Source organism: Emys orbicularis, chromosome 10, assembly GCF_028017835.1.
Source record: "Emys orbicularis isolate rEmyOrb1 chromosome 10, rEmyOrb1.hap1, whole genome shotgun sequence".
NCBI lineage: Eukaryota > Metazoa > Chordata > Testudines > Emydidae > Emys > Emys orbicularis.
In genome coordinates, this window is record NC_088692.1 from 55,636,034 (window position 1) to 55,738,247 (window position 102,214).

General features: G+C 43.6%; 1 protein-coding gene across 2 annotated transcripts; it reads right to left on the reverse strand.

Moving 5' to 3' along the window:
• Window positions 1-1,840: 1,840 nt before the first annotated feature.
• USP3 (ubiquitin specific peptidase 3) lies at window positions 1,841-65,002 on the reverse strand. 2 transcript variants are annotated; one of them, XM_065411941.1, is made up of 15 exons: window positions 64,816-65,002; window positions 45,519-45,579; window positions 42,888-43,019; window positions 27,765-27,848; window positions 25,199-25,280; window positions 18,058-18,140; window positions 16,170-16,283; window positions 15,215-15,328; window positions 9,977-10,123; window positions 7,501-7,607; window positions 7,258-7,338; window positions 6,603-6,721; window positions 6,370-6,483; window positions 6,187-6,254; window positions 1,841-4,392 (listed from the first exon to the last, which is right to left on the reverse strand). In XM_065411941.1, exons 1-15 carry the CDS (start codon window positions 64,904-64,906, stop codon window positions 4,227-4,229), a joined length of 1,563 nt encoding a protein of 520 aa, XP_065268013.1. In that variant the 5' UTR covers window positions 64,907-65,002; the 3' UTR covers window positions 1,841-4,226. The 2 variants fall into 2 exon arrangements, with proteins under 2 accessions (XP_065268013.1, XP_065268014.1); XM_065411942.1 differs by lacking the exons at window positions 42,888-43,019; window positions 45,519-45,579; window positions 64,816-65,002 and adding an exon at window positions 38,640-38,710.
• Window positions 65,003-102,214: the final 37,212 nt, after the last annotated feature.

Here is a 102,214-nt window from a genome sequence, read left to right on the forward strand (position 1 = left end):
GATGTGGAATTTTCACGTGTGTGCTGTGGGAGGGTGACAACTTTTAGCATAGGCCAGGCCTCATGCACTGGGCTTGTTGTTGTTGTGGGTGTGTGTGTGTATTAAAGACAATAGCTTGAGGAAGGGGCAACTTGGGGGTGACAGTGGCCTTTTCACAAGGAATTGTTAATTTCTATATAGGCCTTTGTATATAATTCCTGTTTCATAGCATGAGCCAGTTGCTCGGGGTGGATGAGAAGGGGTCTTTCGCCCAGCAACTAATACGAGGCATTTTAAAACAGGAGGATGTGACATCTTTGCCACCTATTCTGTGGTTTTACAGTAACAGTAGTTAAGGAAAGGGAGGAGGAATGTTGCCCCACACACTGCTTTTACTTGTGAACCAACAGCACCAGCTGATAAAGGGTTTTTGCTTTTGTGATCACTCTGTGCAGAACTGTATACGGTCAGGGCCATGCACATGGTGTATTCCTCTTGGTATAAATGTATATGCCTGGTGGAAGTTAAGTGCACTGTAAACATGCCAGATCTCAAGTAAGTCAGAGGCTAAATAGCAAATAGACATATCTAAAAAAGTTTTGAAAAAATGCTTTTGTCATCAGCTATTTTTCAGGAGGTAAAGAAGCTGATTCTATTGCCCCTGCACAAGATTCTAAAGAGCAGTTTTACTCACACCACGTAATAATATGCTGAGAACCTAGGACAGGATAGGAAGTTTTTCACATTCTAAAGAGAGCCTTTAATGGCATATTTTCCATAAAAACATTTTATGATTGAGTTGTTACTTGCATTCACCCCATTAATGCACAGTCAATGGTCCTCACAGAAACTTACACATTAATGGTAAACAATTACATCTATGGCACTACAGTACTTGAGGATATTCTAAAGCACAATGGAACAAGAGTTTTCAAGGTGCTGATTACCTCATTAGTAAGATACAGACACATCAGTAATGAAATAGCATTAGGCAAACTTTTGAACAAGTCTCATGCTTTCCATCCATTCAGCAAGTCTTACAAATGGCTTTCTGCTTTTGATACAGGTCCGCACTGCCCTGCACCATCAAGAAAAAGATTTAAACTCACTCCACCTGACATCAATGATCACTAGGAAAAGCACCTTCTGAATGTACTCCTTGTAGGAGCTCAACACCATACTGTATGGGATCAATCACCATGCAATCTGCTGATGCAGGACTGAACAACTGGGAATTCCCCCATTTTGTTTTACATAAACTGCATCTCCAGTTGTAGATGCGACTTTAAACAATGAACAACACACCCGGCCAACCTTTTTCTTTTGGTGTAGAATACTGGCCAAGTTCTTGAACTGCAAAAACCATGTGCTTGCAAAAAGCAAGTCAGACCAGCAGTGAATAACAGAAAAGAAACAGACTGGGCTTAAAATGTCCTTTTCCCCCACCCTGCTCAAAACAAGTAGATAAATATAGGATATATAGGTAAGGTTAAAAATTTAATACTAAGCCAGGTGCAGTATAGGGTACTGGTTTAGTGCTCAGTTGCCTTTTTTTGGGGGGGGGGGGAAGTGGGGGAGACACTGACTAGAATACAGTGGATAAGGAAAGTTCTCCACCAGGAAGAGAAATACTTGTGTTGCCACAAAAAACTGTTTATACTGTCCATCTGTGTTTGCAGTGGGATTAAGCTACATTAGGAAAGGATTTACAGTGTACTTGTCCCGTAGACGCACATGGCTGAGTTGTATCAGAAACTGCTTCAAGAACAAACTATGACAACTGCATGGTGTTCTGCTGGCCATGTCCTAAACAGAATATGATGTATGCCATTGGCTAAGACAATTCACTTATGATACATGGAAAATGGTATTGAGAGGACAAGTGTAAGACAATAATTGGGCAAAAAAGTTGATGACTCAAGAGAGAAACAGTCGCCTTTAAAATAAAGGGAATAATGATGAAGTTTACAAACAAGTTCCTAAAAATACAGAAAGGCACATTTACATCACTGGGTGGCTGAACAATATGCACTAAATTCACTGCGAGTTAAATAAATTGACCAGATCGTGTCATGATTGTATTTCTCAACACATCTATTAAGTTCTAGGGCAATTTAAGTAGCATATAGCGCTGGCTCAACTGCCAGTGGCCTAAGGTTTAATCCCCAAAATTACATCCTGAATTGCCATCAGTTAGTGGTGAAAAAATAATAATGAATTCTGCCAATTACCTTTTTATTGTGTTTAAATGTGATAACAGCTGCTGGTTCTGATCAGAACATAGGCTCTAGCTGCAAAGGTCCGAAAACAGTAGTTAAGCTGAGGGCTACAGTTTGAAGCAATGAATAATCTATTTATTGTTCAACAACAAAATAAAGACATCCTGGTATATCTGCCACTTAACATATCAAGTGATAGTCACTATTAAGTGTATAGTTTACATATTTTCATACACAATTTAGCAATATTGAATATTTCTGCAGTTTTATACAAAGCCAATTACTTTTTAAACGATATCTGAGACGGATCAAACAGGTAATTAAAACTTTTTTTTTGCAATTATCAGGTTCCCCCCCAGTCAGGAGTGCTGGTGCTTAGTCAACTAATACTGAAATGCATCCTACATCTACCTGCTGACTAACATGGCCCTTCAAGGAGATGTAACCAGGGGAAGGCAGATGTTTTTACTCAGTTAAATATAAACACACCTGTTTGGGAATATATTACAAGTAAGAGGAGTCTGGTGGGCTAGCTGACTTGGCAGGCAGAGAGCTACAGCCTTCCCACAAACTTTTGAGCTTATGGGAGTGTGGTGAAAGGCAGTAGGCAAACAGAGGAGGAGGGAAAGCTGAGTTCAGCGTCATTCAATCTATACTGGGCTCTTCTCTCTCAGCAGTACCAGAACAGCTGAAATTCTAGCTGCTAACACTGAATTCTTCTTCCATTAAGCTGATAAGAGGTTTAATATAAACAGATGTCTTACATTTCAACTTCAGAAATAATATCTGGCCTCTTTTGGTCAAGAGACCATGAGAAATGTTGAACTACTAATTAAATACTTCAGTTAGTGAGGGTAAATGCTCACCTAAAGGGGCAGTGTTAGCTCCACAATTTGCATGAACTGTAATATCCCTGCATATAGATTTGAATACATCTTCCCTACCAGTTTGAGCCTGTGTCTGGATTAGGTACAACAACATGCCATGCAAAGTCTATCTCCAAACCCATGACAAACCTGCCTTTCAGTCCTAAACGGAGACTGGTGGTTTTTAATCAAGCTGAAAGGGGATGTGGGCAAATGGGAGTTATATTGAGACAAAAACCTCTCCTGTGTGAAGCCCCCACATTGAACTCTCATTTTAGGATATAAAAGGGACAGTGGCCCAATTCCATGGAGCCTGCTAGCTTCAAAAGCAAGTGCTTGCTATCAAACTTTGGGATAAATGCTAAAAATTGAGACATCACCCTAGCAATTCCATTTCAGTTTAAAAAAAGTAAATTAAAATCCCAAGACACGTATATGATTAGGGTAATAATTTAAATGTCTCTTTTGTAGGGGAAAAAGTACAAATGAGAAACACTTGAATTTGCAGTACAAATACAACTGAATCAACTATTTATTTACAAGGAGTCCTGAAAGACAGCAGCCTTGATACACACTGATAGCAGCAATTACCCAGTCTACTTAATGATGCCACATCTCATCTCTTCTGCAGGCAAAGAGTGATTGTTCAGAGGTCACTGTTAAGTTTCTTGCACTGGGGCAAACAGTATGTGCAAGCAATTCCTTGATTTAAAAGTGATTCAATCTTATCTACATAACAGCTGTGAGAGCAGCCTGAAATTCTATTGCTCTTCATAATCAGGAACACATTTCTCTTGCTTATAAAGAGGATACAAAGCTTCTCTGATGTAAATGTGCCTTTAGAAAGTGAGAACTGAAAACATTAATATAAAAATCAAATAACTAAGTAGTTCATGAAACGATATATATAAAAATTGAGTTATCACAACTAAAGCAGCAAATCAAAATATCTGCTGAGGTTTTCTGGTAGAACTAAAAAAAAAAAAGTTAGTTTGTGTCCAAGTTCAATAAGTCAACTGCTACCATTGACACAACAAAACTAAAACCCACACGAGGAAGTTGAAAAGTGCACAATGAAATTAATAGTCTTGGATCAAGTATTTATGGAGAATTGGAAATGTTTTGTCCGAAGGACTTGATAAGTGAGGATTAAAAGGAGGTATTAAAGTTTCTCAGATCCAGATTTGGCCTGCCGGTCCACATAGAAGAGGATGTAGGCCTTTGCCTTTACCACGGTCTCCTCGTCGGTCAGAGTTACAGTACTGTCATTGAAATGGAACCAGCGACCTTCATGAGTTGCATAGGCTGTGTAATGTCCAGAGCCAACGCTGAAAGCAATGAGACACACAAAGTGGGATCAACACAAGGAAATTTAGCACCGCATTCTCCGCTGTACAGGACAAAAACAGGGCAAGCGCTAATAGACTATATTCTATCACAAGGCTTCACCCAGGTTTGGGGGGGGGGGGGGGACGACACTGAACAGCCTCCATAATTGTTAGCTTAAACCCAAAGGTGTTTTAAAGGGTAAGAAAGATATTCCATGCAAAAGCATCTTTAATAGTGTCAAGATTTGATACCAACCACATGCAGACAATGGCTTCCTTTTTGGGACTTCATAAAAGGTATCTATCAAAGTTTTAGCATAATCCAAGTCCCCAAGTCCTTTTGCAAGCAAAACTCCCAGTGAACTTCAATGCAAGTTTTGCCTCTGTAAGATCAGGTTCAGTAGCATTTAAGATAAAGTAATCATCAGCTTACAAACAGAAATAAAATTTGAGTTTTACCATGTTCTGTCATTTAATTTTATATTCAGAATTCCTTCCAACTAGTTCTAGCTGAATCCTGTTTGAGTTACCATGATTTCAAACCAAGCACACAGGGAAAGTGTCATCACAATGAACATAGGATGGAAACTAACTGCAGTTTTTATACAGATCCCATGTCTTGGATCCTTGTACATATAATTAAGAACCAGAAAACAGCCAAGTTTCATTACCCATGCTGCCTCAAGACAAGGCCATCTCCCACTTGCATGGCTAACAGCTGTATCTTATATATCATCATAGTTCACACCCATCTAATTCATTCCAATCATGTCCAGGTTACACAGATGTCCATTACAACTACGTTTTGTTTTCTCTGAGTTTTGAAGCCTCTGCCATGGGCCTTCTGTGGTGGTGCTAATGAAGACTCCATTTGAAAGTCACAGCATTTGATTTAGTGCTACTACAGATTCAGACCACTCCTCTTTGGCAGAAAGCAATGCGGGCAGCCTGCTAGAGTGAAGGTTTTCAAATATATGTTTTCTGAAAACACCCTCAATTCAACTGAGATAGAACAGTGAGTTCTAGTGACAACAGCAACAACTCCCACTATTAGAAAACAGCGTAGTTTCTTCTAAAGAATTGTCCCACCATCCCTCAATCTTGGGACTTGATTACACAATAATATCCTGGAAGAAGAAAGTCATCATGTCACTACTCCTGACTCTCAAAGGATCCATCAAAGGCTGCAAAGTATCTTTAATTCAAAATACAATTACTGTCCAACTCCAGAGGATCCCAGTTGGCTCTCAGTTTGAAGCTTCACTCCTGTGGGAGAGGACCACTGCTGTCAGTCTGCCAGTCTAAAGTCTACATTGTTCTAAGTGAGCACTTTCCCTTCGCATAAACCTGCATGTGCTTTCAAGTTGAACAAACAAACAAACACAAGAAACATTGAAATTTAGTTGTTAGTGGCTAAGTGAAATGTCAGTTTTTATGGCCACAGGACCTCTCATTCAGTTTAAATACTTTCCAGAATAACTTTACTTTCCAATTTGAAAGAAGCAAAGGGACTAGCCTCATTTTCAATAAGTTTCAGATTTCCATCTATTACTCAGGGGACAAGAGTGAAGATTCACAGCAGGAGACCTCTGATATTTTGAACAATTAACATTTTTGGTAAAAGTCCCCATTGGAATATAAAGCTGCTTTTTATTTCCATGTTAGCACAGCTGCTAACAGAACCGACATGCACATTAGGGGTGAAGTCCTGACCCCAAGGAAGTCAACAGGAGTTTGGCCGCTGCCTTCAATAAGGCCAGTACTTCACCCCAGGTACTCACTGAGCATACTTACCCTGAACCATGATGTACAACAACAGCTGCAAGATCATATAGACAGCTTTCTGGGCCACTGTTCTCCGGCTGCAGTTCAAAGAGAAAACAGCTTTTAAGAAGTCAACTGACACCTTCTATGTTCCATAACATACAATAAAACAGAATAAATTTCCAGCGTATACATCAGTAAGAGTCTCTGTACCTCTAACAAGTAGCATTTCATGTCTAGGTCCCGGAGGGGAAATTCTACATATGTATCAACCTTGTTTCTCAGATATTCTGTCCAGTGAAATCGTTTCAAGTGTAAGCATAGCACCTATAGTATTAAACATGAGAGAGTTCATTAGGTTAAGTCTTTGATTATGGTTACATATGTTATTGGTCAAGTTATTAATTTCCTTTAAAGTTTCACCACACACTGATATTTGCACTAACCTTTGGTAGTTTCTGAATCCAGAATTTTTTGGTGGATTTCTGTTTCTTTTTACATTTGTGGCACATATAGAGCTCTGTCTCATCGAGTTCTTCCAAGTCTGTAAAACTGCGAAGACAATCTAAAAGGAAGAGAATTCAGAAGCATCAATAAGAGACCAAGAGATGAGTTCTGGCTGGTTTTTAGTGGGCAGTTACTCTTTGTAGGCAATCTCTTCATAAAGGCTAAGAATTGAACAGACACGGACCCACTAACCCTTACAGATCATTTCTGAAGCACACTGATGAGGTGGTGGGTGACGCTTGCACTGCTGGTGCTAGACAAAGGAATTCAGGAGCCAGGGCTTGTAATCCAGCCATTTTATAGTCCACTAATATTTTGATTTCTTCTCTCTCAACCTTATATCTCTGCTTCAGTGAAAGTCAATCTTAAATTGGATCCATGTAATTCTGAAAATAGTTAATTTTGGGCTCTAACTCAAGAAATAAAATCTCCCTCTCCCCAAAGGCACTATCAGTTCCAGATAAAGAACTGAGTGGGATATGGTTGCAGTAATCACATTTACAAACATTCTGGGTGAAATCCTGGCTCACTGAAGTCAGTTGAAAACCTATTGATTTCAGTGAGGCCAAGATTTCACTCACCACGAACTCTTACCCCGTAGTGTGCACATTGGTCCATTTTCTTGATTCTTAGTACGTTTATTTCTGAACTGACTTGGAATATCTAGTGAAAGGTCTAGGAAAGAAAAAATACAATTGAATTTCTTAGATCAAAATAAAAACTTAGTTCTTACTGAAGTTTTACATTGTAAAATCTCAGCCCCATCACGTGTCAGATACATGAAGATTCAGAGCTTTAATGTGGTAGCCAATACTTTGAAAGAGAAAGATACCTTACCTAGGAATGGATCAAACTTTCTAGATTCAGTCCCACATATTAAGCAGTTTACTTCATTTTGAAGAATGCCTCCAAATATAGCTGTGACAACAGTGGAGGCTCCATTTCTAAACAAACCACCATGAAGGAAAGAAACGCATCAGAATTTCTGTTTTAGGCTGCATTTTAGCATGTGAAATATTTTATTGCTTATAACATGTCAAAAACAATCAGGCAGTTTGGTCTGGGTGTAACAAACAAGGATTGGGTTCATTTACATGGCCCTTTCACTCATCACTAGATTCCAGGGAGCAAATGTTAATACAGCAAAGATATTGGAAGCCTAGAAGGAACAGGAATCTATACTCTATGCAGGTACTCATAAACAGATCTTCAATGGAAAAACAAGATAAGCATCCCAAATCTTTTTAAGGGCTATGTTTATATACAGTTCATTCTCTTCAGAGCGCATACGATTTTAACATTACACGGATGTTATTTTTAAGAGCAGTTTTCTATGTGACTGCTGTCTCTCAAGCTAGGTGAACTAGGGTGTATTTTCTCTTTGAACCTGCTCCCTACTTTTTACTGCACATCTTTAGGGCTTTTTAAAGCAGGTTTCCTCCCATTTAGTCACCTCCAGAAAGACATTTACATTGCAAGAACATGCTAAATATGTCATCGTTTCTTTGTTCATTCATAAGGCACTTACAGTAATCTTTTTGTTTTAAAAGCTCCAAAATAGGAGGAGATTCTTAGCTAGACTGCTAAGTCAGTCAGGCCAAAGCAGCTCTACTGTATGCACCATGAGATGCGTTTCCATAATGTAGTACTATATGAAGAAAGAAACAACCGTTTTTCTGCTGAGGCAAGAGAAAAACCCACCCAATCAACTTGTGCTTGTCTGATACAAAACATCAGGCTAACTGCCAGGAGCACTGCTTTCTCCTGAGCTTACCCCTGGAAGCCATTACAATGGTGGAGGTGGTGAGAAAGATGAAGGACAATAGAAATAAGTAACAACTGGGGACACTGACCTTTTAAAACATTCTAGTGTAAATTCCTAACACTGCCACATTTTGCCATGTTCTTAATGAAAACAAATGTTTCAAAGTAATTAACATTACAGGAAACCAGAATAATTTGCTAGTTTATATTGTCAGGTTTCCAACCACGTGCCGGGCTGCAGAAAACCTGCACCGCAAGATTACAAGCCACCTCCTTCAGACCTGATTAATAAACTGTCAATATTTCATATAAGGCAAGTTTACAGCACTATCTGTACACTGGTCTCATTGGGGCAAATCTTTTTTTCAGGCAAAGCTGCCGTTCAAGCCTCAGAATTTTTCCAGGCTCAGATCAGCTGAGGATTGCAAGGTTTTTGGCCAGATACTCTAAAACCAACCCTGCAACATTCTGTATTCAAGTCTAACAGGGTTTTTAGATACAGTTGATTGTGGTGCATGTGTTTTGCATGAACCAAGAAATGTAATGACTAAAGTCATTTTATACTAAACAGCACACACCTAGCCCTGTAAGACCAGTGACTTCAGGCACAACTGCTATATTTACAGAGTTAACTAAAAGTGGGTCGTAGAACACTAGTAACATACTGCAATCAAGCCTATGCAGTACTCACCTGCCCTGCTCAGGCCTGTTTAACTTGTAATCCCTTTTCCTGCATAGATCAGGACAGATAGAACTCTCAGATAATCCTAACATAGGGAGTCTGCCCAGTGACCAAAATCCAGGCTGAACTGACTGTTAACATTCCTGCCTAAAGCAAAATAAATGTTTTGGTCTCAGTGCTGTTTTCAATCTAGCAGAGCACTTAGAAAAAATAATCAGGAAGTGTCAGCATTTCCAGACCAAAAGATTTGAAAGGCATCCAAAAGTGCTTCACTTTCAAAACAGGGAATGATAGGAAAACTGAAGGGAAACCCTACAACATTATCAAAGGCAAATTAAAGCAGCAGCTGCTTCAAGGGTATCTCTTAGGTGAGATACAAATACAGAATGTTGTATTGCTAGAAAAAAATCCAGTTATGGCAAATCTTGAATGTACTGCCACTTCCTGTTCCACTCATGTAAAAAACCTGTTGCCCATTTATAATTAACATGCCACTGATCAGTGTGTAATTTTGTTTAGCCTGAACTCAACACAGTTGTATACAAAAAAAATGGGATTGTTTTTATTTTGAGAGACACTGAATCAAAGCGTCACATTCACAGCCACCAGATAAACTATTTTATTTATTTTGACCAATTCCCATAACTACTATGGAAAAAAAAATTGATCCAAGACACACTAAGACTTGGGTGCTTTGACTAAGTGGCTCCACAGTGTGATGCTACTTTAGCTTATTTCTTTAGATATTTGTTTAAATATACAAAATAATGATGCCATAGGGTAGTTCACTCCCCTGGGATACTTTGATTCATGCATGGAGCCCCACCATGATGGTAAGTTGTTGAAGTAATTAAAACAATATCTTACATGCAACATTTGTTGCTTGCAGAGAGACCTGAATTTTCTTGCAAAATTACCGAGCGAGAAACACCATTAAAGCCTCCTTGGAGTTCCAAATGTAGATGGTCCAACAGGTAACGCATGAATTCATGGGCATCTTGTTGCTGGTATCCCCTTAACACAAAAATATTCAGACAATTTAAAGAGACTGCATCTTTATTTCTGACATATTGGCTCAAAGTAGTTCCAACATTCAAATCAAAGGAATAGCCTGTTACTTAATATCTTACAGGATACACTTGTTTGTGCAATTTCTAATACTTTGGCTGTACTAGCCACACATCTCTGGAAGCCTGGAGCGAACTGGTCTAGACAAGCTAAGCAATTAGTTTAGATCAGAGTGCAATATGATCTCAAAGACACAGCTTGTGTTATGCACATGTGTACAACTGGCAGAATTCTAAACTTCCCACTCCTCTTGTCCAATTTTTTTTTTTTTTTAAAGACTTTAGATTTAAAAGCAAAATTCCTTGTTTTTTTTTTAAACAATGCAAAGGAGTGCTGGACACCAAGCAATAATTGTACATGTACTTGATTCTTGCCTCTTGAGCAGTTCTGACAAGGGACGGGCAGTAACTCTCACTACTGTGCAGCAAGCAGGGTTGGACCTTCATGGCTAGCCCATATTGCAGGGTGGGGCAGAGTCACACTTGTGCCAAGCCACTGCAACTGCTGACCAATTGTGAACCTATGTGGTTATGGAGGCTGCTACTGGTTAAGGCCAAGCACTTCTTTCAAGCACTTGAATTGGCTGGCTAACTTGGAGCAACCTAAAAGGGAACAGTAGCAGATGGAGGGGCTCTCTCTTGATCCTTCCTTCAAGGTTGCACAATCACTCCCGCCCTTCCCCTTTGGGGTTATTGGTTATCAATCTGTCACTCCATTTGTACAGGTTTGTTTGTTGCATGGTAGATTAAGAAGGGATGTGACATTCATACCCATGGGGGAGACACAGGCATATTTGGACTTGGAAGTAACCGTGGTTTGCATTGAGTAGGTTTGCAGTTTGAACAGTTGCGTCAGTTTGAACTGATCATCATAAATGATGCACAACATACTATAATCTTGGACTGGGAAAACATGGTTTTACAACACACTTTTTTGGCATCTAAGAGATTCAGTAGTTTTTGGACAAAAGTTCTGGGCAGATTTTCTTCAGACACCAGACCCATCAATTCTCTTAACACTGTCAACTGGATCTCTTCTCTCAAGTAAAGGGTTTCATTCCCAGGCTGAGTGTTCTCCATAAGCCTCCTGCAGTAATGGCACAAGCTCTTTAAAATAACAGGGATGTATCCCCCATCCCTAGGCTGGGCTATGGAACGGTGTTTAGAATTGTATGGAGCGGTTTCAACCTCCACTCTGGGTAATCTTGCAACATTTGAGTGAAGAAATGTATTTGAGGCATAATTCTTCTCATTACATTTGGACTCAGACACCCTACTGACCATGGAAGCTCTTTAGAGTCTCAGAAGTACAATGGAAGCAGTAGCAGAAAGATGTTGCTCACACAAGAAGCAATCAGTACTTCACTGCTAGCTAGGCTGTAGGAAGCCAACAGCAGTCAGGTAAGCAGGTTTTTATAAGTTACCAGTAAGCTAAAGGATGTAATAATTCAAGGAAAGTCAGGAGGAATCTGTATGAATACATCATAAGACTCAAAGCACCCAGCCCCAAATGAAGTGGGGGGACACATCCTGCCACACAATAAGTGTGACACATCATCACAGTAACAGATAGCTACACAACCCTTCATAGGATTAGTTCAGAAGTTCCCAAACCATGGTCTGCAGAGAGCTGCATTCTCTGAAGTTCTGGTCCTTTAAGTTTCACTAATAAGTTAAAAATCCATTACATATTATTCTCCTGTAAGCAACTGATGCAGTTACCACCAGCATATTATGTGACTGAGTGGGATGGGTGGTGGTTTCTAAAGTCATGAACAGAAGGGGCAGTGTCTATGCAAAACTCTCAACAGTACGGAACACATCATAGAGTTGGAGAATCTGTGGTTTAGTTGAGTGAGCACAGAATGCGTAAGCTGGCTGACATGCCTAATGCAGAATGCAGTCACTGCACACCAAGCTTCCTACAAAATCTCAGCCAAGGTTCAAGTGAACAAACACTAAAACCTTAAATAAGCGTCTCTCCCTTATCCCCGAACAAGCATAACAAGAGCCATTTCCTCCTAACCAGTCACAACAAGCATTACTCAGAGAAACTGCCTAGCTTTACCACAACAGCTGTGAAATCAAACACAGGAAAATGAAGGCAGTTGTGACTCAGAACATTTAGAGCAGACTACTGCTGTGCTGCATCCAAGCTGAAACCAGTCTATGAACTCTTAAGAAGATCAGCTTGGTTCCCCCTCCAATTCCTTTTACATCATCGGTGGTACAATTAAGTGCTTAATCTAAATGTTTAGAATAATTTTTGTTACAGTACAATAATTATTGTGCAACAACTATGCACCCAAGATGTAAGCAGAGGCAAGGAACCTTCAATCCATTACTATGTTACAATAGTGGTTCCAAATTGTTACCCTATAAAGAGTTAGATTTATTAAAACCAACATCAAGTAAATATTTTGGAAGTAAAATTATTAATACTCCAAAATCTAAAATTTCTAATGTGTAGTTTTCCTGATTGGTATTTATCTTCATCGGGTCATTAGAGATGGAATTCAGAATTAAAAAGATTATCTGGTAAAGGATGCAATATCTGCAAGTTAACTTTGCATAGATACTAAACAGAAGATGTTTAATGTTTATATAAACTGTACTATCACTCCAGAACAAATGAACGAGGCAGAATTCTTTCCGAGCTGCGTGATCAATGTAAGACAGACTGGGGTTTAAATGCAGTCATTAGAAGTTACTGAGTTAACGAAGGAATTGCTTAGTTTAATAGATATATCCACATTTTATATAGCTTAGCAGAGTTACAACAGAAGAAAGAAAATGTATGGGAACAGCATTATCAGCAAGAATGTGTTACAGACAGCATTACTTAAGCCAAAGGACAGATATTTTAAATGAAATGGGACATATATTTGATCTGAAATGTGATGTAATTTGATTTGTAAATGTTTTATTGTTATTTACATTTATAATATAGCACTTTGTAAGGTTTGTATTCCGTTCACCCAAGTACAAATATCTTTGTAATATTAACTGAACAATCTAAAATAAAATGACCAAAGTTCCTGTGGTGGGGAATACAGCTTCTCACACAGACCTCAGATCCCAGCAGCACCTAAACAATTCAATCCAGCCCATCCACATATCAGCAAAAAATGATACAAAAGGAACAGTCATCACGGGAAAAACCCCTCAGAATTCACGAAGAATAATAAACATACTTCAACCCACCAAGAGGCTACGGAGCTCTCTCTCAGCGTGCAGCAGACCTGCCATATTAGACTGCTCAAAGACCAAGCTTTCATAGCGGAGATGCAGCCTGCAGAGGCACACTACAGTTTGCCATCATTCCACAACTGTACTGACAGTATAATATGCAATTCCTAGCCATGCACTATATTCCCTACTCCGTATATTCCCACATGGATTTGGAGAGATCTACACTGCAATATCAGCAATTTCCAGTTGCTTTCCACTATGCTACACTTTTCTATTAGGGAGACGGGGCCTATGGTGGCGAGGGTGGGCAGAAGATGCCACAGTTAGCTAAAACCTCTTAAAGGTTGAGATTCATGGGAAAACTAACCAACCAAATCTCATCTCTTAAGGCCTCTTCATCACTCCACCCTGCGCAAACACAAGCAGCATAACTGGCTCATTGCTGTCATGTCACCAGCTCCAACCCTGTCCATCTATCCTAAGCCCACCCTGCATGTAGCCCCTCTGAGCTGGCTAACATTGCAGAGGGAGACGGGGGATTCTAAATGGAGCACCAGTAATTTACACAGCATGATGCAATTCAACACAGAACATCTATTTTCCCCCTCCAGCCAAGGCTGCTGCCCCCTCCCCACCTCCAAATGCAGGGGAAAATATAGCGAGTGGCTGACTTTTCTTTCCATGTGGCTTACCGCATTATTTTGCTTCACTCAATAGAGGGGCAGATATGGCCGAAGGAAGGCAGAGTGCACAACTAGTACCTTTCACTAATGAAGTGTTCCTAGACAGCTGGTGTTACCCGTGGGCCACAAATTCTCCCTCTCCCGAGAGTGCCACGTTCCCAGAAGAGGGCAGCACTTTATGTTAAAAGCCATGATAGAACCCACAGTGCTGAAAATTTGCTAGAGAACAGATTTCCCTGCTCAGTCATACAAGATCTGTAGGGTAGGTTTATTACTGATAACGGGGTAACTCATCAAGCATATTAGAGATAATGTTCTTATGCCTAGAACGTTTTGGCCATTGCTGGAAGCCACTGGTATTAAACTTCCTTGATTCTCATAAGCCAGTAAAACACATATTAGGCAGTGTGAAGAATACTAAAGATGGCCTTTTATGATCTGGGTTATTCAGCTAAGCATATGTGTTCACAGCATCTTTTCAGCACTGCTGGAGATGTAACAGATAACAGAACATCTTACTACCTGAGAACATGGAGCAACTTACCTTCACAAATCCTAACAGGTTTCAGTGCTCCTTTGAAAGAGGTTCAGGGGCCAGGACAGGGAGACCTTGGAGAGGAATGATACTTTGATTTACTTGGGTAACTTTTTTTTGACAGTGTGCGTAACACCCATAGACTCTTATAGCCCTTACTTAGAGTTACATTGGCAGTAGCTAGAATGTTTTGAGAATCAAGGAAGTTTTGCCCAGTATGTTTTACTTAGAGCTATGGCAACTGTATTTATTTATTTTTTTTAATATCATTCCTATCATAGCCAAAAGTTTAGGTTCTGTAAATTCCTTATTCTTGGTGATGAACCGTAGGACTTTATCTTGGCTCTCCTGCCCCTAGAAGCAAGCCATTACTCATCAAAATTATGTACTCTAGTCCCTGTATACAAGGGATTTGTCTTCTCTGACTCTACTATATGCAGTGTGCGTACTGGCAACAAGCAATTGTCTCGATGAAAGAAAGTCTCTAGATAAAAGTGAAGTCACATTTGAAAGCTACATTTGTGGGCACAGGGGGAGGCTGCATGGAGTATTTTCCAGGAGCCAGATTAGGGTACAGGTGGCATAAGGTTACATTCAAGAACACTGCTCTTTGTCTTACGGAACTTACCTAAAATTTGGCATGATTTTCCAAACGACATAAAATAAAGACTCTGGGCTAAATGCAGTTTGGCTCCCTTGCCATAAAGCACAAAGTGTCTTTCTAAACTCTTCAACCAATGAACTGGGGAGAGAAAGTAAAAATGAATTAGTGTGGATTCATACTCTAATCTACATTTTCAGGACTTCAGTGGTACAAATGTCAAAGAATTACCTTTGATAAAAATGGTTCACTTGGTAAATCATTTCAGCTTCTTATACAAGGACATATTCCAAGTCCCTAAAAATTTTACAATCTAAATCTAATCCACAAAATTGAGGGGGTAGAGAAGACAGACTAGCAACATTGTGAAATCACAGATGTTAAGGATGGAAGTGGGACAGATTTTCTATCTAAGTTTTCATCAATGTAGTATCTAAGCACCTCTAAAATTGTACCTGTAAATCTTGTGCGCACAATTATTTGCATGTTGGTGAAGATTCAGTCCACTTGTTCACCTTAAAATTCTCTCAGGGTTGTTGCCTATACTATAATTTAGTGCTAAAATGTTTAAATAAACCAAGCCCAAAACTACCCCCCTCTGCTACTCTAGCAGACATTTTTTCTCCTCTCCCACAACTCAATACAGTATTTATTATTCTTGTTTAAGGTCCTTCAGCCAATTTTTTAAAATCCAAGTTTCTGTGCTAATTTTCGAGCACATTGGAAAGAGTTTTTCGAGTAAGATTAAGAAGCACTAGGTGACACCTAGTCCACTTCAGTTAATAATTCCAGCTCTAAATATATTTAACTTCACTCCAGCACTGTTTGATGGATGCTAGTCTTCTCTCCTGTGACAGCTACAAGAACACAGTGGAAATTATGTAAACATCTCCACTTGTACAATACACCCAAATAGCACCTGGCACTACCTCTTTCAGTTTCTACTGCTACTTCTTGAAGTTCAGTGCTAGCAAGAACTTACACGTTGTTATCCCCTTGGCTCCTGGTATGGTAAGTTCGCCTGCCAGCTGTTTTCCCATTCCGCAACTCCACGGCTGGCAACTCTTTGAAGTAACAGCAAAACTGCTGAATGTTACTGTAGGAAAAAGAAATGAGAGTGAGAAACGTATAGAATAGATAATAGGAAGGATACGTGTGTGCTTTGCACAGTATTCTTTGGAGATGCTCACTTGGCTTCTTGAACTAGTTCTTATAACACTGAATAGGTCAAGTTTCCCATCAAGAGAACTAGTCAAGTTGCATCTAGTGTTACAATATAATTATCTACTCAGCACATGTACAGTGGGCACCACTAAATGGCATTCACCGGCCCAGTTACCTGCAACAATTATATCTTTTCTCTCTTCTGATTAGGAGATACCAAGGTTCCATAATTACTGAGGGTTGAGTTCTTACATCATGCTCACTGTAAACAAATCTATGTCTATAAGTGGCATTAATGTTAATGTATCAGTAGACTTTAATATAGTTCATACCACCTAGAAAGAACTTAAAGCATTAGAAATTGATTTACAGACTACATATAAAAATCTTTCCCCCCCGTCACAGTTATGCCACCATACCTCAGTGAAACATAAAAATTGTAATTACACAGTACAGTCATAATACTCAACAGTTAAGGGCAGGAATTGCATACAGTAATATAGTATCTAGCTGGAACTACAGAGGGATAGGGAAGGTAGATGGATGGCAAGTACCTAGATCATTAGAAGGGTGAAACTGTAGGTCTGACAAGATTAAAAAGACCAGGGCCTGATCCTCAGCTGGTTTAAGTCTGAGTATTTCCAATGTAATCAACAGAGCTATGCCAGTTTAAACTAGCTGAGAATTTGGCCTTGGTTTTCAGAAAGAGGCCAGCAATCTACTGGCTGAAGAGTACGCATGACTCCTGCCAGTGCACATGTAATTGCATGCTCAGATGTAGGTACACAATGGTCTCTCTACTCAGTGAGAATTTGGCCCTGAGGATGCACCATTGATGCATTTTTACTGTGAATACGTGCAAAATACTTGTACAAAGTTAAATTTTGAAGTTACTTTTTGTGAGCAATACAATGATGATTCAATTACACGTGTTAACTTTGGGATGAGGAGGGCAGGGGCTGCTGCTGTTACACAGAAGAGCCTGCACTTATGGGGTGAAGGAAGGGTCCCTAAGGTCACAAAAATTTCAGTGCAGCTCTCAGCCAGGCTGCATGACATTTGCTAACTTGCATTTTAAACAGATTCACTAGTACATTAAAGGGGAAGGGAGCAAGAGGATGACATAATGGAGACCAAGTACAACTCCACAAGAGGCCCAGTCTCCAAAGGCCTGGAAAATGAGGGTCAAGAATCGGGTTTGCCTGTCTGGTCAGAGTTCCAGTGGCACCATGCCACTAGAGCACCTACAAATCTGTTAGTGAGAAACCAGGCCCAGTAACCAGACACTCAAATTATGTTACCATTTCCCAGTGATAATGGTCTGCCCCTCTCTCTGGAGACACTGCATCCCTCTGAACACAGACAATCCCTTCCCCTGCAGATGCCCTAACTGATCCCTCACCCACAAGGGGCGTCATGTCAGACCCCCTACCCTTCAAGCTGAACATCTAGGGGCTTCCTCTGAACATCATTGCTACTCCTGAATCAATCATAGGGATCACTTTGGAGAGCTCCTCCCTCCTCCTGGAAGACAGAGGATGTTGCCAAGGCAGCACCCCCCATTCTGACAGGTCTACAGGGCAAGAGTGAGGAAGAGAAGTCGCTGGCCTTTCTTGCCTAGCACTGCAGAACAGATACCACCAAATCAACCTCAAGCCCAGGGTGGGAATTTGATTTGATGATTGCATATAAAACATGATGGATACCTGAGAGACTGAAGGATCGCATTCATGAAACACGTGTTCCCCAGATTGCGAAGGCCTGTAGCACAAAGGGCATTGGTGCTCCCCTGGGAACCAGAAGAAAGAGGTAAGTCAAGAGAGACAGACAGCTACCCCCGAAGCACACAACAGTCACCTGTGCAGCAGTGTACATTCAAATAGAACTAACGACAGACTGTTTGAGCCAGCTGGGAGCCAAGCCTACAACATGACTAGCTCAAAGGATCTAAAAGGTATTTAACTATCTACACAGCTATTAAAGGGGTACCTTGATTGGATTGAAAAATTCCCTTTTTTACCATGTAAATAAACCTTCAGAGGACATTTGGGGATCTTCGTTGTTTTGAGAGAATGTTTTACTTACTCTTTATAACAATCCACTCTAGGCTGTTGGGTGGATTTTCAAGAGCATCTGAGGGTATGTCTACACTACGAAATTAGGTCGATTTTATAGAAGTCAATTTTTAGAAATCGATTTTATACAGTCGATTGCATATGTCCACACTAAGCACATTAGGTCGGCGGAGTGCGTCCTCACTACCGTGACTAGCATCGACTTACGAAGCGGTGCACTGTGGGTAGCTATCCCACGGTTCCCGCAGTCTCCGCCGCCCATTGGAATTCTGGGTTAAGCTCCCAATGCCTGATGGGGCAAAAACATTGTCGTGGGTGGTTTCGGGTACATGTCGTCAGTCGCCCCTCCCTCTCCGAAAGCAACGGCAGACAATCGTTTCGCGCCAGACACCAGGGTGATTAAAAGAGCACAGCAGGGCGCTCTGCGCATCAGAGAGGCTTTGAAAACCAGTTTCATGACTGCCAAGCTTCGGCATGACAGTTGTGTGTGTTTCTCCTTGATGCAAACCCGCACCCTTTGTTAATTTTAATTCCCTGTAAGCCAACCACCCTCCCCCCTTTGAAATAAAGTAACTATTATTTTGAAACCATGCATTCTTTCTTTATTAATTAAAAAAAAAAAAAAAGAGAGAGAGACATAACGGACAAGGTAGCCCAGGTGGGGTGGGGGAGGAGGGAAGGACAAGGCCACATTGCTTATTGTAGCCATACTAAAAATCAAATTGTTTGAATGACAGCCTTCTGTTGCTTGGGCCATCCTCTGGAGTGGAGTGGCTGGGTGCCCGGAGCCTCTCCACCCCCTCACCCCCCATGTGTTCTTGGGCATCTGGGTGAGGAGGCTATGGAACATGGGGAGAAGGGTAGGCGGTTATACAGTGGATGCAGCGGGGGTCTGTGCTCTTGTTGGTTTTCCTGCAACTCCAAAGACGCTTCATCATGTCAGTTTGCTCCCCCATTAGCCTCAGCATTGCGTCCTGCCTCCGCTCTTCGCGCTCACTTAATTCTTTCCTGGCCTCTGCCACTGAATGCCTCCATGCATTAAGCTGTGCTCTATCAGTGCGGGAGGACTGCATGAGCTCGAAAAACATGTCACCACGAATGCGTTTTTTTCGCCTTCTAATCTGCTATAACCAGTGGTGAGCTGGAGCCGGTTCCCACCGGTTCGCGGGAACCGGTTGTTAAATTTAGAAGCCCTTTTAGAACCGGTTGTCCCGGTTCTAAAAGGGCTTTTAAATTTAACAAAAGCTCCAGCAGCTCCCTGCCCTGCCCCCGGCCCCAGCTCACCTGGCTCCGGCTCCGCCTCTGCCTCCTCCCCTGAAAGCTCCCCCTCCCGGCTTCCCGCAAATCAGCTGTTAGCGTTGGAAGCCTGGGAGGGCTGAGAAGGAAGCAGCAGCGTCCTGCAGGTGAGCTGGGGCGGGGGGCGCGAGGAGGGATCCAGGTGCCACGTGGCTCCGGGCGGCCCCGGCCCTGACTCCGACTCGCCTCGGGCCCGGCCCCCGACTCCAGGCCAGCCCCCGGTCCCAACTCCGGGCCGGCCAGCGGCTCTGGGCTGGCCCACGGCTCCAGCCCCCGGCCCCCGACTTCGCCCCGGCCCGGCCAGCGGCTCCGGCCCGGCCCCAACTCTGGGCTAGCTCCGGCCTGGACCGTGGCTCTGGGCCGGGCCCCGACTCCGGGACAGCCAGCGGTGCCCACCCGGCCACCAACTCCGGCCCGGCGCCCACGGCTCCCGGCACCGACTCCGGGCGGCGCGGCCCCCATCTCCAGGCAGCGCGGTAAGGGGGGCAGGAAGCAGGTGTTGGATAGGGGGTGGATTAGGGTCGGGACTCGGGGCGGTCAGAGGGCAGGGAACAGGGGAATTGAATGGGGGCAAGGGTCCTGGGGGGGCAGTCAGGAAGGAGCAGGGGTGTTGGATGGGGCGGTGGGGGGCAGTCAGGGGCAGGGGTTCCGGCGGTGGTCAGGGGACAGGGAGAAGGGGTGGTTGGATGGGGCAAGGGTTCCGGGGGGGCATCAGGAATGAGAGGAGGGGTTGGATGGGGCAGCAGGGGGCAGTTAGGGGACAGGGAAGGGGGGTGGATGGGGCAGGGGTCCCGGGGGTAGAGTGTCAAGGAACATGGGGGGTTGAATGGGGCAGGAGTCCCGGGGGGCGGGGGAGGGCACAACCCCCTCGTGGGGTGGAGGAGGAGGGAACCGGTTATTAATATTTTGGCAGCTCCTCACTGGCTATAACCTCAGGGACGGAGATGATAGGGGGAGCGTAGAAACATTCTAAGCTCTACGATTCTGGGGGGACTGCATGGTCACCTGTGCTGCTAAGTTTGCCAGGCTGACCAAACAGGAAATTAAATTCAAAAGTTCCTGGGGCTTTTCCTGCGTACCTGGCTAGTGCATCAGAGTTCAAAGTTTTGTCCAGAGCGGCAGGGCCGGCTCTGGCTTTTTGGCCGCCCCAAGCAAAAAAAAAAAAAAAAAAAAACGGGGCGGCCAGAACGGCAAAGCAAAAAAAAAAAAACCTGCGGCGCGGCCGGAGCGCGGGACCGGCTTGGGGGGGGGGGGGGGGGGGGAGGGAGCGGGCGGGAGAGAGAAGGGGGTTGCCAGGGCTACAGCAGGGGCGCTGCCACGCGGCCCCTCCCGCTGCGCTGCCGCCTGCTGCGAGGGCTCCGCTCCGGTCGGCGGGGAGGGAAGGAAGAGGACTGCCCTGCAGGGCGCTCTGGTTCTCCGCGCCGCCGTCCCCTACAGGGCGGCCGGAGCGGAACAAACAAGCAAAAAAAAAAGCGGCTATGCCGCCCTAGGATTGGGCAGAATGCCACCTCGAACAATCTGCCGCCCCAAGCACCAGCTTGCTCAGCTGGTGACTGGAGCCGGCCCTGCAGAGCGGTCACAGTGGAGCACTCTGAGATAGCTCCCAGAGGCCAATACCGCTGATTTGCGTCCGCACTACCCCAAATTCGACCCAGCAAAGTCGATTTTAGCGCTACTCCCCTCACTGGGGAGGAGTACAGAAGTCAATTTTAAGAGCCCTTTAGGGTCGACGGAACGGGGTTGGTTGTGTGGACGCATTCGTTTTTAAATCGACCTGATGCGGCTAAATTTGACCTAATCCCTTAGTGTAGACCAGGCCTGAGTTAGGTACCCAATTCCTAACACTTTTCAATGGGAGCTGCATGCCAATCTCCCTAACGCACTATTGAAAATCATCTCACCCTGAAAATGAGATCTAATTCCTTGCCAATTACCCATTGACTCCCCCACCATCATGTGGTATGGGTTGCTCTTTTAGGGCTCCTTATTAGACCCCAGCACTGGGCTGCTGGCTTTTTTGTTTTGAAGAAAAGCAAACAACATTTTGGGGAAAACCACTGAAATTAAACAGACTGTACAAGCTGAAGGGGTTGGGGGCAGGAGTGCTGGAGAGAGCAGGCATGTGACATTGTTGGCCTACCAACTGTTGACAGTTTAGAGGAATGCAGCACACAGGCTAATTTGGTTTTGTAGCTACTTTTATTTCTAAATCTTTTGCACTTGTGTTTTAGTTGCCAGTCAAAATTTATACATTACATAAGAACAGCATGATGAACTTTTAACTTTACGGTCTCCAGAATGGTATGTTAACCAATCTTCTAACAACAGGAGTTCAAAATCAACTCTAGTCCTGACAACAAGAGCAGTGTGCTTTCAAGTAGGGACAATGGCAGAAAGCTTCTGTAATTCAGATACTGTCCCCTGGCTTGTGTCTTGATATCATTAGAGAAATTAACACTACCACAAACAACATACAAAACTTAAGTCTCAAGTAAAGCCTAAAGAGCGAACAGCATAAGAATATTTTATAATATTTAGATAGAAAAGTCAGCATTAGATAGAAAACTCAGCATTTTAGCAGTTGAGTAATTGCAAGAGCCTATTTTTAAAGACGGTGTTGTTTCCAACATACAAAAACCCCACCCCCACAATGCCTTTTAGTACCCTTCTCACCCCATCTCTGGTTAGACAGCATGGCATTATTGCAAACACCCTGTGCCCTGCTTTTTCTAGACACTGATCCAATGTGCCAGCACAGAAAAGACCATCAGTTGCCTTGGGCAACATTCAAGTATTAATAAAACAGAGAAAACAAAGATAGCTCAGACTCTAAAATGGATATAATCTCCATTCAGTTATTATGTTCTAATTCAGTCTTCTCCATTGCTATACATCAGCTGTAGTTTTACTTCTGATTTTCCAGACACTGAGAATTCATGTGATTCTGTAGCCAAAAAAAAAGCCTGTACAGTATTGCAAATGCTTCCTCAGTCATCCTGAGAAATTTTCTTATCAATTGAAGAAGGACACTAACTAGGCCTGCCAGTTTTGAAAGTAACTAAAACCACAGACGTTCCAAGACAGCAACTCACTGCCAGCTGCTTGGAACTCTGGGCATGCAGAGGGAGCCAATTAGGAGTATCAGAGGGGTAGCCGTGTTAGTCTGAATCTGTAAAAAGCAACAGAGGGTCCTGTGGCACCTTTAAGACTAACAGAAGTATTGGGAGCATAAGCTTTCGTGGGTAAGAACCTCACTTCTTCTTCTTGCATCTGAAGAAGTGAGGTTCTTACCCACGAAAGCTTATGCTCCCAATACTTCAATTAGGAGTATGTCCACACTGCAGTTAGATACCCATGGTTGGCCTGTGCCATCTGGCTCAAGCTAAGGGGCGATTTACTTACGGTGTCGATATTTGGGCTTGGACTGCAGCCTGAGCTCTGGGATCCTCCCCACCTTGCAGGGTCCTGGAGTCTGGGCTCCAGCCCAAGCCCAAATGTCTACACTGCAATTCAACAGCCCCTGAGCCCAAGTCAGCTAGTACTGGCCAATCATAGGTTTTTAATTGCAGTGTAGACATAGGAGAGCAGCTGTACAGCTGTCCTACCAACCACACCCATCCCTACTTCCATGCACCCTCTGGAGAATTCCTGCCTCTCCGAGTAAGCGATCTGTGTGGAGAGGCAAGTTTATGCATCAACAATGTAGCACCAGCAGCTGAGAGCTACTACTGCAGCTCCCACGGGTCAGGTTCCATTCCTGCACTGCATTCTTGCCCTTCTTTTAATTTTTTAGACATGTAGCCCCACCAAGCTGAGAGAGGGCAGAGTGAAACTGAATGTGAAAGCGGTATGCCCTCTGTCCAACATCAGGAGACAGGTACCTGTAAAGTGGGAGCAGCAGGCAAGATGAGAATAGAGACAAAGGGTAACATTTTCAAAAGCACCTAAAGACACTTCTGAAAAATGGGACTTAAACCCTTTTGAAAATTTTACTCAAACGTTTATTAAGAACCTGAGAATGGCCATACTGAGTCAGAACAAAGGTCCATCTGGCCCAGTATCTTGTTTTCCGACAGGGGCCGGTGACAGATGCTTCAAAGGGAACGAATGGAACAGGGCAATTCATTGAGTGATTCATCCCATTATCCAGTTTCAGCTTCCAGCAGACAGAGGTTTAGGAACACTCAGAGCATGGGGTTGCACCCCAGATCATCTTGGCTAGTAGCCATTCTTGGACCTATCCTCTGTGAGCTTATCGAATACTTTTTTTGAACCCAGTTTTATTTTTGGCCTTCACGTCATCCCCTGGAAATTAGTTCCGCGGGTTGACTGAGCAGTGCGTGAAGAAGTACTTCCTTATGTTTTAAACCTGCTGTCTATTCATTTAATTGGGTGATCCCTGGTTCTTATGTCATGAGAAGGGGTAAATAACGCTTCCTTATTTACTTTCTTCACACACATGATTTTTATAGCTATCTATCATACCCACCTCTCAAGTCATCTCTTTTCTAAACTGACTAGTCCTAATCTTTTTTAATTTCTCCTTGTATGGAAGCTGTACCATGCCTCTAATCATTTTTGTTGCCTTCTCTGTAACATTTCCAGTTCTAATATATCTTTTTGAGATGGGACAACCAGAACTGCGTGCAGTATTCAAGTTGTGAACGTACTATGAATTTATAGAATAGCATTATGATATTTTCTGTCTTATTATCTGTTTGTCCCTTTCCTATTGGTTCCTAACATACTTTTAAGGATTTTTGACTGCTGCTGCACATTTAACAGATGTTTTCATAGAACTATTCACGATGACTCCAAGATCTCTTTCTTAAGTGGCTACAGCTAATTTATAACCAATCATTTTGTATATATAGCTGTGACTTCCCTCCCCCCATGAGCATTACTTTGCACTTATTATCAACACTGAATTTCATCTGCCATTTTGTTGACAAGTCACTTGGTTTAGTGAGATCCCTTTGGAACTCTTCACAGTCAGTTCTGGACTTCCCTATCTTGACTAACTTTGTGTCATCTACTAACTTTGCCACCTCTCTGATTACCCCCTTTTCTTAATTTGCAATTACCTCCTTAACTAATAGGGAGGAATGGTTTGTGCCCTTTTCTTCTGCAATTGACAATTTGACTGCAATACTCATCTACCAGACAAGAGGCTGCCTCTTACCTACCTCTGCTTTTCAGCCCAATTGGCACTAGCTGTTTCCTAGTTAGCGGATGCTGCTAAGCAACAGGGAAGCTCAAGCACTAGGTTAGTGTGATTACAAGAGGACACCAGCAATTTTTAAACAAGAAATAAGTCACCTCTCCATTAGAGGAAGGCAGAGAGATACAACAAATACATGACATTTAGAATTTGAAGCCAGATTATAACCACTTTAAAACTAGGTCAACATTAGGCCCATTTTGAGCCTTGGTAAGTTGACGAAGCCCCTTCAAGCACTGAAAGTGTTGTACTTACATTTACTTTTAATAACTTGCTGTTCAGAGATGAATTTTCCAATAGTTTTCTTTTCCTATGTCTGTCTGCTGTAAAAGCTGAACTATAGTAAAGGAATAAATTAGTTAAAACATGTTATTTATTATAAAAAACAATATAAAATGGACAAAGTGAGTGTGCATTCATCTTAATGTCTAACAGTTACAGATCAGATCATTAACATTCAAGAACGGAAAGGCCTTCCCCGGTTTCAACGTATGCTTTTATAGAGGTACAATAAACATTTAATATTTGTCTTAAAATAGAAAAGATACAAACTCTTCTTTTAATAGTGTCTAATACAGGGGTTCTCAAACTGGGGGTTGGGACCCCCCAGGGGGTCGCGAGGTTATTACATGGGGGGGGTCACGAGCTGTCAGCCTCCACCCCAAACCCCGCTTTGCTTCCAGCATTTATAATGGTGTTAAATTAAAACCACTTTTTTATATATTTATAAGGGGGGGTTCACACGCAGCAGCTTGCTATGTGAAAGGGGTCACCAGTACAAAAGTTTGAGATCCACTGGTCTAGTATCTGAATTAATGTAATTATGTTATGCTATAGTGAGTCCTAATTATCCTGAAGCATGTCCTAATTATCATGCAACTTCTGATCTGAAAACATACTTAATATTTTTTTAATCAAAGGGACACTTCATATTGAATTTCTCCAGTGGCACTTCTTGTCTTCCGAAGTGTCTCTCCAGAGCTTTAGAAAGACACTTTCAAATAAGTGCAGAGCCAAACAATTTAAGGCAGAAAACAACTTGAGCCACAAGCTTTGCAGTTTCTCTCAGACAAACACTAACAACATTATATCAAAAAAGTCCATTCTTAGAAAATTATTGGGTGTAATGCACTAAGGGCTTCATATGTTGCTAATCAATGACAGTCACTTACACTAAACATACTTTTATAGCCTTTAAGATAAGCTTTTAGAAGACAAAGTGCCCAAGTAAGAAGTGATCTGTCTTACAGTTATTCAAAACAGCTGGCAACCTGTAAGAAGCACAAAATAAACTGTTGAGATGCTACTGGTTCATGAGAAATTATGCAGTGCACCACTGCAGTGTGATCTAATGTATCTAGATCCTCCACTGCTGTGTGCAAAATATATCAGTGTTTGTCAGGCCAGGGTGAGGGGAGACTCCCAAACAACAAGTTCCTTCATAGAAATGTGCATCATAGGATAACAGTGTTCCTCCAAGAGTGCTCTGGCACCAGCCAAGAGGCAAAATCTAAAATATAAAAAACCTAAAGACAAGTAGCGTGCTATAGCAACGTTCTTCAATATTTCCTTTGCCGTTTCAAGTCTATAGTTTAAATACTTTTGACCATAAAGTCACTGCAATGGGCTTTCACCTTGGGACATGGCTACTAGCCATGAGTTGGTCTTGACAGTGACAACCTTCACCTCTGAAAAACTAAGTTGCAGATTTTCTCCAAGGCTTCCCTAAATATTAAATACATCCCTCATCCACATGTTGTACACTTGTTATCAACCCAGCAAATAACGGAATGAAAAATAATGAGTGTTAGTATTTCCTAGCCGCATTCAAATGAGACAGCAGATGGAAGTGGAGAGGGTCTCAGATTAGGACAATGCCAAACGGGAGATTCTGATGCCAAAGTGACACATTTAGCGTACCAGTATCAGAAGATTTTCCAACATCACAGCCACTTGTTAGTGGTGTTGGTGTCTGAACTCTGGGGCAGACAAACAATATTTGGAAGAACCTGTGTGTGCCTAGACTTCCACAAGATATTTTGCAAAGTTTCCAAGCAAACTATGAAAGCCCTAATATTTTGCTCTCCTGAACTGGCTACAGCATCTGCATGATAAAGATTATAATATTTCTCAGTAGAAGAGAGCTAGACAATAAAGCACTGCTCTTCTGTAACTCAGTATACAATTATTATAAGTTCATGAGCTTTCCTCATCTTCAGATGTTCAGAAACCAGGCCACGCAGTTAACATTTATCAGGATATTTCCCTCTTCCATTTCCACTTTAAGTGCTCTGCTCCAGCAACCAAATCTTAATTTTGGGAACCCATGCCTGCTTCTTGGCAAGACGTTTCCCAAGATATTCTTGACAAGGACAAGTCTGAATGCCTCAGTCAGCACATAGACCAGGGGTTCTCAAACTGGGGGTCAGGATCCCTCAGGGGGTCGTGTGGTTATTACATGGGGGGTCGTGAGCTGTCAGCCTCCACCCCAAACCCCGCTTTGCATCCAGCATTTATAATGGGCTTAAATATATAAAAAAGTGTTTTTTAATTTATAAGGGGGGGGTCGCACTCAGAGGCTTGCTATGTGAAAGGGGTCAACAGTAAAAAAGTTTGAGAACTACTGACAGACAAAGCTGCTTGTTAATTGCATTTCCATGAGTTTCAATGTAGAAGTCATCCCAACCCCGTAATCCTGGTATCTCTTTTAGATGATGAAAAGGCTTGTACAAGGACAATGTACCAAAAGAAAATCCATTCAAATTAAACAATATCCAAGTCCACCCAGAGCGGGGAGGGGAGTGGTAAGCAGGTTACTTACTTTTCCAAGTTCTGTAGGTGCTCCCTGACTTTCTGTACCAGGCCCAGCTTGGTATCATTGACTACAAAATCATCACAGCGATAACTGCAAGAAAAACAATCAGCAAGTGTAAAGGGTTTCAGTGACGTATAGCACTTCAAAGCCTGGATATAGCAGACGAGCTCACGTGACTATGGGAGCAAGTACTGGAGGCAATAGGTATTTAGGGTAAGAGTTTTGAGAAGTGGATTAAATTCAAACACACTGAATTTAACCCAGTTCTCAAAACTGTTTTTCTATTTACAAGAGGTGCAGGCAGCTTCTTACTCCTGTGCTCTCTCTTCTCTACTGCAGCTCTATCCCCAGACCACATCAAACAACAGTTTGTAAAATTAAATCCAGGACTCCAGCTAGCATCTTCCCACCAAAAAGTAAAACTAAAAGCATCAAGTGTCATTAGTCCTACTTCAGAACTCCAAGGCACCAAAATGCAAACATGCCCTGTGGAACTGATATTGGCATTAGAGGCTCTGGTTCAAAGAAAAGCCATACCACTCGGACAGAAACTATAGTGTATGCAGAACAGGCAAATGAAATCTGTGATTGTATGTTACCTCAATACAAATAATTAAACTGATTGTGAAATATTGTTATTACAGTCGTGCCATGAGCCCCATTGTCCTGGGTGCTGTACGCACTCAAGAAGAGAGAAAGCTCCTGCCCTGAACAGCTTGCACTCCAAACAGAAGAGACACAAAAGGGTGGGGAACCGAGGCACAGACAGATTATGTGATTTGACGTAAGTCGCACAGGAAGTCTGTGGAAGAGCTGGGAGATCTTGGTTAAGGGCTTGGCTACACTTGCGAGTTACAATGCATTAAAGGAGCTGCGGGCACACTAGCTCACTATCCGTCCACACTGGCAAGGCACGTAGAGCGCTCCGACTCCATGGCTAGAGCACTCCTGGTACTCCACCTCGGCAAGTAGAATAAAGTTTGATGCGCCCCCGCTGGAGCGCCCCAGCCTCAGTGTGAACGAGGTGTTGGGTTACTGCGCTCTGATCAGCCTCCGGAAACGTCCCATTATCCCCTTAAGTCAAGTGGCCACTCTTGTCATTGTTTTCGATATGCCCTTTGAAAGCTCCTTTGACATCCAGCATGCTTATCTGCTCCGAGACAAAGCAACCATTACTGTGGAATGCTGTGGGGGGAGGAGAGGTCTGCTGCTGTCTGAACTTACAAGACAGCATGCTGACATGCTCTCAGCCCCCCAAAAAACCCACTTCCCCCCCCACATACATACAACACACTCCCTGTCACACCACCCCACCCCCCCATTTGAAAAGCATGTGGCAGCCACTTGCATGCTGGGATAGCTAATGCACAATGCACTGCTCTCTGTGGCCGTTGCAAGAGCTGCTAATGTGGCCACGCCAGCATAGGCGGCGAGTTATATGGGCCCGTGGTGCGCATGCTCCACCAATATTCCTGAAGATGGGCCCAGCTCCACCAATGTTTGGGCCCCAGGCCCCGTGCTTTGGGGTGCTCTCACCTCGGGGGCAGCTCCCCCCTTCCCCGGAGCCCCTGCATGCTGCGGAGAGCCCCCCCCCCGCGCTGACCCGGCTCACAGCCCATTGGCCGGGAACCCCAGCCAATGGGAGCTGCAGGGGGCGGTGCCAGAGCTGCCTGGCTGCGCCTCCACAGCAGGGAGGGGGAGGGAGCCACAGGCAGCGGCTCTCAGCCCTGGGCAGAGAGCCAGCAGCAGGAGTCTGTCCCTGTCAGACAGACACAGACACAGCCGGTGAGCCGGGAGGTTGTGGGGGCAGACAGACACAAGGACACAGCCGGGGGTTGTGGGGGGACACAGATGGAGCCGTGGGTGGGGAAAAGGAGCAGCGATGGGCACCCCAGGGCTGGCATAAAATACACAGGACAGAGGGGGCTTCCTGAGAGGGCTATAGCAAACCTCCTCCTCCCCCTCCCCCCCCCCCCCCCCCAGCACAGACCCAGGCTGCAGCTGGCTCGGTCCATCACCCCCCGCCCCACACAAGCCTCTGCCGCCCCCCCGAGAGACCCCCAATGGCCCCCTCTTCAGAGAGCCCCCCTTTGTGCCAGACAACTCCCCTCCCCCACTGTCTCCCCTGCTCCAGAGCTCCCTACAATCTCCCCCTTTGCCTTCCCCCTCCCCCCCAGCCCATTGGCCGGGGGGGGGGCTCCCAACCTATTGGCCAGCACAGCCAATGGGAGCTGCACCTGAGGCAGGGCGCCTGCTTGCAGATGCAGACCTGCCTGGCTGTGCCTCCACAGCACGGGGAGGGGGAGCCACAGGTGAGCAAGCCCCGGTCATCATGATCACAGGCACAGCAATTCTCTGGATATTTAATTTCACTGAGGCAAGTAATTCAATCTACTCTTCCTTTCTAGACAGTTTGTGGCTTTTCCTGTAAGAACACTTACAATTTCTTTGCAAAGAAATCCATTTGTAGTTTTTTCACTTGAGAAGTATATTTTCTGGTTGTTCATAAGCTCATTTATTTTGTTAACTCGGTTTTATAGGTAATTTTAAAAGTCACTTGAATTATACCTATTTTTTTCCATTGGTCCAAAAACACATGGAAGATGTGCAGATTTTTATTTCTGTGGGCCAAACCACCCTGTGTAGAAATATAAATGTCAGAGACAGAAAAGCTCTTTAAGGGTAAGGGTCCCTTCAGGAAATTGTCCTCAAGTCATTCATTCTTCTGGGCATTCCATTCTATTGTTCCTTCCTATAGTGATACAGGTCTGTCGCATCTTACGCGCATTTAACATGTGTGATTTCAGCTTTACGCGTCGGCAAAAACAAAAAACAAAAACAAAAAAAGAGAAAAATAACAATTTTAATACTGTACCTGTGGTGCAGGCGATTCCGCCCGCCACTAAACTCAATGTAATTTTGACTATATGCGGTTTTCGCTTTACGCACTGACCGCGGAACGTAACCCCAGCGTAAGATGAGACAGACCTGTAGTGATCAGTGTTTCCACCCACAGGGGAGAGGCAGAAGACTGGGTCAACCCTGCAGTGACTCTGCCTCTACTCTTGTTCTCTGTCTGCTCCCTCTACCAGCCCCTTTGGTCTCCCTAAGATTGCCCCTACCATTACTCCCTCTGGGTCTTCTTTCTCTGGAGCTTCTCATGAAGTAAAGTCTGTCATTACAGGCTCTTATCTCTGTAATGTATTTATTTTTGATGTATTTATTAAGTGTTAATTAATGCACTGTGGGAGTCCCCTTCAGCACTCTGTATAAATTGATCCTCTTTTTTCCATATGTTTTGCCCATAGGGTTTTCTGCAGCCCTAGGGCAACCAGCAATAACCCCTGTGCCTTTGCAATGGGGTGAGGGAAGGGGACCATGGGTTCCCTATTTATGTGATTTGCAAGAAGTGTTATCATTCCTCAAGGTACCAAATGTGTTTAAATGATATAAGTGCCTTGTAAAATCCCAAAGCAAGCTCATTTTCATTTCTCATGTAATAACCTCATATACAGTATACACACATTTTTCATTAATTATATGAGTTGAATTTATTATTAATTATTACTATTATTATTAGCTAGGTTACTGTTTTTTTTTTTTTTCAATGTGGCAAAAAGTGTGCTATTTTATGGATTGAATGACATAATACCCTCCCCCCTCCAATGTCCGCCACTAAGTCCGGTAATTTTGTTAAGCGTTCGTCGCACAACATGGTGGTGCCTACCCCTGCCTTGTGCTTCAGGGGGTCACGGGATCCAGGGCGGCCTGAGGACTTAGAGGGGGGCCTGGCGCTGGCAGCAGCGAGTGACCTGGCTCCAGCCCACTCCGCTCCACCTCGCTGGCTCCCAGCATTGCTCGGGGCGGGGGGCTTTGGGGAAGAGGTGGAGTGGGGCCGGGGCTGAGCAGGGTTGCTCGCTGCTGTCGGCGCCAGGCACCCCGCTAACCCCCCAGGCCACCCTGGAGCCCACGTCCCCCTGAAGCGCAGGGCCCCCCAAAGTGCAGGGCCCGGGCCGGTTGCCCCGGTCCGTCCTATGGATGGGACAGATCCACTTGGGCACCACCAAAAATTATACAAACCTGCCACCCATGCACGCCAGTGCGCTGGCAGCTGGCAGTGTGGACAGACTGCAGCGCTTTCCCTACTGCGCTCTACGAAGGCTGGTTTAACTCAAAGCGCTCTACATCAGCAAGTGTAGCCATGCCCTAAATTTCCAAGTCCTGGTCCAGTGCCTTAACCACAAGCTCATCCAATAGGTTTTTGTAAGATGTATTTCCACTACAAGTTATTTGTCTAAGAAGGTTTTATGTATGTGCTGTACAATGGGAGCGAACGGCATGGAAATGTCTAGAAATCAAATAAGCATTTGGAAGCTGTCAGGAGAAGCAGCAGCAGGGAGACTGCTATTAACAGAAACCATTAACTGTATTGTGTAAAGAAAGAGCCTGATTCCCCAACTGCCTTCATACCTCATGCAAAGTGAGCATAAAATTCTATCAAATCAAAATGGCAGCATTTTCACCCCCTCTGCAGAAGCGACATTACACAAGTTGCATGGTAGTGAGAATCAGGCCCCACGGCATTTGTAACACAGCTAATGAACAAATGCTAACAGAGAATCCTTACAACATAGAACAACTTCAACGCATGTTTCACAGCAGTCTACATCTTCATCCCAGGGGAAGAATCTCTTAATGAGAGCAGATAGCTCATGCTGCTTTCCTGATTAAGCAGAGTCCACTATCAAAATCCACACTTCTGGAGAAGCTATATTCCACTCCCACGGAACAGCTCACTATACTTTAAACCTGTAATTTGACATGCAGTTAAGACTACCAGCTTCCCAATACTGTGCATCAAAACAACTGCAAGATCCACTCTCAGGCAGCTCAAGCTTTCCAAAGGTCTCCCCCGAAAGAACTCTTCATTGCAAGAGCCTGCTCTAAGAAAATACACCAGCTGTAACTAGTGAGAACAATTCTACAGCATGCAATATTGGTGTGTTCACAGTTACTAGGTCTACAATAGTGAAGCTGACAATGGTAGGAAATGGAGCTGCCTTAGAAGAGGTCTAGAAAGGATGAACCAGAACCAGAGAGGAATCCTGCACACATGAGGAGGGGAGGAGAAACGTCGTCGTTGTTTAACATTTCTATTGCAGTATTGCTGAGGCCTCACCCAGATTACGGTCCACTGTTTAGGCACCGTATAAACATGTAGTGACAGTCCTATCAAGAATTTTGCAGCAAATTCTTTAAAGATACATGCACAGCTAGCAGCCTCTTTCTAAAGGGAGACTAGGCCTTCAGGGAATGCTTGCAAAAACGGTCTGAAAAATACATGCTCCACTCTGTCTTTTGTCTTGAGGTACAAGTAAATGGGCACGCACATTTGGGGAGGAGGAGAGGAGGATGGGAAAAAAGATTTATGTCCCACGGAGAAGACTGCTTCAAGAGGATATCCCCGACTGCTCTCAGCCAAGCCTCTCATATTCCCCGCCCATATATGCACACAGAACAAAGGAGACAAACCTTCCCCTCCATGGATTTGATGCAGAGCCACTCAGCTGCATCCCCTTTGCTGCTTGTTGGGCCAGAGACGATGCAAGTAGGCAAGGGGTGTCGCTTCAAAAAGATGCGGCAGCCAGGGATCTGAGAGAAACCCAGACTCCAGCCCTGAACAACCCCCAGCCACGTGGAGGCTGAGCCAGGCTGTATTTCAGCCCCCAACACCTCTGAGCAATGGAGGCAGAGTCAGTGCAGCTGCAATGCTACTTTGAGCCACCAGAATGCAAGGACTGCACCCTGATGCTTCCCATAGGAGAACCAGTACAGTACAGGGGCTGGAGGGAAGAAAGGGGCAAGGTGCATTCTAACTGCCCTATGTAGATCCTATTGACACATGCCAGAAGGTTCCTAGTGCACATTAGTATAGTACTGAATCAGACGAGACTACATGGACGCATGCTAGCTTTTAGAGTGTGTCAGCAGGGTCTACACGGGGCATTTAGAGCACTCTACAGTTTACAACCCTCTGGTATGCACTGCCACCCCTGTACACTAGCCCTTAGTTACTGAATGAAAATGCACCCCTCATTTTATCTCCTATGCAGAGCTTAAGGAAGAGCACTTTCTATATTTTAAGTTTATTTCCTTGAAAATATTTACTTTCTGAACTGTAGCCATTTCTCTCCTTTTCCCTCTAGTATAAGACTTGCTTTGTTTTTTTAAAAAGTGTGAATACATAATAATCAGCTCAAGTTACTCCCCTGCTTGTCTGAATCAGTGCTTTGTCAGTTAATCAAAGTGTCTACACGAGACACTTCAACGATTCACAATATTTTCACTGCATTAATCTTTGAGATATTGCTGACTTTTTGAACTATTACTAGCCTTAATTCAAATATAAATAACTTGCCCTGTTGTAGTTTAAGTACGTTTGGAGTTGAAAAATGAAGGGAGCAGAGCACCTTTTTGCAGAAAGTGATATCCACAAGATCAGCTTGCACAGGATTTCTGCCAATGCTGTATGCAAGAGAAGAAATTCACTCAAATTTCTTAAAACAACTAAGATTTCCATACACTGAAAATGACCCAATTATCACTTCCAAGTATGAAATATACAGCCACAGAATTTCCAATATAAGGAAACCGATAAAGAAACAGGTTTTCTCCATTGACGTTACCAGTGACACCCTATTATGAAAAAGGAAGGGCCCTGTTAAGTTTGCTTTACCTTTCATTCATTTATGCTTTTTTAAGTAAAAGTACTTTGCTTACATTGGTCAGTTTCACTTCCCTGCTCACACTAACAGGGTGCTGCTGTGTTTGTTTCTTCCAACAGAGCCCACCACTTTAGGGCAAGCAACACACATCACAACTCTGAATCACTGGAAAGGATGGAGTGGATGGATGCTAAGGTGGCTTGTGTTGTTCCTAGCACCAACATGCCCATACTCCTGCCTGAATGGGGACATTAGTTACCTTGACTCCGTAACAGCCTACATCTGTAAACAGGTAATGAAAGCCAACCTTAATGAAACAGCAACAGAACATTTCATCTCAGATGAAGGAACTACAACACCACTAATATATGGATATAACAGGCTGCCTGCCACTAAATATACAATCAAATGTTTCTTTAGTTCTCAGGTTCGTGTAAGTCCAAACCCTGATTTTGAGACTCAGACACAAAATGGGTTTTTTTTGTTTGTTTGTTTTTAAAGAGACTTAGAAAGCCTGTTTTCAATACAAATGTTTTCATGGTACTTCAGAATTAAATGGACAGTTCTTTTAAGCCATTGGGAACTCAAGCACTACTTTACTCCAGAAAGAGTGGAAAATAAAACTGACTAGAAACAAAAGTGAAACTGATAAGTTTAGAGTTAAACCAGTAAAAAAAAGGAGCAACAGCAGCATTGGAACAATAGCACAATGGAAACATCAAAATAGAAATCATGTTTAAAATCCAATCTACAATTTTTTAGTTTAAGAAATAATGAGATTTCTACCTAAATGCCAGGTGAATATTGACATGTTCTTTTAATTTGTGATCATTAGGATTACCACAGATTGAACTGTGTGCCACTTGGCATATTGCAGATGTGCAGTATGCTTTTAACAAAGGTTGTATGGGATAAAGTGTGTAGTTCAGGGTGGGGGCTATAAAGAATACTTCCTTATATGGTTTAGCATGGCATTTTCCCCTCTTATATACTTTCTATTTTTAGCATCTCAGCTTTAAGTCCCAAGCCTAGTCCCTCCTGGCCCCCCATAGCTGCTAAAAATGGCCTTAAGCCATAAATGTACTGCTCCGGGGAACTGTTAAATTTAATGCTGGACAATACCACTAGGTCACAGATCCTCAAGGTGCTTTATAAATCTTGAATGAAGTTTAGAGACATACGGTTAAGGTTAAGAATAATTAAAATAATCAAATGTCCTTGATCATATTAACACCTTAAATTCCTAAATTGAATTAAAAAAAAAAAAAACACCTTAACTTACTTTTCATAACTAATGCCACCGGCTTTTTAAATTCCACTCACAGTTTATACTTCAGTTTCACTTACTGGTTTTCATGCACTAGCATGAGCAAGTGTTTAGACAGCAGCCATCACAAAGTAATGTGTAATTTTTCTCTTTTTTTTTCTTCTTCATTCATTCATTCATTCATTCAATCTTCAAATGTAAAAAAAGCTTCATTTTTACAAAACCTATGTTTTGAACCTTAATCAACAGAACCATATCCCTTTAAGACAGGGGATCTCAAACTGGGACCCCTCAGGGGGTCACGAGGTTATTACGTGGGGGGTCGCGAGCTGTCAGCTTCCACCCCAAACCCCGCTTCACCTCCAGCATTTATAATAGTGTTAAATATAAAAAAAATAAGTGTTAATTGATGAGGGGGGTCGTACTCAGAGGCTTGCTGTGTGAAAGGGGTTACCAGTACAACAGTTTGAGAACCACTGCTTTAAGAGAGAACAACAAGACTGAGAAGTCAGAAATTTGACCTACCAGTTGCATCTGGGATAACACGCACACGAGAAGCATATTACGCAAATATATGAACAGGACTCTTTCTCCTGCTGTGCTAGTCATCTGTGTGCATGTTAGAACAGAGCAAACAGATTTACAAGAATCCTTCAGGAAATCTTATACTTCAGGAAGCAAGCTTCTTATAAATATCATTTTACTGCTAGTGCACAGGAAAAGAGCAGAAGAGCATAGCAGGGGAAAACATTTTGTGCTAGCCTGAGAAGCAAAACCTCTACTCCTTGTAAGCACATAGTGGCTGGTTAGAGTAAACTGAAAAGCCATTTACCTGTTAAGAACTGAAATTCAGGAGTCTACACATCTCCTGAAACTCATGCTCTCATCCCCAATACAGGGAGCTGCACTCTATCTACTGCTTCAGGAGTTAGCAGAGGGTCAAAATACAGAACCCTAAACATACAAGGAAAGGAAGATTTGATTTTCAAATATCTTCGTAAATGTATTCAAGAGTGTATTTCTTACACACAGCCCCCTCTCTATACATACGGTGAGAGAAGGAAGGCACATCTACTGGCTTGGGAAATTCCCCTTTAACAAGCTACTCTTACCAGAAAGAGGACTGAACATTACAGCAGAAAGTCACTGCTTTCTAGTGTCCTAAACTGCAGCTAGAACACATACTAGAAATAAGAGGAGATTTACATCCCATTTTATTTTTCAATGTGTGGAGACTGATGTCTTGGGGGGAAAAACAGAATCTGCTGGAAAACAAAATCCTTTACACCCAAATATTTACATATAATGTTCCTTCTAAGTATTTTTCTATGTTCTCCGAAATGTGGGATATTTATGAAGTGTCTAATCTCTCAGGCTGCAAAGGTAGCTTCAGTAATGGCACTGCTATTTTTTCAGCTATCACAGTCCTACCAGTGTGTAAACAGCCAAGAGTCTGAGACTAATTGCAGGAAACTATTTGATCTAGTTTTAAACAAGGACAAGTGCAGAGTCCTGCACTTAAGACGGAAGAATCCCATGCACTGCTACAGACTAGGGACCGAATGGCTAGGCAGCAGTTCTGCAGAAAAGGACCTAGGGGTTACAGTGGACAAGAAGCTGGATATGAGTCGACAGTGTGCCCTTGTTGCCAAGAAGGCTAACGGCATTTTGGGCTGTATAAGTAGGGGCACTGCCAGCAGATCAAGGGATGTGTTCATTCCCCTCTATTCGGCATTGGTGAGGCCTCATTTGGAGTACTGTGTCCAGTTTTGGGCCCTACACTAAAAAAAGGATGTGGAAAAACTGGAAAGAGTCCAGCAGAGGGTAACAAAAATGATTAGGGGGCTGGAGCACATGACTTATGAGGAGAGGCTGAGGGAACTGGGATTATTTAGTCTGCAGAAGAGAAGAATGAGGGGGGATTTTGATAGCTGCTTTCAACTACCTGAAAGGGGGTTCCAAAGAGGATGGATCTAGACTGTTCTCAGTGGTAGCAGATGACAGAAAAAGGAGTAATGGTCTCAAGTTGCAGTGCGGGAGGCTTAGGTTGGATATTAGGAAAAACTTTTTCACTAGGAGGGTGGTGAAGCACTGGAATGGGTTACTTAGAGAGGTGGTGGAATCTCCCTTCCTTAGAGGTTTCTAAGGCCCGGCTTGACAAAGCCCTGGCTGGGATGATTTAGTTCGGGATTGGTCCTGCTTTGAGAAGGCAGTTGGACTAGATGACCTCCTGAGGTCCCTTCCAACCCTGGTATTCTATGATTCTACATCGAGGTTATGTGCAAACTACAAATAAAATTTAGAATACCTTAGCTATGCATGTCAATACTAGGGTATGACATTCCAGTGCACAGTCCAGACCAGCGACGTTCTGTGTTACCCTTGCCTGCAACCTGGGGAATCTCACAATGTTTTGCTGCTGTAGCTCCCAACCTGGGCCCCTCACAAACAGCATGCAGGTCACCCCCCGAGTGTCTGTGTATAGCTGCAGCCTGCCAGCCACCCTCCAGTCACACACTGGTTTCCACCAGCTTTGGTTACCACTTGCAGGGTGACCCCAACACACTCCCAGTCCAAAATTTCCCCCCAGAATGGGTATTCTGCACTGTCCAGCCCTCTCCTGGACAGCTCAGATATTTCTGGTTCATTGCCCCTCTAAGGGGATCAACAGCCAATAGTTTGCTACTTTAAATGGAGTTACCCACACAATTCAATTTAAAACACAACACTGGGTTAGTTTTGATTAAAGACGAAAACAAGTTTATTTAACTGCAAAGGTTTTAAGTGAGTACAAGTATAAGCCATTAAAGTCAGAAATGGTTACAAGAAAAATATGTTTCCTTAGTACTAAAACTTAAACTAGACTTGGTTCAAGGTGAAATCCCTTACCCCATGTTTCCAGTAACACTGCTGAACAAAGTCTCAGGCCAGGATCTGCTCCTAAGTCCAAAGGCTGTTTTCTTTTGTCTTTAGGTGAAAGAGAGAAAGATGGATAGGGAGGATCACCTTGGGGTGTTTTTGCCCCTCACTTTTATAGTCTCCCTTTTCCTGAGGGTTACCCCTAGTTAAAGTTTGTCTCTGTCCTCACAACATGAATAAAGAGTCTCAGGGGGAAACAGGTTTCAAGCTGTTTGCTAAGATACAGATCTGTTTGTTCCTGCCCCCTCCCTTGCCAAAGAATGGCCACTTGTTAGGCGATTGCCCATCAACGTTCCTGACACCTGGCTAGAGGCATCAGCTAGTCCTTTGTCTTTGAGAAACAGGTTTACCCAGACTTGTCTGGTAAACACATTTCAGACCTAATTTCAGCTTATGTTTATAACTTTACTACATACATTTCAGGATATTATTCACCAGTGAGGAGTTTGTTTTCTGATATGTCACAAGGCATATTTTATACAAAGATTATTACAATAGTGTGTAGAGCAGGGGTCGTCAACCTCTGGCACGCGGCTCGCCAGGGTAAGCACCCTGGCAGGCCAGGCCAGTTTGTTTACCTGCTGCGTCCTCAGGTTCGGCTGATCGCGGCTCCCACTGGCCGTGGTTTGCCGCTTCAGGCCAATGGCAGCGGCGGGAAGCGGCGGCCAGCACATCCCTCGGCCCGCGCCCCTTCCCGCAGCCCCCATTGGCCTGGAGCAGCGAACCGTGGCCAGTGGGAGCTGCAATAGGCCGAACCTGCAGACGCGGTAGGTAAACAAACTGGCCCGGGTGCTTACCCTGGCGAGCCGCGTGCCAGAAGTTGCCAACCCCTGGTGTAGAGTGAAACCCTAGGTATGCACGCCAGTCTGAGGGACAGAAATGTTCAGGAGCTTTAGGAGTTCCAGAACTGCTGATCCAACTCTTAATTTTTGTATAATTACAATCTCCCTGTCCCTATTGTGTGTACGTCTATAGCACTTCCTAAAAGCTGACGAGATGATGTGCCCTCTGGTCAGCAGAGGGCCTTCCTGCAGGCTAAATGGGGGCTTGTGACATAGTAGTGAAATGAAAGCTCTCTTTGCTACTACACCCAGGGAAACGAAATAGCAAAGTCCTCTTTCAAAAAGCCAGGCAGCCTTCCCCACACACAACCTTTCAGCTTCAAAGCTCAATGCACAAACTGCAAGAGGGAAACAAACCCTGTGTGCCCACGGATTTAAGAGTCAGAAGTAAAATATCAAGATTTTATTTTGTTATTCTGACTTCTGAATACTAGTGGCTAGCCACACTGTTTGCATGACACACCAACATTAATCCTAAACGCATGCTCACATGAAAGGCACAGTGTCAAGTAAATGTGATTTCCATTATACTGTCTACATTTATAAAGCCACTGAGTAGCATTTTAAAAAGCGTTATATTGCAGTAGTTAATCACAACTGGAATCCACCTAACAATTTACATAAACCGGTAAGCTTTAGTTGAGCAACAGTCATTGTTCTACAGACTGAAGTAAATAGTTACAGGAGCATAGAGAAATCTGAATAGCGTCAGCCTGAGTCTAGTCCAATTTTTCTCTTCCATGAGCACCTCAACAACAAAATATAAATTGGAATTGATCACAAGTATTTTGAAGTAAAGACTGTATAGAACTAGAACTGATGCACTGTGAATTTCGGTACTGGATGCTGGTTCTCGCCCACATGTTCCAGGAGATTTACAAAATAAAATGCTGACCACGCTGAATGGCCTATGGAATCAGTTTTGATAATGTCCCTAGAAGACACCTGCATTAGACCAGATGCTGCTATCCTTTTCCGAATGCTAGAGTGAAAGCAACAAGGCCTTTTGGTGAAAGCAGAAGAATTCTGCTTCTGTAACATGTCCAGCTTTGCATAACTTTGCACAAAACGCCACCTTCATTTCCTAGTGAATTATAGTGCAATAGTAATTCCCCAGGGCAAAACATTTAGTTTAATTCCAATTCATCCATAATATGACTCAAATCTTTTACTCACTTTACTGCGGAAGAAGCTTTGCATGCTGCTCTGTTTCTCTTTTACTAATGATGCAAGTATCCTATCACACTTCACTGAGCCTCAGTAAGCGTGAGCTCATAAGTAGCTTGTAAATGTATTTCATTTTAGAAACGGACTCCGTAAAACACTACCTCAGGTACCTTTCTCACAAGGAGGGCTGCACCACTTCCATAGTTCTGTGTTTGGAGATCACATTATAATCTCACAATTTCCTTTGTCAGCTCTGAGCTTAAGGCTTTTTGTTTAGGAAAATGAAATATTCAGACAGCTTCACTCTGAGATTTCATTGAAACTTCACAGTGAGATCAGATATGCAATTCATAAAGTCTCAGCATATTTTGACAGATTATATAGACAATAAAACAGTCCTGCTTTCAAACCTGTTGCGCAATTAAAAGATATAGCAAACATTCCAAATATTATCCAGATCAAATTCCTATCCACATGCTTACTTTGATGATGAGCAGAGTACAGAATATGTAATGCCAAGAACTTCATTGCAACATTAAGACTGACATGTTAACAGTGTAAATCAGGAAATGTAGACTTAATTTTCACACAGCAACCCCAACTCTGCTGCTTTGTAAATATACAATAGGGTTTTTCAATACATTATCACTCTGGGCCATATGCCTCTTCATTTGGCAGAGAAATAAAATATAAATGGAAGTAAACTCCACCTAAGACTGTTAAAACTGCATTCTCCTCTGCCTATCAATTCATATAAAGCATTTGGTATTGCTGCATGTATTACATAAGCCTGAACTCTTAATTTTCTGACTTGCACTAAACCAGGGGTAGGCAACCTATGGCAAGCGTGCCGAAGGCGGCACGTGAGCTGATTTTCAGTTGCACTCACACAGCCCGGGTCCTGGCCACTGGTCCGGGGGGCTCTGCATTTTAATTTAATTTTAAATGAAGCTTCTTAAACATTTTAAAAATCTTATTTACTTTTCATACAACAATAGTTTAGTTATATATTATAGACTTATAGAAAGACACCTTCTAAAAACGTTAAAATGTATTACTGGCATGCGAAACCTTAAATTAGAGTGAATAAATGAAGACTCGGCACACCACTTCTGAAAGGTTGCTGACCCCTGCACTAAACAATTTCTCTTGGCTGAGACCACTTAATCCAGGGTTCACTGAGGACATTTAATATGGAACCATTCCTTCTTACACCAGGACACCTGAGGCATCAGAGCATGGATATTAAGTCACCTGCCCAAAATTTCATCTTATTCAGAGGAGGAGATCTGTCCTGTAGAGTTATGAGAACATCACATTCAGAACTACACAGCTATTTAAATCCCATTCTGCCCTTTCCCCTTGAGCAATCACATATGTAGCAACAATGCTGAATCCGAGAGGAAAAAAACAACAGATGCAGTCAACAATTCTGCGTGGGGTGGAGGAGGGAGAAAGATGGTGAGCATCACTTCCACAACACCACTCCCTGCCTTTGCTGTCTGTTTGCTCAGTTTACAGGGCTATTGCTAGCAGAGCAAACTCAGCCAGGGCTGCGTTCTGCCTCTTATATCCCCATTTATAAAGATTCTGCTATTTGAATTTGGTTGACAGTTTGATTTCGCACCCAAGTAGGTTCTAGCTCCCTCTCTCATAGCTGTATCGCTCTGCAAAACTTCCATCAGGAAAAACTAGTCTTTCCACCAGAAAGTCAGCAGAGAAGATGACACAAAGGCACACACAGAGGAAGCAGATCCGTTGGGCAAGAATTTGCCATTTTTACTTAATCACTCACTCCTCTGACCATAATCACACTTGAACCATTTGTAAATGTTTATTCTGTGCAAGACTGGCTAGCTCTATGAAATGAGGAATTGGAATGGACTGGTACTCTTATTTGCATTCCAAAGATACACTCTATACAAAAATTGCCACAACTAAACAAATCCACATTATACACATTGAAAAACCTCCTGTATGTCACTTGTAACATAGGAATCTAGCTTTAATCACAGATCTAAAATACATCTCAAAGCAGAGAGAGCTTTCACATACTGTTTCTATTTCAAAACAGCCAAGGCTGAGGATATGTATACTATGACTTTAAAAAATATATAATGTTTCTCTAAGTTCCAAATGGGTTACTAATACCTGCACATCAGAATATATAACAATGTCATGAACTGACATGCTGCAAATATTTACTTACCAATATGTACTGTAACTACTGCAATCCATGCACACAGTATGCTGAACTTTCTCTTGCTTTTCTGTTTTCTTATGATTGGTTAAAGGAATCTGTGCATCTTCATAATGTTTCTTTGCATGGCCATTCACATATCTTAAAGAAAGAAGAGACCACAAAAACACTCTTCATATTTTAAACAGTTATTTAACCAAAGCTTAAGGGAAAAGATATAGTAGTCTTAAAAAAAAAAAAGGTACTCCCAAATGCAGCTGTTAGTGTGTTAAATATGTACGTCATCTCTATGAAAAAAATATGAAAGACTTTGCAATTATAAATGCTGGCTAAGCTCCTTTTAAAATCTCTCCTCCTCTCCCCCCAACTCTCAAGCATGCGCACACACACACACACTCTACACTGGTCTCTAAGCCAACCCCTGCAGATGAGTCTCTTATGACCTGCCACATATTTGTATCAGGAAAAGAATGTTAGCTCTCCTTGTCCACATTAAGACATCAGCATTTAGTTTATCCCTCTCCTCCCCAGTACGCTTTTCCTACAGCCTGGCTCTCTTTCCTTCCAGTGCTCACCATGTCTGCAATTGCTTTAACTGAACACTAACTTCTACATACAAGCTTCAGTGCTCTGCGGACAGTGATTTAAAACTGAAGCTCTTGTATTTTATTGTGAAGTCCATGAATTTGGGAGGCACTGGGCCTGAGGTCATGTAATGAAGAGCAATTTAAAAGTCTGTAGAACCCTTCATATATAAAAAGCATACCAGGTGAAAAGGTGAACATTTTCACTCCCAAAATTTGAGGTGCTCCCATAAATCTAAGGCTCTCCGACAATAGGGAAAAAAAAGTTCTTAATTTGGAAATGCAAGAGATACTTTTGTTGCATTGTAATTCTTCTCTCCTCCCCAAATCTAGGTGAGAGAACAATGTGGCACTTCAAGTGAAGATATGGGTGACTCTATTTTCTCTTTTTGTATTTTAAATGTTACCTGAACAAAAGATCCTGCTGGTTCCCTACATCATAGAGATTTCCAGACCACAATGATGGTGCTTTCTCATTCAAACATGTTTAATTCCTGGGTTGACAGCAGTTTTAAGATCTAACATAACTGAGTAAAAATTTAATTCAAATCCTATTAACTACATATAACAAAGGTTTGATAACAGTAAAAACCACACAGAATGAGTAAAATATTCCAAGTTATGGATTTCAGCCTTTGATCATTCACATAATATGGTGCTGTTTCCCATCTCCCTCCCTCCAAGCTATTAACTTTTGAAATACAGGAAAATCAAAGGGTTTTTTTTGTGCTGAAGCTTTTGATATGAAAGAAATTATTCAAGTAGTTACCATATTCTTACCTCTACAGCAGTGTTTCCCAAACTTGGGACGCCGCTTGTGTAGGGAAAGCCCCTGGCGGACCGGGCCAGTTTGTTTACCTGCTGTGTCCAGGTTTGCTGCTCCAGGCCAATGGGAGCTGCTGGAAGCAGCGCGGGCCGAGGGACATACTGACTGCCACTTCCAGCAGCTCCCATTGGCCTGGAGCAGCGAACCGCAGCCAGTGGGAGCTGCGATCGGCCGGACCTGCGGACACAGCAGGTAAACAAACCGGCCCAGCCCGCCAGGGGCTTTCCCTACACAAGCGCATCCCAAGTTTGGGAAACTCTGCTCTACAGGAACAGGCAGTTAAAGTAAAGTGAAAATAGAATGTACTGGGATCTATCTAAGAGAGAAACTCGCTAAGCTTAATGGTGGTTTTCCAGGATAAAAACCTGGCAGTGCATGTGGTAGACCTCAGTTTAAGTGTTTTTATTTCCCATAGTCTTTGTCGGAATGTGACAACCAGCTAGACTAACCTTAGACATGCACATCTCAAAACACATTTACCAGCCAATTTCTACTAGGTCTTTTGAAGTGTGAATTATCATCTCAACCACTACATTGTTGTATGTACATATTTCTGTGTATTTCAATGTACACCAAAATCAGATAAACACACACCTGCACCAGCTGCTGTCAATATAGCTAAGGGAAACTCTTTTATTCTAAGGTACCCTGAAAACACATTTAAGATCTTTTCAGGTTAAACTGGATACTTGCCATCTCACAAAACCAGCTGGGCAAGATTTTGATTTAGAGAATACCAAGAAATACCTATTTGTTTTTAATCTGCTACAGCAGAAGCAGCTTTATTTTGAATCAATCTACTAATCAGTCAATGCAGTAAATTCCTTTTGTAAATATAAAAGTGTTTCAAATATTATGAAGGTCTTTACAAGAAAAAAATGCAGTTCCACTGCCACTGTGTCTTCTGCTTTAAACAGTTCCACTGACACACCATGTTAACTGCTACTGCAACATTAATAAACTATTTTTGCTTTTAAATAAAAAGAAAAATACCTCATCACGCACGTATGGAAAGTAGAGAGGAGTGTTCAGCATACGTGTATAAATCGCTGAACTGCAATAGCTCCTTTGACACTATATTCCGGTGTGGAGGAAGAATGGAACAGGGACATTCAGACATCCTTTGACGGGAGATTGTTTTAAACAGAACAAGAAGCAGAGGGAAGGTGATGAAAAGAGTATTAAAAAGGGGGGTTAAGTAATTTCCAAACCAATATGTGCTGTACCTACCTTCCACAATGGACACTTGAACAAGTCAGACAAACCCAGGGACTTTTATTGGATCGGCACACTATTAAACAAAAAGAAAGTCAAGTGAATTGGCTGTGATATTACAGTTATAGAATCCATCTTGTGAGATGGAACTAGCTCTCCTCTGGCTCCACTTTGACTGTATGGTTATATAAAATATCAAAATAGTCATGTTAATCTAGAGTAGGGACTGCAGGAGAGGTGGCTGATACCAAGGCATGTTAGTCTTCCTTCATTTTTAATTTCAGGCACAGGCATTTACCTACTGTTCATATTGCAAAGGATCACATTTTTGCTTCTGCACATTCAGCTCTTGTACTATATTAGTGTCAAATCTCAGACTCAGAACAGTTAGTAAATTTACTCTTCATTATATCTGCAAATATGTCGAATATTGAAATGCAGTTTTCCTTGTAGGGGAGAAAAGTTTTAGCCCTAAAATTTTACCAACCTTTAAAGGGGGCACTGGGCCAAAACAGACATAGTTTACAATAAAACTCCTAACTCCATCCTAGATTTAGAACTCCAAGAATTTAAATAACTGACTTTTCACCACTAATAGTGCGTTTCCTTTTTTAACTTCAGTCAGGTAGGAAAATAAAAGTAGACAGGGAAGTTTCACTTCTTAAGAGAATGTTTCATTTTCTGATTCATAAGCATAATGCTGTTGTGTGGTAAATTCACAACCCCTCACAGGAATATTTAAATGTAAAATCTCCAATATATTCACTATGGAAAAAAACACTCCTATTCATATGTTGTAAAACTTATTTTAAAGAATCTACAGTATTTGATAGTGACTATTTCAAATTGTTCTCTCATAGACTCAGACCAGTGGTCCCCAAACTGTGGGGCGCGCCACCTTAGGGGAGCACAGTGGAACATCCAGGGGGCCATGGCAGGCCTGGAACAGCCCCCCGGGGGGCAGAGAGAGAAAGCCACCCATCTCCACTCCTGGCCCCAGTTCTGCTCCGGTCCCAGCCCCAGTTCCAGCCGCCCAGACACTAAAAGCGTGGCTCCCTCTCCCCGTCCTGCCCCACTCACCCTATACCCCGCCCCGGCTCCTGGGGGTGTGCGAACTGGGTAAGAGGTGGGCGGAATTGAAAAAGTTTGGGGACCACTGACTCAGACTTAAGGTCAGAAGGGACCATCCGGATCATCTAGCTGACCTCCTGCACATTGCAGGCCACAGAACCTCACCCACCTGCTCGTGTAATAGACCCCTAACATTTGGCTGAGATACTGAAGTCCTCAAACCATGGTTTAAAGACTTAAAATTACAAAGACTCCACCATTTACACTAGTTTAAACCTGCAATTGACCCATGCCCCATGCTGCAGAGGAAGGCAAAAGTCATTTGAGTGGGATGGTGGAGGAAAGCCCTCAAGATTCATTTTTAAATATACTATTGTTACTAAGGCCTGGTCTACACTTAAAACTTAGATGGACCTAGCTATGTCTCTCCAGGCTATGAACATTTCTCACTCTGAGTGCTGTGGTTGCATCAACCTAACCTCCTACCCACCTCCCAGTGTAGATGCAGATGTTGTGCCGCTGTAGAGCTTGTAGTGTAGATGCAACCTACATTTTCACTTTTTTTGGTTTTGTTTTAAAAAACAACTGTTTACATGGGACCCTCCAATATTTTTGTGGCTCTACAGTGGAAGATTTCACATCCCATTTCTAAAGTTGTACTGATCCCATAGATGATACTGGTACACAACAGATAGGACAGAATGAGGCAGGACTGTGTTGGTTTGTATTTCAAATTAAAAAATAAATGGCAATGAAAAAGTGTTTGTCAAGTGCAAAAGAACAAGACCGGTCCTTATAAAAGCACAGGCTCATGACAAATCCCTCCTCAGTCCATGTAAATTATAAAACCTCAACAATTGCCCCTCAAATAGAAGGACCCATTTAGGATGGTAGAGGATAGTTGTACCAGAGGGGGGCTGCTTTGTGCAGTTGACAAAACATAGCACAGAGGATGAGGAAACAGATTCTCTACTGCTTGGCAATTCCTGCAACACATTTGTTGGAAGGGTTAGGCCAGGCCTGCATAACATGCGGCCCGGGGGCCGCATGCGGCCCGCGTGGGCTCACTGTGTGGCCCGCGGGGGGGGGGGGGGGTGAGTAGGCAAGCGGCGGGTGAGGGAGGGGGCTGAGTAGGCGAGCAGGCGGGCAGTGGCGGGGAGTGAGTAGGCAAGCTGGGGGAGTGGGGGCTGAGGAGGCGAGCGGGCGGGCAGTGGCAGGGGGGTAAGTGAGCCGGTGGGGGGGGGGGCTGAGGAGGCGAGTGGGCAGGCAGTGGCAGGGGGGTAAGTAGGCGAGCCGGGGGGGGGCTGAGGAGGGGAGCGGGGGGGGGCAGGTGAGCTGGCAAGCCGGAGGGGTGGGGGGCTGAGGAGGCAAGCGAGCGGGCAGTGGCGGGGGGTGAGTAGGCAAGCTGGGGGAGGGGGGCTGAGGAGGTGAGCCGGGGGAGGGGGGCTGAGGAGGCGAGCCGTGATTCGGTGGCTGACCTGTTCTACTGATCTGGTCTGGCTCCCATCCCCTATCCCAGGGCCAGCTCCAGGCACCAGCAAAACAAGCAGGTGCTTGGGGCGGCACATTTCTAGGGGTGGCATTCTGGCGCCGGCCATCATAGGTGCCGACTCCAGGGCATGGGGAAAAAGTGCCCTTGCTGCCCCAGCTTGCCTCCGCTCCGCCCTCCGCCTGCTCCCGAGTGCGCCACCCGCCACTCCGCTTCTCCTCCCTCCCTCCCTCCCAGGCTTGCCGTGCGTGAAACCGCTATTTCGCGCAGCAAGGCTGGGAGGGAGGAGAAGCCGAGTGGCGGGGTGCTCGGGGGAAGTGGCGGAGGTGAGCTGGAGCGGGGAGTGGTCCCGTTACTTCCTGCGCCGCCCCCCCCCCCAGCTAACCTCCGCTCCGCCTGCTCCCCTGAATGCGCCGCCGCTCCGCTTCTCCCCACTCCCTCCCAGGCTTGCTGCGCGCAAAACCGCTATTTCGCGCAGCAAGGCTGGGAGGGAGGAGAAGCTGAGTGGCGGGCGCTCGGGGGAGGCGGCGGTGGTGGAGCGGAGGTGAACTGGAGCGGGGAGCGCTTCCTCTATCCCCCCATTACTTCCTGCGCCCCCCACCCTAGCTAAGCTCCACTCCGCCTGCTCCCCTAAACACGCCTCTGCTCTGCTTCTCTGCCCTCCCTCACCTGAGAGGGAGGGGGGAAAAGCGGAGCGGCAGCACGCCCAGGGGAGCAGGTGGAGCAGAGGTGAGCTAGGGCGGGAGGTCACGGGGGGCCTGCAGGAAGCAATAAGGGGGGGCAAAATGCGGCACGCCAGGGGAGGAGGCGGGGCTGGGGATTTGGGGAAGGGGTTCGGAAGGGGTGGAGTTGGGGCCGGGGGCAGAGGGGCACGGAAAAAAAAGCGGGGACGGCCAAAAAATTTTTTGCTTGGGGCGGCAAAAATCCTAGAGCTGGCCCTGCCCTCTCCAAGGGTTGCAGCTGTCTGGAGGTGCCTGCCTTCCACACCTTCCTCATTCACACCTCATTCATTCAACAGGGCAATTGATTACAAAGTGGGGGGAAGAGCTTATTCTACTTCTAGCAAAAAGACATTTTTCTTTTACCTTAATTATACTACCTTAGGGGCCCGCTATAACAAATTACCGAGGTTCAATACTGCTGTTTCGGTGGGGCGGCGCTGGGGAAGGAGGGTTTGTTTCCGCGGGGCAGGTGGCGCTGGGGGTGTGTGTTTCGGCGGCACTGGGGGGGTTGTTTCCATGGGGTGGGTGGCGCTGGGGGGGGTGTTGTGTTTCGGGGGGGCTGGGTGGCACTGGGGGAGGGGGTTGGCGGTGCTCGGGGGGTTTCGGCCCTCAGCTGTTTTCTATGGAGTAATATGGCCCTCGCTGCTTTACGAGTTGTGCAGGCCTGGGTTAGGCTATCATCCAACTTTCAAAGCAAAGAGCTACAGATCTAGATGGATGTCAAAGTAGACTTGACTCACTGGGATTCTTAAGTCATAGAAAGTACCATATATTCAAGAGAAGGGGGGAGAAGAGAAACAATTATTTGGGCTATTTTGCTCATGCCTGTATTCACTGTTGCCATTGGCTTTTTTGAATGCTACTTTAAAAATATAGGGAACAAAAGCATTTTGCAAAAATGCATCTAGAAGAGAGCTATGTCCTACAAACAGCTTAAGACATTTTAATTGAGCAAAAAGCTTAATAGTAGTATTCACCTCCCTCAGTCATTAGACAAGCTCAGGAACCTTGGCTGCTCTTGAACTTAAGTGCCCACTACAGCAGTTACCAACTGAGCCGTTTTGCTGTATTTTTAGAATGGCCTTAAGTGTTTAGAAAAAGATGTTAATATCTGAAAGAGGGGAAAATAAATCTGTGCTGCTACAATGCTGCCTCAAATAGTGAGTCATTTGCCATTGTACAATTACCATCAGCTTGCTTGGACGTGTTGAAACTATACATTTGATCACATAACAGAGGGAAAATTCTGTCTTCTACAGTGTAATCACTGCAAGTGAAACCTGAATACTAGTTAATTATTTATATAGCACCCAAAGCAATCAAAGGACTCTGCAAACAAAAAAGGAGCAATGGACCCTTCCCCAAGAAGCAAACAATCTAACACCAAATGTACAGACTCATTCCAGTGAGTTTCACACTGAAATCCTGTGTAGTTAAGACCATTCAGAAGAAGAGTTCAAATAGTGTAGGTTTCTTCCAGTTTCTGTGTCCCATCCTGATGAGTAACACTTATCAAACCTTAGTCATTCTGTTCTATGCAGGCTGATGGGTGCATGCTCATCAAGGGTCCCTCCCTGCCTCACCCTCGTGTTCTTTCTTGTGTGAGCACTTATGGATCTTGTAAGATATGTTATTTCACACAGCTCTCCAGAGTATTCCAATGAAACAAGAACAGCAGAGACAAAAGACCCTACTTCCTTATAGCATAGAGTTGTGGGCTTTGACTATAGAAAATTTCAGTGTATGTGCTGCATACAAACAAAGTCCCAAATTAATAGTTTTGTGGGGGGCATGGATCAGCGTTCATGTTGAGCTCTCCATCAATATCCATCCCAGCCCAGGCAAGCTAATGATTCAACTAGTGGACCAAATCCGGTGATGAATCCTGGCCACGTGCCACCTGAGGCACGTTGCACATACACTAAGAATAGTTTTGTTTAAAGAATCCACTGCATTAACTCAGACAGACAGACAGACAGACAGATCAGGAAGAGCAGGAGACAAACAGGAAACAGCCCTTATGAAGTGCCACGTTAAGAACCCCTGTGTGATGCAGTACCCCTGGAAGCATTTGGCATATGGTGTTAAGGGTATGTAATGAACTCTAATCGGCTGCCTTGCAAATCACAGAGTAGAAATAACCTAAGCCATGTCTACCACAGACTTTACTTCACAACCTGGATGTAAGGAAACAGCTCCTTAACAATGGAATAAAGGTAAAGAAAAAGCCATAAAACATTGGCATAACAAGAGCAACACTCTGGGATGAGTATGAAGTTCAGCCAGTAATTAATGAAGTCTAGAAGCTGGTTGAATAGGGACCAAGATTAAGATCGTTGAGCAGTTTCCAATAACTGCTCTTTCATTCTTTATAAAATAGCTTATTAAATCTACACAGGTAAATTTACCAGCATTACTACACAGGTATAATTATACAGCAGTAGTTACACTAATGTGACTCCCCATATGGACACATTTTGTACAGTTAGTGTAAAAATACTTTTTATTTGGAAAAACAGTGGCTTGTTTTCAGTCTTGCTTATGTCAGTACAAGCTAAATCCAAAAAAAAAAAAAAAAAGAAGCCACCGCCGCCCCTGGTAAAAGAGCATCCATATGGGGAGAAAGATCAGTGTAACTTTAACAGTATAATTATACCGATATACCTGGTGTAGACAAGACCTTGGGGGAGGGGGGGGGGGACAACACGACTACAGTACAGAGCTTCCAGGGAAAGTTGCATGTAGAGAATAATGTTAAAAATATTTGGAAGAACAATTAGAATTGCTTTCACTTCCCCTATTTTTTACCCCATTCTGTCTAATAGCGACCCACTGCTCTGTTTTGTTAAGAAAAATGTCCCTACTTCATCTTTCTCAGAAGCTTGTCTGTCTGGCACATGAGACTGGCAACACAGCAAGACGAGTTGGGCAGAGTCCAGCAGCAGCCCTTGAGGGGAAAAGGAGTAGCGGCTCACAGGGAAAAATGTGAAATAGCAGCTGTATTGCGTGATGCATGATGTCACAGGATAGACTAATCAAGCCTATGAAACCAGGCCAAGATTCTCCTCTACTATCAGTTCTACAAAGACTTGCGGAGGTAAAGAGGGAGAAGAGAGAGCTGCAAACCAAAAGGCTGGAAAATAATTAATAGTGGTGGGAAAACAAAACTCTTCATTAAAAACGTAAAATTTATACATGAAGTCTTTAATCAGTTTCATTTTGATGGAAATTTTCCATCAAACAGAACTCTGCACTTACGCAGGGCCTTCCATCTGAGGAGCTCAGAGCATGGTATAAAGTACTAGCCACATTTCTCAGAAACAGAGGTCAAGTGACTTGGCCAAGGTCACACTACAAGTAGCTGGCAGAGCTCTGATTAGAGTCCAGGTCTGCTAGCCTCTTACCTTCTTTACTTTGCCTGTCTGTACAGTGACAGATAGATCATTTGAATTACTGGTTATTAAAGTCCTTAATGGAGTTGGCTCTGGCAACCCTGAAGTCCTGCTTCTTGAACCTTGTACTAACAGACACTTCTGCTCACACATGCTGTTGAAAAGATCCCATTTCTGCTACTGAAGTCAGCGTTGATTGCGCTTTTGCTATGGTGGGCTCAGGGCCGGCTCTAGGCACCAGCGTCTCAAGCATGTGCTTGGGGCGGCACTTTTAAAGGGGCGGCATTCTGGCCCTTTGGGGTGGCACTCCGGCCCTTTTTTTTTTGCTTTGGTAGCAGCACTCCGGCTTTTTCTTGGGGGGGGGGGGGGCTTGGGGCGGCAAAAAACCTGGAGCCGGCCCTGGGTGGGCTAAACAGTGCGGCATTCACTACCCTCTGAAACCCATCTCATTTCCTTCCTTCCTACTTCAGTGCCTTACAGCTCTCCCCTCCCCAAATGGATTTTAGAACAGCTGTTGACTCCATATTGGATTATCTTTTCTTCCAATCTCTTTCCTTTTAACCTTCATTTGTTTGTTTCTATACTTAATTGGGTTCATGATTATTTTCCAATCTATTTCCAGCACCCTGAGGGATTTATATATAAATATTACTACTTGTTCTGGATTTTATTGATGCCAATTTGTATTTTAATAATTCATATGTTGCCATAGTTTCCCTTGACTGGCACTCTTGAAAGGAGTGTGCACCTACAAAAAGGGAGACTACCTCAGGCAACTGGAGTAGCTATAGCCATACATGGAAGCAATGAGTACTAATATTTACACTCATGATAAAGTCAGAGGGACAGAAGTGTCCCAAAAACACCTCCAAGCAGAATGCTACAATTTTACAGAATTAATCCTCTAAATTTAGTGAAGGCTTCCAGGATTTAAAAGCCAAGATACCCACCCAAATGACTTATTTTTGACTATATACACATCTTAAAATGAGTATCTGTTTTGAATTTAACAAATTGGATGCTATCAACTCTGGTTGAGCAATTGTAATGAAAGCTGTTTTGCATGAGGAAGAGAAAGGGGAAAAGTGTTGAGGAAATTTTCAAAGTGCTGGGTAGGAATTTAGCCACAAACCCCACCCTAAACAACTTGACTAGGAGTTGGCAAGTTAACCATTATGTGCTGCTTTAAAAATGTAGGGGTAAAAGTCATTTTCTAGGTCTCATGCAATAGCCTGATGTCGCAATATTTGAGTTATAAATACTATGGGGATGTTCATGGGTGTCTGCCTGCCCAGACCCAGCTGCACAAAGCAGGCCTAAAGCAGAAGAAGTATGACTGCATGTTGTTTGTGGAGAGTTTCTAATCTGCAAAAGTAATTCAGCATCAATATTTATGTAAAACTCAAAGAGGAAGTGTACTGGGAAAATTTGCAATTTAAAAATGGTTACTTGGTCATCCCTGGTATAAACTAAATCAGTGGTTCTCAATTTTTTTTTTTCCCACGGACCACTTGAAAATTGCTGAGGGTCTTGGCGGATCACTTAATGATCTTTCCAAATGTTGTTTGTACCATTAGCTAACTATTGTAAAGCGCTTTGGATAAAAGCGCTATATTAAAAAACAAACAAACAATGTTTTTTGTTCTACAAATAAAAGCACACAACTCATATTTTAATATCAGTAGTCTTACCTTTCTAATGAGATGGATGTGCCCTCTCTCCCCCCCGCCGCGGCAGCCCCCAAGCTGGGGCTGGGAAGGAGGGGGGTCTCTCCCCCGCCACAGCAGCCACAGAGCTGAGGCTGGGAACGAGGGCCATCTCTCCCCGACAGCTGCAGCCCTGGAGCTGGGGAAAGTTGCCTCTTTCTCTGGCCGCCACAGCCCTGCATATCTCAAATTCCCCCCACCCCCACTTTTCACCCTACTGCCCCCTCCCACCTATCCCCTATTCCCCCCAAGGCCACCACCTCACCTTACATGTGCATCTTCTCCAGGGTCCAGGCACCTAATTAGTGGAGCTGTGCAGGCATGACTCCACTAATTAGGTGGGTGGCCCTTCATTCTTTTGTGTGCGGCTGCCAAGGCATGCACCTTAGAGGGAACTATCCGCTGACCACCTGAATGGAGCTTGCAGACCACTGGTGGTCCACAAACCACAGTTTGAGAACCTCTGAACTAAATCATCTGCGAAAGAAAAAGAAAATAAAAGAAAAGGGGGGGGGGGAATTGCTCATTTCTGATGCATCAAGAAAGCCAGAAGAGGTTGGGGTTTTGGTCCGGTATTTTCCTTTTAATTTCCCTGCTTATTACGCCGATCAGAAATTCAAGCCTCATCTACATATTGTTCCTGTAAGACCCTTTGGACAACCAATGAACTAGTAAGAGGATATCACAGATACTATTTACGGTGTCAGTCCTGCAAAAAGCATCACTGCAGATGGATCCCTGCACCTTTGCAGAACCTTCCATGTGAACCTAAACTATGATGTCGTCTTACCAGTGCCCCAACGGGGATCTGCATGGGCACGGACCGAGCCTCCCCTAAGCTCCCTGCAGGATCTGGGGCCAAGGGGAAATCTGACTGATAGGAAGTGATTTTTAATTAGACTGTTTAAAATGTTTTGTTAACACCCATTTACCGGGGAAAGGAGAAGAGAAGGAAAGAAGGCAAATTAATGTCTCAACTGTCAAAGGAATATTTTTCCAAGGAATCTAGTTTCTCAGAGTTTATCACTCTGTACAAAAATGAGTTAACTGTTCTTTTAATGGCACATGCTCTCACGTGACAAAGAGATGCATAAGAATAAATTGTTTATATCAAGTCTCCGGCTGGTTGAGACTTCACTTAAAATTATAGATTGTGAATGAGGTTTTCAGAATTACAGTAACACCCCCACCCTCACCATAAACCTGCAAAAAAGTCAGTCTCATTTTTTCTGCCATCTGCCTTAAGCATCAAAAGCAAAGCAAAGCAATGATGAAGTCAGAAAAAGAGCTGGGGCTACATTTTGTTTTCCTGCTTTCACTATACTCATGCAGACACTAATACACGACTGTACATTTGCAGTATGTCCTGATATTTGCTACTTGTCACTGTAAGTAAAAGCAATGCTTAGTGTAATGCAAGAACTTTCCTGACTGGCCTAAGTCAACTGATTTTGAAAACATCAAACTGAGCATAGACCTGCCAAATAACTGCTGAATAAGAATTCAAAAGTAACATGATGGGAAGTAAACACTCATTCCCCAAGAATAAATAAAATAAGGTAATTAAAGTACTAGAAACATGCTAGCATTGAAACATGCTCATCAGAGAACAACAGATTAATTTCTCCTGTTTACAATCCACTTCCTAAATTGCACTCAACTGTGCTGGCTGCAGCCCTGATATTTTGTGATTACGTAAGCAATTGAAAAACCTGGTAATAGAAAGATACAGCAAGGTCCATATTTGTTTTTATTCTTTAAACAGATACTGGATGAGCAGACATTCAGGTAGGGAAAAAAAACCTGTAATTACGCTATAACTTCTAACACGGGCTAAACAGAGATACTAGTTCCTGAGGAAGTGGTTAAACAAAGAATAGAGAACCAGGCCAAACAAAAATTAGACACTGCTAAAACTATGGCAGTCAGTCAATTCTGGCTTTTTTGTCAGGGGCTCTGGAGAAAAAAAGGTCACAAACATCACTAACATTACACAAGGATGCTTCTTTAATAATAGCGACAAGATTAGTTTTCAGTTTACAGAAATGCCATATTTTTAGGCAATTCATTAGATTTCTAAACAGTATAATAAGACTTGGCAGGATATTTTAAATCAGAAAATTTCCGTACTAGGTTACTCTTTGCACCCCACAAAACATTTCTATCCTTAGCTTAAATTTATAGTGCTATACATTCCACCAGAAAATAACTAGTGCATTTTCCCCACCATTACTTTAATCTAGCAAACTATATCATATATGATTTTACTTCTAAATCTGTTATTTAATCTCAGTTTCTACCACATTTTGAATAATCAGTATCTGAAGGTTTTGTTGCTGTTTAATTATTACTAGTGCAAACATTTACTTAAATGTAAATGTAACAATTCTTGAAAATAAAGAGTACATACATTTACCAAAAAATCAAGCCTTGTCAGGGAGACAAATATTATACAATACAGAATACAGTAGCACACACCTAAAAGAGACTTTACACCAATATAAAAACAATAAAAACAAGACACACAAATCAAACAGCCAATTTCAGAGAGAAGCCAAGGAAAACCAGAATAGATTGCATTGCAATTCTCAAGATCAGACCCATCTCTTAAGGAGAGGAATCCTCTGAATCCCCTAGCAGTCTGAGGTCACAATGTATTGGGGGGGAGATTCTAACAGCCTATTTATTTCAGACCATCCCCCTCTATTCTGCCTGTCAGACACAAAGGAAGCCATCAAAACATTCTGAGTGAACAAGATACAGGAAGAGAGTTTCAAGAGTCCACCAGACTAAAATGTTACTTACCAGCTGAAAGCAGAAAAGTAAGGCTATGTCTACACTACGAACCTTACAGCGGCACAGCTATACCACTGTTGCTACACCACTGAAAGGTCTCCTGTGCAGCCGCTCTATGCCCACCCCCAACAAGCAGCAGTAACTATGTCAGCAGCTGTCCACACCGGCACTTTTGTCCGTGCAACTTATGTCCATCAGGGGGGTGCTTTTTCACACCCCTGACTGCCAAAATTTTAATGACAAAAGTGCTAGTGTAGACAAAGCCTAAGTATCCAGAGTTATCATTAGCCATCTAAGACCCAGTTCCTGCAATCTGACCTGCCCGAGCAAACACTTGCACCTACACCAAATTCCAACGGTGTAAATGTGGCTCAGTCCAGGCACAAGGGTCTGTCTGTGCAGATCTAATGTAGGTGCAGGGCCTCAGAGAGTACTGAGATATTTTACAGGAAAGGTAAATCAGTATCTATTTGCAATATTCTAGAAAGATTAGCCACCTTTTGTGAAACTGCCTTATTTAGATAGGTTACCTGTCAGTATTTTGACTAGAGCCAAATGGGTAACAAAAAATTTTAAGAGAAATTTCACAGCCATATTTGTAGAAATCCAGATTTAATAGATGGGCTCAAAAGAGAAAAGTTTTAGAAAAGAGAATTGGTTTTACAAACTATTTAAGGCTGCTGAGTGATAAGCGTACTCACCTATCATATCATTTATAAAACAAAATAAAATCCCCACTTACAAGCAAGGAAATTACAAAAGGACACCAAGGCTTACGCTGCCCCCATAGTAAGCAAATTATCAATATCAAGTATAAAGTAATGCATATTCCATCACAACACAAAAGCCTCTACTCTGATCTAAATGAAAATAGTTTCCCCTAGTAATCTCAGAACATAAACAAAACACAAAACTCTTAGCTGGTTTCCAGAACTGAGGGAGTTGGTTTTGGAAACCACTCAGCATTTGCTTTAGGGGGGAGGGGGAAGTCATTTATTTGTTTTGTTTTTCTAAAAATTTTTTGCACAGATGAATGAAGATAAATAAATGGGAAGTGAAATGGCATCAGATTACTAAAATTAAATGATTTGTATCAGCCAAGTTAACCATGGCTCCCAAGGCCTAACCTACCTTCATTCCAAATACTGGTAAAGAAGGTTAAAACTGCTTGAACCAAGTGTAAGACCCAAGCCTTAGACTCACACTGTACAGTTCCGCAGCTCCTGCCTAAACCACTAGACCACAACGCCTTTCAACTGAGTTACTGAACCTAGCTAAAGCTTAACTACCCCATCTAAAAAACAGACTAATAATACTTTGCAATTACCTAGTGCTTTTCCACCATCTTGAAGGGTGCAGGGAAGGTGGGCGAGCTTTATTAGCCTAATTATAATTAGACAACTGTAATTAAATTGATTCCAGTCTGCATGATTCACTGTGCTGTAGTGGTGAGCTCTGTATCTGCCACCTCAGGTGAGGATGGCATCAGCCACAAGCTTTGCAAGTCATCTATATTTCTATATCAATGGTTCTCAACCAGGGGTACACATACCCTTGGGGGTATGCAGAACTTTTCCAGGGGGTACATCAACTCATCTAGATATTTGTCTAGTTTTACAAAAAGCTATATAACAAGCACTAGTGAAGTCAGTAAAAACTAAAATTTCATACAATGACTTGTTTATACTGCCTCAATTTATATGCCTCTGCTAAACCTCCCTGTCCACATTTCTTCCTACCCCAAGGGGGCATTTGGAAACATCCAGCAAAAAGATTTTTAACTAGATCCTGGAATTTTTTTTTACTTTTCAGAAGTTGCCTGGGTGAATTCAGATATATACAAGTATTCTTCACTGCCATGTTCTCTTTCCAGAAAACTTCCCTGACATAGAAACACATCTAGTGTCCAAATAAAAGCAGCACCTTTAACATCTATTCCCTGAAGACGGTCTCATGCAATGGCCCACGTTAAAAATCTGTTTCATATTTTGTGTGCAATATGATTTTTTTGGGCAGACTGAGGTAGTACAAACAAACTTCATAGAGAAGTCATTTCAAAATATATTAATTTCAAATAGTATTTACTCAATGTAATCCAACAAGACATAGTTCTAAATATTTGCAAACATTAAGTTCTCTTTTTGAAATTGGAAAAGGAATCAAAATCAACATTATATTGGGAGTGTGGGGTTGCCACATTAAATATAAAAGAATTATCCCCCCTCCATAAAGAACATGCCTGCTGTGCTGAGACTGGAACTCTGATCCTTCAGCTCTAAAAACACAAGTCTCTACTACTAGCGCAGAAAGAAGATCTCTGCTAACCAATACCTCTAAAAATTCCTTACTTTCTTTCTAGGCTGAACTAGCCAATAGAGGGCAACCTGCTGACAGATATGTAGGGACTGTCCATCCATTAATCTAAAAATTTCCATTTGGTTTAATGGAAGCAAGATTGGGTCCAAAACTAAAGAGCACAAAACATTAATGAGCTTTGCTTAATTAGAACCTATTTTCTTCAGATACAGCTGGCACATGAGCTTTTAAGGAGATTTATCAATATACAAAGTTTGAAAGGTTATTATCAAGCTATTCTTGAGCTGAAGGAAACACTAGATTAAAAAAAAAAATCTACTGTGCTTTGAAATTTGATTTAAGTGACCTTTAACTCAAACAAGTCTAAAAATGTTTTTGCAAAGAAGTTCTCTCCTTTAATTTCAGAGTAAGGCTAGTAATTTTTAGGCCAAACCAATTTTCTAAGGCAAAGTTATAGAAGAAAAAAAACAGAAAAATGGGACTTGATTGCAACCCTAATCCCACAAACAAATCTCCATGCACACAGACTCATTCTCACAATGTCACTGAATTCAATGAGACTCTATGGGGGCATAAAGGCCTGGGGCCATCTCAACCTGACTGAAGAATCAGGGTCTTAATATGGAATAGGTTCTTTATATATGATTCAGTGGTTTTTTTCCTATTATAGGAAGAATTAAAGGAAATTAGGAACTTTGCTCTCTCCTTATGAACTATGGCAGAGACTAGTACTGATGAGGATGGAGAAGAAAGGAGGAGGAGCTGAGCTGAGAAGCTTCAAGTCTGTGTACATGTACTTTTAGAGCATATTTGTCTTGGCACTGCTTACTACAGTCCAAGATTGCAATGCCAAAAAACACAGTGTGGCAGGATGCTGCTACCTATCCAAATGAATAGAGAACAGTGTAACTGGTTTATGTAAGGAAAACATAACCAGCAGTCAGTCAGACCCAATAAACTCCTAGCCCTGAAAATTCTCCCACTTGCATTGATAGCATTTGGGCTCTCATATATAAATGAAATAATTAATGACAGTTTGGAAGACAGCAGATTAGCAATGCCATTTTGTAAAGTTATTTTAATTGGGTAGAAAAAGAGTCTCATATTTCAGCATTTGGATTTCCACACTAATCATATTTCAGTAGGCCAAAATTATTTATCCAAGCTCTCTCTCTCTCTTCTACTTTTTAAAATCCAACAGACATCTGGGGACAGCACAATATGAGGCTCTGAGCAAATGCTAGTTACAGCTTTTACTGCATCACAAGCTACCATGCAAAGATAACACAAGTTCCAAGCAAATATATTGAACTTCTGCAGGATATACAGTTCTACAGCAAAAGGAATCCTTCAATATTTCATAAAAACAACCATGTGTGTTATTTTAAAAACCAGGTATTCAGCTGATAGTGATCTGAAGTATTGGAGGTTTTAAGCATACTTGAAGTGCAACAATTTCCTCTTACAAGTACTGAATATTTAAGCAGAGACAATCCTAGCTGTCATGAGTTTTTCTAGAGGAACATTTTGCAATTTCACACTGCACAAAGCATCAATTCGTCTTCTCCATGCCAAAAAAGTTGGCAAGACCCTTCAAGCTTGCACAGGTCTGCTTGGAAGTGTGCTGTGATAGGTGAGATATGGTTGGCTGCGGTTGCACGAATGAGTATGTGAAAAGGTGATAGGAAAATACATAGCTGAGCTGTTGAGAATCCTTTTTTTAATTACATGGTTTGCACAAGAGTCCTGAGAGTGTGGCATGTCATAAATTTAACTGGTTTTGCCTGGGATTATTGCCAACATCCTAAACCATCAGAAATTACAGAAAATAAAATGCATGGAAACATTTAGCTCTAATTGGAAGTAGCAGAAATCTGCAAACAATATTTCATGTGACAGTACTGATTAGAAGGGATTTTCAGCATGTTTCTGCACAATTTCCGCCTTTCCTAGTGATTTATCTCATCTCTTCCTTTCATGTTCTTACACAAGACCCATTGACCCATTGCTCTAAGCAATTAAAAAAAAAATCTTTAAGATAGACACCCACAGGGAAGTTCTCACAATGCATTGTGTGTTGTCAATTTATTTAGATTGCAAACTCCACAAAGCAAGGAACGTGCTGCCTTTTGTATTTTATCCTGCACAGAACACACTACCAGGTTTCAAATAATAATCTGGGGGAATGGGGCTTGCTATGTTTTAAAGTGTGGAATTTGCACTCTCCAGTTTCTGAACTATACTGCCATGTTATTTGTGCTGATTAAAGTTCTAGGTGTTGTCTAGAAATGGGCACGGGCCCTTATTCTTTGATTTGGAGCAGAAGACTTCAGATTTGGCTGAGTGTGCTCACAAATACTGCCTTTTATTATTCTCACAGTTCGCCATCATCAATCAAGAGACCACCAAAGGAATCTTGACTGTTAGCTTGAAAGGGAGCTGTTAGCAAAGGGACTGTTAACTTCAAAGGCCAATACACCTCTTCAGTCTGGTGCACGCCTTCCCCCAACCACCCTATCTCTGATAATGTTATTTTTCAAACGTCAGCTGTGTAGTGCAAATAGCATTGTTATATTATTGCACTTCTCATGAAAATGTTTTGAGATGCCTCCGCATTATACAATGAAGTGCCATTGCTATCAAGACTCTTTTGGGGGATAAAAAAAAGTATTCAATCCGTGTGCATCGATCAATCTAACATTTGGAGGGCCTTTGAATCCAGGGTACCTGAAACAGTCCAAACTCTAAGTCACTTCTTATATTAAGGACCCACTCTCCAAGGTATTCCAGAATGTTTTGTTGTCACTGGTGGGTCATATGGCAACCAAAGTATTCCCTATATATCAGTATCTTCATTCTCCTTTTCAGAGGAAGGTCAGCTAACTCAGAATGGGACAGATCACACATTCTTTGGAGATACTTTTGGGCCATGTTAGAGGTCGGAGAAACTGTGGAATTTCAGGATAAAAGGAGGGAAGACAATTACCTGGCTAAATATTTTTCTCCAATTTAGGACAACAAAAGACAAATAAAGAAATCCCCCATTTATCCAGCCTTATCCAGTCCCAGTAAGTCTTGACAACTTATACAGAAATTATACAGAAGCCATTTTCTTTTTGAATGGTATATTACCATTTAGCAGAACAAGCAAAGAATAAGATTCCTGCTAATGGGGTTCACTTCTTAGGCAACAAAGAACAAAAACAGAGGTGACAATGAGGAGTAATTGAAGTTTTATTCTCTCATTTTTGAAGGAACAAAAACATCTATCACAGTCCTACCTAAAACAGCTGAGAACAATGGTACATGGCACAGAAATTCTGCCATGGGCAAATCTCTATATAAAAGAGTCATCAGAGTTCTTAGGGAAAATTGGGATCCATTACCACTCACCACAAGTTGACTTCTGTGGGCATCATTCAAAGTGCTACTGTCACTGAAATGATGGCAGATAAGAAAGAGTATCCTGTGCACCACTGCAGAGATCACGTAACACTAACAAATAATAGCCTATCAAGATAGGCAACCCGCATGGGAAATGTCACTCAGACTACTAAATATGGACTAGAGTAGTTTCATCTAGCAATCCTGTGAAGGGACTGAAGAATTCAATTAAGGAGAGTTATGAGCAATTTGTCTCTCCTGTAATTGATAACTGGCTTATGTTTTTACTGAATGTTTTAAATTTAGTGTACTAACTATAAATGTTTCTTTATCCACTTGTTAGGAATTAATACTGTACTTCTGATTTACCTGTCCAAATAATTTATATGGGATTTGGTTATTGTTTCTAGGTTTTATTAAAAAACATGAAACTAGTGGGAGTGCGCTCCTGGATATAGCACCATTATAAATCTAGTCAGTTTCTCAAAGAGTTTAACTCCCTCCCACCTCCTCCCAACTGTAATAAATCAGTTCAGCATCCAGCACAGTCTCTTCCCATAAGTGCTAGCTTGGTGAACATGCACTTGCCTGACAAAGGAAAATTCGTTCTAATCGCTGAACTTCTTTCCTCAGAAAACAGCATGTCTATCAATCAAACTTCATCTTTCTGTATGAAATGAGGCTTTCCACAACATTAACGTTTTCATGTTTTCTAGAAGACTGGCTCTTTTTTTAGTTAAACAGTTGCATTAACAGCTTAGTATATTTTCAGCTTTGGTAATGTTATCTTTCTGGTGTTCTTTGAAGGGTAAACCTTAGTGCCATATGTCAGCACCATGAGGTGACAGATACAACCATAAGGGCTGGATTTCCAGGTAAAGAAATATACAGAAATGAACAAGTTTTCCTTTATGCACTCTCCCTCTCTAACCATTACTCTGCATCATTCCACTGAAAAACAAACTCGCGTGTAAAAGCAAAAGCTCTAAAGAGTAAAATAACTGGTTTTACCAAAGAAAGCAGCAGAACTACCCCACCTTGGCTCCAGGAAATGCCAATCATAGAAGAACTCAAGCAAGCTGCAGAATTGGCCCACACTAAAGCATCCATACAATAGGACAAAAAATAAACAGCATTCCCACATTAAAGGAAACAACTGAAAACTTAATTAACATTTCATTGTTCCATGGACTAATATCTCAAATGACGCTTCCCCCCACCATTGCCCATAGACACAGTAAGGTGGGGGGGGGGCATCTTATTGTTACAAACGCGCCTATTGCTACATATACTAAATGTGCTAGGGTTTCTTTTTTACAATGAATACAGAGAAGAATGTAAGCTAAAATGACAGCTACCATCAGAGGTCTTCTATTTGAAAAACTAGCAGTAATTATGGTGTCATTAACTAGTTGAATTTAGAGCAGCTTGGGCAGAGCAACCCTTCAAGGGGAAAGCTTTGAACAAACAATATCCGGACACAGATGGTACTGAAGAAATAATACAAATGTCATGGATACATATTTGTGTTATTAAGTCAATGTGCAGAGCCTGGTGTTGACTCCTACACATTCCTCCTGCACCATCCGTCTAGAATGTGTAAATGTTCATTTATATTGTGTAGATTTATACACAGGATCACACTCCACTTTATTGCGCACCACTCAATCTACTGGCTCCTTCAATCTATATAACACAGTGATGTCTTTTTCCCAGCCCCCCAGTACTCCCATCCAAACCCCATCGTGCAAAACCCTGGACAAATAAAAATGTTTTAAAAATAAAGACAAAGCTTCTCAGGCTAAGCAGTTACTTTTACACTGATCCTGCGAGATTCACAGGCCCCTTTCTCCACATACCCTGGGCTCGGCTTCCCCGGGATAGAGACGAGCGTGCTGCTCCTCGCGCAAACAAAGGGGGTTAAGAACAGAAAACCTGGAATTCCTTGGCAGGAGAAGCAGCCATAAGCCGGGGGGGGGGGGCGGGGAGAGAGACAGTCTCCCCGCCCGGCACATGAGCTCAGCCTGCTAGACCCTGCCCGTCCCAGAGCCAGCACAAAGCTCTGCAGGGAGGGACCTGTGCAGCCGGGACCCCCCGAGCAAGGCCTGAGGGGTGCGTGTAGCGGGGGCAAGCGATGGCGGGGGAGCAGCTTAATGCCCCGCGAGGAGCTGCCCCGCTGGGGGAGGGGAGCTTGAGCCGGGCACCGGCTCTCCAGGGGTCCGCGCTCCCGCCCCAGCCCCTCACCCACGGAGCCCGCCCCGGCCCAGGCGGTAGCGAGGAACAATGGGGCCCCCGGCGCCCCCTCCCCGGAGCCAGCCCGGTCCGCGTTGGGGAGGCGGCTCCCGGGCTCCCTCCCGAGGCCGGACTGGGTCGGCGGGCGCCGCGTAGGCCGCGGGGCCCGGGGCCTGCCGTGCGAGCCGCGCCGGGGACACTCACCGCTGCAGCACCAGGAGGAGGGCGAGCCCTGCGGGAACCGGGCCGAGGCGGGCGCGATGCAGACGCTGGAGCCAAGGTGCGGGCACTCCATGGCACAGGCGGGCAGCTCCTCACAGCAACTGCGCCCCGCTCACAACAGCCATCTTAGAGCCAGCGCCGCGATCCGCCCGCCGGGCCTTCCGCGCCGCCCTCCCGTCCACGCGCCGCGATCCGCCCGCCGGGCCTTCCGCGCCGCCCTGCCGCGATCCGCCCTCTGCACCTCCCACCCGTCCACTCCGTTGCGATCCACCCGCCGGGTCTTCCGCGCTGCCCTCCTGTCCGCGGTCCGCCCGCTGGCCCTTTCGCGCTGTCCTCCCGTCCGCCCCGCCGCGATCCGCCCGCCGGGCCTTCTGCGCCGCCCTTCCGTCCGCCCTGCTGCGATCCGCCCTCCGCGCCTCCCTCCGGTCCACTCCGTTGCGATCCACCCGCCGGCCCTTGCGCGCTTCACTCCCGTTCGGGCAGCCTTTGGGGAGGAGTTTCTTCCAAGCTCCGCCCATACAATAAGCTCCGCCCAGATTCTTTGAAAGGTTGGGGACTGCTGCCAACACTTGGCTATTGGGGTGGGGTGGGGTAGGGTTGCCCGGTGACCGTTTTCCACTACAGCGTCCGGTCACATCTAATGACCAGACACTAAAAGTCTGGTTACTGTGGGCTGGGGGGGAAGTGGCAGCCTGTTGCCTGGCCCTGAAGCGGCGGCTCCTGCAGCAGCACGCATGCAGCGGCTCGGGCCACAGGTTGCCCCTTTGAGGAGCATGGTTCACAAGCCTGCAGCAGAGGACAGTGCAGGAGCCCATGGCAAGCAGAGTAAGGGGCTCCCAGCGGGCATGAAATGTGCCCCAGGAGGGAAGGCTGCCCTGCCAGCCAGCGCTTCCCCTGGCCACGCTCTCAGGCACACCTAGCTCACTGCCATGGGAGTCGTGGGCCAAGTGATGGTTTCAGGGATGCTGGTCCAGGCTGTGGTGTGTACCAGCTGTTCTCCAGCCTGGCTCATCAGAGAGTCATCATCATAGTCTAGGACCAGAAGGGCCCATCAGATCATCTAGTCTGACATGTATATCACATGCCACTAAGCCTGCCGAGCAGCTGCACATTAAACCCAACAACCAAAATTAGACCAAAATATTACAGCCCACTATTATGTGCCACAAGCAGAGAATAGGTGGGACCGAGGTACCCCCATGCCCAAGGACCGTACAATGGCAGGAAAACGATTAATAGAGAGAGACCCAGATATTCCCAGCAAGTGTACTGCATGCCCACGCTGCAGAGCAGGGCCGGCTCCAGGGTTTGGGCCGCCCCAAGCAGCCAAAAAAAAAAAAAAAAAAGCCGCGATCGTGATCTGCGGCAATTCGGCAGGAGGTCCTTCGCTCCGAGCGGGAGTGAGGGACTGTCCGCCGAATTGCCGCCGAATACCTGGACGTGCCGCCCCTCTCCGGAACGGCCGCCCCAAGCACCTGCTTGCCAAGCTAGTGCCTGGAGCTGGCCCTGCTGCAGAGGAAGGTGAAAAATCCCCAAGGTCTCTGCCAATCAGCTGAGGGGAAATTCCTTCCCAACCCAATATAGAATCGTAGAACTAGAAGGGACCTTGAGAGGTCATCTAGTCCAGTCCCCTGTCCAGTCATCTAGTCCAGCACTCATAGCAGGACTAAGTATTATCTTGACCAGTGGTGAGCAACCTGTGGCCCATCAGGATAATCTGATTGCGGGCCGTGAGACATTTTGCTGACGTTGACCGTCTGCAGGCATGGCCCCCCGCAGCTCCCAGTGGCCGCGCTTCGCCGTTCCCAGCCAATGGGCGCTGTGGGAAGCGGTGACCAGCACGTCCTTGCAGCCCGCCGCTCCCATTGGCCGGGAACGGCGAACCGCGGCCACAGGGAGCTGCGGGGAGCTGGGCCTGCGGATGGTCAACGTCAGCGAAACATCTCGCGGCCCGCAATCAGATTACCCTGATGGGCCATGAGATGCATTGATCTAGACCATTCCTGACAGGTGTTTGTCTAACCTGCTCTTAAAAATCTCCAATGATGGTGATGCCACAACCTCCCTAAGCAATTTATTCCAGTGCTTAACCACCCTGACAGGAAGTTTTTCCTAATACAGACGCCCCCGGGTTACGCAAACCCGATTTACGCAAATCCACACCTATGGAAAAAGTTCCATACGCTAGAAATAGGGGGGTTTTGAGGTGGTTTTTTTTGCCTAATGGTCGGGTATACATTTCCAACTTACACAAAATTCAAGTTACGCAAGGCGTTTTGGAACAGAATGCTTGCGTAAGTTGGGTAGCGTCTGTATCCAACCTAAACCTCCCTTGCTGCAATTTAAGCCCATTGCTTCTTGTCCTATCCTCAGAGGTTAAGAAAAACAATTTTTCTCCCTCCTCCTTGTAACAACATATGGCAATCAGTTAGATCCTGATCATGTGAGCAAGAACCAGCCAGCCATGCACCTGAGAACATGAGCCCTGGCCCACTCAACCCATCTCTGGCCCACCTCTGCAGTGGCCATCTGAAATGCTATAGCATGAGCTTTAGAAACATGAGACATAAACCAGAAGAGAGTCCAAGGGCTGTTGAGCTTTGTCCCCTACCATCACAAGCAACCTGTCATACAACTGCACTCATAAATTTGTCTAGCTCTCTTTTTCTTCCAACATAGGTAAATTGTAGTATTGACAGGTCCTGAATATGGAACACGGCTCTTGTTTTGTAGGTGTAATTAGTTCTATATATTAACAACATGGGTCACTTTTTTACATCAATGAGAGAAAGGAAATAGATGCCTTGGCTTTAAGACCTTCACTTGGTTATATGGTAGGAAGCTGTCACCGTCTCCTTGGATGCAGAAGGACGTAGCTGTCAAATGACTGATATACAGGAGCCCAGGAGATTCAGCCTGTATCAAGCGGAAGAGATCTCATGGTGAAATAGGTTATTATATGGTATCCAGTGCTAACAGATTTCAGCTGGATGCAATACAGTGGTGGAGGGTCTGATTGCTGAGGGGGCCAAGGAAGCTTTAAGAGAAGGGATGAGGCACATCAGAGAATGGAAAGAAAGCAGAAGTAAATAAGAATACGATTTTTTTAATCAAAATTCAGGTTTCAGAGTAGCAGCCGTGTTAGTCTGTATCCGCAAAAATAACAGGAGTACTTGTGGCACCTTAGAGACTAACAAATGTGGGTTGTAGCCCACGAAAGCTTATGCTCTAATAAATTTGTTAGTCTCTAAGGTGCCACAAGTACTCCTGTTATTTAATCAAAATTATATTTTTTCCTTAATCTCATTCTCTGAAATGGCTGAACTCTTTTTGTTGAAGCTTTCCAAAAAATTCAGCCTGAAAATGTTCAGCCCAAATGGTTATAGTTTGGCAAAGTTATAAGCCACTAAAAACAGGGTCTTATAAGGGACAGTATTGGGTAACCTTAACTACCAACTTTACCTGAAGTAGCAGTCCCCTATCCAATATTAGGTGGTATCATCTTGGCCTCTAACGTCCACATGCACTCAGCCCCCATGCATTTACTATAGCTCTGAACATTTAAAAGTAAGCATGAAGCAGACTAAATGAAATTTGCATGTGGTGAGACAGAAGTTATTCAAGCCATCTCTTATTTATGATGGTACAGCCCATGGTGCTTGCTTACTCTGAGATCTATTCACAGGAATATGTCTTGTGAATATTTTTCTATTTTTGAAAAAGTGCAGTGTGTTAATTTACATTAGAGATAAGAAGGTGATGCTTCTTCTGTACCTTCTGGGGACTGTTCTCTTGCTGCAAATATATTTGCCTTAAACTTTAAAGAAAAACAGTTATTTGACTTAGAATTTGGCTTCTTTAACATAAAGGAAGCAAACTTCCTGTTTCTGTAACATAAAGGTCACAATTAAGTGATAAGAAATAGTGCAGGCAGGCAGGCAAACAACATAGAAGGCCATAATTTAATGGTTCAGCAATCTGACAGCTTATATTATATCAATACAAGTGTACTACAGAAAAAAAAACACAGTAGACTTTCTACAGTAACATGCAACACTGAGCATTGTAATAATGGGGGCAGTAAAGATCAGAGGATTGCCTGTTGCATTCCAGTATTAGAGGGGTAGCCGTGTTAGTCTGGATCCGTAAAAAGCGACAAAGAGTCCTGTGGCACCTTATAGACTAACAGACCTATTGGAGCATAAGCTTTCGTGGGTGAATACCCACATCTGACAAAGTGGGTATTCACCCACAAAAGCTTATGCTCCAATAGGTCTGTTAGTCTATAAGGTGCCACAGGACGCTTTGTCGCTTGTTGCATTCCAGTACTTCTGAGCCTTGCATTCCTTTGCTCTCTCTCATTTTTGGCTGCGTTCTGCATTGCACATGGACAATTGGCACAGGTACAGCAGGTGACTTAAGTGTTACAGCACCATTTAATAATGCAGATGATTTTGGAACTACCATCTCAGTAAAGATTCTCTGATGAGGAGTTTGGAAAGCATCTCATACAGCGCACTACTGAGCCACAAAAAGTCTTGGGAGAACATTGTCTTGCTAATTAGCATTAATGGAAATTCTGCATGTGCCTGAAGCGGGGAGAACAGACTCACTAAAAGCACATATGGTCCAGTTACCCACAACATCATAAACAATTTAGACTAAGCTCTGTGGAGTTATTCTTCATTTCCAGCTGTGTAGCTAAAAGCAGGATTTAGTTCAGAGATACAGTATTTTGAGTTAAGTTAGTACTAGTGCACCCTGACACTAAGCTATGGGATTTCTTACATATGTCCCTCAAATGGGATGAGAGCTCTCCCATACACTGGTCCGGATGAATAGGATGTATAAATCCCAGTACGCATTTTATAGGTTCTTTAGAAAGTATAAACAATATTTCATATAACAAAACCATATGATACAAATCAAGGAATTCACTGCATTAATCCAAGGAAATAAGAAGGTTTTTCTTTCTGGTTAGTACATTTCCATATTAGCCAGGGGCTTATTTTGCTTCTTTTCTCTGGTTGAATATTTCTTCACTCTGGACAATTAAGAGAGAGAGAGAGATTAAATTAGCGCAACCGTTCCATTGTAGGTTCATTCTCTTTTCCAAACAATGCATATGTTTAACACTGTCCCCTATTTGTCACATTGTTTTACACAAGCCAACAGAAACCTATCCGGCTCCCCTTGAAATCAAGAGGGGTTGTCATTAACTTTGATAGCACCATGATTTGGCCTGCTCTACCTCTTATAACAAATATGCGAGGCTGAGAGTGTTATGCCAACAGCACACTCAGGGGTCAGGAGTCAGTTAATGGAGATGTTTACAGGTAAAATAAATACACTGGGGATGAATGTGGGCTAAAGATATAACGCTGCTGCAAAACTCTTGTTTTTCCAGCTTCTTCTATATTTTATTTTGAAGAACCAAAACAAAGTAAATTAAGTCTGATTTGTTTTTTTAAAAAAAGCAAGCTTGAATGTGGATCTTGGTATGAATCAAATGCTTGAACTCTAGCAATTTATTAGTTCACATTTTCCTTGTTTCAACAGGTTTGCTTCACAAGTAGAAAAATATAGGAGCAAGAAATACCACCTCAGGACTACCCATTCCCATAGACTGTGTAGCCTAATGAATTAAGGCCAGATCCTCAACGGTATTTAGCCTGCTAACTTCCATTGAAATCAATGGAAGTTAGCAGCCTAAATACCTTTGAGGTTCTGAGCCTAAGTGTCCCCTCTTAATGATCCAGTATTTAAACCCGGTTAATGTTGTACTCACATTAAAAAATCCCCTACATTATTTACATATGAAAATTATTTCATATGTAAATAACAAGGCAAGTGGGAAATAGAACAGTTCAGCCATACAAAGACATTGGGGTAGATCTGCAGATGCTGTAAATCGTCATAGCTCTACTGAAGTAAATTTATTATTTACTGAAGTCAATGGTACTATGACAATTCACACCATGGAGGATCTATAAGAACAGCCACACTGGAAGAGTATCAAACATTGGAACAAGATAAAATGAGACTCAGCTCCCTCTTGTACCAGTTTGGGTTTATGAACCCCAGGAAGATGCCAAACTATCCACAGTTGCATTTTAACTTGCCATGTGAAAGCTCACTCTAATAACATAGCTTTCCTTATAGCTATCACTACCTTATTTGATTTCCTCCCATGCTTTTTTAAACTACGAAAAGTTTTTAGATTATATTCATTTTATAATACATGTGCTAGTCTCGATGAGTGTGGAAACAGAGATTGAGATTGAGCCACCACCCACCTCCAAAGTGAAGGTGAGTTTTTATCCCCTTGGAGAAAAGTCACTGGATTTACAATATCACATACAATATCCACAGTCCCAAACACCTGTATTGAATGGAATGCATAAGTCTTACATTTTCTGAAGGAAAATGGCGAGTGCAGATACCAAGATAACTGCTGCAGTACATCCCACAGTGATTCCAAGCACCAAGCCTGCAGGAAAATCAGTGCATGGTTAACTGGAGAGAATAGATGTCTTGTGTCTTTACATTTCATTTCACCAATGACAGAGACAGAACAGAAGACTGAATGTCTGAGAAAGCAGCCAGATTGTTTTGGTTTCCACTGCTGCCTGTGCACCAGTAGCTTCAGGGCAGAGCTGGTGACAGTGCCACCGCTCCACGAATGACTTCGTCTTGTGTTACTTCTGCTGATGACAGAAGCAGCCCTTCTATATCCGATTCCTCCAGTACATTGGATACACTTTCTTTGGTACCTTATTGCACATCAGGTGCCCTGTCCACAGTAGGTGGACAGTACAAGAACTGTCACCTGTCAATTTACCCCATGGAAAGGCAGGTCAGTGCTGAGCCATAAGCCCAAAAATTTTGACTTGTGCTAGAGTGGGCAGCCATGGTATTAACTGGCAGCAGCAACAAGGAAGTTATTCATGTTCTGGAACCTAAGGATGCGATTGGTCCCCTCCATTGCCCTGGTAAAGGGGAAGAACACCACCACAGCATGCTTCCCTCCCTCTGAACATGGAGCTGGGTCTCAGTGGGAGGGAGCCTAGCCAGGGAGCAGCCATGGCCTGCAGCATGTTCTCCTCAGGACCTGGTGTATTTCTGATCGAGTAATGGATTGAATAGGGTGGCAGATGTGAACGGGAGTTACTACTGCTGGAGATGGGTCTAGCATTCAGCTTGTAGAGGGGAAAAGGGAGAGAATGGCCCATGGCAGCAAAGATCTTACGGAAGCCTTGTGGCCCTGGTGTAGACCGGTCCTCAGAGAGTAGGCCAGAAGGAAAGAACATCCTCTGGAATATATAAGGGGCATGTAGGAGGGATGCTCCACTTTTCCCACAGATCCTCAGATTCCATGAGATTTGCAGACTTGTCTCTCCCCACTCCATGAGGCTGCGTATCCCTCCACTCAGAGGGAGAATGTGGTTCTGCCTTTCCCCCACCCAGGTTTGACTTTAAGATGGGAACATCAGAGCATCTAGTATTATCCAACAAGAGGCAAATCCTCCCCCTGACTCCACAGCTGTGAAGATGCCCATAGCACTGGAAGCAGTGGGGTGGGAATACCAGAGGTATGCGTGGGGAGTACGATCACCCTGCATAGCACAGCAGTTCTGCAGAGGGGCCCTGCCTGGTAGTGGACCAGTCAGCAAGGGTGATGATCAGCCAGGAGCAGGTCGTCTGTGGGGGACACAGCAGCCTGGGCAAGAGGATTCCTCCCTTCTGGGGGTTGAGCAGAGGGTTTATCCCCAAGCATATCAGATTAAATAACCTGCATCCCTGAAACAGTGCTTCTCTTTGGGTTTCTCTGTAACCCCTCAACTCCCTTGAGAATGGTGCCCCTATCTCAGCTTCCCAAGACCTCAGCTCTGGATCCCAGCATGATTCTGTTGGTTGTGCATATTCCCATGAGCGCGTACAGCAGTTCAGCATCAAACAATATGAAAAGCAGAAAGTTGGAAGGATCAAAACAGACTAAACAAAAGATCTTCATTAGAATATCCCAAAGCCCAGTGGTCAGGACACTCACCTGAAGATGGCAGATCCTCATTCAAATCCAGTTTCCCACTCAGGCAGAGGGGGACCTAAACTGACCGTCTCCTACATCCTGGGTGAGTACCCTAACTAGGCTAAAGATTATAAGGGAGCTCCTCTTTCCCTACCCCCTGCCCACAGGCCATTTTGTTTTGGGCTCTGCAAGCCACTTAAGAGGCTGACTGCCTAACTTCCCCCAGTTTGTGGACCGCCACCAGAGCTAGCCTGCAGTCTGGTCTTGGCACCTATCTCTGAGAAGAACAGGGCTTAGCTAGCACACACCCTTCTGGTCAGCATCTCCCATTGGGTACCTTAAGCGGCTCCCACTCTAGCATCACACTCTCAGGTGCCTAGCTCTTCCCATTCATTGTATAGAGCACCGAGGCGCCTAACTCAGGCTATGTGGATTGCAGTGTTGTTTCTCTGATTTTCTAGGTGCCATGACACTCAGCGTTCCAATGCCTATGTCCCTTCCTGGATCTGAGCCAAACCAACCAGGCAAATGGATCAATTGTTTTTAAATGGCCTTTGTTAATTTAGTGGGATGATATTTATGATTAATATTTATGAATTTTAACCTGCATCTGTCCCTTCAATGTAATGTAATTTCAATTAAGTTGTTCCACTGACATAGTGGGAAAGTAATAGGAGACCATTAGAGCTTACTGGAATGATTGGCTACCATTGCAATTCATTACTTTTAGAATAAAATAATCCAAGTAATAACTGCTTCAGATAGCACTGACTGGTGAATTACCATTAAATAAAAAGGTATCAGCTTACCTACATCAGGCCCTTCATCTTCCTTTCCTGTTTGTTCACACGCAGGAGCTAAAAGCACATATATTACCACACATTGGTCTTTGGCATTATGATAATGAATTCAGTGTTATTTTTAGCTTCCTTTTTCATTGCAACCCCAATTCAGTAAAGCACTTTAAGCACATGCTTTACTCACTTGCTTATGTGCTTTCCTGAACTGTGGTGTTTATGAATAAAACTGAAAAGCTAAAGAAGTTTCTTCATTAGCTCGAATGTAGCCAGACTGATAGCTTGTAGAGCAGCCTTTAGTGGTCAAGGTAAGTTACAAATGCTTGAGCAAGTTTGATTACATCCAGCAGAGAGCAGTGGTGCACACAAGTTATCAAATACATGAAATTGTAAAAGGCCAATTTTAATGTCACACAATGGGTATGCTTGTAATGCAGTCTCTTTGTCTATTGAAAAATATCCACTTTGAGTGTTTGGAAGAAGGAAGTGTTACAAGTGACTTGCCAATGGAGGAATAAAATGTGGATTGCTGGGGAGAATCTGACTAGGAAGATTAGCTGTACATGATCTCTGGAATGCTGATAACAAGGAATTCAGATTAAAATCATCCTTTATGTTTTATACAAAGAATAAATATGAAACTTCTGTAATACATACCATCTGATTGAGAGCTGGATCCGACCATCCTTATTCAGATTGTAAGGTAACAGTTTGAAAGTAACAGTCTAATTAAAATGATGGTTAAAAAAATCCTATGGGGGCTATGCACAGGGTGCATGTCTCTTTAGAATGTGGCCCTAAGAATCAGTGCTACAGCATAAAAACATCTGCTAAGCATAGCAGAACACAATTCGTACCCTACTTAAAGACCTATGCATAATGTTCTGCTATAGAATATGTGCAGACAGCTACCATGGACTTCAACAGGAGCCATCCATGAATATCTAAAGCCAGAATTCGGCCCTAAGTTGGTAGCACTCTGCATATTCAGAGTATTTATACTAAAAGAAGTAAAATACACAAAGGTCAGCTTCATGATTGTTAATGTCAGTTGTGTTTTTCAGCAATGAGAGAGAGAGAGAGAGACACGGAGTCTATGAGAAGCACAGGTAACTTTGGCAATAAAAGGATATGAGGGATAAGCAGCAGCCACACTGACAAGTCATGTTTTGTCACTAGTGTTATTTATTGCGTAGGCAGTTCCAATAATGGCCACCTGAGGTCAGTCAAGGTGTCGGCTCTCTAATACTTACATACAAAACAAATATTAGAGGACCTTAAGGTTGTAAAATCAGGCACTCAAAAAAAGTTAATTTAGGCCCCCGTGCATATGCATTATAATACTGTTTTAATTACATGATCTCATGCCATATTCCACAGGAGTCCTGCCTCATTCAGTGCACAGGATGAATGTTACTCAATTAATCAAGATTGTGTAGGGAATTGTGCTGTTGTCTGTAAGACTATTGGCCTTGTTGCTGTAGAAAGTTTGAAGGCGGGGGACTGCAGGAAGAAAAAGGAGGGTCTCCTGGTTAAGGCAGTTGAATGCTGCCCTGGAGAAGTGGATTCTACCCCTGCCTCTGGCACAGATTTCTATGTGATACTGGGCAAGTCATGTAAACCAAGTTTTCATAGAAGGCCACTAAGTGTTCTTTATTTATAGATGCCCAACTTGAGACACCTGGGGTCTGATTTGCAGAAGTGGCAAGCACCCACAACTGCAGCTGAAGTCAATAGTAGCTGTGCTCTGAACATATAAAGTGATAAATATTCTGAAAAAATCAGGCTCTAGGCATCTCAAACTGAGCATCCAAAATTAGAAGATACTTGACAATTTTGGCCTTCACCTCTCTGTGCCTCAGTTTCCCATCTGTATAATGGGGAGAATACCTTACTACCTCACAGGTGTGTGTGTGTGTGTGTGTGTGTGTGTGTGTTAAGGTAAGTTTATTAATATTTGTGAAGCACTCATATATGACAGAGATGAGTATAATAAAAAAAATGATGAAATTAATTCTTTGCCTCAGGTCACCGTCCCATGCTGCACTGAATAAACACCTGGCTTGGACAATTTCAATGTAAACAGTTAAAGTTTGTCCAAGTTATCCGCACCTGAAAATGGGGTTTTATAATGGAACATATTTGGCAACCGTAGCTATTTGCAGTGCTACCAGCTCTGCCTAAAGCAAGTCATACCTAATCAGCACAGTGGGTAATGGACCTTTAGATGCCCACATCTCTATGTGAAAGTACCATAGAGTGCACTGTACATACCCTGAGCACACTTCCGGCAACATGTTGTCTCATTAACAAATCTATTTCCATTTCCTGCACAACCTCCATAAATGAAGGGCCTACACTTCTTCAGCGCATGATCAAAATACCACAACAAGTAGGTCCCTTTACAATGTCCAAGATCCTTCTCCAAGAGGCAAACACGGTCTGTATGAAGAACAAAAGGTTAAAATCAGAACATTGGAGATGAAGCAATTCTGAATTAGCCTAATCTGTTTTCTTTCGTTCTGATCTGCTTAGCACCATACAGTAATTTAAAATACAGGATTTCACACACAAAACCACTGAATTCAAAGTGATATGATCAGTTTCTACTGACCAACATATACAGTAATAAAGTCCCTTAACTACAATGCATTCCTCAGCCAATCTCATCCTCAAATGTCTGCATAGAGGGGCTCTTCAGTGTTTCTCCGGAAGATTATCAAGTCTGGGCTCTAGCAGACTAGTTTGTTATCAATAAGAAAGCCAGGGTTACCTATCATAGACATACTAAGAGGATAAGATATACAACATATTTGATTAGCTTAATGGCAGGTGTATAATGGGCCAAAGTCTACTCAGTTACACCCATTAGTTCAATGAGGTTGCACAGGTAACCAAGGGCATAACTTAGTCCTGTGTGTTAGTAGGAACCAATTCCTCTATGACATGTGGTGTAGGACTTGAAAGTCTCATTTACTGGCCCAGACTTCTTGCACATACACAGCAGTGTGGAGTAGTAGATAGGACAGTGACCTAGGACCCAAGAGCTCTGGGTTCTGTTCTTGACTCTGCCACTGATCTGGTGTGACCTTGGGAAAATCACTTCATGGGGGAGTATTCTAGTTTTAAGATTTTAAATTCTTTGGGGTATGAACTGTCTCATGCGTTTATATAGCGGGTCCCTGATCTCAGCTGAGACTTCTTGGTGAAATTATAATATATAACAGTGTATGGGGGGGGAGAGGGGGAGCTATTTTCCTTCAGTTTAAGGCAGCGGTGTTATATATTTTAGGAAAGAAAGGCTGAGAATGTTGAGTGAGTGACACATCGAGTTCAGAATGTCTATCCCTGGTTAAGAATCTAAGCCTAATGCACTTAAAGAGTATTACACATGATTTCTTGGTGGTATCGCCAACAAATGCTTTATAACAGCTTTTTTTAATTATAATGTTATAAGTCACAGCCCCTTTTCAAGAAGAGGAAAAGCTTTCAATAAAAAACTGCTTGTGTGATCATGTTCTTATTTTTGTAAATTTAAATGCTAATTTTAAAGCTACCGATCCAAGGCTTTTGGCCGTCTAATACATCACTAATACAATGAAATCCCAGCAGCTTTACAGTAATCATTCAGCAGCTCAGCCAGCCAGCCACCCACAGGAGCTCCCTCTCTACCCTCCCCCTGTATTGTTGTAGGAAGTACATACTCAGAGCCCTCTCCAGAAACCCCATCAAACAAATGCAGAGCACCCAGAGGGTCACCAAGTTCAGGCCATTTTGGACCAATGAGGGAGCAAGTTTCAGAATCCTGGAACCCTCACAGAGCATGCCCTGCCAGCTACCCCCTCTTTTATAAAAAGGGGGGTCCAGCTGACTGCAGTTGTTGCAGTATTCAGATTTAAGAACACACAAAGTAAAGAGACAATTGATGCTCTCTTGGATAGATTATTTCCACCCCAGTTCCCTATGTGTATTTCCAGGGGGCACCCTGACACAAAGTAAGGTAATTTCAAAGCCCAGAATTGATCCTCTTCATTCCCCCTCTTTATACTGTAGCTCTGAATGAAACCATCTGAATTTCCACTCCATGGGTTTAATGGTTTTCCTATAACACTCTGAGGTGGGTCCCTTCCATTCCAAGTGACTTATTCTCAGTGGTGATGACATTTTTTGCAGCGTTACAATTGTAATAGCCTAATAAGGATTCTCACAGTTGTAGAATACGTACATAGTCCCATAGTGAAAAAAGCTGTATTTATTCTAAACTCAAATTCAAGTATGTATCGGAGATCTACAGAGCAATTGTGTTCCTATAAATGTGACACAAGAAACAGATTGGAATTAAGGTAACCTGATCAAAATTGCTTATTATGGACAGGATCCATACGGGTTGGATAACACAAAAGATTCTCTAGAAAGAGTGGGACTCAGCGTTCTGCTGACATGGTCTACGGCAGAGTTGGAATTATAGACCAGATCCTCAGCTGGTATAAACTGATGTAGTTCTACTTACTTCAATAGAGCTATACATTGATTTACACCAGCTGAAGATCTTGTTCTATTTGTTTTAAACCACATTGAAAGATTGTTTTCCTCTCCTTCATACTGGTAACTCAGGGTGACTAAAGGCACAATGTGATGATGTGCCACTCTTAGAAGAAACTTGACCTTTCCCATGATTTGTGTTTTGCCCAGAGTGACAGCTCTTTCCTGCCCTTGACAACACCTCAAAACTTTGAGACAACTGTCGAAACATACCCGATTCTGTCATTTCTGAGCATATCTGCAAAATACAATCCCTAGAATGGACATTTTTAAAGGCTACTTTGAGATCTTGGGTAACTGGTGATGTGAGCTCAGAGAATTGGATGCCTCCTTCAGAGGCAAACACATTCATTCTCACACTTCCACAGCACAACCTGGATAAGGAAATAATCTTTACCAGGGCTTTGGAGCTGTGCTCCAGCTCCGCTCCAGCTCCAGGCAAAAACCTGCAGCTCCACTGCTCCGCGCTCCAGCTCCTGGCTCCGCTCCAAAGCCCTGGATTCTTTACTCTAGTACCTTCATATAAGAAACTCTTCAGAGCAACCATGTAATTGGCAGGACAGTGTCAAGAATTATAATTGTGAAGATGAGCAGTACAAATTTGCTCCAAACTTGAGCCCTGAAGGAAGGCAGATGAATTCAAAGGCACTGATCCCATAGAGCACATTCTGGTAGCAGCAGTACTTACAGCTGCAGGAGAAATTAGCAATAGTGGAGCACTGTGTACAGCAGACAAGACAAGGAACTACAATCTCTTTTCCAGCTGCAGAAAAGGAGCTTTGGGGGAAGAAATTAAATCCTAGACAGACATTCACAAGATCTCCCAAAGGCCTTGCCTATCTGGGCCTGTATTACAGATTTTACATTAAAATGATCTCAAGGATTCCAGTAGAAGGCTTTTTGAACAACTAAAGTATTTCCCTTGTAGTATTTGCAACCCAAACCTTGCTTCATCTTCTGTCATGCATTAGCACAATGCTGCAGAGTATAAATAAAGGAGAAAGTGACTATATATTTCACTCAGTTTGCGTAAAGAAAACAGAAAAGAGTAAATGGAATAAGCAATCTCCATTTTTAAAAAAAGTCTCCAGTTTTAATTACCTAAGATGTTATTCATAACTGGTAAGGAATTCTTTTAAACTGAAAGTTCTCCTATGTTTTGCAGTTTTACATACCAGTCTAATCAATTGTTAAACTGCCCATCTTCCTCTATGCAACAGTGTGAGTGACATCAGGGTGAAAGCCAACAGGGTTATTTCCTTTAACTAGCTTTAGGGCTTGCTAACACTTACAGTAACTGCTTATGTAAATTTCATGTGACAGTCTCTTCAAACGCAATCTTGCAAGAAAATCATGGTTGTGTACTCATGCTTCTAACACTATTAAGTGCTCAGGAGTATTCATTACATCCTTTCATTGGTCAAAATAGATCATTGTCTATCTAGCACAGGGGTTCTCAAACTGGGAGTCGGGACCCCTCAGGGGGTCAGGAGGTTATTATATGGGGGGGTCACGAGCTGTAAGCCTGCACCCCAAACCCTGCTTTGCATCCAACATTTATAATAGTGTTAAATATATTTTAAAAAGTGTTTTTAATTTATAAGGGGGGGTTGCACTCGGAGGCTTGCTATGTGAAAGGATTCACCAGTACAAAAGTTTGAGAACCACTGATCTAGCGCAACTGATTTCATTCCACTATGACTACAGCATTATGAACATGTTTGGTCTAAAGATTTTGGAGAGGGCTAGTTAAGTAAGCTTGGGTGTATTAAACAAACAAAAAAAGCCTGACTCATTTTACATAAAGTGTGCTGGGGATACAGAGAAGAACTCTTAGGTTCTCACAAACCTCCTGCTGAAGTGGAACCCAACACCGTCCATTAGACTGAAACATTTGGCACTCATGCTGTGTTGGAGTTAACCAAATCAGTCAATCAGAGAACAAAACCACAAGGAAAATGTAAAGGAACTCTTAAGTAATTTAGGAGCCCAAGTCCCAGTTAGCTAACTAAGTCACATGGGGAAAAACACAAAGCACAAACTTTTGCATTGAAAATATTGAATATTCAAACTGTTTTCAAGTTTTAGATTTTCCTCCCTCCATGAATAGCTTATGAACAACTTTAAGTGAAATAGAGATGAGCACTTCATAATCTATCTGCAAAATTCAACTAATAAATGATGTGTTACAAATTATTTGCTTGTTGCTAGTATATACCAAAGCATTTAGAGGGGTAGAACTAGAAAGAATGGAATGAAAACAACAGAAGGGAAATTTAGGCTGAGTCTCAGGGGGGAAAAATACAAGTCTCCTAATAGCAAGATCTAGTAGGCTATGGAAGAGACTTCCAGAGGAAGTGGTGGATGAAACCTTGTCCAATCTATTTATATATGTCCCAAGCCAAGCACTACAAAACATCCTGCCAGGAACCATCCTGCACTGGTAGTGAGATAGACAGGGTGAACTAATGGGTCTTTTTCGGCCCTAATTTCTGTTTGTACAGTACACAGCAGTAGAAGCATGGCAGCTGTTTCTGTAAATTGTAACTGTACACAGACTGTATCATTTCCCCCCTACATTAAACAAGTATGTTTGTAGCCAAAATATTCTGCATGGTATTTCTCCTGCACTGTTTGTTGTAAGCCCCAAGGCATCTGCCTCTGTGCTGCACATACTCAATTCTAGCTTTGTTTAAATAACTCTCCACTGTTCCCTGCATATATCTGATCCTAGTGCCACTTTGCTCTAGTGGACGTATATGAACAAACAGGTTTGATGGCTCAGAACACTTTGGTCCTGGTCAGTTTCTATTCTAAAGTTGTGAGCAAGCATCTCTGGGCAAAATGCCTCACTGTTCGCAGGGCTAGCACAAGGCCCTTAACTTAGGATGGGCTGAAATGAGACTTGCCTAGTAATTGGGGGGCATTTCACCCTGGGATAGTTGAGAGGGAATCCTAATTCATACACTCATAGACTTGTCCATGGGACAGACAAATGGGAGATTTCCTGGGACTTATCCTTGCAACATTCCTAGTTCCTTCTCCTTTACTGGATGCAAAGTAATATTTCAAGCTCAGTTGTTCCCAGTGTTCAGCTGCAATCTGAATACAAAAGGCAGAACTGGCTCAAACTCCCTTTCCCCCAGGCCTCTGCCTGTTTCTAGCACTGAAGTAGGCCTTTTGAAGGTTTGTTTCCAGGTTCCAGATGGAACTGGAAGAAGAAATGGTAAAAGACAGCAGGAGGAAGGGGCGGTTATTAGGATTTTGCACCTGCTCTGAAGTGGGAAACCATGGGAGTCTCCTGAGAAACTACGGTATGTTCTTCATTAGTTTCCCAAAGCAGTTCAGATAAGCACCCACACTTTTGGTTGCCTATATACACAGCAAACCCAAACTCTGAACTGACTGACAATATCCAAATGAGAATAAATCAGCCACCAATTTACAGGGCCTTAAATAGAGACCTTCTGTGGAGTGCTGGAGAATGAGCCAACACCTCATATCCACAGCCCTTAACTTTTAGACGCAGAGAAGGACCCAAGTCATAGTTTGGATCTGGACTTGCTTTAGACACTAAAAATAATGTCCAAGACACCCAGATGTAATTCTAGTAGTTAAGGTGGTGAAATCTTGCCAGGGGGAGAGGATCAGGAAGTTATAGTATTTAGTATGAGCTGAATTTTTAATGTTATGAAATACTTTAAAGGCTGGAATTTACTACTAGCACCTTGAGGAATGTAGTGTTACCTCATAGGATGGAACTAAACTAAACTGAAAGACTAGTAAAAAAAACAACCCAGAGTTATCTCCATCAAACATTTGACAGTTTATGTAATAAGGCTGAAGAGCCAGAGAAGTGTTTCCTATTTCAGGGTTGGCAATATTCAGTTTGGCACCAGTTACATATCTAAGAGCCAACATCTCATAATCTTGCAGAGCTAAAAAGAGGAGTTTTTCTATGACTGTAAAGGGGAGATCCCCAAACTGTCCAGTAGAACATACAGCACTTGCTTCTAGCCAGCTCTGAGATACCAGACTTCAAATCATGTCCAGGAAAACCATCTTTAGGAAATTTTAACAGATTTTTAAATATGTACTGACTATAATTTCTCTCCTTCTGAGTCCTATACAGTTAGACTCAGGGTCAATATTGCGGGAATTTCAGTGGCCATCAGGGATCTCCTCCTCCAGCTGGCAGTAGTATACAAAGCACACGTCATCTTGTTTCAGGAAATACATACTACCACTACTACTCAACAATCAATCCCTGTCTTTGCTGTTGTGTCTCACCTCCATTACAGGGATATTGCCTGTACCTAGGATGGCATCCTACATCAAGGAAGGCATTCCAGCAACTCCAGTCTCATCATCAGGTCCAAATGATATAATCGAATGTCAGGCTATAAAAGTGAAGGACCTGACCCTTATCAATGTCTACAAACCTCCATCTGCCAACTGGCCAATTCCTCTCCTCCCCACTTTCTCAGGACCTTCAGTCTACTGTGGCAATTTTAACTTATACCGTTCCCACTGGGGATACACTGATGATGATGTGGATGGAGTAAAGCTAGAGGAGTGAGTGTTGATGGTCGACCTGCAGCTTCTTTATGATCCTAAGCAGCCATCACTTTCCATAGCAACAGATGGGCTTTGGGTTTTTCTCCTGACTTTGCCTCTTCTACAATTAGAAGAAGCTATGCTGAGAATGGAAAAGTCAAAATAAAGGCCAATCTGACTTACCATCATCCGGATAGATTTGTTCAGCTAACGTAGAGCATCTCTTCATACACTGCCTGTCAGTGAAGAAGCGATTCCCATTCCCACCAGCACCTCTGTATGCAAATGGTTTACAGCGATCCGTGGTTTTATCATAGTAGAGTCGGATCCCAATCTTGTCTCCATGTATCCCTTCATCCATTGGCTCATTACATACTGCTCCAGGAAACACCAAAATGGAAAGCATGTTACTCACAGACAAAGTCTACCTAGTAATATTTACAATGGCAAGAGGTGCTAGTTTATTCTGGTATAATTTCCCCATTTGGCCTGATAATGTTCTTATTGCTACACTGAAGTGCCATTTTAAGGCTGCTTGCCCAGTGTTCTTGCTGAGAGCGACCTCGTGGTAGAACTCTTACCAAGGTGTAGCCATTGCCCCAAGGGGTGTAGGGGGTGGCATGAGAAAGAATCTCCTGTGGAGAGGCTGCAACACCATTCCAAAGGCTGCTTCAACCCAACAGCTGCACCGCCAACACATTCCCTTTCCTGAAGGAGTGAGGGCCAGAATATTTAGACTGTCTAAATCACTTTGCTTTGAAATTTCTAATGATAAAAAATAAGCAGAATAACTTTTGTAAATGCATTTTGTAAAAAAGTTTTTAAAAAAACAGACATCTTTCAGGCCTTCAGACAGGAAAAAGGCACTAACTCAATTTCTCCTCTCCCCCCTTTTGCTGGTCACCTTTAGAGACTAAAAGCTATGACAGTAGCTTCTTTCATGTTAGTTTTTAGAGCCAACCCTGTTAACAAACAGCCAAAAAACAAACAAGCTTTTTATATCTCACTCCAAAGCTAACAAAATACCAATTCACTGTGCTGGCTGGACCACAGCTTGCTTTGAATTTCTGCACCAGTGGAAACTGTTCTACAAGTCTGACATTGGGGTAACCTATTTTAACCATCCAGTAGTGACTTAAAGCACAGGTTCCTATGTTATCAGTCTCAACCCAAAAGACTAAGCGGTTAGTAAACATGGAGTTGGATAAGGGTTAATAGCTATCTGTCTGGTTCCATTTTAAAATATACCATTAGCTCAGATGATGGGCAGCTGACACCAGTGAGTCACATCAGACAACTTAAGGATATTTTGAAAGAAGCTGTAGAGTAGTTTGTTTGCAATCACAAGCAGACTGTTTAGTTCTTTGCTTTTGTTTTGCATTAGAGGAAGAGATGCATAGAAATTAACGAGCAATATTTCCCTGTTCTTTTGGCTTTTTTATTTGATTATGGGAAAACATATGATTATGAGCATATGATTATGGGAAAACATAAAGCAGTCAGAGCATAAGACTTTGCACAGCAATGTAGACCCTCCAGGAGGAGCCAAGGTTATTTGGGGCCAGATTGTACCCATCCATTGCCTGGTAATGCTAGAGGGGAGAACACAAGATGACGATATCTGCTCCCTCTAGGGCTATGTTTACACTACCGTGGTAAGTCACCCTACTGTAAGTCGACGTACTTTAGGTCGAGTTACCACGGGGTCTACACCACGGGGGGTCGACGGGAAAAAATCTCCCATCGACTTACCTTACTCTTCTCATCGGGGGTAGAGTACAGAGGTCAATTGCAGAGTGACCTGCAGTCGATTTGGCGGGTCTTTACTCGACCTGCTAAATCGATCACCGGTGGATTGATCTCAGAGTGTCAATCCCAGCTGTAGTGTAGACCTGAAAGGGTCAGGCATAGTCAGTCTCTGTGCTCTGATTCTATCAGCACAAGCTGACCAGAGGAAGGATGGAATGGGGCAGTAAAGTCATTTTCATTGTCCCACCCCATTCCTTTTGCACTGGCTAATGGTGCTGGCCAGCTGCAGAGAGGGAAGTACACTGCACCAGTGGACATTACCTCTAATGTACAGACAGGGAATTGAGGCAGACGTCAAGAGTCAGCGGCAACGTCAGGAACTGAAATCTAGAATCCTGCAAGATGAAGATTGTGAGAGTGGAGCCCTGAGACATCATTCTTCGTTGTGCAGGCCAGGGTCAAACTGTAATTGCCTTAAAGACTCCGCTCCTCTTGGATAAAGCTCAGTCTGAACATAGCTCTTGGCTACCCATGAGCCAGTAACATGAAGCAAGCTGATGGGAACAGGCCCTGCCAGTTGACAAGGACCCTGTGCTCAGCGTAGGTCATGAGGCACTGATTAGTGATATTGGTTTGTTGTTACCCTCACACACATTTCTGAGTCAACGGCCGGCCCTCATTGCTGCTCCTTCTCTCACTTCAATTGCCCACAATGGCTACTCAGGCATGGGTAAGAGCTGCACTTACCACTGCAGCCCCCTGGATAATAATCCTACCAATGACCACTATGCACATAATCTGCCATTACTTGTATGGCCTTGCTACTCTCTGTGCACCCCGTCATGCACCCCTCTTGCTCCAGCCCTCAGAACAGGCAGGCAGAGTGGCCTGCACACTTCACAGAGTTCATTGCTCTGAGAAGTTGCTGAATACTTGTGCTTTGGCTCGCTGCCTACCTCAATCAAGAGCGGTCTGAACCGACCTTGTGTGCTGAAACACCCACTTCTTCATAATACAAGACCTAAGTCTGCCTGCGCACACAGTCTCCTACTCAGCTCTCAGAGCCAACACTACAAGCACATCCTGTGAATGAAGCAGATGGAGCAGAGACACTGCCGGGAGGCCAGTGACAAAAATGATCCTGTTATTATAGGAGTTATTTATGGAGGGATCCAGAATCAATACAAAGTACAGTGAGAAAAATGCTGTGTTCCATTTTTAGCAGGAAGCCTTACTAAACAGTACCTCTCGCTTCTTGGCTTGCTTACTGTCTGGCTCCCTTTTTATCCAGGCTAAATGGCTTTCCGGTGTATACAGCCAGGACAACTATAGTGATTTACCATTGCACACCTATTATTTGGTTTCTATCTAAAGCTGACGTGAGAGCTCCATGCATTTACACTCAAGGGACTGCTGGAAAGGTCCCTTCACTTTCTCAGAAAATTTGCTGTCGCCACCTTGGAAGAATAATTCCCCCACCCACATCTCACCCACTTCTCCACATGTACAAAGAACCCTGTTAGTCACAGCACTGACCACAGAACGGCTCTCTCCTTCAAGATTAGTTTGTTATTTCACCATTTCTCTACTATGAAACTGCCAATAATCTAGGCTCTCATTTATGCCTTCTTCACTTGGTGGAAGACACCACTGTTTGATAGCTAGCCAGAAGGCTTGACAGAGAAGACTATTTTTGGTACCCAAACCCTGCTGTGCACCCTTCATACTACCAGCACGCAGCATCCCATGGGGACTCAGATGCTCAACTCCACTCTGAGTACAGTGAAGGATCCTCATTAAGATAAACCATAAAACTAATTTTGGTTCCAGATAAGAGGGTGACCCTAAATCAAGCTGACATGGGACATTCACAAGCTGCCATGAAAGACCAGGTGTGGGGCCAATCAGGGCCGGTGCAACCTATTAGGCGACCTAGGCGGTCGCCTAGGGCGCTAGCATTTGGGGGGTGGCATTTTCTTCGGCGGCAACCGCAGTGGCCAGATCTTCGGCCGCCCTGGTCGTCATCAGCATTTAGGTGGAGGGAGCTGGGGCAGGGGGACGCGGGGAGGGCCGCCTGCAGCAAGTAAGGGGGGGCGGCACACAGGGGAACTCCCCGCCCCAGCTCACCTCTGTTCCACCTCCTCCCCTGAGCACGCCGCCCCGCTCTGCTTCTCTCCCTTCCAGGCTTGCGGCACCAAACAGCTGATTGGCACTGCAAGCCTGGAAGGTGGGAGAAGTGGAGCAGCGACGAGGAGGCGGAGCAGAGGTGAGCTGGGGGGGGGAGCTGCCGCACAGCTCCCCGGGCGGGGGGGGGGGAGGGCACCTCAGGGCGGAGGGGGGGTGGGGAGCTGCCACAGGGGGGGCGCCTCAGAGCTGAGGGGGGGTGGGGAGCTGCTGCAGGGGGCGGCGCCTCAGGGTGGGGGGGATGGGGAGCTGCCGCAGGGCTCGGGGAGGGGGGAGGGCGCAAGGTGGAAGTTTCGCCTAGGGCACGAAACATCCTTGCAACGGCCCTGGGGCCAATGTTTGGATGAGGACTACAGACAAAGAGGACGTTAATAGGGTTAATATTACTATTTTTCATCAAGCTGCTTTACAAACAGCAACTCATTAATCCCCACACATCCCTTGTGGGGGGAGGAAATCAGTCCATTTTACAGAAGTGGAATGGACACCAATTTCCTCTTTGGCCTTAGACCTGTCACTTTAACCTCTCTGCTGACAGGACATTTGTAAAGATTAGTGAATGTTTATGAAGTACTCTGAAGACAATGGGGGAGGAGACAGGTAGACAAAAAGCATATCATCATACTGTGCTCTTAACAAATCCCCTTGCATCAGTTAAACTGGGATACAGTGAAATGCAGCAGGACTTGATTTTTATAGCTTGCAGAAACTGAAAACACTGGGGAAATGTTTCTCATAGCACCAAAAAACAAGATTTGAGAGAAGTAAAGCTTTGTAGAGAAGAAACTTTCAGGGGAGCAGTACCTCTTGCATTCTTATTCTGCTCTGCTACTGACTTCCTTGGAGGAAGCCACTTAACCTCTCTGCCCTATTGTCCCCGTGTTACAATAGGAAACACTTACCTCTCACACGTGTAAAGGTTAATCAGTTCATGTCTGAGAAGAGCTTTGAAGATGGAAAGTGAGATAAAGGCAGAGTATTGCATTCTAAACTCATTAGCCATAATTTCTTATCACATCGCCTACCACTCATAACTTATAGCAGGTCCTAGGCTGAATGCCAGATGGGATTTGCTTTGAGATACCCATGCGCTTGCAGATGTTCTTACACCTCATCTTAACCTGTTTGGTGCTGGTTTCCCCACACATGATGTCATTTGAAACAGACATTTCATCGAGACTAAAGTACAGTTCAACTTATATCAGGTAAACTCTGACATTTAAATAATTTAAACCAGCAGAGATTTTAATTAATGAATAGACTTCTGTCATAATTACAAGGTTCAGCTGTGGCACAATCACATTTTTAATTTCCTAGCTAGATATTTGCTCTTATCTTTATTTTGTCAGTTCTTTGCAATCTAAATGGAGTCCAGAATGTCAATGAGTTCACTTCAGCAAGGTTGAAAGAGGAGCAAGGAGAAATGGATTGAGTAAGAGGCTTAAGAAGGCAAGACTCTGAACAGAGAGGAACCTTAGAATGCTTTGTGTGAAATACCCAGAAATGTCTGTAGGAATGTGGTGACAACACCTTTCTGCCAGCTATAAACTAAAAGTAAATGGAACTTCTGATAAACATAATCAGATGTTCACACAAACGATCCATTCAGACTTCCATAGCAATTGAAAGTCTACGCCACATATTCAGAGCTGGATTGTTTGTCTAACCCATCCTTTATCATCTCTATGGGTCAAAGATCTGTTTATGGTGAACAATAATGTACAGACAGTGACTATGTTATGCTGTATTGAACACACACACAACATCATTAAAATCACCTAGTGCAGAGGGTAATAAACCCAGCATACAGAAGGAAAGTAAATCAAGTCTCCAACCAAAGCCTTGTCCGTTTAAGTATGGCTGCACATAAGGTGAAGCTAATCCACTGTGCTGAACATCTTGTGTTAACTCCCACCAGCCTCCAGACAGATCAGGGGTTTGATCGTGCAGCATTTCTCAGGCAACTCATCCTTGCACACAGGAGCCATTCTATTGAAGTCAAAGGATAAATGTCCTTAATACAAAAATAGCATTATTACTCGCAAATGCTTAACATGTCAGTGACACAAATAACTCAACCAATGGAGAACAACATAAGGAAGGCCCTTCCACCAGCCACATCTCTTAAAACTTGAGATGATACACCTGACTGCTGGCAGGCAACTAGTAAGTGTAGATTCATTGTCGGTGCATGTCTCCAACCATTTTGGAGTATCTGTCTTTCAAGAAATTGTAGGCTGCTTGAAATAAAGGTCTTGAGCATGTCCTCTTCCTGTTGTGAGACTAAGGGCTAGACCAACCAAGGGATTTACATGCCTAACTGCCACCTTAGGCACCTAACTCCAAAATTTAGATCCTCAAAACCCCACATAGCCCTACAGGCACCAAAATTTCTGCCCATAGGCATGTGCAAAGCCACCTAACTCCTGACACTTCCAAGCAGCTCCGCGCCTAACTCTTGCCTGAGCCCCAGTGGCCTTCTCAAATGAGGTATTACCCCACATTTAGATGGCAGTGGTAGTCTCTCTCTCCCTGTCTCTCCTCTTGAAGCTGTTCCACTTTGTATGAAAAGCTTAAATATTCAGTGCGCCACTGAGAGAATGATAACGACTATGTAAGCCTAGCTGTTAGGGCATTCACCTGGGATATCCATGTTCAAGTCCCTGCTCCAGCGAATATCTAAATAATTTATAATTTAAGCTCTCTTGTTGAAGCTTATCTAAGAGAGACACACCCCAGCCTATCGCATAGCTCAGTGGTTAGGGCCACAGGCGCCAACTTTTGTTGGCACCGGCGGGTGCTCACGCCCCCCTGCCCCCAGCCCAGCCCCGACTCCGCCTCCTCCCTGCCTCTATTGGACCCCTCCCCAAATCCCTGCCCCGGCCCCGCCTCTTCCCCGAGCGCGCCATGTTCCTCCTCCTCCCTCCTCCTCCCAGCACTTGCCGTGCGAAACAGCTGGCATGAAACACGTGGGAGAAGCCAGACAATCACGATGCTCTCAAATAAACTCACACAGGAAAATGATAAAAGACAAAAACATCACATCACCTGTGGGTGAACACTTTTCACAAAGCAATCACTCTATATCTGACCTATCAGTCCTCATTCTCAAAGGAAACCTGCACAACACTTTCAAGAGACAAGCATGGGAGTTTAAATTCATAACTTTGCTAGAAACTAAATATCATGGACTGAATACAGACACTGGATTTATGGCTTATTACAACAATCCATAACCCACTAACCACCCCTCCGCCCCAAACTACTCCCTCCCTATGACTGGAGAGGTGTTAACGGGCCACTTCACCTTGAAATATGTCCTAACTATTTATGCTCAACAATCTATTCCATCTTGTGTTTAGCTGTGACATTCTGAGTAAGGGCTTGTCTACACTTAAAATGCTGCGCCAATGCATCTCTGTGCCACTACAGCACTTCAAGAAAGACACTACCTGTGCCAACAGGAGGGCTTTTCCTGTCGGCATAGGTAATCTACCTCCCCAAGAGGCAGTAACTCTCCCATCAACATAGTGCTGTCTACACCAGGATTTAGGTCAGCATAACTGCGTCGCTCAGCAGTGTGGAAAATCCATACTGTCTGGAAATCAAGACTAATAGCAGACAGGTACAAAAACAAGCACTGTACTCTCTATCTTTATATAGAGTCACATGGGATGGGAAAAAGTGTAGACAAGTGGTTAATTATACATATTGCAGCTGAGGAGCAATGAGCATATTTAAAACAATCAAGTCAAACACCACATGCAGAACAATCCTACAGCAAAGTAAAAGGTGGCCTCAGATTAAATCTAGAGGACTATTTTTTTTAAAAATTGGGCATGCATTAGCATAAAATTCTACATGAAAGTATTGCAATTCTGCATACAATTCAGTGTGTGATTTCCATCATTTGCTGGTTTGGATGAATATTTTATATACCTAACACTTACATCTTCAAAACTGTAAATGAAACTTCACCAAGCTATTGTCAAAAAGAAACCTAGTGAAAATCTTAATTTGGGTGTATTTCTTGCAAGATAAATGTTAGACATGTTAAATATGAACAACAACGCACCAAGCTATTGTCAAAAAGAAACCTAGTGAAAATCTTAATTTGGGTGTATTTCTTGCAAGATAAATGTTAGACATGTTAAATATGAACAACAACGCACCTGGATTATGCGCTTTTAGTCAAAACTTGAGCAGGCTCCAAGTATTTGATGCAGATCTATTATTTTGTAGTCACGCAAGTGGCAATGTATTGTATCCATGACAATACAATACTGGACTGGATAAGTAACATTACGTATATTTCTCAAGCCATCTTTTCCTAAAACTGATCACAACTCATGTGAAAAGAAACAAATCCAAAAACACTTGGCACCCATCCCTAATCTCATTTGAAATATTCTGTTAGACAGCTATGAAATTGTGTTTACTGGAGAGAATAATAATTCCTTGTATTTATGTAACACTAGTTAAAGAGGTGATCACAGCATGCTTATACTTGTGACGGGGAAGATGGAAAGTATATTATGCTATGGACACTGCATAAAAAATGTCAGAAGGCAGGTGAAAAGTAACTTCTGAAAAGGGAATTTGAGGGAGGCAGCATGTAATTTACAGGTAGGGATTTGGCCAGGGCATTGGATTTTTCAATTCCTTCCGAAAAGCTCCATAACCATGTAGTCTATAATGACCAATGGTCAGCACCTTGGTGTTGTACATCATACAAAATAAAAAGGTATGTTAAAGAAAGTAGCTCTCTTACCTTCCAGTCTTGCTGATGTAAAGAAAACAAGGCAAGTACAAAATAAAACCACAGTGAGCGCAATTCTACAGCTGTTCATTGTGCTTCTGGACCCACACTCATCCCCCCCTTGCCTTGGAAAACACACTATCTACTGTCCACACTGCTTATCTGAAAGTGCAAAGTTCACTTCAAAGATCAATCTTTTTGCCAATCATAATGCAACATGCACTAATCATTAATAGCTAGCTAGCTATTGTAAAGAACTCTTAAGTTTCTTGATGCATTCCTTCTGATAAATAAAATTGACACCCCCTCTCCTCCCAGCTTGTTTGCTTTACAGTAGACTCTTCTGCCCAGACACATAGAGGCTCATTGATAAAGAGTTTTCTTGGGAGAACCTTCATCCTGATCTAGTCATTCATTCTGCTAAGGTGGCAAGAGTCATAGTGACCAAATATACCTTGCACCCAGGAGGACTGGACCATCACTTTTCCAGAGACTGAAGTTATAGCCACCCCTCATGCACTGGCTGATAGGCATAATAGAAGTTACTGCTGAAAACTCACCCAGTTCCAGTTGAGAATTGGGTTTTGAAAGAGAGCAATACTGTAGGTCTATTGGCTCCTCAAGCTACTGGTCCTCCACTAGAAACCAAATGCAAGATTCAAATTGAATCTACTGGAATTCCTATTAAAAGTCAGTTCCATCTGTAATTGCTCTTCATCCCCTCTGGAATTATGTTTCTGGGCTTCTCTTGTGTGGCTGCGAGATGCGAAGCAACAGGATAAGAGTGGCAGCAGCTGAAACTGAGACAGAGAGGGTTTGAAGACAAAAGACTGTGGAATGCTTTGACCAAAGTAAGTTACACATTTCCAAAGGGAACCTACTGTCTCACAAAAGCATATGCCTCCCAGCTTCTCCCTTCCCTAGCTGGTTGTGCCCATTGAACTCAATGGTGTATGCCCAGGTGTAACTGAGGGCAAAATTCAGCCCCTGAAGTTTGGAGATATTTGGATTCAGGGCTTTGGTTTAGTCCTACCTCTATTTACTAGAGCTATAGCCCCATATATTTGGGCTACTCTCTCGAGCAAGCTCATCTCCCCTCCAGAATACTGCGAGATTTAACTAGGCCCCAAGCCTACGTTTGGCACATAACAAAAGGAACTGATGCTTTCTGATACCTGGCTTAAAAGTGCAGTAGGAGTCCTAGGTATTATTGTAGCTATGACCTCTGTTGCTCTCACCCCCCGTATGACAATTTGTTGCTTCCCGCAACAACGCTGCAGGCTGAAAAGCAGCAGTAGCAATTCAGCAGGAGAGCTATTCCTCCTACATCAGTGATTAAAGGAAGAGACTTGTATGTTTACATGAAACAGATATCAGATCTTGTTCCTGCCAGCTCCTGGGTCACTTGTGAGAAGCGCCCGTAACCAGCACTGCAGCCAGACCCAACAAGAGCTTGGTTGTTATGATGACCGGCAAACAGGTTTTCACCTGCCAGGTTTTCACGTTGTTCCAAGAAGAGGGCATTTCTAGCACTAAAGACAAAGGGTGCATGCTGAAGGCTGCAGCTACGAGGGTTAGTTTCTGAGGGATACATCTGCTTCACTTGTCAGGCAACAAAACAATTTTTTATCATCCTTCAGTAGGGTGGATATGATTCTTCCAAGGATGTTAGACAACAACTTCCTTTATTGCCTATTAATTCATAAATGCAATTCTGAACAGGATGAGAGACATTAAGGAAATCAGTGTCAAGACAACAAGGAACTCACTCAACACAAAAATACCCCACATAAAATCCTGTCAACTGGAACAGTCTAGTTTAACAATGGACTGCCCCCTCTAGGAGTCCATCCAGAGATGAAGAGAACAAAAATGGATGATTTGCACAAACTATTTAATCTTTAAAACTAAACATGCTGCAGAGGTGGGGGCAATGGGCATTGGCACTAGCCTGACACCAGAGTTTATGTTCCGATATAGATCAAGTGTAGACTCAGCCTAATCCCTCTGTTTATGCACCCAACAGAACTACCAGCCAACTGGGACAGCAGAGTGACATCTAGTGTCTTCTCTAGAGAGACTCTAGAGCCACATAAAAAAGTAGGTCAAAACTGACAAAGCTGGGACCAAGACTGGCACAGCACCCACCTGCACTATGCCTCATTACTATATTAGTTTCATTTTAATGTGCACTAGTCTCAAAATTTTACAAAGCAAACATCCCATAGGATACCACTAGGTGTCACTATGAACCAGAGTGGTTTTGATATTTCAGAAGCTGAATTAATTCCTTCTTTTGATTCTAGCTGATCTTTTTGTTTCTGTTCTGTTTCCAGTATGCACTGTACCTAATAGAAAATCTGTTCAGCTGTTTGCTTTTGCTACTTAGCCAAATGATCAATACAATTCTTTTATGCGTACATATCCATGGAACTTTGATATTGTTCACGTCAAAGGATTTTTCCCTCGATTTCAATCCCATTTAATTTTTAAAGTTAAAGACACATTTTTCAGTCAAGCCATTTCAAAGTTTGCAATATGCAAACTCTTACTGTCTTAGACAAGTCGCCCAACACTTGTCCTTAAAATCAGAATGACTCCTCCCCCAACTCCATCGTGATGCATCTTCTCGTGCTTTTCATGGGCGAGGTGAGCCATACATTCACCGTGGGCACCATGCTAGCAGGATGATTAAAGGACAAAATGAAGGTCCAAGCCACCCAGCTCCCATTAAGATAAATGAAAAAGACTCCCAGTTACTGCTGGGAGCTGTATAAGGCACTTAAGATTCACTCCTAGAAATCCAGTTTGTCTAGGAGGTCAATAAGAAACCACATTAGTAAAAGCAGGTTCTCAATAAACAGCCTTATTTCTTCAGGCTTTCGAGTGGGTTGGCTACCATGGGACTGCAGACCCGGGCCAAAAAGAGAGCTCCAAAGTGGGTCAGAGTTGGTAAGACAACTCCCACCTGTTCATGCTCTCTGTATGTGTGTGTATATATATCTCCTCAATATATGGTTCACTCTATATGCATCCGAAGAAGTGGGTTGTAGCCCACGAAAGCTTATGCTCTAATAAATTTGTTAGTCTCTAAGGTGCCACAAGTACTCCTGTTATTAAAGTGGGTCAGTTGCTGTCAAGGGGTCATATGAACAACACTATCCAAAGCCTAATGTTCTTACAAACTAATGAAATTACCTCATTGACCAATGATCAGGCATTTTGGAGACCATTTTGATCCCCAATTTAATTCCTTGCTAGAATGCATTCCTCACACATAGAGAGAACCTTTCATCTGATTATTACTTACTTGGGACCATGTGACAACTTTCCGTGAAGAAAAGCATTTAAGGAGCTAAATATGAAGAAAATCCACAAGATACAGTAAGTCATTCATAGTAAATGGCAGCATAACATCTGTTCCATGAGAAAACCAAGATGTGGCAAACTACAGGGGTTGTGGCTATGGGAGCGACATAATCCACAGATGACTTGTTTGGGGACACTCTGTAACACCATGCTCCATAACAGGGGCCTACAGGGTCAAAATGGGCATAAAGATGCAGAGAACATTTCTGAGCCCTGCAATCTGAAATTGCTGTGAGTGTGCGGGCCTCACATCAAACACTCTTTTCCCACTTATTTCCCACCCAAGTCCATTAAGAGCTTGATATCATACATCAAGGTGTGTAAGGCTGATAAGGTAATGGCAAGTTCAGGGCTGGTCTTACCATGAGGCGAACTGAGGCCTTACCATGAGGCGAACTCTACCCAGAGTGTAGAAAATTGTGTCTGCTGCTGGTGCATATGTATTCTCTCGGCTCTAGATGCACAGAGATGGTGGAGTGCTGTGCTGGAGGAAGGAGGGCACAAGAGACATAACAGGCAGGCAGGAGAAAAGGAGAGAGGGAATAACAGAAAGCAGCAGGAGCTGCAGGGAGAGAGAGGAGGAGGAGCCTCTTATGTACCTCTCTAGCACCCCCAGGAGCCTGGACTGATTAACACCAGCTTCTCAGGGAGCTTCCTGTTTCCTGCTGCTTCCCTGAACCCACTGGAGGAGAACAGGCAGTCAACTGAAGTAGTAGGAGCCAGTTAGGCCCTTAAGATGCTGATATCCCTCACTCAGGCCCTGCTACCAGCCTGCTTATTTGTCCCCTTCAATTGAATGTTGAAAGCCACTATAGCTGGCACAGAACAGCAGTCATGAGTGAAAGAAGAAAACGCCTCTCTGGGGCAGCATTCAGAAAAAGAAAGAAAGCAAAGGAAGCTTTTCTGTCTAAGCAGGAAGGAGCTCCCCTGAGATACAAAGACACAAATGTTCACGGTGAGCCTTCCGGCCCCAGTGAGGATGTGAGTGGTGAGGAGATGCCTGATCTTCCAGTTAGTCAGAGTACAGGTGACCTGGCAGCTACTGCAGCATCCATATCTCCATCTCAAATGGATGTAACCATGCACATTCCTGAAGAAAAGTGTAGATCAGAGAAGAGAGTGTGGTGGAGACACAAGAAACAGCTGCTGCTGAGTTTAGTTCCTTAAGTCTAGATGATCCAGGACTGTGGACCCACTTGAGCAGTAGCCTGAGGGACTTCCTTGTACTGCATGGGCTACAGCAAGTGAAAAACTTCATGTTCCCCAAAGACAATGAAAATAGAAGTTTCCATCGAACACATTCCTGGCGTGAAATGTCCAATGGTGACAAAGTGGAGAGGCCATGGCTTATGTACTCAAAACCCCAGAATGCTGCATACTGTTTTTGTTGCAAACTGTTTGAAATAAATGTTGAAAGCAAGAGACTCCAAGGTGTTGACCTTGATATATCTGGAGCAGTGGAACAACTGGACAAAGCAAAGTCATACCTACAGTCTTACCAGTCAGATGAGGGATTTCAAAACGTTCTGAAGTGTGCACAGAAGTTGGCAGAGGAACTTCACACTGAAGCTATTTTTCCACCCATTCAAGAATACAAGAGTCACCGAAGAAGAAGACATTTTGATTACGAGGCACGGGATAATCCCATAAGAGACCCCAAACAACAATTCAAAGTTGAATTCTTTAACCAGGTGCTAGATTGTGCAATACAGTGAGTTGAAGAACGTTTCATGCAGCTCAAGGAACACAGCAGTATATTTGGGATGTTGTATGATATTCCAAAACTCCTCACTATACCTGAAGAAGACCTACACCAGCAATGCAGGGCACTAGAGACAGTGTTGACACATGATGACATCCGGGATATTGATGCAAGTGATTTAGGTGATGAACTGAAAGCCCTTTCAAGATACATTTCAGCAGGATCAACTCCAAAGTCTGTTCTGGAATATATGTGCACAAATAAGATAACCACCCTCTTTCCAAATGCTTTTGTTGCTCTGTGCATACTTCTAACACTTCCTGTAACAGTTGCCAGTGGAGAGCACAGCTTCTCCAAGCTGAAGTTAATAAAAACACATCAAAACAATGACACAGGAGAGGCTGGTCGGCCTTGCAACCATCTCAATAGAGCATGAGCTGGTCCAGACTGTGGACCTTCAGCAGGAAGCAGTTCAAATCTTTGCAACCAAGAAGGCACGGAAAGCACCACTTTGATTATTCAAACAGATAAAAATGCTAGTGTTTACTATGCCGACAAGAAAAGTTACATTTGCTGTTCAGGTGTTTGAAAGTTAATTGTTACTTAAAATTTTTGAGCAAGGCATTTTAAGTTGTTAGTTCTCCTTTATTGGGGTAGGTAGCAGAGCAGCACCATGAGAGGAGTAGAACAGGAAGAAGGCAGAATTGAGATCTTTCAAAGTTTTGGCCCAAGCGAGGGGTCATGGGGGTGTCATTTGAGCTCCCCACCTGAGGTGCCAAAATGTTGTGGGCCGGCCCTGGGCAAGTTACTGAAGTGATGTGCAGTCTTTTCTGCAGAAAAAGAATGTTGTTTCCAGGCTCTCCCACAACTCCTCCTGCATTTCCACAAACCACACCTCCCCAGTGCCATTTTTCAGTTGTAATTGTTTGGTGTCAACCCAAGGAGGAATTTTGGGAAGCACTTGGGCTTTCGGGGCTGCATGTGATAGAAAGCTGCTCTGCTCTTCCCGCTGCACATACAACCACAGAAAAACACTGCCCCCACAGTTACTTTTCTGTATGATACACAAATCCTAGCAGGTCTTACCATTTTTATTCTCTCTAGAATGCACTTTGCCATTGGGCAACTGTCAATTTTCAGCTTAACTTCTACCCAAGACAGAGCCAAAGTAGAACTTCCCCAAATTTCAGCTGGGAGTTGGCAGGGAAGGGCCATGGATGAATTTGGATCTGAACTTCCAACATCTGATCTGAATTTTGTGGCCATATCATTATAATGGGACCAGATCCTGCCACTGAGTTGTACTTAAGTCTCCCCTTGTCTTCAGTGGACCAACAGCAATTTATGGTCTAATGTGAGAGTCTGGAAAGTTTAAGCTACGCCATTGGATGTTAGCATTCAAATTTATATAGCACTCTAGTACACCCTGCTATATATTAATAAGACTTAAACAAATGGGGTTCTTGCTTTGAAGACTTAACAATATCAAAACACATGTACAATGCAGTACAAGACACAATACTGAATACCACCTTTAGAAGTGGACACCTTCATGCAAAAGATGGCTTTTTTTTTTTTTTAAGTAGAGGAAAAGGTCTTTCAGCATATTAAATTGGAAGCCTGGATAAACAATATGGGGTCATATGAAAAGTAGCACAAAGCTGGTGTGAGTAAAGGACAAAAAAAGCCATAGCCATAAAAGATGCTTAGGTGGAGGGGTAGGCAGCATGGAGATCTTCTGGGCAGAATGATATTTTTGTATTTTTCCACATAATGTATGTTAACATGTGCAAGGGTATCAGGTGCTTCTCTGCAAGTTACAAACCTAGGGCCAGATTCTTAGTTCTTAATTAGCCCCTTTGAAGCTACTCAACAGGAGTAAGGGCCTCAGAATGTGGCTCAGTAATGCTACGATATCTTCAGATGAAAAGAGCTGCAGATATGAAGTTATGTTATATTATGCCTCAACACCTTACCCTCTACAAGCAAATATTATCCCCACTTTATAGCTGTGGAAAGAGAGGTAAAAAGATGTAAGATGTCTTGCCTAAATTCACAGTGACAGAGATAAGACGAAGTGGGCTGTAGCCCACGAAAGCTTATGCTCAAATAAATTTGTTAGTCTCTAAGGTGCCACAAGTACTCCTGTTCTTTTTGCGGATACAGTCTAACACAGCTGCTACTCTGAAAAGAGATAAGAACAGATCCTACAACTCCTTACCCCGAGTCCCTTGCTCCAACTGCTAGACAACACTCCCTTCCCTAATGAAGCAGGATCATGAAATGAAATAACCTATTGCAAGGCAAGGCATGTGTGCAAAAGGACGGAGTTAAGAATTTCTGTGGGAACCTCAACTTTAAATATCCTTATTATGGGATTATAATCTCGGTTTTACCATTGCACTAAAGTAATTCTGTTTAGCAGGTAGAAAACTCAAGCTCTGCTGTGTCATATCTATTACCATTTCTTCATACCTTGTTTCTCCCCATAGCAGTTCAGAGACAACATTCTATCCCAGCACTTTAATTCTCATCCAAAAAACCTGGCTCATGCTTTCCCAAGGCTCTCCAGAGCAATGACAGCAAGGCTGTGTCTACTGCCATTGAAAGGCATCTGCTCATTACCTCTGCAATGCTTAAACCAGAAACAGGGCCGGCTCCAGGCACCAGCCGACCAAGCACGTGCTTGGGGTGGCACCTTGGGGCAGGGCAGCGCTCGATTTTTTATTTTTTATTTTTGGATTCGGCGGCGCGGCGCTTGGAGGGGGGGGCGTGGGCTTCGGGCGGCGTGGTGCTTGGGGGGGGCGGGGCTTTGGGCGGCGTGGTGCTCGGAGGGGGGACGGGGGCTTCAGGCGGCGTGGTGCCCGGGGGGCGGGGCTTTGGGCGGCGTGGTGCTCAGAGGGGGGCAGGGCTTCGGGCGGCACGGTGCTCGGAGGGGAGGCGGGGCTTCGGGCGGTGCTCGGGGGCGGGGCTTCGGGCGGCGCGGTGCTCGGAGGGGGGGCGGGGGCTTCGGGTGGTGCTCAGGGGGGCGGGGCTTCGGGCGGCGTGGTGCTCGGAGGCGGGATGGGGGCTTCGGGCAGCGCTCGGAGGGACGGTGGGGGCTTCGAGTGGCGTGGTGCTTGAAGGGGGGGCAGGGCTTTGGGCGGCATGGTGCTCGGAGGGGGGGCGGGGCTTCGGGCGGCGTGGTGCTTGGGGGGGCGGGGCTTCGGGCAGCGTGGTGCTCGGGGGGGTCGGGTCTTGGGGGGGCGGGGGCTGGCGCGGTGCGGCGCTCGGAGGGGGGTCGGGGGCTTCGGGCGGCGCAGCGCTTGGAGGGGGCGGGGCTTCGGGCGGCGCGGCGCTGGGGGGCGGGGCTTCGGGTGGCGTGGTGCTGGGGGGGCGGGGATTTCGGCGGCGCTCGCGGGGGGGGGGGGGTACGGCGGGCCGGTGCTCTTCTTTTTTGCCTGGGGCGGCCCTGGCCAGAAAGAAAGATTCCAGTGTGCTGGGCAGGCATGACTTCTCCAAGTTACATTGGAACTTACACTGGTAAAACACCTTGAACCTGAAGAGCCCTGAAAGAAATTAAAACACCTCACTTTGCAGAAATGACGTTTAAAAAATTTAAGTAAACTTCAGTATTAAAACATATTTCAAAGGGTAAAAGATGTACTGCCATGAGCACAGTTATTTGTAGCTAGACCCTTCTGAGACTGTTTGTGCTTAGAAAGCCATAATCCTTTAATCTTTGTCTGTATAAATGGGAAGGATAAAAAAACAGTTGGGCACATCATTATCTAAAACATATACACTGCTGTAGTAAGAAGACTGGTAGGACCAGTGGCCATGAGATTATAAGTAAAGAAAATTAAAGGGGAACACAACCTGCAGTTAATGAACATTTCCTCTGGTGATTATATCATGCTATGCATGCACTTAACAAATGCTAAAGTCTACTACAACTATAGAAGAGCTAAATGGTAATCATATGCTCCAATATGGATATGTTGCATCTTCCTAAGTAGCTAAGTATGTGCAAATTACTCAGTTACCTATCAAATTTACTACTTTTTTGCTTGGATAAGTTTGTTACACATGAATATGCCCTCTCTTTCAGTAGATATTTACGTGGGCTCTGTTGGATAATAGTACACAGAACAGAAGATGCAATCACTTAACAGATATCCTATTCCACATACATGGATTTTAGCCATTGGCTTCTCCGATGACCTGATATTAAAAAAACAAAACCCCCAGAGCTGCTCAGTGCTCCACTTTAGATACTTGGGGTGTCAGAACATTTCAGGCAGTCAGAGAAATTGATGAATGAAAATCTTGGTTTAGAAGCTATTTGATTTTGGGGACAGATATCCAAGTTCAGGTGGGGAAAATGGTGCATGCCAGTCGGATGTAGATACCTAATGTGTGCTTTGCAATAAACCTTTCAAGGAAATTCTGCTGAATTTTAGTCAGGGGAGATAGTTCTGTCTCAGCTACCTGCCTGTTTCTCTCATTTGATGCTCAAGAATAAAATGCACCTGAAATGCTCTTGTCTCCCAGCTTCCCCTCTGTGCCATTTCAGTCCACTCTCATTTAGTCCATTTGTACAACCCCCAACAAACCTACACTCAGAACAAAATCCTAAACTGTATCCTCATTTGAAATGCATGGGTTCAAAGGTGAAACCAACCCGGCCATGTGCCCCAGGGTAAAAACAGCAGAGAGGAACCAGCTGAGATTCCAGCCAGTAAGAGCAGATGCAACCAAAGCAGGGACCTTCCCACCCACGCTCAGAAATTCCTACAGTCTTGATTGGGCTTTCTGTGCCCAGTGCCAATTTGCTCCATCCCACTCCTCCCACACAGTCACTTTACCTCAGGTTCACTGCACACCTTCCCCTCTCACCCTTTTCTCCTCTGCCCTGTCCCCATCACTGTCCTTCTCTTCCCTTTCCTTTGAATTTAGCTGATCCCTCTTAAATGACTTCCCCCCCACCACCAAAATCATGGCACTAACATGTCATCTGTCTCCATCAGACTGTTCACTCTACTTGTGCATGAGACCCCTTCCCCACCCTGTGTCTCTTCTGTCCATTTAGATTGTAAGCTCTTCAGGGCACAGACTGTGCAAACTCTATGTCGGTACAGCACCTAGCACAATAGGGGCCCTGTTCTCGGTTGGCCTTTGGCCACAATAAACAAGATTACTAATAATAATCAGCAGCCAACCAGCAAAACAAACAGCATTAAAAACATGATCACTACATCTCAAGCCCCATCCCCGTCTGACTACTTCCAGCCCAGCCTACAAAAATGTAATCAAGGATCATAATAAAGGCTTACAAGATACTGCAAAGAACCATGAGAGGGGGGCAGTGGAATGTTTGGAGGTGGGCTCATGTCGAGCCCAGCCCAACTCTACTGGAGCTGAAAGTGGGGAGGCCAGCCAGCTGGCTGGCAATGTGTGTACACAGGGAGAAGAGGAACCAGACCAGCACACCCTGAGAGACCCTGATCAACATCTACGAGAGCAAAAACTGGGCCAGCTCTTCTCAGGGCTCTGGTTAGGGGCCAGAAGGTTTTGAAATGAACCAGTCTCTCAAGAGCCCCACAGACACTGTCCCTTTAACAGAGTGATTAATTATGCTAAGTAATACTATTGAAAGCTAATAATCAATTAATCAATAACAATGCTAACAATAATGAATAGTTTGGATAATA

Coding starts and splice junctions, on each gene's coding strand:
- USP3 (XM_065411941.1), bottom strand. CDS start 64,906: ATGGAGTGCCCGCACCTTGGCTCCAGCGTCTGCATCGCGCCCGCCTCG. Junction 27,849..42,887: donor AGTAGTTACAGTACATATTG/GTAAGTAAATAT, acceptor TTTTTCTTGCAG/TTATCGCTGTGATGATTTTG. Junction 6,255..6,369: donor TGAAATGCTACTTGTTAGAG/GTACAGAGACTC, acceptor TTTGAACTGCAG/CCGGAGAACAGTGGCCCAGA.